The sequence below is a fragment of the Lynx rufus genome, unplaced genomic scaffold, assembly GCF_022079265.1.
Source record: "Lynx rufus isolate CCGP_SWC_20201006 ecotype Redwood Valley unplaced genomic scaffold, mLynRuf1.p SCAF_7, whole genome shotgun sequence".
Classification (NCBI taxonomy): domain Eukaryota; kingdom Metazoa; phylum Chordata; class Mammalia; order Carnivora; family Felidae; genus Lynx; species Lynx rufus.
In genome coordinates this window covers 45209863-45329256 of record NW_025814889.1, presented here as the reverse complement: position 1 = coordinate 45329256, position 119394 = coordinate 45209863, and the positions used below count along the sequence as shown (strand labels likewise).

Sequence of the window (119394 nt, the reverse complement as noted above, 5' to 3'; positions counted from 1 at the left end):
GATGACCACGTGAAGAGGCAGCAAGAGGGCAGCGGTCTGCAAGCCAACAGAGCCCTCCAGAGAAACCAAATCTGCTGGCACCTTGACCTTGGACTTCCATCTCTAGGAATGTGAGAAAATAAATTTTGATTGTATAAGCCACTCCATCTGTGATATTTTCGTGCGGCAGCCTTTGCAAACTGATACCATTTTAATTTGCAGCAGCAATGTATGAGCATTTCTCTACATCCTTGTCAGCATCTGGTGTTGTCCCTTTAAAAATTTTAACACTTCTATAGTACGTGTGTGGTGATATTCATTTAGGTTTTAACTTACATTTCCCTAATAGCTAATGATGTTGAACGTATTTTCATTTGCCTGTTTATCGTGTATTTATGCGCTGGAAAATGTCTCTTCATGTCTTTTATAAAATTTTTTATTGCACTTTATTTTGTTTTTGCTTAAACTGTCTAAATTTTAAAAAAAAATTTTTTTTTCAACGTTTTATTTATTTTTTTTGGGGACAGAGAGAGACAGAGCATGAACGGGGGAGGGGCAGAGAGAGAGGGAGACACAGAATCGGAAACAGGCTCCAGGCTCTGAGCCATCAGCCCAGAGCCTGATGCGGGGCTCGAACTCATGGACCGCGAGATCCTGACCTGGCTGAAGTCAGACGCTTAACCGACTGTGCCACCCAGGCGCCCCTAAACTGTCTAAATTTTGAGAGTTCTTTATGTAATCTAGATATGAGTCCTTTGTCAAATATCTGATTTGTAAATGATTTTCTCTCAGTTTGTGGCTGGTCTTTTCACCCTCCTTAACACCACATTTTGCAGAGCAAAAGGTTTTAATTCTGATGAATTCCAATTTATTATTTTTTCTTTAGGGCTTATGGTTTTAGTGTGGTACGTAAGAACTCTTCACCTAGCCTAAGCCTTGAAGATTTTTTTTCCGTTTTCCTCTCAAGATAATTTTTGTATGAGATGTAAGATTTAGGGTGAGTTTTGATTTTTTTGCCTATGGATTTCCAATCATCCCAGAAACATTTCTTGAAAAGACCGTTTTTATTTAATTGCACTGCTTTTATAACTTTGCTAAAACCCAGTTGACCTTACTCATGTGAGTTTAGTTCTGGTGTCTTTCTTCTGTTCCACTGGTCTAGTTTGTCTTTCCTTCCACCAACCACACATTGCCTTGAGTACTGTAAATCTTACAATCAGGTAGAGTTCCTCCCACTTTATTCTTTTTTTCAAAATTATTTTAGCCATTCTAGTTTTTTTGCCTCTCCATGTACATTTTGGAATAATCTTATCTATTTCCATAAAAAGTCTTGCTGGGATTTTGATCAGAAATGTCTTAAACCATAGATCAATTTGAAGAGAATTGACATTGAGTCTTCTAATCCATGAACATGGTATGTATCTGTTTCTTCAGAGCTTTGATTTTTCATCAGTATTTTGGTTTTTAGCATAAAAAAAGAACATTCTTAGTGAATGTTCTATGGGCTTCTAAAAATAATTTTGTTATTTTTGGGTGGAGTGTTCTATAAATGCCAACTAGATCCTGTTGATGGATGGTGTTGTTAAATTTTTCTGTATTTTTTGCACTGAGGGAACATCTGTCTGGGACCTGTGGCTTCTGCTCCATGAACATGATACTGCTGAGTTTGGGGGAAAACAAAAGAAATCTGGGGCCCTTTAGTAACTGAGTTTGTCAAAAGACTTATGAGCCAGGCTGTGTGAAGTAAGGGCATGATCTTAGTACCTCTCCCTCTTTGAAACCTCCATTATGGATTCATTAGACCTGACTTAAACCTATCTTAACTCCTTCAAATGTTCAAGAAACTGGGTGGGACAAAACACAAGATAAAAATTTTGTGAAAAAACGTTAAGAAATTATAGTATCATTAACTTAAAAACTTTAAAGTTTCTTGCATAAGTGAATATGTTAAGTACCAACATTCTCATTGTTTTGGACCCTCACAATAATCCTGGCTAGTAGTTTTGTGTTTTTTGTTTTTTAAGTAGGCTCCATGCCTAGTGTGGGACTTGAACTCACAACCCTGAGATCAAGAGTCACATGTGCTACTGACTGAGCCATTCAAGAGTCCCCTGGAAACTTCTGTTGCTATTTAGTAAGGGCGTTGTGGATCTAGGTCACACAAATTTATTTATAAGGCTCAAACTCACAGAAATGGAGGCTACAGAGAGAAAAGCCTGGAAGTGAGTAGATGTAGGTTCAAGTCCAAAGCTGTCACAATCTTTAACCTCAGGCTACTCATCCAACATCATGGTCTCAAGGTGTTTGCCTGAAAAGGAGTCGTATGGATCAGAGGTTTTCAACCGGTGGTCAGAGTGAGGTCATTTAAGAATTATCCTCGGGGCGCCTGGGTGGCTAAGTCGGTTAAGCGTCCGACTTCAGCTCAGGTCACGATCTTGCGGTCCGTGAGCTCGAGCCCCGCGTCGGGCTCTGGGCTGACGGCTCAGAGCCTAGAGCCTGCTTCCGATTCTGTGTCTCCCTCTCTCTCTGCCCCTCCCCCGTTCATGCTCTGTCTCTCTCTGTCTCAAAAATAAATAAACGTTAAAAAAAAAAAAAAGAAGAATTATCGTCAGCCCCCCCTCCACTCAAATATGCCATTGTTCTTTGTGTGTTACTCTGTCAAGGTCACACCTAGGGATGGCATGAAAGAGTTGTATTTGACTGGCTGAGATTTGTTTTTTGTTTTTTTTTTTTTTAATTTTTTTTTCAACGTTTATTTATTTTTGGGACAGAGAGAGACAGAGCATGAACAGGGGAGGGGCAGAGAGAGAGGGAGACACAGAATCGGAAACAGGCTCCAGGCTCTGAGCCATCAGCCCAGAGCCTGACGCGGGGCTCGAACTCACGGACCGCAAGATTGTGACCTGGCTGAAGTCGGACGCTTAACCGACTGCGCCACCCAGGCGCCCCTGAGATTTGTAATCTATAGCTGTAGGTAACTGAAGGACGAAGGCTCATGGAGACAACAGTCAATGTAGAGTGTTCCCGGTGTGTGGGAACATTGTGCAGTAAGTATAACTCCAATAAGGGAGAGGCTGAGCAAGGATGAGACACCTTGCCTTCTCTGCTCACTTAGTGTCTCTTTAGAATACTGTGTTTAGATTGTAATATGAGAGCCTTTCTGACAAGTATAGTTTGAGGTAACCCTAAAGTCATTCAAAGGAAAACATACTAGTAAAGGTTAAAAATCACTGAAGTCGTTTTCTTTCTTTTTTTTTTTTAATTTTTAAAAAAGTTTATTTACTTATTTGAGAGCAAGCGAGTGAGCAGGGGAGGGGAAGCGAGGGAGAGAGAGAGAGAACCCCAAGCAGACTCTGAGCTGACAACCCCTGACACGGGGCTCCATCAATGCAGGGCTCAATCTCATGAACAGTGAGATCATGACCTCAGCCAAGATCAAGAGTCAGACGCTTAACCGACTGAGCCACCCAGACGCCCCAAATTCCCTTGACGGAGCTGAACTTTTCAGGCCTTTCCTTCTTTGCTTCTCTGTTTAGTCTTTTCCTCCTCTTTCTTCTTATTCACTTTAGGAGTAAATTACTGCTCATGCTGTGTGCAATTGCTAGTCATTCCCATCATCCCAAACAAGCAGCGATCAATGGATATTGAGATAGTGATTTAATTATAGCAGTACCATCTTCTCTTACATATATGACCCCAGTTCAAAGGTTGTAGATAAAACCCAGGAAGATTTTTCCAGTGCTTCGACTCTGCACTTCCCTTCCCGATCTCACTCCTCACAGTGCCCGTTTGTGTACTTCTAACGTAGAGTGTGCAGGTGGGGGGTGGGGGTGGGGTGGGGGGAGAGGGGTTCCCTGCCACAACGCTCAGGAATAAGTTCCCTGAAGTTCATGAACAGAAGACTCAGTGGTACAGTTTTTCTCATGATATTTTGCTAGTGATTCCAAGCAGAGTTATTTACATTTTAGATATACCATCGAGAGCAGTCATCTCTCTGTGCTTTTAATCGTTCATTCTAATTAAAAAATCAATTTGAGGGGCAACTGGATGGCTCAGTCGGTGAAGCCTCCGACTTGGGCTCAGGTCATGATCTCATGGTTCTTGAGCTGGAGCCCCGCTTGGCCTCTTTGCTGACAGCTCAGAGCCTGGAGCCTGCTTCAGACTCTGTCTCCTTCTCTCTGCCCCTCCCCCACTCCCACTGTCTCAAAAATAAATAAACATTAAAAAAAAATTTAAAAATCAGTTTGAATCCATTTTTTATTTTATTGTTTTCAAATTCTTTTTTATTTGAGAGAGAGAGAGAGAGAGAGACTGTGAGCGGGGAAGGGGCAGAGAGACAGAGGGAAAGAGAATCCCAAGCATGGAGCCTGATGTGGAGCTTAATCCCATGAACCGTGAGATCGTGACCTGAGCCAAAATCAAGAGTCAAATGTTTAACCGACTGAGCCACCCAGGCGCCCCTGAATCCATTTTTTAAAGTAAGCATATACCCTGATACATGTATATTTTTAGTATACAAACCCCATGTATGTATGTACATATGAGTATCCACTCACAGCATGTGTTATAAAACAAAAAAATTGCAAGATGAAATATTTTGCAAATATTTTATTAATGTAACAAACTTCTTACTAAAGTACTTTAATACTAATCAGTATAGTGATTTAAATGTTTCATTATTTGTAAATGTGTCTACTTAATCTACTTTTTTGTTCAGTTTAATTTGATGAATATACAGTTTCGAATGGAAGAAAGTATTCTGGCCCCGTCATACGTATTTTTTACTTCATCGACCAATTATTTAAATGTTTTTGTTGAAATTTACATAACTTCCATTTCCCTTGTATCAAAATAGTTTATGTAAACCAGTTAGAAATTGTTACATAACTTCCAAAATAAATGGAAACCACTTAGGATAATTTGCAGAGTTTAGAAAATTCTTTTAAGTTTTATAATATGTAAATATGAGAGTATTCTATGTGAGACATTTTTTACTTCAGCAACAAAAACACCAGATGATGAATAGTGACATTTCCAAAAACCTATTTTGAACCCAGCAAAGGTTCTTTTCAAAGAAATTCCATTTTCACTCACCGTGAAGAATTTTACTCATTGTAAAAAATCACTTTCCCTTTGAAGATGTTCATTTTTTTCTAAAACTATCTGCTAGGTAGCATATTCCTGCCAGCCACTCATCATAGAAAAGAATAAATTTAGGAGACCTGACTTTATGTAAAAAGAAAATAGTTAATATTTTATTTTATTTTTTTAAAGTTTATTTATTTTCAGATAGAGAGACCATGCGCTTGCGTGCACGTGCGAGTGCAGGAGGGATGGTGAGGGGTGGGGGAGAGAGAATCCCAAGCAGGCTCCATGCTCCCAGCAGAGTCCGATGTGGGGCTTGAATGCATGAACTGGGAGATCATGACCTAAGCAGAAATCAAGAGTTGGATGCTTAACCGACTGAGCCACCCCGGTGCCCCAGGAAAATGCATAATATTTTAAAAGTGACAATTCTCTTAAGTACTTTGACAGTTGTTTAACACGAAGCACCTGGGTGGGACAATTTTTTTTTTCTTTATTTTCCTTTTTTTAATTTGGAATTTCCTTTTAAGTCTGGTTGACATCCAGTGTTGCACTAGGTTCGGGTGTGCTTCACGGTGATTCAAGTTCTTTATGCCATGCTCACCCTAGGACAGTTTTAGGTATTAGTCCCCTTCTTATTTCATAGTATTGCTCTGTTTATACCATTTAGTGGTTTGGGTTTTATAAAACAAACCACACTGATACCACAGGCGGCATCATGTTAAACCCGCACGAACACATCCATCTTGCAAATGATCAACTCCGTTCTTTCATGCATAGCCCTCCTTTGCGTCGGGATGCCTCATCTTCCATGTGCGCTAACACGGACGCTGTGACACACAGACGCGGAGGGTGCCGTCATCGCTCTTCTATATGAAAACGGAGTGAATGTTAGTGAAAGCTGGCCTTCACGTGTTTCAGGATAAAAATACAAGCAAATCTTGGTATTTTCCTCCTAACTTAGATAGCTTTCACTAATGTAACCTCGGCACCCAGCGTTGTAAATCTGTGGTCTTCTACCTTTATTTCAAGACATACTATTCCCCATGTGGAGAACAGTGGCTCTGGAAAGTTGGAGGTGCAGAGAGATGTACTGTGGATCCCGCATGATGTACCAGTGACCACACATGCTCATGTCATCTGATCAAGGCGTATTTCCCCCTAGGTTCCGGCTAGCTGCTGTAACGACCAGTCTGAAATTTCAGTGGCTTGATAGATTACATTTTTTCCTTGGAGATGTGCTTGGGTGGGTGGCTCCCCTGGGCAGTTTTCCTCCCAGGGGCTCCTTAGGAATAGTCTCCTCCCATGCCATGGTGCTGTCATCTTTAATATGTGGTCTCAGCTTGTCCCACTGTCATCCAGCAGGTAGATGGGGAAGTGAGAGGACAAGTCTGTTTTGGATCGTAAGGGAAACATCACTGATGCTTAGTCCCTGGGCCAAGAGTTAGTTACGTGGCTGTACCTAGATTTAAGAGGGCTGAGCAAGGCCTTAACTGCATCGGGAGAGAGGAAATGGGTTAGGTGAGCAGATCTGACCATAATCTCTGCCCCAATTCCAAAGCGTGATGTGTTAGGAGATGAATCTGGGCTTTAATCGTGGTCTGATTGACTATAAGACCTATGCTTTTCTCTTTATGCTATGTTGCCCTGCAAAGCAAAGGAAGGACCAACAAAAAAGACTAGTTGGTTCTTCGTGCTGCACTTGGTAGGGGCCTAGTCAGGTCCTCAGCTCTGCTCCCTCATAAACCTTCTACTTGTTAGCTCACCGAGCATTGTTTATTGCTGTGTTTACAAAATATGATTTGTTACAAATGACATTTTAATAATCTAAACCTAAAAACTTCCCTAGGCTTAGTGATATTTTTCTCCTCCCTATTCTAAGATGAATTACAATGATATATGACACAAAAAGATCAAATCAGTGAAACATTGACAAGAGAACGAGGTGAAGGACGGATGAGGTTCGAGTCAAGACTGAAGCAGAATTCAATATGTTAGCCATGAAATCATATACATAATAGGGCGGACAATGAATTTGGTTCTAAGATGGAAACACAAATAGTTATAGGGTGCACTGAATCTATGAGAAGAATTAAATCATTTGCTTCAAAAACATGTACAACCACAATAAATATTCAAACCAGAAGAAAATATAACCCATGGAATGTTGGTTCATCCATTCATCTATTTCATGATGGATGAATACTTATCGAGTGACTACTATGTGTCAGATACTATTTTAGTTCTGGGGATACATCTGTGCAAAGAATAAAATTCTGGCCTTATGTAATTAAGGAAGAGAGATGATAAATAAATGATGTTTTAGTACGTGTGGGGCTGCTAAGTCCTAAGAGGGGGTAATGGTAAGGGGGATAGAGGTACCAAGATGGAGTGCGTGGAATGGTCATGAAAGCCTTCACTGACCAGATGACATGTGAACAGAGAACCGAAGGAAGTGAGGTGATTAGCTGTGCAAAAATCTGGAACGTTCTAGAAGCAGTAAATGGCAAGGACACTGGTCTGGGAACATGTTTAGAGTTTTTGAAAGTAGGAAGCCGGGGAGGTGCAGTCAGAGAGGTACTGTGGATCTTGCATGATGTAACAGTAACAACATGTTCACATCATCTGATCAAGGCATATTTTCCCCTAGGTGATGCTGAACGCACTTGACAAATTTCACTCGTTGGTTTTTCTTTTTCTCTACTCTACTTAGACCACTGCATTGGTATAACATAATGAGTCCTTAACAGGATTTGGGTTTCCTAATCTCAATGCATTTCTTAATCACTTCTTAGAGACTTTAGATATTTATATATATTTTAAAGTTGAGTTTTTTAATGTTTATTTTATTTTTGAGGGAGACAGAGCGTGAGTGGGGAGGGGCAGAGAGCGAGGGAGACACAGAATCCGAAGCAGGCTTCAGGTTCTGAGCTGTCAGCACAGAGCCCGAAGTGGGGCTCAAACCCATGAATGGTGAGATCATGACCTGAGCAAAAGTCAGACGCTTGACTGAGCCACCCAGGTGCCCCTAAAGTTGAGTTTTATTATTAATTTTCAGATATTTAAGTATAAGTATGTACTTAATAAAGCATTTAACTTGGAAAGAGATCTTGGTTCGGATCCTGACTCGGAAGCTGACTTTCTGTAACCATGGAGGAGCCACAATTACTGAGTCTCAATTACTCTACAGTAAAGAAATACACGTTCCGAGGCACCTGGGTGGCTCAGTCAGGTATGCGTCCGACTTCGGCTCAGGTCATGATCTCACCGTTCATGGGTTCGAGCCCCAAATTGGAATTCGTGCTGACAGTGCAGAGCCTGCTTGGAATTCTCTCTCTCTCTCTCTCTCTGCTCCTCCCTGACTCATGCTCTCTCTGTCTCTCAAAATAAATAAATAAACTAAAAAAAAAAAAAAAGAAATACGTGTTCTTCACAGTATCCATCTTCTCTGCCCCATAAAGCTGTTCTAGGGATCGAAGAAGATGATGAATCTCAAAGTATGTTGAGACTTGAGTTTAAGACCGTTACTTCTTCTGATCTGCTTCCCCTATTCGATAAACCTGTGCCAGATATTTTGCTAGGGTCTAGATATAGTGATAAATTGTGGTGTCTGCTCTCAGGGAGAATATAGCCTAATAGAAGAAATAAAGAAACTTCTACCAATGAGAAGCACTCTGGGTGCTAAGAAGATGGAGAAGGACAGTCTGTGTAGGAGAGGATTCGAAGTGAAGGTTGGGAACATTTCTCAGAGGTGAGCTGAATCCTAAAGAACCAGGAAGAATTATTAGAAACGTTAGGAGAGGAAGGGCAGTGCAGGCATAGGGACCAGAGCGTGCAAATGATTGTGGGGTCAGAGGACGTAGTACTTCTCATTTATTTTTTCTTATGGTAGGAAATGTGAACAGTATGACTGAAGGATATTGAGGCTTAGGAAGAAAGAAGGTGTTTATGGAGATGTGTAATCAGAGATTTCATTCTTCAATAGTGTCAAGATTCCAGATGGGAAGAGGTGTTCCATGGCAAAACTTGCTTGTTGGAGAAATCATTCTGGCAGCAATACGAAAGATGAGAGGGTGGTGAGGCTGAGGGATGGAGACTCGTTAGAAGACTTACAGAGATTCAGGCAAGAGAAGAGGGGGTGAACTCAGTGGAAAAGGGGAAAGAGGAATGATAGAGATGTATAGGTAGGACTGTCCTTGGTGCCATCTGTTGAGCTGGAATGGGGTAGAAAGAGTGATAAGCCTCAACGCAGCATTTCCCAGCTTAAAATTTGCACAGTTAAGTGGATTTGGTACTCTAAACTTGAAGCTTCTTAGAGAGACCGGTAGCTTTTTGGAAAATCATATCCAGAGAGTGTTATCAACTAATTGGGGTCAATCTTTAGAGAATTATTTAATGGCACATTTTAAAACCCTGTTCTTTTACTGTTATCAGTGAGGTACATAGAAATATATATATATATATATATTATAAATATATATGCAGTCAGCACAGAGCTCAATAAATAAATATTTATAAACATATTTCTATGTACCTCACTGATATATGTATATATATATGTATATACATGTATATGTATATGATATATATATACCTCACTGTATATATATGTATGTGTGTATAAATATATATATCTATATATATATTTTTTTAAGTAGGCTATACACCCCACGTAGAGCTTGAACTCACAACTCCAAGATCAAGAGTCGCACATTATACTGACTGAGCCAGCCACGGGGCTCTTGAGGTATGTAGAAATTTTTAAATATTTATTTATTTATTTATTTATTTAAAGGGCACAAGGGAGCTAGGGGCAGGGAGAGAGAGAGAGAGAGAGAGAGACAGAGAGAGAGGTGGAGCTCACCTGAAGCGGGGCTCATGTATTTTTTCCTTGAAGCAGGGCTTGTGTTCACCTGGTGTGGGACTTGAACTCATGAACCACAGGATCATGATCTGAGTCAAAGTCAGATGCTTAACTGACTGAGCCACCCAAGCACCCCTCATTTTTTTTAATCAACTTGTAGTTGACCATGTCTCAATAATACAGCCAGAAAAGTGTAAGTTGGAGATTTGATTCAGGATTATTTTTAATGTTTTGCATGAAGGGGACTGAAATAACATAAAATTTAAAACAACAACAACAACAACAAATGTACAACCCATCAGAGCTTGCACAAGTAGAGGTTAATAAGAATCTAGATTGTTATTAATACTTTCAGATAATATTAGTTAATATTTATATAGTGCTCTTGATTTTTGAGTACTTTCAAGTGTATTTTCTTTCTTTCTTTCTTTCTTTCTTCTTCTTTCTTTCTTTCTTTTTCTTTTTCTTTCTTTTGAGACAGAGACAGCATGAGCAAGGAAGGGCCAGAGAGAGAGGGAGACAGAGAATCCCAAGCAGGATCTGCAGTCAGCACAGAGCTCAACAGCTAGAACTCAGGAACCATGAGATCATGACCTGAGCCAAAATCAAGAGTCTGATGCTTAATCTACTGAGCCACCAAGGTGCCCCTCAAATATATTTTCTTTCTTTTTCTTTTTTTAATGTTTATTGATTTATGAGAGAGAGAGAGAGAGAGAGAGAGAGCAAGACAGAGTGAGAGAATGTGATAAGGAGAGGGGCAGAGAGAGAGGGAGACACAGAATCTGATGCAGGCTCCAAGGCTCTGAGCTGTCACAGAGCCCGACCCCGGGCTCGAACCCACAGACCGTGAGATCATGACCTGAGCCAAAGTCGGACACCCAACCGACTGAGCCACCCAGGCGCCCCTCAGAGAGCTCACCTGCAGTAGAGAAGCCTCTAGAGAACTAAAGAACCTCAGTGTGTAAATTTATTGTACCCATATTACATTGCCCCTACCTTCTTTCTGTTCAGGTACCCCTTTGTGTTTGATATGCTATCGGTCCTCAACAAACTGGTCCCCTATTTCAGTTATCCGTGACCCGCGTTTCTTTACCAGAACTTGTTAGTATCCAATTTGGAATGACTTCAGCTGTGTATTTTCTTCAGTGTTTCCTGTGATTATAAATGCCACGTGGGCAGGTAATAGAACTACTTCTGTTTATGCTACGTCCCTAGAAGAGAGCCCAGAATGTATTTAGACAGTATGTGCTAATGACCGATTACCTACTAATGACAGTTTTGTTTCCACTTATTCCTTCGCGATTTCCCAGCAAAGGCTTGAGGTGGAGATTATCCCAGGAGAGGACTCATCAAGCTCAAATTCTCCTCGAATCCGGACTATTGCGAGCACCGACGAAGGCTGCTGCGATGAGGTCGGACATGAGGTGGCGCTGTTGCGCTTTATCATGACTTTTTTTTTTTTTTTTTTTTTACCTGGCCTGCCGTCTCCTTCACAACGGACCATGTAGCGATCTCTAGAGGAAGAACACAGTAAGCAGAACAGCAGCAAGTGCAGCTTTTACAGCTTCGGCAGAGGTTTCCTGCTGGCTGGTGCGCGGTGAGTCCCGGAAACCTCAGTTGCCCGCAGACTTCCCCTTGTGGGGAGCCCGCCCCAACTCCATCCTTTGCGGGCAGCCACGCCCCACAGTGGGAAGGAGGGACTGAAAAGCATTTCCTTGAGGCTGGCACACCTTGTCACATCCAAACCGATCATTTTCTACCCCCCTGGCTGGGCCGTTTCCATCTGGGAGCAGAGTGGCCGGAGGAGGGACACGGTAGTGAACTGGGGTTCAGGGGTAGGGGGGTGGGAGGTGGATAGCTTGGGCGTTTGGGAGGGAAAGGGGGGAGAAGGCCAAGAGTGGGAAGGTTGTGAGAGGCGGTTCGAATTTTATCTGAACGGGCAATGATCACCAGGTGAACGAACCTGTATTTCTTTGGAAGGAACATCTTGTGGATTTTGACTTTTATGTTTTTATGATTGTACGATGTGATATGCTGTTCCGTGTTGACCGGATTTTTGCTTTCTTCTGAATTTGTCTTCTCTTTTTCTGTGTCTCTTTCCCTTCTACCTACCTGGCAATGTCATCCCCATTTGTCTCCTTTTTCCCTTTCATTTCTTTTTTGAAAAAAAATTTTTTAACATTTATTTATTATTGAGAGACAGAGAGACACAGAGCACGAGCAGGGAAGGGGTAGAGAAAGGGGGAGACACAGAATCCGAAGCAGGCTCCAGGCTCCGAGCTGTCAGCACAGCGCCCAACGCGGGGCTCGAACTCACCAACCGTGAGATTGTGATCTGAGCTGAAGTCCCTCACTTAACTGACTGAGCCACCCAGGCGACCCTTTGGTTTCTGTGACTGTGGCGTCTTTCTGTTAGGAATCCCCATGCCATCTGAGTTTCTCATACATTTCAGACCAAGCTTTCTTCCTGCTACTTAGCGAGAACCATCAGTGGTTGTGGAAATCAAGCACCAGAGCTCCTGTAATGTGCAGCTCACACACACACAGTGAAATGCACCTGGAAATGGTGACTTCGACCTGATTGACCCTCCTCAGTACTCCTAACACTCAGCGAGGGGCCATCTGGGTCTTTCAGTAAGACATGGGGAGATACCATTGATCCTTGAACATCCCGGGTTTGAGTTAGGTGGGTTCACTTATGCATGGATTTTTTCAATAAGTACAGCACAATACTGTAAATGTGTTTTCTCTTCCTTACGATTTTCTTAATGGTGCTTTCTTTTCTTTAGCTGACTTCATTCTAAGAATCCACTGTATAATACGTATGATATGCAAAATATCATATGCATACAGTGTTGCTCGATTGTTTATGTTATTGGTAAGGTCGACTGTAGGCTATTAGTAGTTAAGTTTTGGGGGAGTCAGAAGTTTTACCCCTGTTTTCTGCTGCACAGGGGATCGGTGTCGCTAAACCCTGTGTTGTTCAAGGGTCAACTCTACGGGCATACTTTGGAGATATTGTGGGTTTGCCTTCAGACCACTGCATTAAAGTGGAATTAATATTGGAATGAAGTGAGTCAGATGAAATTTTTGGTTTTCCAGTGCAAACAAAAGTTATGTTTAGTCTGTACTGTAGCCCGTTAAGTGTGTAATATGTCTACAAAAGCCATGTGTATACCTTAATTAAAAATTCTTTCTTTCTTTCTTTCTTTCTTTCTTTAAAAATGTTGATTTATTTTTGAGACACAGAGACAGAGTGTGAGCAGGAGAGGGGCAGAGAGAGAGGGAGACACAGAATCTGAAGCAGGCTCCAGGCTCTGAGCTGTCAGCACAGAACCTGACGCGGGGCTCGAACTTAACAAACCGCGAAATCACGACCTGAGCTGAAGTTGGACGCTTAACTGAGTGAGCCACCCAGGCGCCCCCCAAATACTTTTTTTTTCTAAAAAAGGCTCTCATCTGAGCTTTCAGAGAGTCATAATCGCTGATGGCAGACCACTATAACGAATACAATAATAATAAAAAAGTTTGAAATATTGTGAGAATTAGCCAAAATGTGACCCAGAGACACGAAATGAGCAAGTGTTCTTGAAAAAAAAAATGCAAAGTTGCTACAAACCTGCCATTTGTAACAAAACAAAACAAAACAACCTGCAATACCTGTGAAGCACAATAAAACAAAATGCTTTAGGACCACATGCCTGTGTGGCTTCCGTGAAAATCATACACTTTTTCTTTAGTGCCTTCATCACTATTAGCTTGCTAGGGCTGCTCTAACAAAGGGCCACAAATCGAGTGGCTTAAGCAACAGAAATGTATTGTCTCACAGTTCTGGAGGCTGAAAGTCTAAAATCAACAGCCGTGTTGCTTCTCTCTGAGCGCTGGGAGGGAAGGATCTATTCCAGACCCTTTTCTTTGCCTTATAGATGGCTGTCTTTATGTTGGTATGGCATTCTCCCTGCATATGAGTCTGTCTTCAAATTTCTTTCTTTTTATTTATTTATGTATTTATAATGCTTATTTTGAGAGCACGTGTGCGTAATTGCAAGTGGGGGAGGGGCAGAGAGAGGGAGAAAGAGAGTCCCAAGAAGGTTCCGAGCCACCTTTTGAGACAAAGAGAGGGAGAGAGACAATCCCAAGCAGGCTCTGTGCTGTTATTGGAGAGCCCGAGGTAGGGCTTGAACCCACAAACCGTGAGATCATGACCTGAGCCAAAACCAAGAGATCAACGCTCAACCCAGCCACCCAGGTGTCTCCAAATTTCCCCCTTTTTAAAGGACATTGGTCATATTGGATTAGCGCCCACTTTAATGACCTCCTTTTATGTCTCTATTCCCTCTGTTAAAGACTATTTCCAAGTAAGGTCACGATCTGCGGTACCGGAAGCTAGGACTTCAGTGTATGAACTTTGGGGTGGCACACTTCGATCTGTAACAGTTCCTTGTTCTTTCATTATGTACATACTCAGAGTGAGTTGAGTGTCACATAGGGAGTTTTGTGATTCTACGGCTCTGTTTTATTTTATTTTTTTTAATTATGTTTATTTATTTCTGAGACAGAGAGAGACAGAGCATGAATGGGGGAGGGGCAGAGAGAGAGGGAGACACAGAATCTGAAACAGGCTCCAGGCTCTGAGCTGTCAGCACAGAGCCCGATGCGGGGCTCGAACTCACGGACTGTGAGATCAGGACCTGAGCCGAAGTCTGAAGCTCAACCGACTGAGCCACCCAGGCGCCCCACTACGGCTCTGTTTTAAACTGAGGGTGTTAGTTTCCTATTGCTGCGGTAACAAATCATCCCACATTTGGTGGCTTAAACCAACACAGGTTTTTCTCTTCCAGTTCTGGAAGTCAGAAGTCCAAAAGGGGTTTGCATGCCTTCTGGAGGCTCTAGGAGAGAATCCCTTTGCTTGCCTTTTTTTCAGCTTCTAGAGACTGCTTGCCTTCCTTGGCTCAGGACTCTCTTCCTCTATCTTCAAAGCCACGTCAAGTGTTTCTCACAGTTCATTTGCCGGCAGTGACACCTGTGCCCTTTTCTTCCATATTCAGGGTCTTTATGATTACATCAGACTCACGGGCTAATCTAGAATAATCTCCTCATTTTAAGGTCAGTGGGTTAATTCCACCTGCAATCTTCATTTCCTTTTGCTATTTTAACACTATTAAAAACTAACATATTCGGGGCACCTGGGTGGCTCAGTCGGTTAAGCATCCGACTTTGGCTCAGGTCATGATCTTGCCGTTCCCGAGTTTGAGCCCCACATCAGGCTCCGTGCTGACAGCTCAGAGCCTGGAGCCTGTTTCAGATTCTGTGTCTCCCTATCTCGCTCTGCCCTTCCCCCACTCACTCTTTGTCTCTCTCTCAAAAATAAATAAACATTAAAAAATTAAAAAAAAGAAACTAATATATTCATAGTTCTGGAGACTTGGACATAGATGTGTTTGAGGGGCCACTGACAGCCACACTGAGCTTTGAATAACTGGGTTTTCTTTATTGGGTTTATTGTCCTGTTTTCACTCTGAGGGATCAGTGTTTTGCTTGCTATGTGTAGCAAGGAACTTTATATCCCTTTTATAAGAGAAAACCAGCATCCTGTCTAGTGATAGAGCTAAAAATGTGTTCCCATTGAGCAGAAACCTGGGTAGCATGATACTTCCTATCGAATACTATTAAAAACGACTCCCCATCCCTTGTACTTTTAGCATTACAGCTTAATTCTTTATACCCAATTAATTTGCATAGGTTATTTTTGTATAAAAATGTCTTTCTAGGGGCACGTGGGTGGCTCCAGGCGGTTAAGCGTCCGACTCTTGGTTTCAGCTCAGGCTATGATCTCACAGTTCGTGGGTTCAAGCCCCTCCCTGGGCTCCGCGCTCACAGTGCAGAGCCTGCTTGGGATTCTCTCTCTGCCTTTTTCTCTGTGCCTCCCCTGCTCTGTCTCTCTGCCTCTCAAAATAAATAAATAAATAAACTTAAAAAATAATTTCTTTCAGATCCAATGTTATTTTTATAGGTGAATTTAGCTGTGTATTTATCGAACAGCCTTATGAATTTTGACATGTGGGCAGATGCTGCTTTAGGCACAAGGGACATAGCAAGGCAGAAAGGAGCTGGGGTCCTTAAATTCTTGTTGTTGTGAAGGTGTCCCTCTCACTTCCTTCTCGTCCTTCCCCCAGTCTCAATTCCCCACCACATCCCTGGCTTTAGATGTGGCTACTGCTCTGTGCCTATGTCTGGGCTGTACTAACGAAGGACCTAAGGAAGGAAATTGCCATGCCCTCGAGGAAACTACCAACTGTTTGGGAAGAAGCAGATAATAATAAGCAAGCCAATGAAGCACTGAGTCAGCTGGTTGGGTATTCAATGCTCTATATTAGCGTATCACCTCTTGGACATGGTTTCTAACTGGGAAAAATGAAAGTAGAAGGGAATGAGCGCACACATACCAAAAAAAAAAAAAAAAGTGCTTGCACAGACATCAGTGTAGACTGGAATGAGTCCTGTCCTGAGTCCAGGGACCTGAAATCTGGTTCAAGTGCTTGCACCCTTTTTGCGAGCAAAGAACAAGCGACTTAACTTCAGTGTCCTTCATTATTATTATTATTTTGTTATTATTATTGTTATTATTTCCTCTCTTAACAAATGAAGGGTTGAGGTAGACTGGGAAACCTCTGGGGATTCTTCCAGGCTTAAAACAAAATGAGTCTTTTATTTTTGAATTTCTCACAATTTCTCTGAGTTTCCGAAGCCGAATAATAATGAGGGGGCAGGTTCGAATTCAGCTGGGGAGATGGTCACCTCTGGGCCAGAAAGGAAACTGGGGATGGGGTGCAGGGGTTTCTATCCATCCCTTGACTTCAGCCTCCTTTCCTGAAGGTACTCTTACCCGTTCAGCTCAGGTGGCCTTCACTACTTTTCTCCTGTCTACAAGGCCAGCTGAATTGGGCGGTGCAGATTCCTGCCGCCTCATGTTGTGAATGCCATTTCCTAAGGGTGAGTTTTCAGGGAACAGAAGGATCTCCCTAGGCTCATGCCTCCTTTAACTCTCATCAGTCTCTGTTGTGGCCCGACTTCTAAGAATCGTCGCCACCCACAACTCAGCCAACCATCAAGTCAATACAGCTAATTCTCGGTAATGGCCATGATCAAATCAACTTGAAGACAGTGACTGCATGTTTCAAACCTGCACTTTTAAGATTTTTATGAACTAAATTACTGGCAAGAATTATAAATGAGAAAGGAAACCTGTTTTAATTTTCCTTCTGTTATAGCCTCAGCCATAGTAAACTGCCCCATCGGTATATATTTGTAGAGCAGTGGTTTTCAATGTTGGCAGGTAACAAAATAGATAGAAATATGGTGCTATTTCCAGAATACTGATCTAAATTAAAATTATGACATGTATATAATTCTAGGCTCTGTCAGAAATCTACTAAGAACAAATTGTAGCAGATGCTGTAGGGTAAGAAAAAAAAGTATGTTTCAAACTGTACATTGTGGCCATAGGTAAATTTCAATAATACACGTTTACATAAAATACACAATACGCAATACACAATTACATTTACACAAAATACACAATACACAATTACATTTACACAAAATACACAATACACAATTACACAAAATACACAATACACAAAATAATACTCGTATTTTAAGCCAATTAGCTTTCTAGAGAAATCTTCCAAGTTATTAGCTTGTGTCTCATCAGTTTTTTTTTGTTTGTTTTTTTAGTGTTTATTTATTTTTGACACAGAGAGAGAGAGAGCATGAGCAGGGGAGGGGCAGAGAGAGGAGGAGACACAGAATCCGAAGCAGGCTCCAGGCTCCAAGCTGTCAGCACAGAGCCCAACGCAGGGCTCAAACTCACAGACCGTGAGATCATGACCCCAGCTGAAGCCAGACGCTCAACCGACTGAGCCACCCAGGTGCCCCATTGTCTCATCAGTTTTGAGTGATTTAGCCAAATGCACTGGATTGTTGGGTAAATGCGGAGTTTTGTGTTGAACAACTCTAGGAGACACCATTTATTTTCTATTCATATTATGCTATCAACTCAATGTTGAGAAACATCTGCCAAAGACGATAATTTGGAGTTTGGAGAAATTGATCCAAAGCTCTTCTTTTCTGACAGAACTCTCTATCCAAGCCACCCCCAGTTTGTGTCCTTTGGGTCAACTTCTCCAAAGTCCCTCTTACGTCAGATGGGGCTGGCTTGCCTAAGTGCTCAGTCCAGGCCTCAATCTGGTGCTCCTTCTGGCCAGTTAGAGACTAAAGCAGCAGGAAAGGACTTGATTTATCTGAGTAGTAGAAGTGACAGGCTTGCTTCTGGTTCAAGGAAGGAGAAGGAGGTGCAAGAGAATGCCAAATACTTACCTCCATTACCTTGTTTCCCATCAGATTCATAATCAGATTCCACAAATCCAGCCAGTCTGGTCTGAAGCTGTCCTGCGTCCTACCTCTGTGGTCCTTCCTCGTAGGTCTCCATGCCCAATTCCTTTAGCGTTGCTGGGGGCTGATCATTAAGTGTGAGTCAAAATGAATTCTGGCAGAGGAAGAAGAAAGAAGGAGAGTATCCCCTGAAATATTCATAAAGCCCGGAAGTGCCAACAATTAAAAACACAGCCAGAATGTGAAGTCTCGAGTCTTCAACCTGGGGCATGCATGGGGTAGAGATTTCCAGAGGCTCGTCCAGACACATAAAGAGCCCAAAGACCTGGCAGGCAGAAGAAACTATGAAAGCATACGCACATTATGAACTGTACAAACTGGGATCTTTTTCCTTACCCTCATCCCTCCAAACCCCAACTGGAAAAAAGGGGGATCAAATATCCAGCCAGCCTTATGAAGGGTGGAAAATTGTAGGGAAGGAGCACTAGGTGGAGATTCAAGACACATAAGAGTAGTCTTAGCCTGAGTGTTAACTGGCTGTTGGAAGATACCTCAATCTGTGCCTGAGTTTGCTCATCCATAAGTTATGGAGGTGAGGGGTTTTTTTTTGTTGAGTTCAAAGGGCTCTTCTGGTGTTTAGGATTCTGTGGCATTGGTGGAGCACGTGTTGCATTTCAGAGTGTGCTTGTCAGGCAGAATAAGCAATGGAAGGCAGGGTTGCTGTTTTCATTGTTTCTGTAGCAGCGAGTATGGCCCAGAGGAAACAGTAGTGGTTACTTAATTTGCAGCATGGGAATAGAATGGCTTTTGGGGGGCGCCTGGGTGGCTCAGTGGGTTAAGCGTCCAACTGCAGCTCAGGTCATGATCTCACACTCCGTGAGTTTGAGCCCCGCGTCGGGCTCTGTGCTGACAACTTGGAGCCTGGAGCCTGCTTCAGATTCTGTGTCTCCTCCTCTCTCTGCCCCTCCCCTGCTCATGCTCTGTCTCTCTCTGTCTCAAAAATAAATAAAAAACATTAAAAAAATGGCTTTTTGATATTGAGAGTCGAAATTGTTGTATCTTCATCCCTTCTTGAAGCCCAGACATCTATGCTACCACCAAGTGACCTTGATTTCACTCCTTGTCCTTGTCCTCACCCACATTCCACTCTTAGGATGAGTTAATAATGGATTCATGATGAAGGGGTTTCATATCCGATTAGGTCTCTGATTTATCTTCTGACCCTAGGCGAGTCCCCTTTTCACTCAGACCTTAGTTTCCACATAATGGAGTTGCTAAGGTAGCCATGGATTATTCTGAACTGGTTTTCTATTATAAAAATGAACATGGTGCACCTGGCACTTAACTCACTTGGTTAAGCGTCCGACTTCAGCTCAGGTCATGATCTCGCGGTTTGTGGGTTTGAGCCCCACGTCTGACTCTGTCCTGACAGCTCGGAGCCTGGAGCCTGCTTCAGATTCTGTGTCTCCCTCTCTCTCTGCCCCTCCCCTGCTCACGCTCTGTTTCTCTCTGTCTCAAAAATAAACATCATCAAAAAAAAAAAAAAAATGAAGATGGGGCACCTGGGTGGCTCAGTCGGGTAGGCGTCTGACTCTTGATTTTGGCTCAGGTTATGATCTCATGGTTTGTCAGTTCGAGCCTCGTGTCGGGCTCTGCACAGACGGAATGGAGCCTGCATGGGATTCGCTCTCCATTTCTCTCTCTTCCCCTCCCACACTTGTGTGTTCTCTCTCTCTCAGAATGAATAAATAAACTTTAAAATCTATCTATCGATATATATAGATATATATCTATATAACTATATAACTATCTATATAACTATCTATAACTATATATAACTATATATAACTATATATCTATATCTATCTATCGATATATAGATATATATTTATATAACTATATAACTATCTATATAACTATATCTATATAATGATCTATAGATAGTTATCTATCTATCGATAGATATATATATATCGATAGATAGATAACTTTGAGAAATATACCAATTCTATAGGATTGGGAAAAAAGAAATATTAATAAGCCAAATGTGACTTTATAACTATCTGTAAAGCATCACTTCTTCAGCACATCACATTTATCTTTCCAAGTCTGCTCTCCTTGGGCTGATATTGAAACTGATTATTTTTAATTCACTGAGTTAGCACTGACCATGGAATGGAGGCAAGCTGACTTCAAAACCAAAGTATGAGCTTACGTTATCTACAAACAGATGGGCAATAAAGATTTGATAGTATCAGCAAGGTTGCAGGTTGTGGGTTTATAGGTATTCAAAAACTATGTGAGATAAGTCACTCACCAAAAGGAGTTGAACGCTGGGCTAGAACTCTCTGTGCTAGATGGAGGTCCTTATAGTTTTACATGTGAGTTACGGGATTTAATGGTGGTATTAGGGACTGCTCCTTTGCGCCTCTCATTTAAGCTCAATCGATAATATTTTGGGTGCCCAGGGAATGGTATTCTCCATAGGTTTGATGTGCAGAAGCATTTATGGATAGGAATTTAGAGATGTGACTCTGGGTACCAGAGTCCTACCAAATTCATGGCAATGTGAAGAATCAGATGAACTTGGGCCCGTCAAAGAAAATGAACTGGGTGCTGATGCTAAGAACTACAAGATGTGCTCTATAGTGTGTGCCTTTATCCAAACATGAGAAGGATCAGAAGTGGCCTTTTAGTAAGCTATGGTACCATATGTAAATAGCATGTCTGGCCAGCCTCTAGGAGGCATGTATTGTCCAACCTGTTCTAGAATGGACCTTCTCAGAGACAGAGCATTCTGTGACATTGCCGAATCATACACAAATTCCGGTTTAACCTTTAGAGGCCATGGAACTGTATGTCATCATCAACAACAAATGAGACTTGCACACTGAAAACTACAAAATATCATTGAAAAAATTAAAGAGGATCTAAGAAGACTTAATATCGTTAAGATGGTAGTACCCTCTCAATTGATCTGTACGGTCAATGTAATCTCTACCCCAATTTTTTTTTTTTTTACAGAAATGGCCAAACTGATTCTAAAATGCACATCATAACATAAATGTCTTAAAATATCCAAAACAGTCAAAAAGAGATCAAAGATGGAGGAGTCATGTCTAATGATTTAAAAACTCACTAAGTTTTTTTTTTTTTTAATTTTTAATGTTTATTTACTTTTGAGAGACAGAGCATGAACAGAGGAGGGGCAGAGAGAGAGGGAGACACAGAATCCCAAACAAGCTCCAGGCTCCGAGCTGTCAGCACAGAGCCCCACGCGGGGCTCGAGTTCGTGAACCGTGTGATCATGACTTGAGCCCTAGTCAGATGCTTAACTGACTGAGCCACCCAGGTGCCCCTAAAAACTCACTAAGTTTTAAAACTAAGTAATTAAAACTGTGTACTATTGGCATAAAGATAGACATATAGACCAATGGAACAGAATTGAGGGTCCTGAAATAAACTCATACCTATGGCCATTTGATTTTCTTTTTTATTAAAAAAATTTTTTTAAATTATTTTTCTTTATTTTTGAGAGGCAGAGAGAGACACAGCGTGTGTGGGGGACGGGAAGAGAGAGAGGGAGACACAGAATCCAAAGCAGGTTCCAGGCTCTGAGCTGTCAGCACAGAGCCTGATGCGGGGCCCGAACTCATGAACCATGAGATCATGACCAGAGCCAAAGTCGGACGCTCAACCAACTGAGCCACCCAGCCGCCCCGGCCATTTGACTTTCTATACAGTGCCAACACAATTCATTGTGCAGACGCACTGGATATTAACATGCAAAAGAATGAAATTGATTGCCTACTTCACAACATTTGCAGAAATTAACTCAAAATAGGTCAAAGATCTAAATGTAAGATCTAAAATCATTATTCAGCCATAAAAATGAATGAAGTACTGATTTATGCTACAACATGGATGGGATGGTTAATTTTTAAAAAAAAAAATTTAATGTCTTTATTTTTATTTTTGAGAGAGAGAGAGAGAGACAGAGCAAGCAGGGGAGGGGCAGAGAGAGGGAGACACAGAATCCGAAGCAGGCTCCAGGCTCCGAGCTGTCAGCACAGAGCTGATGCGGGGCCTGAACTCATGAGCTGTGAGATCATGACCTGAGCCAAAGCTGGATGCTTAACTGACTGAGCCAGCCAGGTGCCCCGGGATGGTTAATTTTATGTGTCAGTTTGACTGGGCTGAGGAATGCCCAGATGATGAGGAAACATGATTTCTGGGTGTCTCTGTAAGGATGTTTCTGGAAAAGATTAGCATTTGAATCAGTGGACTGTAAAGAAGGTCTGCCCTGACCAGTGTGGGTGGACATCATCCAACCTGCTGAGGGCTTGAGGAAAGCAAAAAGATGGAGCAAGGGTGAATTTTCTCTCTCTTGAGATGGGACACCCATCTTCTCCTGCCCTCCACCATCGGAACTCCTGGTTCTCCAGCCCTTGGGCTCTAGGACTTACACCCATGGTCCCCCGCTCTCAGGCCTTCAGCCTCACACTGAATTGTACTACCAGCTTTCCTGATTTTCCAGCTTGCAGGCAGCAGGTTGGGGGACTTCTTGGCCTCTGTAATCTCATGAGCTAATTCCCATAATCAATGTCCTCCTATATATTTGTCTATATATCTACATCTTTATATCTTATTCGTTCAGTTTCTCTAGAGAACTCTGATTAATACAATGGGTGATCTTAAATGCATGCTAAGTGAAAGAAACCAGACACAAAGCTACAGATTGTATGATTCAATTCGTATGAAATGTTCAAAATAGGTAAATCCAAAGACAGAAAATAGGTGATTGCCAGGCGCTGGGGAGAGTGGGCATTGGGGAGTGACTACTATTGGTACAGATTTCTTGGAGGGGATGATGAAAATATTCTAAAATTAGATAGCAGTGATGGTTGTACGATTTTGTGACTATAAAAACCACTGATAATACACTTTAAAAAGGGTGAGTTCTTGGGGCCCCTGGGTGGCTCAGTCGGTTAAGTGTCGGACTTCAGCTCAGGTCACGATCTCACGGTTCGTGAGCTAGAACCCCACATCGGGCTCTGTGCTGGCAGCTCAGAGCTTGGAGCCTGCTTTGGATTCTGTGACTCCCCCTCTCTCTGCCCCTCCCCTGCTCACACTCTGTCTCTCTTTGTCTCTCAAAAATGAAACGTGAAAACAAATGTTTTAAAAGGGTGAGTTCTCTGGTATGTGAATTATATCTCAGTCAAAAAGAAAGCAATATTGAAGGTAATTCTAATTTTGAAAAAAAAAAAAAGAAAAGAAAAAGGAAAGAAAAGAAAAGAAAAAAAAGGTTTTCAAGAATCTGCTAGGAAGATGATATAATGTCAGAAAATAGATTCCAAAGCCATACAACCTGGGAGTTCCAAATCCCTGTTACTAGCTGAGTGGTCCAGAGCAAGTTACTTTACGTCTCTGTGACCCAGAAGTCATTGGTGCCATTGTAACTATATGCCTACTAGGCTGTAAAGGGAAGCAAAAACCAGTATGAAGGAAGCTGTGCTGCATGTAAGTGACGGTTACAGAGGGGCAGAGCAGGGCAGGGTCCAAAGCAGATTGCTTCGTTGGTTTATTGTCTGAACTCTGCTCCAGGCTGACTCATGGAAAGACACTGGGTGTAGTGGAAAAGGAGGAAGAGATAATATGGATCCAAGATACCATATCTATATTTAACCTTTCCTGGCCCTGGAAAAGATCCAAAACTATGTTAGGAGAGACACATAGAGGACGGCACCAGAGCAAGGGATGATGAAAAGTATTGGATAAATTTTTTGTTGCTCAGTTTAAATAAATATAGACAGAAATGTTGAGGGTTTTCCTCTGGTTTCAGACAATAAACTTAAGATTTTGTTCTCCCGTCCTGTCTCTACTGGGACCTTGCTTCATCTTTCAATTCAAAATGAGATCAGACAGGGGCACTTGGGTGGCTCAGTCAGTTAAGTATCTGACTCTTGATTTCGGCTCAGGTCATGAGCTCATGGTTTGTGAGTTCAAGCCCCGCATTGGGCTCTGTGCAGAAAGCATGGAGCCTGCCTGGGGTTCTCTCTCTGTCTCTCTCTGTCCCTCTCCTGCTCATGCACTCTCTCTCTCTCAAAATAAGTAAATAACCATTTAACAACAACAAAAAAAGATCAAACAAATCTTTAAAGCTCATGTCACTGCCACATTTTTATTCCCAGGACAGATCAAGAAGCTAGGACAGTGGCAGGTGTTTGTAGCAAGATTCACATTCCTTTGTTTTTTTAATTAATTAATTAATTAATCAAAGTTTTATTTAATTGTAGTTAGTTAACATATTTGCAATATTGGTTTCAGGAGTAAAATTCAGTGATTCATCATTTAAATACAACACCCAGTGTTCATCATAACAAGAGCCCTCCCTAATACCCATCACCCATCTAGCCCATCCCCCTCCCACCTCCCTCCATTGACCCTCAGTTTGTTCCCTATCTTTAAGAGTCTCTTACCGTGTCTCTCTCTCTCTCTTTCCTCCTCCCATGTGTTCATCTGTTTTGTTTCTTAAACTCTACATATGAATGAAATCATATGGTATTTGTCTTTCTCTGATTTATTTCGCTTAGCATAATACATCTAGCTCCATCCACGTTATTGCAAATGGCAAGATTTCATTCTTTTTGACCACATCCCTTTGTTTTAAACTGCTTTCTGCATCTTTGTAAGATGCACTTCCCATTCATGACTTTTCTTTAGATCTCACTCTTTCTGTCAGCATACAGCAAAGAAGGACTATATTACATAGCCATTTTGAGGGAATGATAGAAAGGTGTCACATTTCTTATTTAAAAACAAATAGAGAAAACTCTGTTGTTGACCTTTCCTCTGGTTTTACACTTCTGAATTCTCTTCTTTATGTGAGTATATGTTATATATCCTTGGTTTCGTCATCGTTTTCCTTTCTTGGATTCTAAATAAATAATTATAATGCCTTGTATTTTCACTCTATATATTTCATGGTGTTTTACATACAAACCTCAGACCAAGACATGTTAATTAGCTTGCTTAAGGTCACACACAAGATGGTGCTAACCCAGTGTCATAACTGAGATCTCACGTCTCCTTTGCCTGTATTAGGAGAGGATTCTTTCTTTTCATTCTACATTTCTCCTAGAACTTTCCATTGAGAAATAATCTAGGTGAGGAAAATATAACCAATTCCAGGGCAGGAGGCAGCTGAAGCCAACGTGAAGATCAGTGCTGGGGCCTCATTATACTGGAGTCCATGCTAGTGTAGAAATAGTGTTATTTAAAGTTCATTTGATCACAGGGTTTTCTCCAAAGTGCATCTCATATCTGCATTAATCTCTGTCTTCCTCAAAATCACTGGTATTGATATATGAGAGGAGAAAGAGTATGATTAGCAAATGATAGAGCAATAAGTAAATAGAACTGGCTTGAAATTCTCTGAAATACCAAAGCCTTAACACCAGCTTAACAGATCTCCAAATCATTTACTATGGAAATACTTTAATGGTGGGAAGCAAGGTACATCAGAAAAGAGGGCAGTGGACCTGTGGGGGCAGGGGAGAGGGAGAACATGATAATACGACCTTGGATTTCTGAATTCCATCAATTTCTTTTATTCTAAGACTTTAAAGTCCTGTCCTGTGTTTTATCTTATTTGTCTTGCCAGAGTGTCTGATTAGGCACTTCAAGGATTATGATCCATTACTTTATGGATCAGGAATTAAAACCCAGAGATGTGATAAAACCTGCTCCAAATGATAGAGACAGAAAGGGAGAGAGAAGCAGAGATAATGTTAAGATATGGCTGCCAATGTAGAACTGTATTACACTAGATCCTGATGAATTTTAAATCTGCTCATATCACTTTACCTATGAACATAAGAAAAACCCCTTTATTAAAAACTTTCATGAACGTAAAATTGATATATTTATTCTATTGTATAGCTGTATAAAAATGTGGCAGCCCTCTTTGCATTAGAGTTTTCCAGAGAAATAGAGCCAACAGGATGTTTGTGTGTCTATGTATGTATGTATATGTATGTATGTATGCCTATATGTATCTATGTATCATCTATTGACATGTAGTTTGAAGAATAGATCTGAGCCTGGATGGCTCAGTTGGCTAAGCATCCGACTCTTGATTTTGGCTCAGGATATGATCTCACGGTTTGTGAGACTGAGCCCTGTGTTGGGCTCTGCACCGGCAGTGCAGGGTCTGTTTGGGATTCTCTCTCTCTCTCTGCCCCTCCACTGTTCTCTCTCTTTCAAAATAAATAAATAAGCATTAACAAAAATTAAGAATCTGTGGATAGTTGGGAAGTCCAAAGTCTTCAAGGTAGACCAGCAGGCTGGAGACCCAGTGAAGTGATGCAGTTTAAGTCCAAAGGCAGTGTGCTGGCATAATTTCCTCTTCTGGGGAGGTCAGTCCTTTTCTATTAAGACCTTCAACTGATTAGATGGGCCATACGCACATTATGGAGGGTAATGTGCTTTCTTCAAAGTTCCCTGACTTAATTGTTAATCTCATTTTAAAAATGCCTTCACAGAAATATCTAGAATAACGTTTGATCAATTATCTCGGTACCATGGCCTAGCCAAGTTCACACATAAAATTACCCATCACACACCTCTTCATGAAAATTTAATTTTATTTCTACTTTTAATTTTAATACAATTTGCATAATTGTATAATTATAATAGTAATTTAAAAATAATAATCATTATTTATTAATAATTATTATTAACCAATAATAATAATAACAATCAATTATTATAATTATTAAATAAAATGATAATTTTTTGCATGTTCAGAAACATCTTCCATTAAAAAAATCCTTTTATGGGGTGCCTGGTTGGCTCAGTCAGTGGAGCCTGCAACTCTTGGTCTCAGGGTTGTGAGTTTGAGCCCCATGTTGGGTGTAGAGATTACTTAAAATATCTCTTAAAAAATCCTTTTATAATTGAGTCTTAGGAGAGAAATTACTGGGTCAAAATTATGAACGTCATTCAGACTCTTTTCTTACATTGCCAAATTCGTTTCCATAATGTAGAAATTTAGATTCCCTGTTAATGTGTAAGAGTGGGCTTTTTTTTTTAATTTTTTTTTAACGTTTATTTATTTTTGAGACAGAGAGAGACAGAGCATGAACAGGGGAGGGGCAGAGAGAAAGGGAGACACAGAATCGGAAGCAGGCTCCAGGCGCCGAGCCATCAGCCCAGAGCCCGACGCGGGGCTCAAATGCGCGGACCGCGAGATCGTGACCTGAGCTGAAGTCGGATGCTTAACCGACTGAGCCACCCAGGTGCCCCATGGAGTGGGCTTTTTAAAATAGGGTTCTTCAGAACATCAGAATTCTCTTTCTTTTTTTTCTTAAATGGAAATACAAAAATTTCACATCTTGGTTTTACTTGAATGTATATTATATAATTACAGTTAAATTGAACATCTTTAATCTTAACATCACCCTTCTCCCATATTTGTTAAACACTTTGATTTGATGTATTGGTTTTCTTTTGATTTTCACTGTTTTTTTTTTATTTTTAATTTTTATTTTTTAATTTTAATTTTAATTTTTTTTTGAGAGAGAGAGAGAGTCTGTGTGAACAGGGAAGGGGGGCAGAGGAAGAGAGAGAGAGAATCCCAAGCAGGCTTCACAGTGTGGAGGTTGACACGGAGCTTGATCCCATGACCCTGGGATCATAAGCTGAGCCAAAATCAAGAGTCAGATGCTTAACCGACTGAGCTACCCAGGTGCCCCACGTTTTTTACTTTTCATGACCATTTATTTATTGTCATCTTATTAATTTTCTTACTATAGTTACTAAGTTATATAGAATTTCTGTTTTTATGCATTGATCCTTTCTTTGTGGCTTTACTTTTTCTGTTGGAAGGATTCTTCTATTTATTTATTTATTTATTTATTTATTTACTTTATGCATTTGTATCTCTTTTGTTATTTATTATTATTTTTAAATTTACATCTAAGTTACTTAGCATTTAATGCAGTAATGATTTCAGGAGTAGATTCCAGTGATTCATCCCCTACGTGTAACGCCCAGTGCTCATCCCAGCAATGGGATGGGCCCCTTGCTCATTTAGCCATCCTCCCATCCACAACCCCTCCAACAACCCTCAGTTTGCTCTCTATATTTAAGATATTTAAGAGTCTTGTATGTTTTGCCCCCTCCTTCTTTTTACATTATGTTTGCTTCCCTTTCCCTATGTTCATCTGTTTCGTATCTTAAATTCCACATATAAGTGAAGTCATATGATATTTGTCTTTCTGTAATTCCGCTTAGCATAATACCCTCTAGTTCCATCCACGTAGTTGCAAATGGCAAGATTTCATTCTTTTTGATTGCTGAGTAATATTCCATTGCATATATATACCACATCTTCTTTATCCATTCATCTGTCAGTGGACACTTGGGCTCTTTCCATATTTTGGCTATTGTTGATAGTGTTGCTATAAACATGGGGGTGCATGTGTCACTTCAAAACAGCATACCTGTATCCCTTGGGTAGATACCTAGTAGTGCAATTGCTGGGTCAGAGGGTAGTTCTATTTTTAATTTTTTGAGAAAACTCCATACTGTCTTCCAGAGTGGCTGAACCAGTTTGCATTCCCACCAGCAGTGCAAAAGGGTTCCCGTTTCTTCACATCCTCGCCAACATCTGTTGTTGTCTGAGCTGTTAATTTTAGCCATTCTGACTGGCGTGAGTTGGTATGTAATTGTGGTTTTGATTTGTACAAGAATCTTTTCTTTTAATCTTATCCAGTCCTCACCAATCCCATATAACGTACAATGTTAGTTTTTGTTTCTTAAAACATATAATCATTTGTCCAACTAAAATTTATTTTTGCACAGGAATGAAGCAAGGATCTAAATTATTATTGCCAAACGAGTAACCATAATATGCATATGATGCATAATCCACATAATGATAATCAATCTCAATAGTTCGCAACCTGGCTGTAATTCAGTGTCTCCTGGGAAGCAGTCCCTTTTTTCAGTGCTGATAAGTGAAATCATACTTATGGGATACATAAACATCATAATTTCTGGCACAAAAACAGACACACAGACCAATGGAATAGAATAGAAACCCCAGAACTAGACCCACAAACATATGGCCAACTCATCTTTGACAAAGCAGGAAAGAACATCCAATGGAAAAAAGACAGCCTCTTTAACAAATGGTGCTGGGAGAACTGGACAGCAACATGCAGAAGGTTGAAACTAGACCACTTTCTCACACCATTTACAAAAATAAACTCAAAATGGATAAAGGACCTAAATGTGAGACAGGAAACCATCAGAACCTTAGAGGAGAAAGCAGGAAAAGACCTCTCTGACCTCAGCCGTAGCAATCTCTTACTCGACACATCCCCAAAGGCAAGGGAATTAAAAGCAAAAGTGAATTACTGGGACCTTATGAAGATAAAAAGCTTCTGCACAGCAAAGGAAACAACCAACAAAACTAAAAGGCAACCAACGGAATGGGAAAAGATATTTGCAAATGACATATCGGACAAAGGGCTAGTATCTAAAATCTATAAAGAGCTCACCAAACTCCACACCCGAAAAACAAATAACCCAGTGAAGAAATGGGCAGAAAACATGAATAGACACTTCTCTAAAGAAGACATCCAGATGGCCAACAGGCACATGAAAAGATGTTCAGCGTCGCTCCTTATCAGGGAAATACAAATCAAAACCACACTCAGGTATCACCTCACGCCAGTCAGAGTGGCCAAAATGAACAAATCAGGAGACTATAGATGCTGGAGAGGATGTGGAGAAACGGGAACCCTCTTGCACTGTTGGTGGGAATGCAAATTGGTGCAGCCGCTCTGGAAAGCAGTGTGGAGGTTCCTCAGAAAATTAAAAATAGACCTACCCTATGACCCAGCAATAGCACTGCTAGGAATCTACCCAAGGGATACAGGAGCACTGATGCATAGGGGCACTTGTACCCCAATGTTCATAGCAGCACTCTCAACAATAGCCAAATTATGGAAAGAGCCTAAATGTCCATCAACTGATGAATGGATAAAGAAATTGTGGTTTATATACACAATGGAATACTACGTGGCAATGAGAAAAAATGAAATATGGCCTTTTGTAGCAACGTGGATGGAACTGGAGAGTGTGATGCTAAGTGAAATAAGCCATACAGAGAAAGACAGATACCATATGGTTTCACTCTTATGTGGATCCTGAGAAACTTAACAGGAACCCATGGGGGAGGGGAAGGTAAAAAAAAAAAAAAAGGACGTTAGAGTGGGAGAGAGCCAAAGCATAAGAGACTGTTAAAAACTGAGAACAAACTTAGGGTTGATGGGGGGTGGGAGGGAGGGGCGGGTGGGTGATGGGTATTGAGGAGGGCACCTTTTGGGATGAGCACTGGGTGTTGTATGGAAACCAATTTGTCAATAAACTTCATATAAAAAAAAAAATAAACATCATAATTTCTCCTAAGGTAGGGAGTGAACCCCACATGGGCATTTTTTAGAAAGCTCCCTACAAGAGGCTAATGTGTAGCCAGGTTTGAGAATCTGCTTGTTCTGTTTCATGCTGACTTCTTTATATTAAATCCCTAAATATGTCATTTATTTCTGGGATATTTATGTGCTCTATTAAGCTTACTGTCTATTTTTGAGTGTCGCTGTGTAGGTTAGTGTGTGTGTTAGGCTTTGTAACATATTCAGGCCTAGAATATGCTTCTTGCCTCAAATCTTGTTTTGCTTTTGGAATGAGAGATTAATGCATGTTGGGATATCACTAGTTCTTATCCTCATCTTGCTGGAGCCCTAAGTTTGCAAAACAAAAACAAAAACAAAAACAAAAACAACTGTAACAAGCCCTTATTGAACTTCTCAACTTACTTACACATCTTAGAAAAGCTCCCTAAACTTTCTCCCCATCCTCATTTTCTGTTTATTCTCTGAACTACCCCCCTCTCTAGCTCCGCTACTGTTTACTCTTTCTAGGACCATGAGTGATCTCCGTTCTGCCTCTATCCATTGGGCCACTTCTCTGAGAGAGTGATTTGAGATAAACTAACTAGGTTTTGGAGGTAAATTCTAGGTAAAGGTCGAGAGTTCGGTGATACATTCACATGTAGGTGAGAGTAAGCAACTTGGGTTTATAGGGTGGCGAGCAGAACAGTAGGGGCAAGAGGTCCAGGGGCACATGGGTGGGCGTGAAGCAGAGTATGGACGGGGTGATGGCCATTATTCAGGTGCAAGGCCATCAGGGTATCTATCAGGAGGGGGGTGGCTTTCCGTTTGTAGTAGGACGTCAGTAACCAGACTATATTGTGCAGTTCTTATCTCATGAAAGAGGATTGATTTAGGCAGAGAGGACAGTGAGGGCCTATCCACTTGTGAGACATTCAGGATAGGACTCCAGACTTGAGAGTACTTGGATACTCAGCATGAGTACCTGGACAACCTTACGAGAAATGAGCGACCTGTCTTCTCAAACTAAGGAGGGCGGCAAGAAGGATAGGGAGAAGGAGCCGAGACTATTGATCTCCTTACCGCCTCCATCCAGATTCGTTCAGGAATTTTACCCAAGACTGGGTAAAAATGTAGCCAGCAGATAGGTGGTGTCAATGGAAGCAGCTAGAAGGCATTGAGACATTTAGGGACAGAAGGTGAATTAATTAACTAATTAATAATATACCACCATGTAGCATTCTATCTGTTTCATACCTTAGTTTCCAGCATTGTGCTCTTGATCCGTCTTGTTTGAATCTCCCGTCCTCAACATGATTGTCAAATTCAGAGACCTCTTAGCAGGTGTAATACTTAGACTGTCCAATCGTACATAGTTGCCGTATGAAGTTTTAACACCCACGTTCCTTTATGATTAACTTCCTCTTCGCACACAGGACTACATGGAGTTAGATCTACCAATATTATAAATATCTTGACAATAGGGGTTTTGTTTTGTTATCTGGAGTTATATACGCTTACCTGATTGGTACAGCTATGTGACTACCTCCCAACCTGGGAGACAGGTGAAGAAGGGAAGGGGGAGGAAGGGAAGCACTACTTTATATTGATTGTCAGTAATGGGCCCAGCACTATGCTAGGTATTATACGTAAATTATCCTGGAGAGCTTTCCACAGTCTCGGGAGAGAGACATCATTGTCTCCGCTGACAGATGGCCAAACGGAGGCTCAGAAGGTTAGAATGACTTATACACAGTCTGGAAGAATGTTGGACCTGAGATCCAAATAGAAGTCTGACTCCAAATCTCCTTCTCTTGCCACTTCCCCGGAGGAAAGTACAGGCAGGGCAGGGATAGGAAGGAAGCTTGTGAGCTTCTGGGGCTGCTGGGATATGGGTAGAAAGAGGCAGATCTGCAGGACCTTCAGAATTTGAGAGGCAAGGTCGTCTCACTGGTTGAGGGGACTTGCTCATTGCCCTGCCCCCTTTACTGGTGTGACTCATTCCTTGCTGCTGTCTGTGGTTCTTCACTGCCCTCAGGAGAGAAACAGGTGTCCCACTCCCTGAACTAGGAAGGGAAGGCATGGCAAAGTCAGGTGTCCTGCCTCTGGACGCTTGATGGATCACCTATCAAACCGGAACTGGCACCTCTGTTATCATAACACCAGCTCAGTGCTGATTCCATCTTTCCCAGCTTCCAGACTGCTCAGCTCTGAGGCACACGGAGCCACTCTTAAGGAGGGACTCTGCTGTTTGCTCCTTGCTGCGCAGAATGAGGTTCCCGGGGGCATCGTTTTCATCTTACCAGGCGTTTGTGGTTGTGTACCTGGGATTACCTTCTCTGTGCAGGATCTTTACAGGGACCCGCCCTGTGTGACACAGCACTTCACACATTTCCTGCTTGTGACATCCCCTGTCCATTGTCTCTCTGCCTGCCCGGGTCCGGGACTCATTTATCAGAGTATGAGACAGCGTGTGTACGTGTGTGTGCGCGCGTGTGCACGTATGTGTGTTCTCGCCATCTTTCGCAGAATGCCTGCCTTCTGTCCCTTTTCAGTGTGGCTCTCCCGTCTGCCAAAGGGCAATGTGCTAGAATGGGCGGGAAGAGTGGTAGAACAGGGTGGAGCGCCTCACTTACAGGGGAAACTGCTAAGACTTCTCAAGTTCCAGAAGTCCCCCCACTGCCCCTGAATGAAAAGTCTAGCAGAATGAATAGCAGAGAGGGGGACTGACCTTTGGAAATGCACTGTGACTGACCACAGCAGCGGCGAAGTGTTTGAGAGAAGCCCCAGGGAGGCGTCTCCTCTGGCGTGTCCAACGGGTAGGAGAAAGGAGACGCAGATAGAAAAGAGGCGATTCTGCGTTTAGAGGGGGGTGGTAGTTGTGTGTCCTTGGCTTTTCCCTTGTTGAGAACCTTTTTTCGGGGCGCTTGGGTGCCTCAGTCAGTTAAACGACTGACTTCGACTCAGGTCATCTTCTTTGGGTCAGTGGGTTCGAGCCCCACATTGGGCTCTGTGCTGACGGCTCAGAGCCTGGAGCCTGCTTCGGATTCTGTGTCTTCCTCTCTCTGCCTCTCTCTCTCTCTCTCTCTCAAAAATGAATAAACACTGAAAAAAAAATTAAAAAAAAGAGAACCCTTATTCTGGGCTGGGGAAACAATCAGCGAGATAATGTCTAATTTGGGATATATCATTTCTGGGTTTTTGAGGTTAGCCTGTGGTAGATGGAGAATTACGGAATCGAGAAGGTGAAAAACAGAATGATAATTATAATACAAATAAAATGTATTGAATTTGGGTGACACCTCAAAGGACCTAAAATTAATCTCTGCAATCATATTAAAAACCTCATGGGGTGGGTAGTATTACTGCGATTCTTACTTAGATGTTAAGGGGCCTGTCTGTCTTGCAATCACAGTACTCCTCTCCAAAGCAAATTTTTTGGGAGCTTCCAGGATACAAATTAGGCTTCTTCATCTCTACTGGGTTGTACACGTGTTTTACGAATTCCTGCAGACACGTTAAAATAAGAAGGAAGACTGGGACGCCTGGGTGGCTCAGTCAGGTGAGCATCTGACTTCGGTTCAGGTCATGATCTCACATCGGCCCACATCAGGCTTACTGCTGTCAGCTCAGAGCCCACCTCGGATACTCTGTCCCTCTTTCAGTCCCTCCCCTGCTTGAGCTCTCTCAAAAATAAATAAAACATTAAAAAAAAATAAGGAAGAAAAGCTGATAACACTCAGTCTCCTTATTACAAGACCTTTGTTTAAATAAGGTCAGGTTTCCCAAGCACCATGGGAGCCTCTCTTCTAATGGTTTCAAAGTGCATTTCAAGCCCTGGGTCTCCAGGAAGGTGGGGGAGGGAGAGGGGGAGGATCAGAACAATCACAATCCTTCAGTATCTGAGGAGAACAGGAGGACAAGGGATTCCCTCTGGGTGACCTGCCCTCCTCTCGGCCTCATCCACCCTAGGAGATATCACCCGGCACAAGGCAAGTTGTCTACACTAGTCAAATCCTCTGGATCGAAAGAGGCTCACCTCTCCAGCGTGCCTTTGCCTGTACTCCTTGTCCTTGGCAAGTGTGCTTCAGGAGAAAGGCGGGGCCTTGGGCGTTGCATGGTGCTCCCAATTCTCAGGCCAGTGCCCTGTCTCCTGGGAGTTCTAGCTCCTTCTGGACCTTCATGCTCACAGTGAGAGATCGCCAGTCCTGGAAACTAGACCCTTTCCCTCAAAAAGGGATTTAGGATGGAGATCAAATCCAGGAAAATGAACAAAGAAAATGATCCAAGATTCCATAATCTGGGGAGTACTGGGGGAAAGTTTCTGATTCTACCTTTATCTTCTGGGTACAGTTTGAAGACAGACACGCAGTCATTGTCTGTGGCCCTCTAAGACCTTGGAGCACACACTTAACAGGCAGATTCTCCTCCCTTGGGCTTTCCAAATTCTGTTGCATTTGTTGGTGAAGTTTGGTTTCTGCATTATGGTTTCTATGATTCTTTTGGATTCGGACATAATTTCTTCTTCCATGTGAGTGACAAGTACAGATGTGCAGTAAAGTGGTTTAAGGAATATTGGGTTTGTAATTAAAAGACTGGGGCATGACACCTTGCTGTGGCATTTGCTTGCTTTTTTTTTTTTTTTTAACCTGGGCTTATTCAGAATTGAATCTTTTTGAATGTTTTAATGTTTATTCATTTTTGAGAGAGACGGAGACAGAGTGTGTGCGGGGAAGGGGCCGAGAGAGAGGGTGACTCCACGCTCTGAGAATCGGAAGCAGGCTCCAGGCTCTGAGCTGTCAGTCAGCACAGAGCCCAACGTGGGGCCCAAATTTGTGAACTGCGAGATTATGGCCTGAGCCAAAGTCAGACACTTAATCAGCTGGACCATCCAGGTGCCCCCCAAATTTAATCTTTTCGGACCTCAGTTTCCCCGTTGTGTGAAAGTGCCTAGCATCACACCTGGCACATTATAGTTGCTCGACATATGTTTATTGGAGCTGAAAATAGGAAGGACGGCTTGCTGTTCAGAATGTTAAAGACTAATTTTGGAATCCTGTAGATAGATCTGAGCAATTCTTTTCGATCTCATTTCCAATTTAACACGTTCATTCCATTAAATGGTGTTTTGTTTTGTTTGTTTTGCTAGGACATCTCATGGATGAGGAAGAAGGGGGAGGGGAAGAGGGGAGTGAGCTGGAAGGCAACTGCCTCAGTCTGGGGGCTGCTACCTCTGTATGTTTTACTCTCCTCACCCAAAGCCTTTGGGTCCTCTGCCCCAAGGTCCATAGCTATTAGTAACTCCCTTACCCAGTGTGGCATTCATCTGGGTGGGTGGGTCACTTGTCTTTATAAAAACAACATGGCTGGCAGATCCATTTGTGTTGATACACAGGTGGTAAGGTTGAGGGTGGAGGCTGGTGTAACGTTTAACCATATTTTACGGGAATGGGACCAGATGTTATACGGAGATCAGTCAAGTGATTTCTCACAACACTTAGGCAGTTGGAGTGCGGGAGAATGGATCTAATTTTGAAAGTTCTGTTTGTACCCATTCATCAACCGATGGGCATTTAGGTTCTTTCCATGTTTGGCTATTGTTGAAAGTGCTGCTGTAGACATTGGGGTGCAAGTGTGGTTTATACACACAATGGAATACTACTTGGCAATGAGAAAGAATGAAATCTGGCCTTTTGTAGCAACGTGGATGGAACTGGAGAGTGTTATGCTAAGTGAAATAAGTCAGACAGAGAAAGACAGATACCATATGTTTTCACTCATATGTGCATCCTGAGAAACTTAACAGAAGACCATGGGGGAGGGCGAGGAAAAAAAGTTAGAGAGGGAGGGAGCCAAACCATAAAAGACTCTTAAAAACTGAGAATAAACTGAAGGTTGATGGGGGTTGGGAGGGAGGGAAAAGTGGGTGATGGGCATTGAGGAGGGCACCTGTTGGGATGAGCACTGGGTGTTGTATGGAAACCAAGCTGCCAATAAGTTTCATATTAAAAAAATAAATAAATAAAATAATAATCATAAAAAAATAAAGTTCTATTTGTAGATGTATTTTGGTAAGATGAGCTTCTTCTGGACACCCATGAGTAAATTGCTGATCATATCTGGGAGACTATTGTGCTCACTGAACAGAAGTGTGGCTCGTGGGGGTTGCATTATTCTTGGAAATAGAACTGTCTTTGTGTGTAATGAAACAGACACAGGGGACGTGACGTTATGCTTGCATTGTGCCTATGCGTAAGGGTTTGGAGAGTTTACGTTAAATAGTTAGCTTAATTTCAGTTATAGTCATTTGACTCCAGACTCCAGTTCATGCGGGGCTTGAACTCACGAACTGTGAGATCATGGCCTGAGCCGAAACCAAGAGTTGGACACTTAACTGATTAAGCCACCCAGGCGCCCCTTGAAGATTTAATTTTTAAGTAATCTCTACACCCAGCATGGGGCTTGAACTCACAACCCCAAGATTAGGAGTCGCACACTCTACCGACTGAGTCAGCCAGGCGCCCCTATGTATTTTTTCTTAACACAGTCAGAAAATGGTCTAGATATAATAGAGGGGGATAGAGTATTTGTCATATTGTACAGAAATGTTGGTCAAGAACATTCTTCTAATACATAGGTTAGAAGCTAACCAATAGGAAAAGTCGTCCTAGAAGGTTTGGGCACCAAGGCATGTGTTTTCTCACGTTGACACACTGGGCAGGCAGAGTCGTGTGGTAATTGAATATAAACTGCAGAGAAGAGAGTGATGTAGACAGGAATATTGTCGCTATGGGCAAATATGAGCATCTTCTGATATAAATGCTTTGGTGGGCTCTAAGTGGTAAGGTAAGTGTAGGCTTCCATGCATATGTGGGTAGGTATGCTTGGGTGTGCATACCTTAAAAATTCTAGACTCATGTGGTATGTTCCATAGGTCTCTAGCCAAACTGTAATAATTGGAAAGAGCTTATTGTACAAACACGTGGAAAACTATCTACTGAGTGGGCTTCACCATAGCTCTATACATTTGTTTCCTTGCTCCAGCATCTGATCACATTGGGCTTCTAGTTGTTAATAAACCTAGCTTCTTTAAAGTATCCATGCACAGGGGCGCCTGGGTGGCTCAGTCGGTCAAGTGGCCGACTTCGGTCAAGATCAGGTCATGATCTCACGGTCCGTGAGTTCGAGCCCCACGTCGGGCTCTGTGCGGACAGCTCAGAGCCTGGATCCTGTTTCGGATTCTGTGTCTCCCTCTCTCCGACCCTCCCCCGTTCATGCTCTGTCTCTCTCTGTCTCAAAAATAAATAAATGTTAAGAACATTTTTTTAAAGTATCCATGCGCAAATAAAATTACACACAAATGAACCTTGTTCAGGAAATGTAATAGAAGGTCATATTGTATCCAAATGACCACACTGTGCCCTGTAATAAGTGTGATACCTAGGTGCCAGGGTCTAGGCGTGGATTTGAGTCATTGGGTGTGGGTATGTTTGACCACGTGTCTGTAGTTGAGTCTGGCCCACCATGAGCAGTTCTAAGTGAGGATACATGTGCACACAGGCCTTTACATTTCTTCCTTCAGTATGTATTAGTGGGTGCGTGGTTTGGCTTCTGGGCAGAGCTCGCAAGTCGGGGCTGGCTGCTGACTGACTTTTTCTTACTGGTACTGTGGTTAAGAGAGATTATGTTCACAGAACATTCCCCAGAGAGCCAAACTCGTTTAACTGGCTGCTCCCTGGATGAACACAATTACATCTGATAATGCCCTGAAAGGGAAGTAAGAGGAAAGGAAAACAAGAATGAGAATGGCAGTGAGAAATTTTCAAACGGCTTTTGAATTCACCTGACTGAGCCAGTGTTTTATTATTTAAGATCTCCTTCTCCACCTTCTCGAGGCTCTCTGATTCTGGCCCCATCCCAGGGCTTTTCCTTCCATGGGGTCTTGTGGAGTTGTGGAAACGTTCTCAACCACCTTTCACCTTGCCTTTTTGGCTTATAACCAAATGAGATGGATGTTGTTGTCTTATAATTCATTGACTGCATAGATCCCTTTTTAGGTACAAGCCCACAGATAAGCAGGTGCCTCTCCTCTGTGCTATTTTCTTCCTGGCTACTCCTCTGTTTGCACGGGCTTTTGTCAACAAACCACACACCTGTCTTTCTTCTGGGTGGTAAGAAAACTGTTTAACTCTCATCTCCCCATAAAGAAGAGTGAAAAGGGGGTGTGGCTGGAACTGGAAGGTCTCTTTGTATGTGTTTCTGGCACTAAGTGACTCTGCCTCCGTAAGTCACATTGTGGTTATTAGGACCAACAATAAAGCACAACAGACAATGTAGTAAAAGACCACCTAATATGGTGAATAGCACATATGTACAATATAGTATAATATTATATAAGCTACAGCTCTGATTCGTAAAGTTCTACCTCGTTATCAAATCACTGCAAAACTAGATCATAAACTTAGGATCACCTAGACAGTGAAAAAAAAACAAAAAAACAAAAAAACACCACTGTTTTTTTTCCAGGTCAGTCAGCATTGACTAGAACCAGGGAAGACTCTTGTTAACCAAGGGCAAAATAAGGTTTGTAGATGGATATGAAAGAGTGGTAACCACCAGTTCTCTTCAGAAAGAAAGAACCAAGTTTTTGGACGTGTAATTTCAAATATATGCTGATGATATAGAATTAAAAGTGATGTACATAAAGCATCTGTGGCCCAATAAGCAAGAAACTAAGAACTACCATTTACTTGGAGGAGAATTGGGACTGGGATAAATGGAGAATGATGGGGTGGGGAAAGAAGATGGCTTGGTTGCAATAATCCCTTTAATCTATCTACTTGTTAGAATGAATGCCTGTGTCTGTCTATATATAATGGGCAGGGGAAGGTCCAATTAAAAAATAAGTAATACCCAGAAAAAAATTAAACCTGCTTAGGATTTTTAAAAAAATGTTCATTTATTTATTTTGAGAGAGAGAGAAAGAGAGAGTGGGGCGGGGGAGAGAGAGAGAGAGAAGAGAAGAGAAAAGAGAAGAGAAGGGAAGGGAAGAGAAGAGAATCCCAAGCAGGCTTTGCACTGTCAGCACAGAGCCTAACGTAGGGCTCCATCCCACAAACTGTGAGATCATGACCTGAGCCAAAATCAAGAGCTGGATGCTTAACCAACTGAGCCAGCCAGGAACCCCAAACCTGCTTAGGATCATAGGGTAGGTAGATCATTCCCATATTGCCTGTGGACCACAATTGCTCAGACAGGTACTATGGACTCAAGCATTGGAGCAGCGGTCTTGGGTAGAAGGGAAGCCTTTGAAATAATTTGAGAAATAATGGCATGAAAGGATGAAGCCAGATCAGGGCTATACTTCCTCTATAATAGAAAAAAGGAAAAATGCCAGGAAAAAATAAAGTTCTTCACACTTGAGTATCAGGCAGATGGATAAGATGAATGGATGACTCAGAAAGTTCCAGGTAGTCATGTACTTAATACCTAATGATCTATAGAGGTGTCTTAAAACTGTCTATGCTCCATTTAATGTTTTTTAGAACAACTCAGTCCTTGGGAATTCTTCTCAGTGGTGCCCTGTGCATTCTCTAAGGGCCAAGCATAGAAGTGGACAGCTGTGTGGCTGAGATGAGAGGGTCATGACACGAATGCTATTGGAATGCAGTCTCAGTGACAAGCTGTGTGGTAAGGACAAACACCACAGATGCCTATCTTCTGATTCTAGGATGACAGAGACTAAGGTCTGCACAGATTCTAGAAGGAGGATGAGATGACTTCTAGTAGAAATGAAGATGGTGTTGATAAAGGAATGGGCACACAGGAGGTCATTTTCTTTTTTATTTAATGCTTATTTATTTATTTTGAAAGAGAGAGAGAGAGAGAGAGTGCTCGAGCTGGGGAGGAGCAGAGAGAGAGGGAGAGAGAGAATCCCAAGCAGGCTCTGCACTGTCAGCACACAGCCTGATGCAGGGCTCAGTCCCATGAATCATGAGATCATGACCTGAGCCAGAATCAAGATTTGGATACTTAACTGATTGAGCCACCCAGGTGCCCAGGTCATTGTCTTTGAAGAGGGTGGGCAAGTGCCAGAGATCCAGATGTTGCATCCTTAACCCCAGCAGGAAAAATGGAAGATGAGGCACAGAGCACACTTGATAGGCTGAGAAGCAGGGACACTGGGGTCTCTGATTAGAGAGCTGCTCCCTGTAGTGGTTCCACTGTATGCAAGTAGAGGGGAAGAAGGAAGAGATGATCGTTTCATGTATGAGGAGCTGAGAACAGGTGGACAGGGGAAGTTGAGTGAATATCAGATTGGGGTTCTTTTTCAATCTCTTCTTTTCCTGCTTGATTTCCTACCCAGTTGTCCGGGAGCAGCAGTATGAGATCATCATCATCCCAACCATTCTGGTGGCCACTTTCCTCATCCTTCTTGCGGTCATCCTGTGGCTTTTTATCAGAGGGCAAAGAGCTCAACAACAGTCTCCTGGACTCCGAGGTAAAACTCAAAGTGGGGCTGGGGAGAGGCTCAAGGAAGATGGAGATTACAGAAAGTAAGACCCAAGTGTCAGTGAGCCCACGTCTATAAGGTGAGGTCCCTGCTGTGGGAGAGGAGGTCTGGGGCCCCTCTTGTGGAGTTGAATGGAGGTGAGCTCTTCTCTAGGAAGTCATGAGTAGCAACTCATTATGTGCTTGGTAGTTGAAACTACAATAGGCAAGAGAAGCTTCATGTGGCCTGTTTCTGTCTTCTTTTCCTACTGCACTATCAACTATTTGGCCATGTGAGTGTCTACATATTGGGAAGGAAGATTAGTAGGTAAAGCCCAAGGCCTTGTTACCAGCCTTGAAGGATGACATTTTACTCTGTAATACATCCCAGCCCTGCTCTGTGCTCCTGGACTCTGTGATGAAGAGGGGTAGCCTTCATAGCAGTCTCTGAAGTGTTAAGTAGGAGATGATGTCCTGTCCTGAAGCACATAATGCAAGAGATTTAGCTCACATGAAACTAAGGGTGAAAAGAAGGAAAAAAATTCCTGACAGTGATCAGAAACTGTATAGTGGCTGCTCCTCAATCCCTCTCTACATTTTATCCCCACTGTCTTTGAATTCACTTACAGAAAAACTTCTCAAAGGAGTTGTCTAAACTCATTCTTATGACTTCTACTTGTCACATTCTCCGAAGCTTTTATCCCCACCACTCCGCCAAAACAATTATTTCCAAGATCACCACTGACAGCTATATTGAGTCCTCATCTTGGCCTGTCAAAAGCATTTGACACAGTTTTGTACCTCCTCCTTCTCGAAACACTTCATTTTTCCTTTTAAATCTACAGTCACTTCCTAAACGATCTCATTTTCAGTCTTATGGATTCAAACACTTTCTCTGATCTGAGTCTAGTCCCCCTTGAACTCCAGATTCCTATATTAAACCACCAATTTTGTAGTTTGGATCCGATGCACATCTTTGTAATATGCCCAGAACAAAGGCCCTGCAATTCCCTCACAAATGTCTTCCCCCAATCGTCTTTTCTACTAGTAAATGGCAAGCCCTGTCTTCTATGTGTTCAGTCTAAAATCTTGAAGATTTCCTTGACTCGTCTCTCTCTTGCATTCCATGTCCAATCTGTTAGCAAATCCTGTCAACTCTATCTTCAGAATAAACCGAGGCAGCTCTCACCTCTCGTAGATCCTTGTAATACATGCCTAACTGGATTCTCTACTACCACTATCCCTTTATGGTCTGTTCTCCACAGGACAGCAGAATTATTCTTTTAAGGCCTAAGTCAGTCCTGGCCATTCTCTCCTTGAAACAAAATAGAATGTTTTTTCTTTTTAGAATTAGAAAAGCCAAAATTCTTTCAATAACCTTCCATGACTTGGGCACTCTCTGGCCTTGTCTCATATAATTCTCCAGTTATCCCATATGGTTCCAGCTGTACTAACTTCATTTCTCTTCCTTAAATATGTCAGGCATGCTTCTTTCCTGATGCCTTTGCTCTTACTGTTCCCTCTGTCTAGAATATCCTTCCCAATACAAGTATGGTTTGCTCTTTAGTTGCTTCCAGGCGTTTCTCAAATGTCATCTTATCAGAAATCCCTTTCCTGACCTTCAAATGTAAAATAGCATCATTGGTGTTTCTGATTCTGCTATTTTCCTTCATAACACTCATCACCTGGTTTGTTATTATCTGCTTCCTTTCTCCTACCATTAGAGGGTAATCGTAAGAATCTGGACTTTGCCTATTTGCAACACCTAGAACAATGCCTGGCACACGACATGTGATATTTGTCAAATAGATGGAATGAATGAATGGAGATTTAATGAGAAGAATGAATTTCTCATTTCCAATGGAGAAAAGTTGACTAAGAAAAGGGGAAAATACCAGAAGATTTTTTTTTTGACTGAGGCTATAGGAAATATGCAATAATTAACTTTGGGAACATCTTAAGGGAGGAAGAATAACGATGGCTTGGAGTTGAGGAGTTATCCATACCATCCTCTCCACCTTTAAAAGCCATTTGATCGACTTAATCAATAGCCCCTACTGGTAGCTACCGCTACCTTTAAGTACCTGGAGGTAGAGTACCTATTCAGGAACTTCCTTAATTGTCTCCATACTATACTTATACTGAACTATAATCCCGAGAGAGACAGAAAGGAAATGTCATTGCCACTTTCCAGAGATCCATCTTGAGTTATCTTAGAAGTAATGGGGTTATTATAAATATTCTAGAAAGGTTGGTATTGATGCTGGTTCACAGAGAAGACTCAGAAGTTATCCTCACATTGGGCAGAGAGAAAATTGCTAAAGGGACTTCCTTGCCAGTTTGTTCCAGGTTCTGGTCTCCTGGAGTCCCTGGGGTAGGGAACCAGTGGTTGGTATCATCTTTTCGTTCTAGGCATTGCCCCTGTGCCTCCATCTAGGGGCTTAAGCTTGGAGGCAGCAGGTCATGGAGGAAGCGTGTTTGTGCCACTTAAAGAGACATCGGTGGAAAGCCTCCTACAAACCATGACTCATGCTCTGGCTAAGCTGCAAGTGCCCCGGGAGCAATTCTGTGATTCTCTGGAGCAGATCCACAGTGGTAGTTATGGAGCCATCTATCGAACCAAGATGTACACTGGGGACCCTGCTAAGCCAAAGAGTGTTGTCATCAAGGCTTTGAAAGGTAAAAGGAGAAGTGTTTGACTTCCTTTCCCCTTTTTCACGTTTCCACTGCGAGCCCTCAACAGCGAATGCTGACAAGCTTGCTGACATGAAGACTAATCAACAGATAGCTGGGATCACCATTGTGTGCAGAATAAGAAGGGAATAGAAAGTGAAAACTTGAGGCCAAAATGTTTTCTTTAGGGACCTTCCCTAGCTCAAGCTTGCCTATTGAGGCTGCTAGAAGTCAGTTTTTCATATGGATATTACTTGCATGAGGATTTTGAAGTTGTTCCTTCTTTTTATGCACTATCACTTTCCCTAATACTGTTTTCTTCCCTTCCTTCTTCCTCCCTCCCTCCTTTCCTTCCTTCTCCCTCCCTCCTTTCCTTCCTCCTCCCTTCCTTCCTTCCTTCCTTCCTTTCTTCCTCCCTCCCTCTTTCCCTTTTTTTTTTCTTTCATATGGGCCAGTAATAGGGGATAGATACAACAGAACAAGGATAGGATAAACAAGAATACTAATCAAAAGGCCTAGGCAGTGATCATATTTGAATGTGAACACTTGTCTATTTAGGCAAATGAAAGCCTATCCAGTTCTAAAACCTATGATTCTATGTTAGCTTTGACAAAAAAGCAGTGACATTGAGGATTATCTTCTAATTAGTTCCCTTTCTATTTACTTTTTGTCTATACTTACTCTCCTTTGGAGCTTTGCCATCTGAGGTTGCTTCCTCCCTCATACCTCCCATTTTATTGGTAATGTTCTGATTGCTTACTTCCCATTGCTCTCCTGTCCTCCACAGAACCAGTTGGGCTCTATGAGGTGCAGGATTTCTTAGGACGAATCCAATTCTATCAGTATTTGGGGAAGCACAAGAACCTGGTACAGCTGGAAGGCTGCTGCACAGAAGGGCTGCCGCTCTATATGGTGTTGGAGGATGTGGCCCAAGGAGACCTGCTCAGCTTTCTCTGGACCTGCCGGCGGGTAAGCGGTAGCGTAGAGGTGTTAGGAAGGAAAGGCTTGACTTGGCTGATTAGCTGTTCACATGTCAATTAGCTTGGCAAATGACGAAGCAGAGAGACATTATAGTAACATAACAGAATGACTGAGTATCACCATCCAATAGAACTTTTTATGATGATAGAAATGTTCTATATCTGCTCTGTCCAAAATGGTAGCCATTAATCACATGCGGCTATGGAGCACTTGCAATGTGGCTGATGTGACTGAGAAACTGAATTGCTAATTTTATGTAATTTTAAGTAATAAACTTTTAAATAGCCACATGTGGCTAATGGCTACCAGATTGGGCAGTGCAGATTAGAATATGAACTCTACGCTTTGCATCGTACTAGCTGTGTGACTTTGGGCAGGCCACCTCTCTGAGCCTGAATTTTCTGAATCTGTAAAATGGGGATAAAAATAAATTATTATGAAAATTAACAGAAATTATGCATGTAAAAACTCTTGTTAGTACTGCTTGTAATTTTGTTGCTGTTAGTCTTAAGTGTGTCTTCTATTCCGTAACATTGCTCTAGTATGCCAGGGTGGATGAGGCGAAATCAGCTTGAAAGTTTTTGTACTTTAAATTCTTATTAAAAAAAATTTAAATGTTCAGAAATTTCCAGACTAAAATGCAAGTTCTCTTCCTAACAATTTTCCTACTTCTCTATATATTCGTCTTTCTGAAGTGCTGCATTTTCCTAGTTAGTTCCTCACTTACCAATGGACAAGTTCAATATTAATCAAGCCTCCTCAATAGACTGATTATTTTACTACTAATTGTGTATGATAAAGGGATCCTGTTTTCATCCAAACGAGGTACAAACAGGATGATGTGCAAGTCTTTAGGCGTTTAAATCTTTTTAAGAGGTTATCCATCTGTAACTTGTTCTCTGCTCTAACCTCACTAGTTTCTATTTTCAAAACAATTATGCTTCTCTATTTTAGACCATTGGAACATGCTTTCCTCATTACACCAAACTTCTCCCTTCTCTTTTTTGCATAGTCATTGTCCACTCATCCTTCAGATCTTTTCTTGTCGCCATCATGTGCTATTTTCCATGACTTTCATGGTGCATATATTTATGCATGATTATTTGATTATGATTCACACGTGTTTGTCACATTGTAAGATCCGGAAGGCAGCAGATATGTTTATTTTGCTCCTTCTTGTGTTCTGAGGTCCTAAGATGGAACATGGCACATATTAGGCATTCAATGATGATGTGTTGGATTAATGTGCTTAATTTTCGCTCTCTCTGACACACACACACACACACACACACACACACACACACACAAACTATCCCAGGAAAATTGTTGCTTTATCCAGGGGATAGTCTTATATATATTTGTACTTCTTACCTGCTATTCTATTCTTCCTTCATTCTGTGATTCATCTACATTCTGTATTGTTTTTCCAGGCCAGTAAATCATTGTACTTCTCTGCATATCTGAGAATCTCTGATATTAGCCTCTCCTTGAATCTTAGTCCCTATGTTTTTGTATCTTTTCTTTTGCCTTGATACTTGCATTTAAGAACTCTGCTTATTAAATTCAACACCCCCAAAATAAATAATCCAGTAAGAAATGGGCAGAAGACACAAACAGACATTTTTCCAAAGACATAGTAATGGCTAACAGACACATGAAAAGATGCCCAACACCACTCATCAACAGGAAAATACAAATAAAAGAAGCCCATGAGATACCACCTCATGCCTGTCAGAGTGACTAAAATTAACAACACAGGAAACAACAGATGTTGGCAAGGATGTGGAGAAAGGGGAACTCTCTTACACTGTTGGTGGGAATGCAAACTAATGCAGCCACTCTGGAAAACAGTGTGGAGGTTCCTCAAAAAGTTAAAACTAGAACTACCCTACAATCCAGCCATTGCACTACTAGGTATTTACCCAAAGGATACAAAAATACTGATTCAAAGGGGCATATGCACCCCAATGTTTAGAGTAGCACTATCAACAATAGCCAAACTATGGAGAGAGGCCAAATGTCCATTGACTGGTGAATGGATAAAGAAGATGTGGTGTGTACAAATAAATATTACTCAGTCATCAAAAGGAATGAAATCTTGCCACTTGCAATGATGTGGATGGAGCTTGAGCATATTATGCTAAATGAAATAAGTCAGTCGGAGAAAGACAAATACCATATGATTTCACTCATATGTGGAATTTAAGAAACAAAACAGATGAACATAGGGGAAGGGGGAAAAAAGAGAGGGAAGCAAACCATAAAAGCTTCTTAACTATAGAGAACAAACTGAGGGTTGCTGTGGTGGGCGGTGGGGGGGGCACGATGGGCTTAATGGGTATTAAGGAGGGCACTTGTGATGAGCACTGGTGTAATATGTGGGTGATGAATCACTGAATTCTGTACCTGAAACCAATATTGCCCTATGTGTTAACCAACTAGACTTTAAATAAAAACTTAAAAAAAGAGAATATCTCTGCCTCTCTTTTTTTTTTTTTTTTCAAATCTGTTCACGTCATTCTGATATATATAATGCTTTTATCTTTGTCTGTTTAGGATGTGATGACCATGGATGGCCTTCTCTATGATCTCACAGAAAAACAAGTATATCACATCGGAAGGCAGGTCCTCCAGGCTTTGGTAAGGCTGGGCAAAATGACCACAGATAGTATGGATGTTTCTTGTTAGCCTGGTATTTGAAATCATATTTCTAATATTTATATTTCCAAATGGGGTATACATTATAGAGAAAATCAAATGGAAGTTAGGGGGCAGAAACCTAAGCACTGATAAATTGTTTTCGCTTCTTTCTTTATGAAATTATTTAGATAATATACTACAAGATGGTAATTCTGGGAAGAAAGTAGTCAACTTAGGGTTTGTAGAAGGAACAGGACAGGTTTTAAAAGGTTTCTCAGTCTTGGGGCACCTGGGTAGCTCAGTTGGTTGAATGTCCTACTTTGGCTCGGGTCGTGATCTCGCGGTTGGTGGGTCTGAGCCCCGCATCGGGTTCTGTGCTGACAGCTCAGAGCCTGGAGACTGCTTGGGATTCTGTGTGTGGGTCTCTCTCTCTGCCCCTCCCCCGCTCATGCTCTGTCTCTGTGTCTCAAAAATAAAATAGGGTTTCTCAATCTTAAAGCTCAAAACTCAGGGCCAAGAGTTAGATGCTTTATACTCTTACTTTCTCATATATACTAACATGAAGAGATATAAAATGGCAAATAATGAGCAAGTTGGGAGGAGACACAGGAGGAGAAACCAAATGGGTGAAAGGCTGCAGAGCCACAAGGAAGTGTACAATTTTGTACCTGAAAAACAAGAAAGACTAGTTCAGGACACGTTTGGTTGGAGACTTGTTTTGATACCAAATGTGATAGGAAATATATAAACTTCAAAAAGAACAAGGAATAGTGGGAGAGAAGATATCAGAAGGGGCAACAGTGAGATCATTCCTTCATTTTAAACCAACTTAGATAAAGAGGTAAGAGAAATAAAGCAAGATTAAAGAGAAAAAAAAATGTACCTTTGTCAGGATTAACCAGGAAATTTAGATGACAATTTCTATGAAGTTATTTAGATAATAGTGTTTAACATTAGCATTTGGTATAGAAAATCAGGGTCTGTGAGGCTACTAGTTTAAGTGTTTGGTATATCTTGCCTCCTTGAGATGTGAAATGTACCAGGGATATAAATGGAATCTGGGAAAGCTTAGAAAAGAAGGAGTGAGGTGCGAAAGAGCAGTAGTATATATGTATAAATGAATATTGTCTACAGCGTTTGGAAGGCCTAATTGGTATGTCCCCTTGATAAAGTCTGGGTGTCAGAATACAGCCTACCTTGTATTCTGAGCCACAACTGTGGTGGTGCCCCACAGGGATGCGTTGACCAGGTTACCAGGTTCAAGATTACCAGTTACAAGGCAATATCATACTATCTTTTTTCTTAATTTTAACAACCACAAAGTCACGACATTTCGTTAATTCTTTAATAATTTCTTTGCTTTAAAACTTCGCCTCACGGGGACAGAAAACTGCCAGTCACTGGTTCCTCCATCATCAAGGACTGGAAATGACCATCTTACCCTCTCACTTTCTTTTTTTTTTTTTAATGTCATTCTTGTTTAGCAGTCATAGACCTCAATCTCTAGCTCTTTGGTCATGTATAGATTTTCAGCTTCTTATCCCTTGAATAGCCTGATGTTGGGGGGAAAGGATTGCAGCAAATCAGCATCATCCAGATGCAATGGTTTTTAAATGCTTTGTTGGCTGTGCTAGAATCATTGTGACACTTCATAAAAATAAAGATTACCAGGTTCCTCTTCCTAGATTTTGGTTAAGTACAGCTGGTGTGGAAAGTGTATGTTTTTCAAAAGCTCTCAGGCAATTAATTCTTATCTGCAGCCTGGCTTGAGAATTATTAGTAGAATTTGTGGTACTTCCTATGAATTAGAATACCTCGTTCTGGTTACTACCACTCAAAACGGTGTGGCTTTACGTAATCATTTAGATTTATCGCAAAGATATTTCCCTAACTCACCTTAGTTATTTTAGGGACAAAATGAGATGATATAAAGCTCTGTGTAAATTCATTACTATGGCACTCAATTTCACTGTGTATATATTACCTTGTTTGGGTGATTGCTGCTAGAAACTTGAAACCGGCTTCCTTTTCTGATAGCTAGCTGGGTCCTATCTGAGAGGAATGTAAAATCAGGCAGGAGTTAGAGCTTGACTCAGAGCGGGTGATCATACTTTCCAAACCTTATTAAAGCTATCCGGATTATTTGTTCAGTTTGGTAATCCTAAACACAGTGCAAAAATGTGCGATTCATTAGAGTGCCTTGGAAGTGATATGTCGTTATCAGTGAGGCTTGTTCAGAGTTGAAAATGTCCTTGTCTTTTTGAGGATTCCTAGGACTGTTTCTCCTTGTCTGTGACTCGAGCCATGACCTCAGACAGCTGATCCGTCTTTATCTTATGCTGACAGGAATTTCTCCAGGATAAGCATCTGTTCCATGGGGATGTGGCAGCCAGGAATATCCTGATCCAATGTGATCTTACTGCTAAGCTCTGTGGATTGGGCCTGGCTTACGAAGTCCATGCCCGAGGGGCCATCCCAGCTACTTACCCCATACCTCTCAAGTGGCTCGCCCCAGAACGGCTTCTGCTGAGACCAGCTGGCATCAGAGGAGATGTGTACGGTTTGTTCCTGCCCTTTGGACTTCTTCCCTTCTTTTTTCTCTATTTATTTTGGGGAGATAGAGAGAGAGAGAGATTGAGCGTGATGGGGTGAGGGGCAGAGAGAGAGGGAGAGAGAATCCCAAGCGGTCTCCCTGCTGTCAGTGCAGAGCCTGATGCAGGGCCTGATCTCTCTAACCGTGAGATCATGACCGGAGCTGAAATCAAGTCAGAGCCACCCAGGTGTCCCAGACTTCTTCCCTTCTTGACCTAGGTGTCCTCCAGTCCCTGACCATGACTGTGTCTATTGTCAGTTATGTCTACATGTGAAATCTCTATTTAGAAGTCAGACAGACTCTCAAGGGGAAATGTGTGTTTTGTGACAGAGCTCATATTGGGCATCTGGCTACAGTCCTTTTTAGTGTCTTTTAAAGTATGACTCCTGTATTAGATTAGCAGCCATAATTAGGAAAGAGAAAAGAAAAATGAAAAGATTATTCATACCAATATCCAAGGATTTAATCTAGTAGAGTCCCCTTTATCTGAAGGTGGTAGGTCCGCTTAATCAAAATCTGTTAAACTAGTAATTATTAAAATAAAAAGATATATACATACTTCAAATAATTTATTTTGGCTTAAAACATATAAATATGTGTGTATTGATTGGTCTTTTAGGGGAGGGCCAAGGCTTTTTCTATGAGGATGGACCTCCTAAATGAAGTTATACATTGTATTTCTTGTGTAAAAACACGCATAATACATTGTTCTTGAGTTTTTGCGTGAGATGACTCTGAGTGAGAAACTTGAAAAAAATTGTGAAGCAATTTGACTGCAGACACTGATTATTATTTTTTCCAATTTTCTACTGTTGGCTCTCCCACACAATTGGACAACACTTTCTTTTTAGCAGCTTATTTTTATAGAATACTTTCAAAGCATCCAACCTAGTTTTCAGGAGCTAATGCATTTTTTTTGCATTGATATTTAATTGATTACATAATTACATTGATACATACGATGGCATAAACAGTATTGTAAAGAATCATGATTGGTTTTTGGTAACCAGATAATTCAGCAGCTTGGAGAAGCACAGAGAGGTAATATAGAATATCTTACTAGCCTGAATGTGGTGAGCAGCAGAAAAAATGTAGAGCCTCAGTTAATATGGTGAGTCAATCAAAAGACTTCCACTGCTGCTTCACTCACATCTGCTTTTCAATAGGGGTCTGGGAGTAATAAGTTTAACTGGGAAATATTGCTTGTTTAATGATGATGTTATAGAATAGTGAAATATACATCTCTCAAATCATATTGCTCTGGCAAATATCTATTCCCATCATGTGTAACGCTTGCTCTGTTAATGTGTTTCCTAGGTTTGGGCAGTTAGAGCTATTGAGGAAATAGTAGATAAATGATTAAAGCCTCACTGGGATTTGTGCTAAGAATCAAGGTTAGAATTTCAGCAGGAAGAAATGGAAAGGATGAAAGGATGCACAGGGTCATTTCTTTTTGTTTGCGTAGATGTGTTTGTGTGTTTCCATAAATACACACACAGTGTAGCAAATAATAATAAACATCCATTAATGTGAAATGTAGAAGAAAGGAGACATAAAGGCAGTCCACAAAGAGATTAGACTTGAAGGGGATTGAGCAGCAGTGCTTTCTAATTACTTTGCTTATGTTATCAGACGCCCTTAATTTCCCCTTCATTGTCTTCTTTATAGGGTTCTTATTTGAAGACCTCTGAGAGTTGAAATGAGCTCTCTTTAGGAAAGGCAGAAATAGAAACTAAGTAAATGGCTTTGTTTCTTTCACAGCTGGTCCTTTGGGATCCTGCTTTATGAGATGGTGACTCTAGGTAAGGAGGGTCCCTAAAGTAGTATATACCTGGATGCAAATATCCAAGTATGTTTATTTGAGTGGGGGGTGACATATTCTATGAGGAGAGGTTTCCCTACAATCTCAGGTTTGAACTGGGCTGACATGAAATCCCCCTCATCCTTTTAGTTTTTTGTTTTTTTGTTTTTTTTTTTTTTTGCTTTCTTTTCCTTAACACTTTACCAATTCCAAAGCACATTTTAAAGTCCAAAGAATAATTCCAAGGGTGATTTTGTATAAACATAAATGTATTGTCCTGAGATGTATTAATCCATTTGATTGAGAAAATGCAGTATTTTCCCGTGCTTGGGGAGTAGAGGGCACGTCTCATTTCTCACTTTGCTTTGTTACTTTTGTAAAGGCTCAACATTATCCTAAATTTTCAGGTTTTTTCCTCCCAAACACCTTTTATACCCCCCAGACTCTCTAAGCTATGTCCTGACTTGATCACCAGGGAACACTTATATTGTCTCTAGTATTTTCCCCTTGGCTCCACCTTTTGCAGGCAATTAGCCCCGGTGCATGAAGAGTCATGTTATAGTTGGTATTCTAGAGGACCTAAGGTCCCCTTGCTGCTCTCCTTTTTTTCCATGCCAACAGGGGCACCGCCATATCCTGAAGTTCCTCCAACCAGCATCCTGCAGCATCTCCAAAGAAGGAAAATTATGAAGAAACCAAGTAGTTGCACGCATACCATGTAAGTGGCTTTTAGGACCTACTCTCCTCTCATTACAATGCCTTTTTGATCCCCATCGATCTTGCCCTTCTTTTTTTTTTTTTTAATTTTTTTTTTCAACGTTTATTTATTTTTGGGACAGAGAGAGACAGAGCATAAACGGGGGAGGGGCAGAGAGAGAGGGAGACACAGAATCAGAAACAGGCTCCAGGCTCTGAGCCGTCAGCCCAGAGCCCGACGCGGGGCTCGAACTCACGGACTGCGAGATCGTGACCTGGCTGAAGTCGGACGCTTAACCGACTGCGCCACCCAGGCGCCCCCGATCTTGCCCTTCTAAAGTGGCTCAGATGATCCCTATCTGTCCTTTATGTGCTAATATACAGCCTTAGACATACCTATGCGGTAAAATACATCTGCTCATATATCATATATATTTACATATGTGTATATGTGTGTGTGTATCTGTGTACACACACACACAATGTTGAAGCAACTACTGAGAACTATATGAGGGTTCTAAGCAGATAAAGTTCAGCTCTTTCAGAACCTTCTAAAATAGGTAAGGAGGGGACCAAATCCAACACAAATATAGTAGTGTTTTGTCTGTCTAAATGTATCAGTCAGAGACTACCAGCCTCAGTTCTAATATGGCTGCCATAAAATCCATTCCCCTAGAGTTACTCACTGGCTCTCATTACCATTTAACTTTTAAAAACTATGGACTATCTATTTTTTTCCAATTCTGATCAAATTAGAAGTCAACCAGAAGAAGGAGGGTAGGAAGAAATTAGAAAGATGGGAGGAATAGCCAATAATGTCAGCAGAAAGGGACAGCTGGTGAGCCAACGCAGAGGCAGAAAATGGAAAAATTAAAAATTACACACAGAGTTTCAAAACCAATGAAGTACAAAAAGGGCTTGTTAAAGAATATAAGGAAAGGTTAAAATATTTATAAGAAGTCAGGGGAGAATATATTAATATACATTTCTTATAAAATTATTGGTATTTATAAATTTTTCAGCATTGAAAGGGTAAATTTCCATCACCTGAGTTTCACATCAATGAACAGTGACTGTATCAAGCAGATTATAAGTGTTAAATATCATAACTATACACACACACACACACACACACTCACACACATGCATATATATAGTATAATAATACTGCTTGGATACACTGGAATGATTGTTGAAAGCTTTCTTGTTGGCTTTTTTAATGTGTAAAAAGCTGTCCTTTATATTGGGCGGGGGGAGACACTGAACCAATAAAGTATCTGATCTTCAAGAATTTAGTATTTGGATGAGGAGATATCTAAAAGCAATATGAAAATCAACATAAAATGGGAGGCCATATAAAAGAATGATGAAAAGTTCAGACTCAGGTCATAGAGTCAAAAAGACACATGTTCACTCCTAGTCCTGCTACTTTACTGGACATTGTTGACTTTTCTTGAAATAGGTATAATGATAATCCTACCTCAATGTTATTGTGAGGCTAAAATAAAACAATGCATGTTAAGTTCCACTACCATGCCTTATAAAATAAATAAGTTCTTGCTAAATGTCATCAGTGTTATTAAATTGGCATCTTTTACACTGTACGACAGTGAGGAGTGTGGGAGACGCAGTGTGGGCTGAGGTTTTTACGGGAAGGTTGCACAGAAGAATTGAGACCTAAAACAAACCTGCAGGAAATGATGACCATAGAGGGTATTCGAGGAATTGGGCATAGCACCAGCAAAGACAGAGTCGGGTGTTAAAAACCATATCTAAGGCATTGCAAGACACTGACTTAGCTGGAGGAGAGGGTTCAGTTAGGCAAGGTCTCTGAGGCAGAGAAGCTAGCAGGGAGGATGTCGGCTTTATATGGAAGCCACTGTAGGTTCTTGAGAGGGATGAGACATGAAAAAAGTGTCTGATAACAGACATTATTCATTCTTTGTAAACTGGGCTGAAGAGAAGACAGCTTAAGGTGGTAAGTACTTTTATCTAGATTAAGGCAATTTCCTGGAGAAGCTAAATAATAAAAGAGGGAAATGGCCTGGGTTAATGAAAGGAAATATTTAATTAACTAGATTACTCAAAATAATATGAATCATATTATTCTTCTTATTGTATTCTTCTTCTTCTATTTCTTATTTTCCTGGCTTAGTGTAGCTTTTACTGGGAGACACCCTATAGCCATGGCCTGTCATGCTACAAGTTAGTAACATCTAAAGATGAGAAACACTTAACTTGTGAGAGTTTTTGGTAATAGAATGAAAACAACTGCTTTGTCATACCGATTCTAGTTTGAGAAATCCTCAGTCATTCCTACTATAATTTTTTTTTTTTTTGGAGTTTACTTATTTATTTTGAGAGACAGAGCAAGCAGGGGAGGGGCAGAGAGAGAGGGAGAGAGAGAGAGAATCCCAAGCAGGCTCCCATGGTCAGCGTCCCATGCAGGGCTCCAACCCACGAACTGCAAGATCATCACCTGAACGGAAACCCAAGAGTCAGACGCTTAACCGACTGAGCCCCCCAGATGCCCCAGTCATTCCTATTATAAAAAGGGCCCTGATGAGAAGATGATGTTAAGAGATTTACTACTAGGAAAAGAAAGGAATATTATTCCCTGGGAAGAATATGAGAGGACAATGAGAAGTAGATTAAAGAATCGCGGGGTGGTTGTTGTTGTTAAGTTTTACTGGAAGAGATGTGTTCCTCAAATATTTGCCTTGTCAAGGAAGTCGGTTTCTCTTGCTCCCCTTTCAGGTACAATCTTATGAAGTCTTGCTGGCGCTGGAGTGAGGAGAGCCGCCCTTCACTCAAAGAGCTACACTCACGCCTCGAAACTGCCGCTCGATCTGCCAATGACAAGGCTGTGTTGCAAGTGCCCGAGCTGGTGGTGCCTGAGCTGTATGCAGCTGTCGCAGGTATCAGCCTGGAGAGCCTCTCCTACAGCTACAGCATCCTTTGAAGATCCTCGGGCACGAAACATTGACGGGTGATCACAGCCTATTGGAAAGAACTCCTCCAAGGACAGAAAACAGCTTTCTAGCGGGGCATAAAGGGAGAAATAGGACCTTCCCCTACACATTTCCCTGGATACCTGAAGTGATGCGAGATGAGGCTCTCCACACCGTCTACCATGGAGACTGAGGAGAACAGTTTCATCTCTGTTGTCTCAGTCCTGAAGATCCAGGGTAGACGGTGGTGGATAGTAGCATTGCAAAGAAGGGCTTGGAAATCTCCAGTGTTTGTCTGGCATTGCACTCATAAGCTGGCCCTCCCACCACAGGCTGGTTTCCTCTTGAAGCATGCCTCTACCTAACTTATTACAGGGCCCAGAGAAGTTGCAGTCAGCTGAGGGAATAGAAAGCTGACAAAGAAGCTGATGAGAAAGAGAATTAAAAGGAGTATAGATGTGGACCAAGGTCATCCTTCAAAGAGGTGGTGGAGGAAGGAGATAAAGTTCTTCAATCCTGGTCCATCCTTGCAGGACTGGAGGAGGACCAGGAAGGAAAACTTCTGAGCTTCCCTTTGGGTACAGATAGGAGAAAGATGGTCTCCTTTTATCTACTTATGAGACAAGTGAACTCTGCTGGAAATACTTTTAACTAGAAGCTGGAGGGGTCCTTTCATGATTAAGAACATTCAACATCTATTGTTCATCAGACTAGCTTCCTGGTCCCCGTAAGACTAGGGAAACTGAGCCTAGAGAGTCCATTAGGCTGACAATGAATATACAGTTGACCCTTGAACAATATAGGTTTGAAATGTGTGGGTTCCCTTATACATGGATTTTTTTTCTTGATAAATGCAGTGCAATACTGTAAATGTATTTTCTCTTCCTTATGATTTTAACATTTTCTTTTTTTCTAGTTTATTTATTGTAAGATTACAGTGTATAATACATAGAACATATGAAATATGTGTTGATTGACCATTTATGTTTTTGGTAAGGCTTCTGGTCAACTGTAGGCTATTACTAGTTAAGTTTTGGAGTCCAAAGTTATATACAGATTTTTGACTGTGCAGGTGTCGGCGCACTTAATCCCTGTGTTGTTCAAGGGTCACCTGTACTATGTATTTAATAAGTAGGAAATGTGAATGCTTAGTAGTCCAGAAGGTCTTTAAAAGGGTTAGAAAACGATGTCATCTGAGACAGAAGGATGGTAGTTTCTGATTTTCAATCATTCACTGATGTACTGTGAAACTTCATTAAATTAATATTTATTGGGTAAAAATAGGATTTTCTAGTATATAGCTGCCAAAATCTCTATAATAGGGAGCATGAAAGTAAATAAATGGAAATTAATGTCAACAGAAAAATTCAAGAGATAATCTACATTGCCAGAACACTGATTCCTCACGTGTAAATGGGGATAATACCTACCTCACAGGGTTGTTGTGAGGACTGAATGAGAATATATATATTTGGACAATATTTGGCACATATGTGCTCAATAAATGGTAGTTTCGTTATTTTTTCCCTTCCTACTCATATCTATTTCATTTAAAATCTGCTGTAGCCAAAAGGAGAACCTCAGTCTGCCAGCAATACTGCAAGGCAGGACATGCTTAAAGATGGTATGATACGGGGACGCCTGGGTGGCTTAGCTGGTTAAGCGTCCGACTTCAGCTCAGGTCGTGATCTCACGGTTTGTGGGTTCGGGTCCCGCATTGGCCTCTGTGCTGACAGCTCAGGGCCTGGAGCCTGCTTCAGATTCTGTGTCTCCCTCTTTCTCTCCCCCTCCCTTGCTCACACTCTGTCTCTCCCTGTCTTTCAAATAAATAAATAAATGTTAAAACCATTTTTTTAAACAAGTCTCACATGACTAAAATAATGAGGTCATCGTTTTTGTGTGAGCTTCTGGATGATAGTAGCCTCCTACTGTTTAAAAATACTGAAAATATCACGATGATGACAATTTATCTGAACAAGTTATCTGTGATTTTAAAGAATATTCTGGGTGCTCTGGAGGGACATCTAAGGCTGCCATAGGAAACATAGCTGGCAGCTGAAAATTTTGTAGAAGCTGGAATCCTGATGGAGTCATGATGAGTCATTCAACTGAATAATGATTCTTGCATCTGTAGGAATACCACAATGATTCCTCAGGATTTAAATGGGTGTTAAGCTGCAACAGGGAGAAGGGAGATAGAGTGGCTTGGCACAAAATGATAAAGTCCTATGGAATCTCGTTGTTTCTTGCCTGTTCACATAAGTCAAATTTACAAAATACTTATGTATTTATGCAAATATTTTTAAAAAGGTGAGTGTTAGGGCCAACTGTGCCAGGCATTGTTCTAGATGTTGGATAAAACAAACAGAGGGCTTTTGATTACAGTCTGGAAAGAGACTGTATGTATATATTTGTGTAGGCATAATTATAAATTATGGTTAAGCGCTATGAGGAAAAAGTATAGGATAGTAGAATGAGATGTAAAATGAGGGCCTCCCTGAAGAGATGGTATTTAAACCCAGACAAAAAGTGAGGAGAGGAACCATCCAGGAGAGGGACTATATGTGTGAAAACTCTGGGGCAAGGAAAAAAAAAAAGCATAATTTATTTGAGGAACTGCAAATAGGCAAGTGGATGGGGACATACTGAAGTTAGGAGAAAAGTGGTGCATAATTAATGGGAGAGCTGCTCTTTCATACTGCATGTTAAAATATGTTCTGGTAGGAGGGAAATCAGCAATCAGATGATTGCTATTTAAAATTTGATCCATAATTTTATTTGTTTTTCTGGATACAGGTTTGGAAAACTGGATACAGTAATTGTTCATTCTAAGAAAACTGGGTCTTTTCCTCACTTGGCCAGGCACTTTCCAAAAGGAGGATTATATTTCTGGCATTTCGACTGGTCAGACAGTCATGGTATTTCCGAGCTAATGAATGGAAAAGAGAATTAAAATATCTACCATTCAATTATGTTGAATCTGGGCTAGACTTTGTATTATTGTTTTGATTCCCTCCCTCCCTCCCTTGATCCCGTTTTCCCAATTTATGCTTTATTGTTCAAAACAGCCTCTAACACAGCCAGGAACTGAGCGAACATCCACCTGGATACAGTGTCGAATTGGAAGTTGAAAATGTAGTTTAACTTAGAATAGTCTGAACCAGTAGTTTCAAATCATGCTCAGGCAGAACACTAGTGTTTTTCATGGTAGATTTAGATATTTTGTTATTAAAATGGAATAATTTCTTCACCATTTTTAAAGAAAAAGTAAGCTAATGGACAGAATCTTCTTAATCTTAACCTCGCTATAATAATTTTTATTAAATTTTTGCTTTACCATATCTCATTTGAACAAATAAATAGGGCAAGTACAATGGAAAACTGGGGATTTTTAAGTACAGCTTAATTTAGAGACTTTTTACTTGTTTTGAAAATAAGGGTTAGTGGTCGTGCTTTGTGTTAGAAGCATATAATATTGTCATACACTGGAAAAAATTATTAGTTTGAATGATGGAATTAAATATATCATCATGTCATAATAATGTAGCAATAGTGCTCACCATATATGAACATATCTGAGAAACAATGATGTGAAAATTTTGGTATTTCTCCAGGATAGTGTTTCTCTTACTAAAAAAGCAATACCACTGAGTGATTAAAACGACATTATGTTAAAATTCCATAGAGAAGGTATTATAGAAGAGAGAAGAGAAAGGTGGGTGGATGGAATAAAGGCTGAAATAGACCATCTCATTCTGACATTAAAAAAAAACTTTAGGGGCGCCTGGGTGGCGCAGTCGGTTAAGCGTCCGACTTCAGCCAGGTCACGATCTCGCGGTCCGTGAGTTCGAGCCCCGCGTCGGGCTCTGGGCTGATGCCTCAGAGCCTGGAGCCTGTTTCCGATTCTGTGTCTCCCTCTCTCTCTGCCCCTCCCCCGTTCATGCTCTGTCTCTCTCTGTCCCAAAAATAAAAATAAACGTTGAAAAAAAAAATTAAAAAAAAAAACTTTAAATTACCTTAGACTGCTGTTTTAGATTATATAATATTCTTGATTTATTACTCTGGTCCATTTAATGGAAGGAGATAGTCCTGGAAGCTTTTGTTCTGTAAATACAAAAGTAAACTATTCAAAAGCTACTGATTAAGAAAAGAAAAGAAAAGAAAAGAAAAGAAAAGAAAAGAAAAGAAAGGAAGAGAAGAGAAAAGAAAGAAGAGAGGAGAGCAGTCGAGAGGAAAAGAAAGAAAAGAACAACAAAAAACCTGTGCTCTCTAGTGTTTATCTCACGAAATTCATAACATATTTCTGAAAATTATAAGTAGGAATAACTTGATAATTTTAAATAGTGAGGCAAAAGGCAAAAGAAGTGTGAGGATAAAGCAGATTTGAGAGACCAAAAAAAGAAAGAGTTTTAGATGCAGGGAAAATCAGAACGTTTAAAAAAGACTAAATTAACACTTAAGAAATAACCATCTCTGACCATAGCCCTCTGACTTGATTCATTACCATGAAGCTGAAAACAATAAACTTAAAATTCATTATTTTATCAATGAATATTGTGTATTTGACTAAATCATGAAGTCTTATTTTCAACTGGAGTTGGAAATAAAATGTGTATTTCTTAACTGCTTCAGAAGGGTCTTTTAAAGCTAACCACAGATAGGTTACGTTAGCGAAGACAGAAATAATTCTTTACTTGGCTTCCTTTAGACAGCCCTAAACATTTATTTTCATAAATGAACTGTGGTGATACTAGTAAGTATGCTCTAATTTGAAGCCTACAGCAACTGGGATTCAGATTTATCAATGTTTGAAAAATATTTCCAGCCCAACTAAAAGTGTATGAAATGGTTCTTATGTAACTTCACTGTCCAACATGGTAGCCAATAGACGCATGTGGCTATTTCAGTATTATTTTAAATTCATACCCATGAAACCTTTAAAAAGAAAAAAATTCACTCCCTATTCTCCCTAGCCACATTTCAAGTGCTCACAAGCCATTCAGAACATTTCCACATCTCCGTCGTATACCATCCAAGAAGACCACTTTGCAATGCTTATCATGATACAAGAGAGAATGACACAAGAGATTACTTTTTCATATATAAAGGATTAAGTGAATATATTTGCACATTTCACCTTAAAAACCGACAGGGGTTAGAAAAGATTAGTCTTTAGCGCACAAGTCTTTTTAGGGGATTAAAAACAGTAATTGGCCTACAGATAAAGATCTTACTACCGCATTCCACATGCACTATTGGCATAGTCATAGTTCTGGAACCGGTAGCTCTCTTACGTAAGCATGAAGATGAACATTGGCATGTGAGCCAAAAATCTGATGGATATGTACTGGGGAATCTAAATATATTGAATGAGGCTCCCGGCACAACAAACAAACAAACAAACAAACAAACAAACAAAACAACCCAAATGGATTATTGCCTATATTTTCAGAGATACTATGGAATATGTGGTCAGATTTCTATGGGTTATTCTTGTAGTAAGTACAGTGACCAACTGATCTCGGTTTGCCTGGGTCTTTGCAGGCTTTACAACTGAAAAGTCCCACATTGCAGGAAACTCCTTAGTCCTGGGCAAACCAGAACAGTTAGTCACCTTAGTGTTAAGGGATAGTGCTTTATGTCTCTTGTATATTTTCCATAATGGCAGCAAATAACAGGAACTGAATAACTTTTCTATATTAACATTTATACAATGGTTAATATAGATTTCTACATTGACAGTTATATAAGTGTTAATATAGACTCAACATAATCTGGCCCAGTCTGCCTTTCTAGTCATTCCACTTGTATGAACTTTATGTTCTTTTTGTTTGTTTGTTTTTAATTTTTTTTATAATTTTTTTAAACGTTTATTTATTTTTGAGACAGAGACAGAGCATGAACGGGGGAGGGGCAGAGAGAGAGGGAGACACAGAATCAGAAGCAGGCTCCAGGCTCTGAGGCATCAGCCCAGAGCCCGACGCGGGGCTCGAACTCACGTGACCATGAGATCGTGACCTGAGCTGAAGTCGGACGCTTAACCGACTGAGCCACCCAGGCGCCCCTGAACTTTATGTTCTAACTATAGTGAAGTGTTTGGCTTTCCAGAATCACGCACTTTCATACCACTGTGCCTTTGTTCAGGCTATTTTCTGCCCTGAATGCTTTCCCTCCCTTTGACCATACACTGAACTTACCCAACAAGGTCCAATTCAGATCATACATCTACACAGCCTTCCTTGATACTTCCCTTTCTTCAATTTCCCCTATTCCCCAATAAAGTGGCTTGCTTCTTCTGCTGTACTACCAGCATTTAAAATTTGCTTTCTTGGGGCGCCTGGGTTGCGCAGTCGGTTAAGCATCCGACTTCAGCCAGGTCACGATCTCGCGGTCCGTGAGTTCGAGCCCCGCGTCGGGCTCTGGGCTGATGGCTCAGAGCCTGGAGCCTGTTTCCGATTCTGTGTCTCCCTCTCTCCCTGCCCCTCCCCCGTTCATGCTCTGTCTCTCTCTGTCCCAAAAATAAATAAACGTTGAAAAAAAATTGCTTTCTTTTCTTTCTTTTTTTTTTTTTAACAACAGATAATCAAGTTATTAAAAAAAATTGATTTAAGCATCTGCAGTGGTGAGTTCACCCTCAACTCTTGGCTCAATACTCTTGGAAGTAATCTTGTTTAACAATCTCAAAAGGACTGTGCAAATCAATGAGTCACTTGTAGATCCTCATCTGAAAATGATCCTGAGTCTTAGAACCTTCACCACAAGGAGTTTTTCTTGTGGTGAATCTAGCAGGCATCTGAACTGGTCCTTTCACTTTGAGATTCTTTCCCTTTGCATCTCTGATCAAGTCAGCATATACCTTCTCCAAAGATTTTAAGTTGTGTCTGGTTATAATAATTCTAATTCAGTGAACTGCCACCTCTGGTTCCACGGGTGTCTTTATGGTGTCTTTAAAAGCCATGGCTGGGGGCGCCTGGGTGGCGCAGTCGGTTAAGCGTCCGACTTCAGCCAGGTCACGATCTCGCGGTCCATGGGTTCGAGCCCCGCGTCGGGCTCTGGGCTGATGGCTCGGAGCCTGGAGCCTGTTTCCGATTCTGTGTCTCCCTCTCTCTCTACCCCTCCCCCGTTCATGCTCTGTCTCTCTCTGTCCCAAAAATAAATAAACGTTGAAAAAAAAATAAAAAATAAAATAAAAAAAATAAAAGCCATGGCTGTGGTGCGGCTTCTTCATGACTGGTTCCTTGGAGAGAGCTAACAGCAGTGAGCTGGGAACAGGAGCGGGCAAGTCCAAAGCTCCTTTGTAGCTGCGACTGTATCTTCCTCAAAAGAGCTAAAAATATTCTTGTAATATTTGCTTCCTTGTGCTAATATCTGACTACATGTTTGCTTTCTTTTCTAGACTAAACTTCTAAAGGGCTCTATCATTACCAGTGTCTGTCCATTTCTGGCACATAAGAAATGCCTGTATGTTTTTATAAATTAAAAAAAGTTATTGTTTATTTATTTTTGAGAGAGAGAGAGAGAGAAGACAAGTGGGTGAGGGACAGACAGAAAGGGAGACACAGAATCTGAAACAGGCTCCAGGCTCTGAGCTGTCAGCACAGAGCCTGACGTGGGGCTCAAACTCATGAACTGTGAGATCATGACCTGAGCCGAAGTCCGATGCTTAACCCACTGAGCCACGCAGGCACCCTTGTTTTTATAAATTTTAAAGCTTATTATATTTGTATTATCTCATTTGATCTTCTCAACAAAGATTGACAAAGTTGATCATAGGATATTCATTCAGTTGGTGAACAAACAGGTGTGGACAGTGACTAAGTAACCAAGGTTAGTAGAGCATAAGTGATGGGAATGAATCGCAGGTCTTCTGACTGCCACTCTTTATTTTAAATACTGCTGAGGGTTAAAGGTCACCCAGCAGAATTACTCGGTTGGTAAAAACAGGGTGATCAATAATATTTGAAAAGTAGACTCCGTAAACGTTCCCCTTGTCTTTCCACCTCCTTCAAAACCCATTCCACACTGGAGCATTCTTTCCCCTCCCCAATGTAATTCTTTTCTGGTAAGAAACGTGGGCTAAACCATTTGATCTTCAGTCAAATTGCCAAAACTCCACAGGCTACTAAAGATTAACCCTTGCTGAATGGTACACGTTTTACTATTAAAAGGAACTCTTTTATACCGTGACTTCAGGGATCTTTAGTTTCAATGTGTCTTTCAAATTTCATACCTCTTGTTTGATAAGCTTCTAGCTGTGAGCTAGCTAGCAACCGTGGTGCAAAGGGGGAAATCTCCGGTTAGGAATCTAACTGCAGGAAAGGGTTGTAGTCCAGGTCAACCATTCGGATTCTGGCTTTATCTTTCCTCACTCCACCAGTGAAAGGCGAATTCATGCCACACCCCCCTCGTGAGGGCAGGGTGCCACGAGAATTAGAGACCCGAAAAGTAAAAGCGACTTGCAAACCTGAATTCTCAGCCCATAAAAAAATACTATGACATTTTCACACTTCTGTGTTTTGCTTGTAGCACACGATCTACTTAATTTTGCAAAAAAAAAAAAAAATGTTCTTCCAACCTTGCGAAACCAAGTTCAAGTCTCCCCAGCGCCTCCGAGTCTCTCCCGGGAGAACCCGCCTTCCCGCTTTCCTCGGCTCACCGGGGACCAGAAAGGCACGCCCGCCGCGACGCTTTTACCCTGGGCGATGACGTCACTACCAGGCGCCGGGCGGCACGTCGGCCAGGCCTCGGGCGGGCTTCAAGGGGACGAAAATGGCTATGGCCAGCGATTTCTACCTGCGCTACTACGTAGGGCACAAGGGCAAGTTTGGACACGAGTTCCTGGAGTTCGAGTTTCGGCCAGACGGTGAGCAGGGGAGCGGCGCCGCCGCCGAGCGCGCTGCGCGGCTGGGGGAAGCGGAGCGCAGAGGACGCGGAGGGGGCGGGGTGGGCTGAGCCGTCCGCGGTGGGCTGGCGAGCCTGCGGTGGGGGCTGGGGCCACTAGAGCCGAAATACACACGAACGAAAGTCTATCCGAGGCGTACATTGGTTCCGTGAAGAAAAGAAAATTGATCGGTGTAAATTAATTCAGAAAAATCGAACCCTGCCAGATACTGAAAACTTGGGGGTAAGCAGAATCCTGCATCCAGCGCACCGGAAGGGACCTGAAAAGGCATCTCGTGTACTTGACGTCATACCTGAACATTTTGAAGAACATCCCATCGTGCCGGGGTCCAAGGGATGCTGAAGGTCTTCCGGTGACCAGTTAATTTTCGGACTCCCCATTCAACCATTGTATTCATCCAGGCCCTGCCTCTCAAGCCACATGTGTAGGAAAAGGACCTGCTCAGAAGAGGGGAGCTCTTCAGTGTAGAAAAATGAATGTAATGATGTGTTTAGGGTGCTTAAATACAGTTGTTTCCCATAGGATGCGTTAAGAATACAAAAGAGGGGGATGGTTAGGGCTACGTGTAGGAGGCGCCAAGGAAAGCTTCCTAGAGAAGGTAACAGTTGAAATTGCAGCTGGTGCGCAGGGCTACAGGAGCACTTGTCTCCCGGGTTCCCAAACAGACCAAATCGGAGGCTCGTTGACAAATCCAAAGGTAGAGAATCTACTGATGGTGAAACAAGAAAGTTTATTTCAGAGAGGCCAGCACCGGAAGACAGCGGACTAGCTTCTCAAAGACGTCTCTAAAATGCCAAAAATACTTCCAGGTTTATGTAAGGAAAACGTGGGGCAAAGGTGGGTGGGTTCTGTGCCGGTGGACCTTGAATTTTAAATTGATCATTGTCTTGGATTTCAATCCCTGGTGAGGTCTTGCTGGCTCCGGGCAGTCCTTGTTGCTTGAGGGGGTAGTTTTGGTTCCCATTAGGAGATACTTTGCCTTTAGGGTCTTCTGCAGGAGCCAAGACCAGCTGGAAGGAGGAACCTAACTAAAAAGTTTGAGATCACAATGGAGGCAGCTGAAGCCCTCTTTCAAGATGAGGTGTTTTTTTTTTGTTTTTTTTTTTAGTTTTTTAACATTTATTTATTTTTGAGAGAGACAACGAGAGAAAGACAGGGGAGGGGCAGAGAGAGAGGGAGACACAGAATCCGAAGCAGGCTCCAGGCTGTGAGCTGTCAGCACAGAGCCCCATGCGGGTCTCGAACCCACAAACTGAGAGATCATGACCTGAGCTGAAGTCGGAAGCTTAACCGATGGAGCCACCCAGGAGCCCCAAATGAGTCTTTAAATGAGAATAGGATGTTCTGGGCCTGTGAGGGAGAAAAACATTCAGACTGCTGAAAACAGCATGAGCAAAGGGTGAACGGTCTGCTGCCGTGTAGGTGCAACATAGTCTATCTTTTGACAGCTCCGATTCTCTCTAAAGAGAAGTGTTACTGTATACTGAACTCTCCTGGCAACCTGGGCAGTCCACCCGCCTAGGCTTTTCCTTCTTTGAATGTGTGTTATGTGCTGGGCAACAAGTAAATACAAAAATTGAGGATACAGTAATGAATAAGACTCTTTAATTTCCATGAAGGAGTTATGTCTTGGTGGGCGACACAGACATGAAACTAGCCATAAAACAGCGTGGATATTAAGTGGTGCGATATGTTTTGGGCAAAGTTCTGTGGGAGTGAAAGAGTCGAGAAGGGTCACGTGGGTCGGTTAAGTGTTTGACTCTTGATCACAGTTTAGGTCTTGATCTCAGGGTCGTGTGAGTTTAAACCCCATGTTGGGCTTTACGCTGGGCGTGGAGCCTACTTTAAAAAAAGAAAAGAAAAAGTAGAGAAGCCTCGTATATTAGGAAAGAGGAAGATAATCAGACGTTGAAGGAAGAACTCAAGGTAACTACAGCCATGCAATTTAAAAACTGTAATCACTTTATTCTCCCTTGTTCTCCCCATGTCTCTTCTCAATTTAGCTAAGGAGCCAAATTTACCTGAATGTTCCATCTATTCTTTTTTTAGGTGATAATCTTCTTAGTGTCTTTGCCTGTGAACAGCTTTCAGCTTGCCTATATCCTGTTTAGCCAGTCACGTAAATTAAGCAGTCTGATATTATCAGGGAAATTTCATGCCAGGACGGTGGTTCTCATCCAGTAATCTGCCATCACACCATTCCACATACTTCCTTAAGTAGTGAGGGGATCACCTCATTAGGGTAACATCAGAGATCAGGACCATATTACATCTGTCCCTGAGCAACTGACTACAGCCATAAGGAGAAGCATGCATCAGGGAGTACAAAAGTCAACGATGGATTAAAATTAACTATAGGTCAGCTAACAAACTGGCCTACTTTTTTATCTAGAAGCATTACATAGCATATGCATCCTAGTGACAGTGCTAAAATATTAGCATTGCCATATTGTATAGAGAACATTTTGGAGTAGTAGGGAAAGCGTGAGTATTGAAAGAAGGTGGATCCAGATCTGAATCTTTGTGTCCCTGGGCAAATAACTGAACTCTGTTTCCTCAACCATGAATAGATGAAGCACCAATTAGATTAAATGCTCTGGGTAAATCAGTTAGGACCAATGAAGACATAAAACATAGGCTTTAAAAGAAATGTTAGTTCCTTTTTCAGATTCCCTGTCTAGTTCATGATAATAGCTTAAGCAAATGAGCCTTAAAAGTAACTCTCCTAAAGGACGTCTGGATGCCTCAGTTGGTTAAGTGTCGGACCCTTGATCTGGGCTCAGGTCATGAACTCGTGGTTCATGGGACTGAGTCCACATTGGGCTCTGTGCTATCAGCTTGGGATTCTCTCTCTCGGCCCCTCCCCAGCTTGTGCTCCCCCGCCCCCAATAAATAAATAAACTTTAAACTTTAAAGGCCCTCCAATTATATTGAAGGCATGAAATACTTATTTATTTATTGAAAAAAATTTTTTTAATGTTTATTTATTTTTAAGAGAGAGAGAGAGAGATAGAGCATGAGTGGGGTCGGGGCAGAGAGAGAGGGAGACACAGAATCTGAAGCAGGCTCCTGGCTCCAAGCTGTCAGCACAGAGCCCGACTCGGGGCTCGAACTCATGAACCATGAGATCATGACCTGAGCTGAAGAAGTCGGATGCTTAACTGACAGAGCCGCCCAGGTGCCCCAAAGGCATGAAATATTTAAAAATTATGTTGAATACTTAAAAATTCTGTTGAAGGTATGGAGTATTTGAAAATGACTAGCTTCAGCTTTAGCTTTTTTTTTTTTTACCAGCAAATACAGATCTAGCATTGATCTTATGCTAAAAAGGCAGAAACTATTAATAAAAAAAGTGGTAGTATAAAATGGTCTTTACCTTCAAAATTGCTTACAGTGTCATTTCTTTCTTTCTTTATTTTTTTTAGCAGTTTTTGCTGTTATAGATTGAATTTTTTTCCACTCCCCACAGGAAAGCTTAGATATGCCAACAACAGCAATTACAAAAATGATGTCATGATCAGAAAGGAGGTAAGTTCTTTTTGAATGTCTAATTTTTTACATTTAGACCATTTTCTTCAGATCTTTTTTGAATTTACAAAACTACATCTAAGGCTATATTACTATAAAGAAGCCACTTTATAGATTGAAAAGGGATTCTATTTAAATTAGATATAACTATTTAAATTAGATATAACTATTCTATTTAAATTAGATATAACTGTAGCATGTGTAACATCAAAAGAAGCAATCTGAATATATTAAATTGTAGACCCACCTTTGAACATATGATTTAGTTCATTTTGTCTTTATGTCACATTCACTATTTAAAACTAATTGATAGTCAATATTTAAACACAATATGCATTTTATTTTTTTTTAAGTTTTTATTCATTTATTGGAGAGAGAGTGAGAGAGAGAAAGAAACCAAGCAGAGGAGGAGCAGAGAGAGAGGGGGAGAAAGAGGATCCAAAGCGGGCTCTGCCCTAGCAGCAGAGAGCCTGGTGCGGGGTTCAAACTCATGAACTCCTGAGATCATGACCTGAGCTACCCAGGTGCTAAACACAGTGTGAATTTAAATAAAAGGCTCAAAAGTTAGGGATAAGAAAAAGTTCAGAACAGTAGCTGTGATGTTTACTTGTATTTGCCTCTGTTCACCTTATAGATTTTCCCTGATCACCATTAACCACTCAGGTAATTGAGTCCCATGTTATGAAGTCCAGAATCCAGGGTTTTAAAAGGAGGCTAGTGTAAATTACCTTTTTTTTTTTTTTTTAAATTTGGAGACAAATGTATATTCAAGGAAAGGGCAAGAGAATGAAGAAGAATCCTATGGATGAGTGATTCTCCCCCACCTTGTAATTTTGGAATCAGCATTCGATTCTTCCCTGATACTCCCTTTGAATACTTAGTGTTTGTAACATTGTATGATTATTTCATTCTGAGTTGGGGGAAGAAATAGACATGAGATTTTTACTGGAACTTATTTTCAGGCTTATGTACACAAGAGTGTAATGGAAGAACTGAAGAGAATCATTGACGACAGTGAAATTACAAAAGAAGATGATGCTTTGTGGCCTCCCCCTGACAGAGTTGGCCGACAGGTTGGTGTTTAGTGGTTCTTTAAATGCATACGTCTTAAAAGTTGGTAATATAATTAATTGTTACGTTTCTCCTTATGTATTTAGAATAGACCATTGGTTCTTTGGTTTTCCATTTAGTAGGCACCCGGTAAATCCTGTTTAATTTTGTTTCACTTAGGCTCATTTCCTGTGCTACCTCTGAGTAGTAAAGGAGTCAATGCCTAGCTCAAGATTTAGACCTCTTTCTGACCAGTCCTCTCTCTAGCCTCCCCAGTTAAAGCTATGATGTTTTCACGCTATTATGAATAATTTCTATTGTGTATTACTTCTATTAGGAATAAGTACAGTGTTTGTTAAATTCAAGACAGGATTCTTATTGACTGTAAAATTTACTTTCTTCATTTTTATAACTTTGAGAACCCTTGTTTGCATCCTTATGCCCAGGAGAGGGATTTGATTGGTGTCTTTGTTCGAACTGACCATTGCTTTTGCCTCATATTCCCTTTAGAGTAATTAATGTTTCTCAGAGGGCTTGTGAAGAACTTTGAAGGTTTCATTTCACTCTGTAAAAAGATAGTTTGATTGGGTCTTTTCAACTCTTGAAGACATGAGATACAATTCCTGGAGGAAGAAACAGTTAATTTCACTTTTTTATGTTCCTAAGAATTATACTTTATGTCACCTTCTTTGACTTTATATTACTTTCTTCTAGAAGAAAATGTGGAGAAATCGAATAGATGCTGACATTCTATAGCAGTCACTTAGCTCTTCTGTTTAAAGAAACATTATTTAGGAAAGCAAAGGTAATAGTTAACAGTATTTATTTTATGCATTGAAACACTTTTAAAAAATAAATTTAAATCTCAGTTTGCTTTATGCAATGGGTACATTTGTACTAAAAAACAGACAACGGCAGTAAACCTTTTATCTCTTTTAGACTCTGGGAGAACCCAGTATTTTATGTACCCACTTGATGATATGTTTATGTTTTGGTTAGTGGGGAGGGTTAAGCATGTTCCAGAGATCATCCATTGGATCTTTGAGTCAAAGATTTTATGATTGTTTGAGAGCCTTAGGTAATTCTCCATACTGTGTGTGCCATAAACTGTGTGTAATTAGGTCTTTTGATCAGACATATAGCTGAGATTGTCTTTAATGGCATTTGTTATTTAACCTGATAACATCACTACAGACATAGCCTCTTAATCATTGGTTTTAGATTTGCAGATAAAATATAGAGAAAAACTTATCCAGTAATTATGGCACACTGAGAATGTCTACAGTATGTTGTATTTGTTTTAGTAGTGCTTAATTTTAAATGCTTTGTGAAGTCAAACAAGTGTGAGTCTTTCAGTGTTAACAGCCCAGGATTCAAATATGAGTACTATCACTTATTAGTGGTTGTAAATGTTGATGCTTTTCCCTATGCTTTATGAATCTTGTATTTTGCATTTGTCAAATACCCTGATAAGGGTATTTTAGGGATTACAGAGTATGTTTTAAAGTCCCTAGCAGCAGGGCCTCATACACAGTAGATCCCAAAGTGGTGCTGTTAATACTCTGCATTTCTGGTAGAATGGTTAAGTGTGCTTATATTTATTTATTAAAAATAGGTTTTTACCCATATTATTATTTTTACAACATTGTGCTTCAAAGTTATTTCTTTAGTTTTTACGGACATAAGAAATGTTCATGTGTCATTCATATTTATAGTGTTTTCTTTATGAGATCTCTGGAAAGCAGTTCTTGGTTGATCCTAATATGGGGGACTCCTGAGCATTCAATGAGGTTTTTATTTTACAGACATAGTTTATGTCTAATAGGTCAAGTTCCTTTTCCTTTTTCTTTTCTTTTTTTTTTTTTTTTCTCCTCTATGACTGCTAGAAAACTCGCAGCTACAATTGGGACCTCTAGGTAACAAGAATACAGACGCTTCTGAGATGGAGTTTTATATTAACTACATGAATCTATTTTGTTTTTTTCAGGAACTTGAAATTGTAATTGGAGATGAACACATTTCTTTTACCACATCAAAAATAGGTTCTCTTATTGATGTAAATCAGTCAAAGTGAGTATGTTAAAGTATTTTGACTAAATTGACGTAATTAATTAGAGAGGCTCATTTTAGAACAGTAGCCAGTTTTCTAAGATTATCGGTGGCATCCTATCAGTTTATTATGCAGATGTAATTCTAACTTTTATGTCATTAAAGGCTTGCTATCAAAGTGGTTAGCAGCGTATTTTTGTGATTATCAAAAGAATGTTAATCTGATAACTGTGTACAATAATGACCACGTTGTAATAGCTATTTTTGGTAAAAATCTGGGTATCTTTTTACAGAGTTTAAAAAATCCTTATTGGATTATATCATCCATTATCACATCATCCTCATCTTTGAATTTAATATTTGAAAGAATTTGAAAAAAGTCATTATAACTTAAGGATGGTTTTAGCTTCCTCTGTCTTTCCAACTTTGTTTCCTCTGGGCCTTTGTAGGACATACTGTTGTTTTTGTCTGAAAAATTTCTCTACTTGGAGTTACTTTTCTCTCTTTACCCCTCAAAATGTTTTCTTAGTATTTTGTCCTATCACCCTAAATTGTAATAACTTATTTATTTGCTTTTCTGGCTTGAATATAAACTCCATGAGAACCTTGCTCTTTCTCCAAAGTTAACACAGTGCCTGGCACAGGATAGGTGCTTGGTAAATATATGTTAGAGGAAAGGAGAAAGGAATGAATGTATAGTAACTATTAGATACAATAAAGACCGACCAGTTACTTTTAAACTATCACATTTATTTCCCCACAGTGGTGAGGATGTGGCTGGCGTTCATATCCTAAGTGGGATTTTAAATTGGTACAGTGTTTTTTGGAAAGCAGTTTGATAATTGTGCATCAAAAGGTGCTAGCATTTTAAATTCATCTTTGACTTAGTAATTCCATTTCTGAGCATCTATTTTAGGGAAATACTGTGAAATAATGAAAATGCTTTATTAGTCATAAAAATGGTCATTGGAGTCTTATAATTGGGGAAAAATCCAACTGTTTAACAAAAAGAGAATTGTTAATTAGAAATCATTTGCGAATTATTTTTCATGTAATGGAAAACAACGTTAAAAAGGGTACAAGGAACAAGGGTCCCTGGGTGGTTTATTCGGTTAAGCATCTGACTTTGGCTCAGGTCATGATCTCCCGGCTCATGAATTGAGGCCCCAAGTCGGGCCCTGTGCTCACAGCTCAGAGCCTGGAGCCTGCTTCAGATTCTGTGTCTCCCTCTCTCTGCCACTCCCTCACTCGCATTCTGCTTCTCTCTCTCTCTCTTTCTCAAAAATAAACATTTAAAAAAATTTTTTAATCAAAAGGGGCCAGGGAATGCTTTTAGTTATGAAAATAGAGAAATGCCAAAATATTCATAGTTTTTCTGTAAGGAGTGACATTTTATAGTATTACGAGTATTATTTTTTCTATCTTTATAATTATATCTGCTTTATACATTTTTGCTATGTATAGTTCTTACTTTGATAAGAAAATAAATACTTGAGTATGAAATGAAGACTGGTGAATAAAATTTATATTTTTTGTAGAAAAGATAGAGAAAGGAAATGAAAATTATTCAGTATGTTCATTTTAGTTGCAGCAAATCCTTCCTTTCTCCTGGATTCCTTTGTTTTGTTTTTTATTTTGTTTTAGGAATTAACTTACAAAATTATATGTTTCATTTTAGGAACAAAAAAGTAACTTTTACCTTTTTAAATTTTAGGGATCCTGAAGGCCTTCGAGTATTTTACTACTTGGTACAGGACCTGAAATGTTTAGTTTTTAGTCTTATTGGATTACATTTCAAGATTAAACCAATCTAAGTTGTATGTTTTTTTAAAAGCTGTTTTTATATTTAATTAAGGGATGGGTTTGTCACTTACAATATTGGGATTTTTATAAATGTGAAACTCTTGTTTTGTATGCCCACTGAAAATAAGAAAATACATAAACAGGCTTAATGGTTCTTCTCACTTGGGTCCAAGTGGTTTAGATAGTCCTCACACATATTAAATTCTGTAAATGAAAGCAACTTTTTGTTGAGATTTTGCTCCAATAAAACATATCAAAGCCTGCATGGAGAGTGTTTTTTTGTTTGTTTGTTTGTTTTTGTTCTTTTTTCCAGAAGGGTACGTCTTTTTATTCACTTTAAGATCATAAAGAATTGTTATGGTAGGACACCCTATGGCAGAAGTTCTTTCATGCAGCCAGAGTTTCATCCATTAAAGGCAATTACGGGGGCGCCTGGGTGGCGCAGTCGGTTAAGCGTCCGACTTCAGCCAGGTCACGATCTCGCAGTCCGTGAGTTCGAGCCCCGCGTCGGGCTCTGGGCTGATGGCTCAGAGCCTGGAGCCTGTTTCCGATTCTGTGTCTCCCTCTCTCTCTGCCCCTCCCCCATTCATGCTCTGTCTCTCTCTGTCCCAAAAATAAATAAACGTTGAAAAAAAAAAAAATTTAAAGGCAATTACATGTTACCTTTATTACTTCCATACCTAATGGGACTTAATTTTTTGGTGCCTAAAGAAGTTGTTTACAGAAGGTTCTGGATTTTTTACATTTATCACCAACCCCCCAGGAATTATTAAAATTTAAATATTTTTGGTATAATCAATAATGCCTAAAGGGTTACAAGAGTAAAGTCAGCACCCCAAGTTAAACACATCTTTTATTCTGCCCTTATTCCTTATTTTCACAGTAAATTTTGTAAATAAGATATTTCACAGTATATTTGTGTTTCTGTAGGAACTAAATGAGTTCTCAGCATGACAAATTATTAAAAATTTAGGCTTTTACATGCACATGTGTGTGTGTATTTTAATTTCTAATGACCATAGTTTCCACTCGTGATTTTCAGTTCCCTTCAGTGTCTTTCTGATAGACTTGGTCTTTCATTATTTCTCTTAGTAAGCATGCCCCTGGTATTCTTTCTCCATCTGAACCCCCACTTTTTAAAGGGGGCAGTCCTTGTAGTGACGATTCACTTGCCCCGGGACAGTGAGGATGACCTTATTGGGAAGAATTAGTCTCTGAATGTGTGCAGTACTCCTGAGCTACATTATCTAGAGAGGTTCTGGCCAGTAAACTTATTTGAGATGATGGAGATGTCCTCTATCTGTAGTTCAGCAAGGTAACCACCAGCTACTATGTGTAGCAACTAGTACCTGAGATGTGGCTAGAATAACTGAATTTATAGTCCTATTTAATTAAAAACATTTTTTAAATTTTATTACGAAAAATTTCAAGCATAGAAAATGTTAAAAAAAATTGTAAAATGAACACCCATATGTCAAATCTAGAGTCTATAATTTTTTTTTTTTTTTACTGAAGTAAGGCTTATAAATCCTGTCCTGTTGATTTTTGACTTAAGAATGGAATAATTAGTATAATTTGTATCAATAAATAACTTTTTTTAGTGCTATTTAGTTTTGGTTAAATTTTATTTATTTATTTATTTATTTATTTATTTATTTATTTATTTATTATTGTCAAGTTAGCTAACATACAGTGCATACAGTGTGCTCTTGGCTTCGGGAGTAGATTCCCATGATTCATCCCTTACATAAAACACCCAGTGCTCATCCCAATGAGTACCCTCCTCAATGCCCATCACCCATTTTATCCATCCCCCTGTTCTCCCACTCCCTTCCACCCTCAGTTTTTTCTCTGTAATTAAAAGTCTCTTATGGTTTCCCTCCCTTTCTGTTTGTATCTATCTATCTATCTATCTATCATCTATCTATCTATATTTTTTCATTTCTCAACTTCCACATGTAAGTGAAAACATGATATCTGTCTTTCATGGACTGGCTTCTTTCACTTAGCATAATATTTTACAGTTCCATCCGTGTTGTTGCGAATGGCAAGATTTCATTCTTTTTCATTGCTGAATAGTATTCCATTGTGTATGTGTATGTGTGTGTGTGTGTGTGTTTGTGTGCGTGTATACCACATCTTTATCCATTCATCATTTGATGGACATTTGGGCTCTTTCCATAATTTGGCTATTGTTGATACCATTGCTATAAACATTGGGGTACATGTGCCCCTATAAATCAGCATTCCCTAATCCTTTGGATAAATTCCTAGTAGTGCTATTGCTGGGTCATAGGGTAATTCACATTTTAATTTTTGGAGGAACCTCCACACTGATTTCCAGAGTGCCTGCACCAGTTTGCATTCCTGCCAATAGGACAAGAGGGTTCCCCTTTCTCCACATCCTCACCAGCATCTGTTGTTTCCTGAGTTGTTCATTTTAGCCACTCTGACCGGTGTGAGGTGGTATCTCACTGTGGTTTTGATTTGTATTTCCCTGATGATGAGCAAAGTTGAGCATCTTTTCATGTGTCTGTTAGCCATTTGGAGGTCTTCTTTGGAAAAATGTCTATTCATGTCTTCTGCCCATTTCTTCACTGGATTATTTGTTTTTTGGGTGTTGAGTTTAGTAAGTTCTTTATAGATTTTGGATACTAACCCTTTTTAAAAACAACTTTTTTTAATGTTTATCTTTATTTTTGAGACAGAGAGCACGAGCAGGGGAGAGGCAGAGAGAGAGGGAGACACAGAATCAGAAGCAGGCTCCAGGCTCTGAGCTGTCAGCACAGAACCAGATGCGGGGCTCGAACTCGTCAACTGGGAGATCATGACCCGAGCCAAAGTCGGATGCTCAACTGACTGAGCCACCCAGGCGCCCCTGGATACTAACCCTTTATCTGATACGTCTTTTGCAAATATCTTCTCCCATTCTGTCAGTTACCTTTTAGTTTTGTTGATTGTTTCCTTTACAGGGCAAAATGTTTTTATTATGATGAGGTCCAGTAGTTCATTTTTGCTTTTCCTTTGGAGAACATGTCAAGTAAGAAGTTGCTGCGGCCGAGGCAAAAGAGGTTGTTGCCTGTTTTCTCTTCTAGGATTTTGATGATTTCCTGTTTCATGTTTAGGTCTTTCATCCATTTTGAATTTATTTTTGTGTATGGTGTAAGAAAGTAGTCCAGTGTTGTTCTTCTGCATATTGTTGTCCAGTTCTCCCAGCACCATTTGCCAAAGAGACTGTCTTTTTTCATTGGATACTCTTTTCTGTTTGTTGAAGATTATTTGGCCATACATTTGTGGGTCCACTTCTGGGTTCTTTATTCTATTCCGTTGGGCTGTGTGTCTGTTTTTGTGCCAATACCATACTGTCTTGATGATTACAGCTTTGTAGTAGAGGCTAACGTCTAGGATCGTGATGCTTCCAGCTTTTGTTTTCTTTTCCAACATTACTTTGGCTATTTGGGGTCTTTTGTGGTTGCATATAAATTTTAAGATTGTTCTAGCTTTGGGAAGAATACCGATGCAATTTTGATTGGGATTGCACTGAATGTGTAGATTGCTTTGGGTAGTATGGACATTTTAACAATATTTGTTCTTCCAATCCATGAGCATGGAATGTTTTTCCATTTCTTTGTGTTTTCAATTTCTTTCATAAGCTTTCTATAGTTTCCAGTGTACAGATCTTTTACCTCTTTGTTTAGGTTTATTCCTAATCATCTTATGGTTTTTAGTGCAATTGTCGATTCCCTGATACCTCTGTTGCTTCATTATTGTTGAATAAAAATGCAACCGATATCTCTACATTGATTTTATATCCTGCAACTTTGTTGAATTCATATATCCGTTTTAGCAGTTTTTTGGTGGAGACTTTCAGGTTTTCCATGTAGAGTATTATGTTATCTGTGAAGAATGAAAGTGTGACTTCTTTGCCAATATGGATGCCTTTTATTTCATTTTGTTGTCTGATTGCTGAGGTTAGGACTTCCAACACTATGTTATACAACAGTGGTGAGAGTGGATATCCCTGTCATTTCCTAATCTCAAGGGGAAAGCTCTCAGTTTTTCCCCTTTGAGGATGATATCAGCTGTGGGCCTTTCATATATGGCTTTTATGATGTTAAGTTATGTTCCTTCTATCCTGACTTTCTTGAGGGTTTTTATTAAGAAAGGATGCTGTATTTTGTCACATGCTTTCTCTGCATCTATTGGCTGGATCGTATGGTTCTTACCCTTTCTTCTATTAATGTGATGTATCACATTGATTGATTTGTGAATATTGAACGAGTCCTGTAGCCCAGGAATGAATCCCACTTGATCATGGTAAATAATTCTTTTCATATACTGTTGAATTTGATTTGCTAGTATCTTGTTGGGAATTTTTGCATCCATGTTCATCAGCGATATTGGCCTGTAATTCTCCTTTTTAGTGGGGTCTTTGACTGGTTTGGGTATAAAGGTAATGCTGGCTTCATACAATGAGTCTGGAAGTTTTCCTTCTGTTTCTATTTTTTTGGAACAGCGTGAGAAGAATAGGTACCATGACTGGTTTAAATGTTTGGTAGAATTCCCCTGGGAAGGCATCTAGCCCAGGACTCTTAAATGTTGGGAGATTTTTGATAACCAGTTCAATTTCTTCACTGGTTGTGGGTCTGTTCAAGTTTTCTATTTCTAACTATTTGGGTTTTGGTAGCGTGTGAATGTCTAGGAAGTTGTCCATTTCTTCTAGGTTATCCAGTCTGTTGGCATATAATTTTTCATAGTATTCTCTAATAATTGTTTGTATTTCTGTGGTATTGGTTGTAATCTCTCCTCTTTCATTCGTGATTTTATCTATTTAGGTCCTCTTTCTTTTCTTTTTGAGAAGTCTGGCTGGGGGTTTATTGATTTTGTTTATTTTTTCAAAAAACCAGCTCTTGGGCGCCTGGGTGGCGCAGTCGGTTAAGCGTCCGACTTCAGCCAGGTCACGATCTCGCGGTCCGGGAGTTCGAGCCCCGCGTCAGGCTCTGGGCTGATGGCTCAGAGCCTGGAGCCTGTTTCTGATTCTGTGTCTCCCTCTCTCTCTGCCCCTCCCCCGTTCATGCTCTGTCTCTCTCTGTCCCAAAAATAAATAAAAACGTTGAAAAAAAAATTAAAAAAAAAAAAACCAGCTCTTAAATTCATTGATAGGTTCTACTGTTTGTTTGTTTGTTTTTGGATTCTATATTGTTTATTTCTGCTCTAATCCTTATTATTTCTCTTCTTCTGCTGGCTTTGGGGTTTCTTTGCTGCTCTGTTTCTAGTTCCTGTAGGTGTGAGGTTAGATTCTGTATTTGGGATTTTTCTTGCTTTTTGAGATAGGTCTGATTTATGATATATTTTCCTTTTAGGATTGCCTTTGCTGCATGCCAAAGGGTTTGGACTGTCATGTTTTCATTTTTATTTGCTTCCATATATTTTTAAAGTTCTTTAATTTCCTGATTGACCAATTCATTCCTTAGTAGGATATTTTTTTCCCTTCCTTCCTTCCTTCCTTCCTTTATTTTTTTAAATTTATTTTTTTAATTTACATCCAAATTAGCATATAGTGCAACAATGATTTCAAGAGTAGATTCCTTAATGCCCCTTACCCATTTAGCCCATCCCCCCTCCCACAACCCCTCCAGTAACCCTCTGTTTGTTCTCCATATTTAAGAGTCTCTTATGTTTTGTCCCCCTCCCTGTTTTTATATTATTTTTGTTTCCCTTCCCTTATGTTTATCTGTTTTGTCTCTTAAAGTCCTCACATGAGTGAAGTCCTATGATATTTGTCTTTCTCCAACTAATTTGGCTTAGCATAATACCCTCTGGTTCCATCCATGTAGTTGCAAATGGCAAGATTTCATTCTTTTTGATTGCCAAGTAATACTCCATTGTATATATATATATACCACATCTTCTCTATCCATTCATCCATTGATGGACATTTGGGCTTTTTCCATACTTTGGCTATTGTTGATAGTGCTGCTATAAACATGGGAGTGCGTGTGTCCCTTTGAAAACAACACACCTGTATCCTGTGGATAAATGCCTAGTAGTGCAATTGCTGGGTCGTAGGGTAGTTCTATTTTTAGTTTTGTGAGGAACCTCCATACTGTTTTCCAGAGTGGCTGCACCAGTTTGCATTCCCACCAGCAGTGCAAAAGAGATTCTCTTTCTCCGCATCCTCGCCAACATCTGTTGTTGCCTGAGTTGTTAATGTTAGCCATTCTGACAGGTGTAAGGTGGTGTCTCATTGTGGTTTTGATTTGTATTTCCCTGATGATGAGTGATGCTGAGCATTTTTTCATGTGTCAGTTGGCCATCTGGATGTCTTCCTTGGAGAAATGTCTATTCTTGTCTTCTGCCCATTTCTTCACTGGACTATTTGTTTTTTTGGTGTTGAGTTTGATAAGTTCTTTATGGATTTTGGATCCTAACCCTTTATCTGATATGTCCTTTGCAAATATCTTCTCCCATTCTGTCGGTTGCCTTTTAGTTTTACTGATTATTTCCTTCGCTGTGCAGAAGCTTTTTATTTTGATGAGGTCCCAGTAGTTCATTTTTGCTTTTGTTTCCCTTGCCTCCAGAGACAATGTAAGTTGTTGTAAGAGTAAGAAGTTGCTGTGGCCATGATGAGAGGTTTTGCCTGCTTTCTCCTTGAGGATTTTGATGGCTTCCTGTCTTACATTTAGGTCTTTCGTCCATTTTGTGTTTGTTTTTATGTATGGTGTAAGAAAGTGGTCCAGGTTCATTCTTCTGCATGTCGCTGTCCAGTTTTCCTGGCACCACTTGCTGAAGAGACTGTCTTTACTCCATTGGTTATTCTTTCCTGCTTTGTCAAAGATTAGTTGGTGTCATCTGCGAAGAGTGAAAGTTTGACCTCCTCCTGGCCAATTTTGATGCCTTTTATTTCTTTGTGTTGTCTGATTGCAGAGACCATGACTTCCAATACTATGTTGAATAACAGTGGCGAGAGTGGACATCCCTGTCTTGTTCCTGACCTTAGGGGGAAAGCTCTCAGTTTTTCCCCATTGAGGATGATATTAGCGTTGGGTCATTCATATATAGCTTTTATGAATTCGAGGTATGATCCTTCTATCCCTACTTTCTTGAGGGTTTTTTATCAAGAAAGAATGCTGTATTTTGTCAAATGCTTTCTCTGTATATATTGAGAGGATCATGTGGTTCTTGTCATTTCTCTTATTGATGTGATGAATCATGTTAATTGTTTTGTGGATATTGAACCAGCCCTGCATCCCAAGTATAAATCCCACTTGGTCATGGTGGATAATTTTTTTAATGTATTGTTCGATACAGTTGGCTAATATCTTGTTGAGGATTTTTGCATCCATGTTAATCAGGGAAATTGGTCTATAGTTCTCCTTTTTAGTGGGGTCTCCTTGGAATCAAGGTAATGCTGGCTTCATAGAAAGAGTTTGGAAGTTTTCCTTCTATTTCTATTTTTTGGGAACAGTTTCAAGAGAATAGGTGTTAACTCTTCCTTAAATGTTTGTAGAATTCCCTTGGAAAGCCATCTGGCTCTGGACTCTTGTTTTTTGGGAAATTTTTAATTACTAACTCGATTTCTTTTTTGGTTATGGGTATGTCCAAATTTTCTATTTCTTCCTGTTTCAGTTTTGGTAGTATATATGTTTCTAGGAATTTGTCCATTTCTTCCAGATTGCCCATTTTATTGGCATATACTTGCTCATAATATTCTCTTATTATTGTTTTTATTTCTGTTGTGTTGGTTGTGATCTCTCCTCTTTCATTTTTGATTTTCTTTATTTGGGTCTGTTCCTTTTTCTTTTTGATCAAACTGGCTAGTGGTTTATCAATTTTGTTAATTCTTTCAAAGAACCAGCTTCTGGTTTCATTGATCTGTTCTAACGTTTTTTGGGTTTCTATAGCATTAATTTCTGCTCTAATCTTTATTATTTCCTGTCTTCTGCTGGTTTGGGTTTTATTTGCTATTATGTTTCCAGCTCTTTAAGGCATAAGGTTAGGTTGTGTATCTGAGATCTTCCTTCTTTAGGAAGGCCTGGATTACTAAATACTTTTCTCTTATGACCTCCTTTGCTGCATGCCAGAGGTTTTGGGTTGTGGTGTTATCATTTTCATTGGCTTCCATATACTTCTTAATTTCCTCTTTAACTTCTTGGTTAGCCCATTCATTCTTTAGTGGGATGTTTTTTAGGTTCCAAGTATTTGTTACCTTTCCAAATTTTTTCTTGTGGTTGATTTCAAGTTTCATAGTGTTGTGGTCTGAAAATATGCATGGTATGATCTCGACCTTTTTGTACTTGCTGAGGGCTGATTTGTGTCCCAGTATGTGGTCTATTCTGGAGAACATTCCATGTGCACTGGAGAAGAATGTATATTCTGCTGCTTTAGGATGAAATGTTCTGAATATATCTTAATTCCATCTGGTCCAGTATGTCATTCAAAGTCTTTGTTTCCTTGTTGATTTTTTGATTAGATGATCTGTCCATTGCTGTGAGTGGGTGTTGAAGACTCCTACTATTATGGTATTACTATCAATGAGTTTATCTATGTGATTAATTGATTTATATATTTGGGTGCTCTCACATTTGGTGCATAAATGTTTATAATTGTTAGGTCTTCTTGGTGGATAGACCCTTTAATTATTTTTTTTATTTTTTATTATTTTATTATTTTTTATTTTTTAAATTTTACATCCAAATTAGTTAGCATATAGTGCAACAATGATTTCAGGAGTAGATTCCTTAATACCCCTTACCCATTTAGCCCATCCCCCCTCCCACAACCCCTCCAGCAACCCTCAGTTTGTTCTTCATATTTCTGAGACTCCTCTATTTTCTCTCCCTCCCTGTTTTTATATTATTTTTGTTTCCCTTCTCTTATTTTCATCTGTTTTGTCTTAAAGTCCTCATATGAGTGAAGTCATATGATTTTTGTCTTTCTCTGACTGACTAATTTCACTTAGCATAATACCCTCCGGTTCCATCCACGTAGTTGCAAATGGCAAGATTTCATTCTTTTTGATTGCCGAGTAGTACTCCATTGTACATATATATCACATCTTCTTTATCCATTCATCCATCGATGGACATTTGGGCTCTTTCCATACTTTGGCTATTGTTGATAGTGCTGGTAAAAACATGGGGGTGCATGTTAGACCCCTTAATTATGATATAATGCCCTTCTTCATCTCTTGATTTAGTAGGATCTTCTTTAACCTCCATGTACTTGGAGGCTTTCCAAATTTTTTCTTGTGGTTGATTTCAAGTTTCAAAGCATTGTGATCTGAAAATATGCATGGTATCGCTCAGTCCTTTTATATTCGTTGAGGGTTGTTTTGTGACTCAGTATGTGATGTTTTTTGGAGAGTGTTCAACATGCATTTGAGAAGAATGTGTATTCTGTTTCTTTTCCATGAAAAATCTGAATATACCTGTTAAGTCCATCTGGTCCAGTGTATTATTTAGAGCCATTGTTTCCTTAGTGATATTCTGCCTAGATGATCTTTCCATTGTTGTAAGTGGAGTATTAAAGTCCCCTACAATCACGGTATTGTTGTCTATACATTCATTTATGTTTATGATTAATTGATTCATATATTTGGGGGTTATTATGTTCGGGGCATAAACATTTACAATTGTTAGCTCTTCTTGATGGATAGACCCCTTAATTATGATATAATGCTCTTCTTCATCTCTTGTTATAGTCTTTGTTTTAAAATCTAGTTTGTTTGATATAAGTATGCCTACTCTAGCTTTCTCTTGACATCCTGTAGCGTGATAGTTCTCCATCCCCTCACATTCAATCTGCAGGTGTCCTCAGGTATAAAATGAGTGTCTTGTAGGAAGCATAGAGATGCGTCTTGTTTTTTTTATCCATTCTGATATCATATGTCTTTTGATTGGGGCATTTAGTCCATTTACATTTAGAGTGATTATTGAAAGATATGGGTTTAGTGTCATTGTGTTATCTGTAGGTTTTGTGCTTGTGATGTTGTCTCTGGTCCTTTGTAGGTTTTGCTGCTTTCCACTCATAGAGTCCCCTTCAGGATGTCCTGCAGGGCTGGTTTAGTGGTCATGAACTCCTTCAGTTTTTGTTTGTCTGGGAAAGTCTTTATCTCTCCTTCTATTCTAAATGACAGCCTTGCTGGAAAAGGATTTTTGGCTGCATATTTTTCCTAGTCAGCACACTGAATATTTCCTACCACTCCCTCTGGCCTGCAAGTTTCAGTGGACAGGTCTGCTACTACCCTTATGTGTCTACCCTTGTAGGTTAAGGTCTGATTGTCCCTAGCTGCTTATCAGAATTCTCTTTTCATCTTTGTATTTTCTCAGTTTCACTATGATATGTCATGGTGTTGATCTGTTTTTGTTGATTCTGAAGGGAGTTCTCTGTGCCTCCTGGATTTGGATGCCTGTTTCTTCCCCAGATTAGGGATGTTCTCAGCTATAATTTGCTGAAATAAACCTTCTGCCCCTTTCTTCCTCTTATGGAACTCCTATGATATGAATATTATTTTGTTTCATTGAGTCACTTAGGTCTCTGATTCTCCCCTGTGGTCTATTAATTTCCTTTCTCACCTTTTCTCAGCTTCTTCCTTTTCCATAATTTTATCTTCTATTTCACCTATTCTCTCCTCTGCTTCTTCCATCCTTGCTGTCACTGCATCTAGTTTATTTTGCATCTCATTTACAACATTTCCTAATTCATCGTGACTATTTCTTAGGTCCTTGATCTCTGCAGCAGTATATTCTCTGCTGTCTTCTATGCTTTTTTCAAGCCCAGCTATTAGTCTTATGGGTACTATTCTACATTCTTGATCAGATATGTTGTTTCTATCTGTTTTGAGCAATTTTCTGGCTGTCATTTCTTCTTGGAATTTCTGTTGAGAAGAATTCTTCCCTTTCATCATTTTGGCTAGTTTTCTGTCCTTTACATGTTTTAATAGCTTTTTATGTGTCCTGCACTTGCGAGTACTACTATATTAAAGAGGACTGTCCAGGGTCTGGCACTTCAGGAAATGTTTTTGGAGTGTGTTATGTGCACTCCGGTGTTGTGCCTTGGCTGCTGTATCTCACTACTTCTAGTGGTGTATTGGCCCGTCCACCAGGTATGCTTTGATTTTTCATTGAAGCAACCCTGGAAAGGAGGACAAGGTGGGGGGAAGAAACCTTATTGTAAACTAAGAGATAAATGATTAGGGTGGATAGAGAGACCAGTCAGAGAATCAAATAATTTATAGGGCTTAATCCAGAAAGAGATGAAAATAAAGAAGAAGGAGATACAGAAAAGGTGTAAAAAGAATATGGCAAAAGGTCTGATTACACAAACAACCAGACCAAGAAAGAAAAAGAGAGAGAGAGAGAGAGAGAGAAAGAAAAAGAAAAAATATGCATAATAAGAATCGACTAAAAATCAAATCAGAAACTGTAAGTCTGAATCCATGGGAGGAAGAAAAAAATTAGAAGAGCAGAAAGATAAGGCAGGGAAAAAGAAGAAAAAAAAGAAGAAAAAAGTAATTAAAAAAAGAAGAAAACAACAACAACAACAAAAACAGACTCACATACAAAACCACGGGACAGTTGTCCAGTGGTGCCTTGGACCCCGTGGCTGTGCTCGTCTGGAGGAGGGGCCTACTGGTTCTGTGAGTGTCAATCTCACTCCTGGAGAAAAGCCATTGCTAGCCTCGGAGGGGTGAGGTTTGGTGTTAGTGCGTCCTGCCTCCACTGGGTGCCCCCTGCACTGGGTGCCGCTATCTCCTTCCCTTAAGCCCCACTGTGTTGGTGACGGGGAGGAAAATGGTGACACCCTAGTCTTCCCCCTGCACTGGGTGTCTCGAAACACACTGTTCAGGCAGCGCTCCTCGAGCAGCATGGGCGGGAGAAGGCCGGGTTTGTCCGGCTCCCCAGTCTCCCTGCGTCCCGGGCACTCTACTGGGATTCAAAACTCGGTGGCTTAAAGGATCCCTCTCTGCACGGACCCAGAATAGCACTACTCCGCCCGGTGGACAACGGGCCTCTGGCTGGCGCCTGCAGCGTCTTGTTCTTGAAGCATTAGTAAACCCTCTTCTCACAGCACTGCATGGAGGGGACAGCTTTCTTGCAGTGCGCCCCCAGAGCATTACCAAGCCGGGGGCTGGCTCTCCTCCCCACCAGGTGCACGCAGGGCAGCCCGCAGACAGTGGCTCTGGTCCGGAGATAGTCCTGCAACCCTGAAATCTCCGATCTTCACTCCTGGGCTGCTTGCAAAGTAGAAACTGTCTCTCATCTCTCTTTGTATTCTTGTTTTCTGGACCGTGGTCCAGAAAGGTTTCTCTCTTGTCCAAATACAATCCCACACTTCCATAGCCTCTTTCTGCTCCTTTTGTTTCTGCACCGACGGGGTTACCCCCCTCTTCCTTGCCTCCGCAGCCACCCGATTGGTCTCTCCCAATTCTCAAACACGCACCTCTGAACTGCCAAGCTTCTCTCTAGCTCCTGGAGAGGTTTCTGTCCGACTGCAGCCTGGATTCCTAGAATTCCAAGTGATCTCAATACTGCCGAGTTTGAGGGGAGGAGGGAAGTTCTGGTATCCCTCTTGTTGACTCCTCCCTCTTGATTAAATTTAGGTAGCCAGTGTCCCTTGTGGCTCTCCTTTGGACAGTGTAGCTCTAAAGCACGTCTTGGTAGCCTGTTTGCCTTGGAGTACCGTCTGGTCTTTCGCCCTGCACAAACACGCATGAACACGAATGGCCATCCTCTTCAGGTTTGCCCTGGAGCGTCACCTGATCTCCACGGTGCAAGACTATACTGTCATCACCTGCTGGTCTCTTACGAAAATAAGCATATCTTCTTAAGTTGTAGACCTTGGTGGATATGCAATGTAAAGTCATGTTATAATTTTCTTAGACGTCAGTCTCCAGGAGGAAGGGAAAAACAAATTGCTCTTTTAACCTTCTGTAGGGCCACAATTTTTGGTTGCTCCTTGAGAGAATCTTTATTCTGAGTCTCCTGAGGAAGACATTGACTGAAATGATGAAGATTGAGGGAGTTGGGAGAAATAGTCCTTCGATTAAAAAAAGCCTCTAATGTATTAACTCTGTTTTCATTCTCTGACTTCCCTCTCGCGCTGACTCACTTGTTATGCTCTGTCTCCACTATCTACTGTGTTTCTCATATTCAAACCAAGACTGGAGGATAGGTCATTAGGATAAATACTTTGTATTGTTTCTGGCTTTCATGTACCCTGTTTGAACTGGCTCTCCTTGATGGTAAGTTGCTAGCGGACAAGGATCACTAAAAACTAAATTGTGTGCTAATTTTATGTGAAACTAGATTGTTACAGCACTCAGGTCAGCAGATACATGTTCCCTTTCCCCTCTCCCCGTAAAAAAGAGACCTCTTACAATAATCAAAGTCATTTCCCAAGTATTGGTTCTGTGCCCTGTCCCTCCTTTTGTTCCTTTTTGGGATGGAGTGTCACCACCCAGCACCTAGCACAGTCTTTTCCATAGAGTAGGTGCTTTATAAAAGTTGACTGAGCTTGTTGTCTTTTGTACTTCCTGCCTGATTATGTTCTTTGTAACTTAGTCTCAGGTGGAAGAGACTCATTTCTGTCACTGTGCAAACCTTCCAACTGCCATGAATTTTGCATACACACATACCTCTGCCACAGAGCTGTATATTCAAATTCCTCGGAACAGGATGTGTCTTTTGGATGTGGTCCCACTGTGATTCTAATTTTCTCATGTATGGTCCAAGTAGAGCACTTTAACTTTGTTCCGCCAAGGAATAGATAAATGGCCCCGCAAAGAGGACAGGCGAGAATTCTTTATTTTGAGTTTCTAGGTTTTGCATCTCTGCTTCTTACAGTTAAGAGTACATGCAGATACTTCATCGATGTCAGACTGAGTTTATTCATGTGGACATTTTTAATGTAAATGAGAGCTGAGATTATTTTGTGTATCCATCATTAGACCATTTTGTTTGAGACCTGTGAACATGGGTTGTGCTGTAAGTTCAACCAGCGATCCCTGTGATTTTTTTTTTTAAAGATTTTTTGGGGGGTAGCAATTTTCGGTTCACAGCCAAATGAGAGGAAGGTACAGAGATTGCCCATATACTCTAGCTGCACACATGCACAGCCTTCTCTGTTATCAGCATCTCTCAGCAGAGTGGCACATTTGTTATATTGGATGAGTCTCCACTGACACATCATAACCGCCTAAAACCCATTGTTTGTTTACATTAGGGTTCACTCTTGGCAGTGTGCGTTCTGTGAGTTTGGGCAAATGTATAATCACCATATATCCATCATTCTGGTCTCAGAGCTAGTATTTTCACCACCCTAAAATTCCCCTGGGCTCTATTCTATTTCTCCCTACTCTCATCCCCTGGCAACTGCTACTCTTTGTATTGTCTCCATAGTTTTATCTTTTCCATAGTGTCATAGTTGGAATCAGACAATATGTAGCCTTTTCAGATTGCCTTCTTTTACTTGGTAATACACATTTGAGTTTCCTTTATGTCTTTTCATGGCTTGATAGTTCATTTCTTACTAAGTTTCCTTTGTGTCCTTTCATGGCTTGATAGCTCATTTCTTAGCGCTGAATATTCCATTGCTTGGATGGACCACGGTTTATCCTTTTATCTAGTGAAGCACCTCTCAGTTGCTTCCAAGTTTTGGCAATTGTGAATAAGGCTCCTATACACATCTATGGGCAGTTTTAATAGTTGGCTTCTTAGCATTGTATGGTAATGAGCTAGAATAGAAAATCCACAGAATTTAATAAAAATAAAGAGCAAAGGTAAATGAATGGTTTGAGGGTGAGCTTAGAGTCTGAACTGTGTGATATAGTGGAGGGAACACCAATTCAAACATCTAACTTCTTAATTATGCCACTACTTTGCAGAGCTATTTTTCCTTCAACCCATGAACAGACTTTATACTTTAGTGACACAGAGCCCAAATAGCAACCTGAAATCCTTTTTTTTTTCTTTTCCCATAATTTTTTCATGCTTACTTATTTCCTGAGACGGTCTTCTCATTTAGGTATTTAGAAATTGGAGGAAGGATGGGTACTGTTTGATTGACTGCTGGAGGGCAATTGGGCCAATATCAAAGATTTTGACTCTAGAGTGTTAGAACAGTTTTTATTGTAAAGACAAGAAGGACAAATGAGGTACTAGTTAGGGGAACAGGAACCTTCAAATGAAGTCTTTTGAGTTTTTACAACAAGAGCCAGAAGTCGCTCAGTGTCATGAAGTTTAGGCATTAAGTCTAACAACCGTGGAGGTGGGAATCTTGGCTAGGTGAGGTCCACTTCTCAGGAGAGGGAGGAAGACCATCTTTTCGTAGGAGCTAGTGTTTATGCTAGGCATACTTCACGTTCAAGAGGAGGAACAGCATGCTGTGGTGAAATGATAAGCCGCTGAGGTTTGACAGTGTGACCAGAAAGCTGGAAGGTGTGACTAGAAGCCATGATCTAAGCTCCTAGCTGACAAAGTGAATATTGTCAGTAGGGGTTGAGGTAAGTTGTGTGGTTTCCCAAATGGAAAAAGGCTTTACAGCCAAGCAGCCAGGAAGTAAGTAAACAAATGCTTTGTATATACATATGTTTTATGTATTATGTGTCTTTTGAGCAAAAGTGAATTCAGAAGACCTCTCACTGGCTTCTCTCTAAAATGGAAAAATCTAGATTTTATAGTCAATTCCTCTTAACTCGAACCCCCTTGCTCATCAAGCACACATGTAGGCATGGTATCTCTTGTCTGTGCTGCAGTTACGATAACGGACCAGACAGACGTGGTAGTCACAGAGTTTATGTAGAGAAGACAGACAGGTATGGAAGTGCAAAAAGGCAATCTGCAGCTGTCTAGGCTCCATCGTGAGAACTCTCCACCCTTTCATCAATTATAAGGATGTAAATCAAAACAGAATAAAGGCTCAGCATTACTAGTGTCTCCACAGGGACAGGAAAATATAAATAGCTAGATCTGAGGGCACAGAATGGTTTTTCTAGGGCGGTAGTAGGATGCCGCCCATGTTTTTCCAGTACTAATGTGCCTGCCCGCCCCTTCCCACCTCCTTTCTTCCGAGCGTCTACACTCCAAAGCTCACATGTTAGGACAGAGAAACTAGCTCAGCCTGTCAGGACTTCTGGATTGCAGTCCTGGCTTTTCTGCTATTTATAGAACCTCGGGAGAGAGAGGGAAAAAATGACTATTTATTTTGAAGTCTGAGAAATCCTATCTGTAGTGCTAATCTCATTGAAGTCTTCCAAGTCTATCAAGTGAGTGATATTCTCATAGAACATGGGAGGAAACTGGCTTGAAGATCGCAAGTGACTGGTTCACATTTTTGCAGCTAGAAAGGATTTGAACCTTGGACCTCAAATAATAATATTTAACATGTAATGAGTGCCTACTGCGTGTTTACCAGGTCTGGTTGGCACTTGATAGACCCGGTCTCACTTAACTCTCATAACAACCTGAGAAGGCAAATATTCTCGCTTACTGTGATGAACCCGATGTTTTATAGAAGGGTAGTGACTTGCCCCACATCTCACAGGGAAGCTAGTGCTGGTATTTCAAGCCACATCTGCCTGCTTCCAGAATTCATGCTTTGTAGCATGAGGTTTGTTGCAAATCTAAGCCCTTCTGAATCCATATTCTGTCTGTGCTTTGTATTCAGTGAGGCCTGATTTTAAACATGGGTCAAGACTTAGCAAGAACGTGGGTGTCGGCAAGTCAATTAACTTCATTCGTAAAATGAGGACAGTAATAAACAGCTCTCAGCATTGGAAGGTTTTGATATGGTTGGATGTACAGTGGGTCCTCCAATAAATGATAGTGTCTCTCTCTGCCACCTTTTTGATGACCATGAATACTTCTCCCACCCCTGCTCCCAATGTTCTCTCAGCAGAACTGGTTTTATTTATTTACTTATTTACTTATTTATTTTTGGTGCTAGGATAGAAGGCTAAGATCTTTCTCTGTTTGGAGATGAACAAAGTCGAACCAGGAGTGGGGTAAAGACAAGAAAATGCCCAGCAGTGTGTATTCTTGAAGTGTCCAGAACCTACCCATGCAACTTTGCTTTGTCTTATTGAATTAAATTAGCCTCTGGGAGGTATTTCAGCTGAGTGCCTGCACGTGATGACAAGTGGTGATTCAGAGATTCAGGACCGCTTTGGGGACAGAAGTGGGGCCAAACACCGGCAACATAACCTAGACATGTTGGTCCTAGCGGTCAGAACAGTCAGTAGCTGTGTTTGTAAAGTAGCATGGAAGTGAGGTGGGCAGCATGAGCAAACTGAAGAATGAGAAATCCTTCTAAAGGACAATGCTTTGGTTGTGGCTCGACGTGGTAAGGGAAAAAAAGAATAAGCAAGGAATTTGGTCAGAGTCGGGTGAAATAAGGGTGAGTTGTCTCTGCATAACCAATTTCTGTTTCTCATCCCACCTCACTCCTCTCTGCCACACCCCACGTTAACCATAATCATGTGATGTGAAGGGCAACGTCAGTTGGTTTCATAGAGCTGTATGTCAGAAGACTGACAAGGACTGTATTACATGACAATGAACTTCAGGGAGATTTGGGTGTATTCTGGTAAGGTCTGACTCATAGAAACAGTTGCAGAGATGAATTTCCTTTAGCTGGAAGGTTGAAGATCTTCACAAAGTAAGGTTCACGCACAAAACTCGAGTGGAAGAATACTTCAATAGTATCTCTTCTTAAAAGATCAAATGTGAGCATTTTCTCACACACCTAGTGATGTATAAATGGGAGCAACTTCACTGGAAGGCATTTGGCAATATGTATCAAAGTTCTTTAACGTATCGATCCCATAATTTTATGTTTAAACATTTTTCCTAAGACAGTATTCAAAAATAAGGCCAAATATTTTTTATGTTAGCAAAAAACATGGAAACCACCCAGATGCCCAACCGTAGGGGATTGCCTGAATAAATTGTGATATAATCTGTCTGGGTAATGACTATATATGATTTTTAAAATCACATTGTAGATGAATATTTTTTAAATGAGGAAACATTTATTAGGAAATAATCAAAAACATCATGTATGGAACGATTCCAACTTTGATAATAAACCCAGTGTGTGGATAGAAAAACTAGAAGAATATATGCCAAAATTTTTGTAGTGGAATTATGGACATGTAAAAACAATTTCTAAAATACATTTATCTGTAGTACACATAAATGGAGAAAAGAAATAATACATTTTTTTCAAATAGCAACATTGAAGACAAAGTTTCTAACAGGCTATTTAAGAGTTAAAGAATTTAGTTACTTAGAATTTAGAACAAAACTGTGTTCATTTATATGTTCAGTCCTCAAATAATTGATTTTGACTGTTACTTTGCAAAGAGTTCGAAGTGGTTGGTTAGTTGAAATGGAGGAAGATATACCTCAACATCAGCCTTTTGATATAATTTCCTTTCACCACTTTGGTCAAGAGGAGGGGCACTGATTTTTGTAGTGTGAGCACCATTCAGAGACAATTCATTTCTGCCTTCTGTCTTATAGTCCTGACGCACACAAGGGATCCAGGATTGGAAAGGCCAGCTTCTTCCACCGCATTTCTGGATCAGTGTTCTCCACCTGCATCACTGCCTGGCATAGACACAGGTAACATTTGCTTTTGCTTTCTCTTATCTTTGTTATCTGAGTATCCTACTAGTCCCACTTATAAAGAAAAAATTCTCAGGAAAAAAGATGCTAGGAATATGGCATTTTATTACAAGTGGCTTGGCATGGATACGGGATTGCTAGAAAAGAATTTTCTAATGATCACATCAGAACTGCATGAACTCTAAAGGATGTGAAAACTATTGCAGCATTCACGGGAAGCTATTTCCTTTTTCTCAATATGCTGCGTGTTTTGCTTTATGTTGAATTACTTACATATTATCCATCTTAAAGGACTGAATAAGTGAAAACATTCCTGTTCCTTAGGAAATTAGGGAAAATGTGAAGAAGTTAGAAAATTTTAGAAATTAATTAAAAAATTGAAAAAGGATATAGTTACATGTGCAATTTGTTTTCCACGTTTTCTGCTCCTTAGATATCATCTCTTCACACTGATTAATATAAGAACCAAGGTAAATTTTAGACATTTACTATTTAATAATTTCTTGTTATATTGATATTAATATAGCTCAAATCCTTTATGGATATTAACTAATGACTGCCTATTGACAAATTTTATTTTCACAGAGGCTTCTGTGGCAACATCATACACTAGAACATTATTTCTAAAATTCAAATATACATGGAATCATTTGGGATTAAAAATACAGGAGTCTTGGCTCCAACTAAGAGATTTTTTTAATCGTTATTTTTTAATTAATTTATTTTTGTTTTGAGAGAGAGAGCATGTGCAAGTGGGGGAGTGGGGCAGGGAGAGAGAGAGAGAGAGAGAGAGAGAGAGAGAGAGAATCTTAAGTAGGCTCGATACTCAAAACAGAGCCCGACATGGGGCTACCTGGGATTATGACCTGAGCCAAAATCAAGAATCAAATGCTCAACCAACTGAGCCACCCAGGCACCCCTAAGAGATTTTTATTCCACACACCTTGCATGGGGCACTGGAATCAGATTATTGAGCAATCTGTGATGTTAACCCTTAATAATTCTTTTGCAGATGGTTTATGGGATGTATTTTGGGAAACACTCTAGTAGAGTCATGTCATAACTGAAAAGAATGCGAGAACTTTGTAATATTTATATATAGATCTGAATGTGTATATTAAGGCTTTTTAAGGCAAGATACTTATATTTTTTCAGAACTTCAGAAACAGAATTTTTGTTTTTTGAATTGATAGTTTTAAAATGGTCTCAGTAATTTACAATGGTGCCTCAAATTTGCCCAACATTTGTATATGTACATTGAACATTTGGAGTTAAATTGGCTGAGTGAATATGACTCAGCCTATTCAGTGTATTGGTAGATTAAAAAAAAAACACCTTTCTGTATTTCTAATCATAATGGCAATAATCACTAGAAGTATAAATGAGTTTAACAGAAATATTGAAAGGTTTTCGCTTTCCTGTATATATCAGGCTCAGTCCACATGCTTTGTGCACTTGAAGGAGTTAAACACACCTCCCCTTACACATACAGATACACACACACACTTCTAGGTATGTTTCTTGTATATTTCTATAGACTGACACTGTAATTTTTCTTTGGAAAGAAATCATCCTGTTGTGAGGTTTTAATGCAAAACACGTTTCCCTTCTTCCTGTAGAGATGAGCGATCAGAAAGTGATTTATTCCACCCTGAGATTTCTTCAGTCTCCTTCAGAGTCACAAAATAGAATAAGGCCAGGTAGGACTCAAAGGCCTGGGAAAACTGATGACAAAGGTATGTGTCTTAAGCATCTCTTTCAAACTTTGACGTTTGAAAAAAAGTTCCTGTCTGTCCTTCAGGTTCTCAAATGGTGATAGGAAATGATAATGGCGTAGGTAGCAGAGCAAGTCTTTTTTTTTTTTTTTTTTTAAGTTTGTGAGAATGGAGAAATTGATGAATTCTTTTAGATTCATAAAGCCAATAAAATGTTTTTATTCAAATTTCTGATCAAGAGGAATTTTTGAGGCCATTAAAAGTGAAGGACAGATTACATTCTCAAGAAAACACTGCATTTCCTAGAGAAATAAAGGTCTTAGAGACTGCTTGAAAAATGACAATATTTGTTAGAAACAATGTTTTTATTCAGATAGAAGGTGTTTTAGGTGTCTTAAATATTTACCAAACCTTAACAGCAATGAAGAAACAGAAGGAGCATTCATTTTTTTTTCTGTTCTCTTTTCTGTTCTACCTTCAAATATTATCACGAGCTCTAAAGTGAGAATGACTTTTACTGTTTTAATTTAGTGACAGAGATACAGTTTTCAGATCAAGGACCTCAAAAATAGGAGGCTAAATATAATATTGTCTAGGGAAAAATAGAATTGATGAAAAAGAAAGGAAATTTGATTTCTAGAAATTAAAAAAAATTTTTTTTAATGTTTATTTATTTTTGAGAGAGACAGACAGAATGCGAGCAGAAGAGGGGTAGAGAGAGGGAGACACAGAATCCGAAGCAGGCTCCAGGCCCTGAGCTGTCAGCACAGAGCCTGATGTGGGGCTGGAACTCACAAACTGTGAGATCATGACCTGAGCTGAAGTCGGATGCTCAACCAACTGAGCCACCCAGGCCCCCCTATTTCTAGAAACTCGTTTAAGGATAGATCCCAATCACATTTCCAGCTTCAGAATATCCACTGTTGGCTACCAATTCCTCAAGAATATTGACTGCTTTTTTGTTCCTCTTCATGATTAGTTGTGATCACAGGAAAGAGTATACAATGTCCGTGTGGATTCTTATAAATGTGTATTATGTCTATTGCCTTCTGTGCTTCTTTTTGAAAACTTGGTTAGATTTTTTTAAATTGAAGGATAGTTGACATGCAATGTACCTTAGTTTCAAGTGACAGCATAGTCATTGGACAGCTCTCTATTTAGTAAGGGAAGTACTTTTAAAATCCTATTGGACTGTTCTTATGTGTAGTATTTCTACAGTGGGTGTATATCAGTCAGAAGTCTGAGACCTTATTTTTATTTTTCATAAAAGGGAGAGGGGCAGAGAGAGAATCTCAAGCAGGCTCCTTGCTGAGCCTGACACAGGGCTGGATTCCATGACACTGGGATCATGACCTGAGCCAAAATCAAGAATCAGATGCTCAACTGACTGAGCCACCCAAGCGCCCCAAAAATCTGAGACTTTAAAACTGTAATTATTAGGTTATGAATTTAAATCAATTGGTATGATATATTTTTGTAAAAATTTTAGGGAAGATTGTCTCTTTGTTTCAAATGGTATCCCAGGCTAAGGTTAGTAGGGGCCATGCTCTGCCCCTGATAATTATCTTTCTTTTTATTTAAAGAGTTTTCAGTGCCCTGGCATCTCATTGCAGTGATTCTTGGGATCCTCTGTTTACTACTATCGGTGACAGTTGCAGTGTTGGGGACAAAGAGTGAGTAATTGAAATATATCCTTCAAGCCTGAGTAAATAGCAGGGAACGCTAATTGTGCAAATATTAATTGTGCTCCATTAATTGTTCCCGACTCCCATCAGGGAATGTCCCAGGTGGCTCTTGCTGGGTGATTTTTTCCATAGACATGTCACAGTGCTATTTTCATGTTACTTACCTATTCCAGTGACTCTGTGGTTCAGGGAGTTGTCTTACTGTGTATAGTACATGATAACATTCCTCCAGTTACAGGACTTAGTCATATTCTGACTTCTGAGTTTAGATCACTGTGATTCTTAAACATTCTTCAAGAAATAGCTGTTCAGAAGAAATTAAGACTTTCTTGTGATGTTTTTTTAAGTATTTAATGAAGATATAGTTTAGTGGAAAGAGTGATTCTGTACATGGACATTAGATGATCTTGAATACAACTTTTTAAATGTTTTTTTAGTTTATTTATTTATTTTGAGAGAGACAGAGACAGCGTGAGTGGGGGAGGGGCAGGGAGAGAGGGAGAGAGTGAATCTCAAGCAGGCTCCGAGCTGCCAATGCAGAGCCCCACATGGGTCTTGAACCCAGGAAACTGCAAGATCATGACCTGAGGCCAAAACAAAGAGTCAGATGCTTAACTAGTTGAGCCACCCAGGTGCCCCTTAAATTCAACTGTTATCTTTTATTTGAATTTCTTGACATTTTTCGAGAAAATTACTAATATGTTACACTCAGATAAATGTACATATTTAAATCTTTCTCTCTTTTCTTCTGTGGATATTCTATCTCCTCCAATAACAATGATGCTATTTCCTTATGTGTCTCAGCACAGTTTTTCATGCTCAGATGTGTTGTTAAAAGTTGATTGACTGATTTTTACTTTGGTACCTATTTATAAATGATGCACTAACTTTTAAAAAAAAACAAAACTGAATTATAAGGTGTTACCATCATAATTTTATTTATTTATTCTACACTCAGGTTACTAACAGTGTGAAATTTGGTGGTTCCATTTCTATGGTTAGTTTATTGAGGTGTTACTTTCTAAATGTCAAATTACTCATTTAAAGTAATGAAATGGGTTGGTTATCAAAGTGAGACTTTCCTTTGTCTTACATTTTAACAGTTAAGCCGTATGAGTACTTTTATATTATATCTATGCTATTAATTTTAGTTTTTCAGTATATTCAAGAAAACCATCAGCAGAGGGAAAAGATAAGAAATTTGAGTCAAGAGTACCAAATTGTGCAAAATGACAGCTACTTCAAGGAGCAACTTTTGACAAATAAGATTTTGGAATGTAACAGTCGTGAAAATGAAAGTCTTCAGCAGAAAATGAAGCAGGATTTTATAGAAAGGACATGCCAGAGAAAAAATATAGGTATGGAGGGAAGGGAAGATTGCATGATTTTCTTTTATTTCTTCCCCTCCCAGAAGGTTTGAGGCTAAATAGACAGGTTTGCGATCTATGCTAGTGGTCTAGGTTTACCAGGCAACTTTTTATTTCTACTTCTGAGATGTAATATGAGTGTTCAGGTTTGCCTGTATCAAATATGAGACTGAGACTCCAGGAGCCATTTGGATTAGTAGGGCTCTATATTTCCCCCAAACTCAATGACAAGCCCTGCATTTCTACTGCTCCCAGAAGGTGAAATCGTGTGTCAGCTTCCCTGAAAACTTGGATCATTTTGGACCTGTGGGCAAATTAGGCACTCCGCTTTGTTGCTGACATGAAATATGGAGGCTATAAGTAAAAACGTACTTCGGCTAAAATGGGCACAATGCCTTTCATTTGGATGCTCTTGGAAAGATGATTGTGTGCGTGTGTTCCCATTCTGCCTTGAGTTGAGATATTTGGCCTGTATGCTCTCTGCAGTGCTCCTGCAAGTTTTGCCTATGTGTTGATGTTTGTGCAACTCGGTGTGATAATACCATTAAAAACATCCAAGAGATAAGAATATTAAATCTCACATAATAAACTCTGTTATCATGTATAATGGTGGAATGAACTGACCTGGTTAATTAACAACTATTAAATATTTGTTTAGGATTTGGAGTTTACAAAGATTTTGCATATTTAATATCATTTCAATATGGTAGGTTGTAGGAATTTATCTTCTCTGTTATTAAAGAATCAATGCTATTTCAAAAATTTGATACATTATAAAATATATGAGGAAAAGAAAAAAATCCCAAAGAATGTTTCTTTTATTTAGAAGACATTCCAGAATCTTTTTATTTTTTTTAAATTTTATTATTATTATTATTTAATGTTTATTTATTTTTGAGACAGAGGGAGACAGAGCGTGAGTGGGGGAGGGGCAGAGAGAGAGGGAGACACAGAATCCGAAACAGGCTCCGGGCTCCGAGCTGTCAGCACAGAGCCAGATTCGGGGCTCGAACCCACGAACCATGAGATTATGACCTGAGCCGAAGTCGGAGGCTTAACCGACTGAGCCACCCAGGCGCCCCCATTATCTGTTTAAAAACTTACTTTTATTGTTTTAAAAACAGCTTTCTTGGGGCGCCTGGGTGGCGCAGTCGGTTAAGCGTCCGACTTCAGCCAGGTCACGATCTCGCGGTCCGTGAGTTCGAGCCCCGCGTCGGGCTCTGGGCTGATGGCTCAGAGCCTGGAGCCTGTTTCCGATTCTGTGTCTCCCTCTCTCTCTGCCCCTCCCCCATTCATGCTCTGTCTCTCTCTGTCCCAAAAATAAATAAACGTTGAAAAAAAAAAATTAAAAAAAAAAACAAAAAAAAAACAGCTTTCTTGAGGTATTATTAACATGCAAAAGTTGCACATATTTACTGTATATCATTTGACAAGTTTGGACATATGCATATATCTGTAAAATCATCCATAATCAGGGTAATAGACATATCCATTACCTCCAAAAGTTTTCTCATGTCTCTCTTTTTGGGAGTGGGTAAGAACACACAAGATTCACCCTTTTAACAAGTTTTTCAGTGCACACTTCAGTATTGTTAACCAAAGGCATTTCACAGATCTTTAGAACTTAATCATCTTGCACAACTGAAACTATATACCCATTGAACAAAAAACTCCTTACTTCCCCCTCCTGTAGCCACTGGCAACCACCTTCCACTTTCTGTTTCTCTGAATTTGACTATTTTTTGTATCTCATATAAGTGGAATCATGGAGTATTTGTACTTCTGTGATTGGCTTATTTCATTGAGCATAATATCCTCAAGGTTAATCCATGCTGTTGCCTATGCAGGATTTCCTTTTTCTAAAGGCTGAAGAGTATTCTATTGATTGTATATATCACATTTTCTTTATCCATTCATCCATTGAGGGACACTCAAGGTTGTTTTCATATCTTGGCTGTCGTGAATAGTGCTGCAAGGAATATGAGAGCTATCTCCTTGCATTCCAGAATCTTGATGAACGTAATATTGTCATTATTGATGATACTAAGATTTTACTTAGTTATGGAGGGCTGATAAATATATGGCTCTGCTTAATGGAATAGCAGGTAATGTTTCACCTTATATATTGCAGGCAAACTCTATGAAAGCGACTGGTCCTGTTGTGGAATAAAGTGTTACTATTTTATTCCTGAATATAAAAACTGGAAGGGATGTAAACAGACATGCCAAAGCTATAATTCATTTCTTCTGAAGATAAATGATCAAGATGAACTGGTAACATGGACTGTTACATTCCCTTTTATTTTCTTGCACCAGGTCTCTTACCCCTGGACCCAAGATGATGAGGATGTGGCAATCCAGACAGAGGGACCTTCAGTTATCCTCTGGGTTGTATCTATTGAGTGAGCACAAGTTGTGTAGTTAAGAAGGTTAAGCGTTCTGGAAAACCCTGCCTACTGATGGGCATATATGATGCTGCCACTTACTAAGCATTCCTATATTATCTATTCATGATGACCATTAATATTTCCAAAATGGAAAACCCCCTTGAAGATTCACTTTGGAGTTTTGCATTCATTTCCTTTTCTAAGGCATCTTCAGAACAGCTCACTGAAAAGCATGGCTCTCCTTCAATAGAGCTCTTAACACTTTGGTATTTGCAGCCTGGAAGCAGTGGTTATTTATCCTTCTAAGGTGGCAACTAAGAACCTGGAGGCAATCTGATCCAGTAGGTACTATTAGGAATCCAGGAGCCAGACTGCTTGGTATCAGGCAAAATCCAGTTCTGCCACTTTCTAACTAAGTGACCTTGGGTGAATTACTTGGCGTCTGGGTCTCAGTTTTTCCAGCTGCAAAATGGAGATAATAATGAGTAACGTAAAAGTGATAACAGTTTTACGAATTAGCCTAATGGTGATTTTCATTGCATCTGTACATAACATTTATTTGATCAATATTCTAATATATCGTATCGATGTATATATTTTTAAAATGAATTGTAAAAAGAGAAAATAAAGTGACAATATCAAAATTATCTTTTAAGTTAATTACCAATAAAAACTATCCACATACACAGAATGTTTTTTACTGAGAAATGTTTTCAAAGATCAGTCTGAAACGTCTACTTATCACTTAGAGAAACAACACAAAATTTATATGCAAATCTAATAGATGTTTTAAATCACAACATAAAAAAAATTATGATATGAAGTCATAAAATTATTTTTGTTTGTTGCAGTAAAACCCACTTAAATTTAAACCTATATTTTAAAATACACTCACACATTTGATCAGACATTATATGCCACTTTGATATATTACATTTTTTGACATAGCAAATATTTCCAAATACTACCCCTTTTCCCTTCACCCTTTCTAACTACTAAACTATAGCAAGCCTTTCTCAGCTCTGATGCACAACTTCTTATATATACTTATTTTAATAAATTTGTTTTGAAAATTCCTTTCTTCATCTACGAATATGTAATGATCACTGTCAGTATCCTTAAATATTTTTCTGGAGCATGATTTTGAGTAGTTTCATAGTGTCATAAATTATTTAACAAGTCTATTGTTAGATACTTAAATTTACATTTTTTTCGTGTTTTAAATAATTCATGAGACTGGCAGCCATTTTTGTTTTTATTCTATTAAAAAAATTTTTTTAAAAGAGTGCTCCATTTTTTTTTTTAATTTTTAAGTTTACTTATTTATTTGAGAGACACAGACACAGTGTGAGTGGGGAAGGGGCAGAGAGGGACAGAGAGAATCCCAAGCAGGCTCGGAGACTGATGCGGGGCTTGAACTCATGAAACCACAAGATCATGACTTGAGCTGAAACAGACAGTCAGATGCTTAACTGACTGAGCCACCCAGGCACCCCAGGAGTTCTCCTTTTAATTTTAATTTTAATTTTAATTTTAATTTTATTTGAGAGAGAGAGAGAGCATGAGCAGGGGAGGAGCAGAGAGAGAGGGAGAGAGAATCTTAAGCAGGCCCCATGCCCAGCATGGAGCCCAACTTGGGGCTCAATCTTATGACAGTGAGATCATGACCTGAACTGAAATCAAGAGTTGGATGCTTAACTGACTGAACCACCCAGGAACCCCTTGGCAGCCATTTTTAATACTAAGTAAATAATCTATGATAAATAATTACTTCAGAAGATAAAAGCACAGGGATGGATGGGAAGAGAGGGTTTTCTAGGAAGTAGAGATGAAGGATGGTATGGAACATAGCAGAGTACCAGCCATAGAAATAGCTGGGACCTTTATCTGGTTTTTTCATTTATCTAACCGATGGGAGCTAGTCACATGATATGTTTTGTTTCCTTTACAGACCTTCATTCAAACCCAAACTTATAGGAATTACTACTGGATTGGATTATCATATAATCGAGGAGAAAGAAAATGGAAATGGATTGACAGTGACCCACTTTTGGGGATGTAAGTCTCTGGAATGAATGCATTCAAACTCCAGCATTGGTGTTGGAATCAGGATGTATCTGTATCTAAAAAGAATCTTGTCTTGTTTCCCACAGTTTTCCCACAGAGGTCATTGGTAAGAACAAGTAGAATGATTAAGAAAATGTTTTAGGAAGTATAATTAAAAAGGAAGGGAAATGTCATGCAGATTATTAACAAAATTATGATCCTAGGCACATGCTCAGACGTATGTGTTATGACACACACAAAATAAACCAAAATTATAAAGTACCTCATTCTGACTGAATTATAGTGATCCCTCCCACAATGACAGATGAGTATTTTGAGGATACCCCAAATTCATCTGACACACCTTTGTAGATGGTCCCTGAGTTATAATGGTTTGACTTATAATTTTTCTACTTTACAATAATGTGAAAGCAATATGCAGTAGAATTTGTACTTTGAAAATTTCATATGATCTTTTTCTGGGCTGGTGATGTGCAGTATGATCTCTTGTGATGCTGGGAGCTGCAGCTCTCAGTCAGCCACGTGATCCCAGTCAGCCACGTGATCACAAGATCACCAACCAGGACACTTACAACCATCCTGTACCCATCCAACCATTCTGGTTTTCACTTTCACTATCGGATTCAACAAATCACTGGAGATACTCAACACTTGAGTATAAAATAGGCTTTGTGTTAGATGGTTTTGCCTAACTAAAGGCTAACATCGGTGTTCTGATCATATTTAAGGCATGCTAGGCTAACTTAGTAGGTTAGGTGTATTAAATGCATTTTTGACTTAGGATATTTTCGATATGTGTGAAATATTATCACATCATATGATCTGTATATTGTTAGTTATATTATTTATAGACATAAATATACATGAGTATACACACACACATGCATACATATACCTTCACTATGGTTTTATTTTGAGTTTGTTTCTTTATGCAAGTAAGTGAGTAAGTGATCTCTATACCCAATATGGGGCTCAACCTCATGGCCCTGGTCGCATGCTTTTCCAACTGAGTCAGCTAGGCACCCTTAAAGTTTTATTTTGAAGTGCAGTGTTTTGTAAACGCTTGGGTTTATATTTAGTTATAATCTTCTTTTAAATTGCTCAATGATTTTTAAAAAATCTTAATTGTTACACTTTTGATTTCTAGGGGTTCTGTTTTAAGTTTTCAAATCTTGCTAGTTACTCATATTTTCAAACTGTCTTTTGAAAGATATCAAACATACTTGTTTATATTTGGTATCCGATAATTCTAATATTTGAAGTCTGTGGGTCTACTCTATTGTTTCTGCTTGCTTTTGTTCATGGTGTCATTTCCTTTGTAGTGTTTAGTGATTTTTGTTTTTCTTTTTGAGCTGCTGTGGAAATTATTTGGGGACTGAGATGAAGGTTGCTTTTCCAAGGAATAATTAGCTGTTTTTGGATACCTTGGGGTATGGTGTATCTGGGCCACTTTTAATTCTAAATTTAGGTCCTACAAGTAGTGTGATTTTGGGCTGCAAACTTACAAGAGATGTCATGAAGGAGATTACTTCAATATAGTCGTAGTGAGTACACTTCTAGGCAAAGACCTCAGAAGCATAGAACAGAAAGGCTCATGGGCCAAATTAAGATGCCTAAATTGTACAATTAATCAAATCAATTTAAAACAAATAGCACTATGCAAGGGGAAAGAAATGGGATAGCTTTTCACAGTGGGCTGGAATGGGATCAATTGTCAAACTCAGGATAGGGTGCCAGCAGGTAAAAGGATCACTCGAATCCTGGTTTAAGTAATCTTCATATGGCCTGATTCTTCTGCATACCGCTTTCATGATAATGGTGTGGTTTCTAGGACATCACTTGAGTTTTGACTAAGAGGGCCCACCAAACAGAAGGTTCTATGGCCAGCATACACATTTTCTCTATTGGGGAGAGTCAGGAACACGTAAGCCCGGCCACAACTGCAGCTTTTCAGTGAACCTGCTGAGCAGGTATGGATTTTATTTGGGTTTTTTTAGGCAGAGGGCCAGTATGCATGTCATCAGTGGGAGGTGAGTTTAAGACCTCATGGATGTTGAGTATCTCTGTTCATAGTGTATATTTGAGTGAGACATTTAGTGCTGCTTGGTTCTTTCTTCCTTTCCTATGCTCTATTTATTGTATATATACCTGACATGTCTCCAAGTTTACTGATTTACTTATCCATATATATTTAATACATCTTATGCTTTCTGCCCATGCCTCACAAGATAGTTTCATTTATCTCCCTTCCTTCCTTCCTTCTTTCTTTCTTTCTTTCTTTCTTTCTTTCTTTCTTTCTTTTCTTTCTGTAAGAGATTTGGATATTCAAATACATAGCAAATACAAATTATATGAGGGATGGAAAGCAGGCTTACTGTATCGTGACTCCATAGCAATATTGCAAGGTAATTTTGCCTTCTAACAAAAATTCCCAGTGTAAAATAAAATGAGAGATTATTATGGGATCAAAAGGTTGATATTCTGTTTAATAGGCTAAGACCAAAAGAAAATCTTTTACTGATGAAGTTATAATATTTCCATTTTCTAGATATTTAGGCAATGGACTTAAAAAATTATAATTTATGTTATTGTCAGCTTCAGAATTAAACAGCTGAGCGTATATGCTTTCTGTTCTACAGGCACTATGCATTCATGAATATTTCTGGGAGAGGACAATGTGCATTTTTATCTTCAACAAGAATAACAAATGCTGAGTGCTCCCAGATGTACAATTGTATCTGTGAGAAGACAATTGGTGATATTTTCTTTCCCTGCTTCAATAATTATAAGAAAAGATGAGATAGAATTTTGTAATTTTTTTTGTTTGTTGCTGTGATAATTTGTGATTATTTACAAACTAATGTTTTTGATAGCAGGACTTAGTTTACTGTGGAAACGGAGATGAGTTAGAGAAAGAAGAAAATGTTCTTTTTGGACTATGATTTAAGAAATCAGATACCTGATCTTTTCTTGAGGAAGAGGGCAAGATTTTGTCTTTGGAGAGCAATTTCCCCTCTCTTTAATGGCCCTGAGAAATTCTCTCTTTCTATTTCCCTGAAGCAATTAGACATCTCTGATAGTCTAGTCTTTTCCTTATTAATAGGCTAGGTCTTTCCTTATTAATAGGATGAATCATTTAAATAGCCTCGGCTTTGAGGGATGGCACGATTAAGAACTAAAAAATAGTTATCTAGCCTCCCCTCTCCCATCTAGATAATCACCTCTCATTAAAATGTTTTTCTTTTGCTATAATTTTATACTTCCTGAATAGTTGAAACAACAGTATAGAAACTCTCATGGGGCACCTGGGTGGCTGAGTTGGTTAAGCATCCGACCTTGGCTCAGGTCATGATCTCATGGTTTGTGAGTTTGAGCCCCACGTCGGGCTCTGTGCTGACAGCTCAGAGCCTGGAGCCTGCTTCAGATCCTGTATCTCCCTCTCTCTCTCTCTGCCCCTCTCCTGCTCACACTCTGTCTTTCTCTTTCTCAAAAATAAGTAAACATTAAAAAAATGAAAAAAAGCCCTTTCATATAGTCTTTGCACATTTACCATTTGTTAATATTTTGTTCTATCTGTACTTTATGGTCCTTCTCTCTCTCCCCTCCCCCCACCCTGCTCACCTGTTTGATAATAAATCGGGGTCATTATGTCCCTTTCCTAAATGTTTTATTAGAATTGTACTTTGTCTTGTATAACCATAGTAAAATTATCAAAACCAAGAAATTTAGCATTGACAGAGTACTGTGTTTTCATCTATAACCCATATTCAAATTTGTCAACTATCCTGATTATATCATTTATAGGCATTTTTCCTGCACGTTTCAGGGTCATATGATACATTTAGTTGTGATGTACCTTTTTGGTTTTTTTTTACATTTTATTTTAGAGAGAGAGAGAGAGCGTGAGAGGGGGAGAGCCACAGGGAGAGAGAGCAGGCTCCATGCTCAGTGCTGAGCCCAACGCAAGACGATCTCACGACCCTGGAATCATGACCTGAGCCAAAATCAAGAGTCACTTGCTTAACTGACTGAACCCCCCTCTCAGGTGCCCCAGTTGTGATGTTTCTTTACTCTGGGAGAATTCCTCAGGGTTCTTTGTTTTCCTTGACCTTGACATTTTAAAATACAACTTTATTGAGTTATTCTTTCATGCAATAAAACGCATCCATTTTAAGTCACGAGGTCAGTGGGTTTTTAACAAATGTATACATCTCTTAAACACCATCGGGTCAAGACATAGAACATTTCTATCACCTGCAAAAGTTCCTTTCTTCCCTCTCACTACCCACTGGTTCCCAGACAACCAGTTACACATCTGTCACTAAAGGATTAGTTTTGACTGTGAGAGAATTTCATAATCATGTACTCTTTCATGTATCAGTAGTTCATTCTTTTTTTTTTTCTGAATAGTATTCCATTGTACCAATGTACCAGAGTTTATTCACCCACCTATGGATATTTGATGTAGTTCTTATTTTTGTCTATTATGAATAAACCTGTCATGAATACTTTTGTATAAGTTTCTGTGTGGACATGTGTTTTCATTTTTTTTTAAGTTTTTTTTATTCATTTTGAGAGAGAGAGAGAGAAAGAGAGAGAGAGCATCTGCATGTACTAGTGGGAGGGAGGCAGAGAGAGGAGAGAGAGAATCCTAAACTGTGCTTACAGCACAGAGCCTGAGGCAGGGCTCCATCTCATGAACCATGAGATTATGACCTGATCTGAAATGAACAGTCTGACGTTCAATCTACTGAGCCACCCAGGTGCCCTCCTCCCCCCCTTTTAAGTTCATTTATTTATTTTGAGATTTTTTTTAAATTTTTAAGTGTTTGTTTATTTTTGAGACAGAGACAGAGACAGAGTGTGAGCAGGGAGAGAGAGGGAGACACAGACTCTGAAGCAGGCTCCAGGCTCTGAGCTGTCAGCACAGAGCCCGACGTGGGGCTCGAACTCACAAACCATGAGGTCATGACCTGAGCTGAAGTCAGATGCTCAACCGAGTGAGCCACCCAGGCACCCCAATTTTGAGATCATTTTTTAAAATTATTAAATACCTAGGAGTTTGATAGTTGAGTCCTATGGTAAGTGCATGTTTAATTTCATAAGAAACTTCTAGTTTGTTTTCCAGTGTGGTTGCAACATTTTACTTTCCCAGTAGCAACATATGAGAGTCCCAGTTGCTCCAGATCATTGCCAGTACTTGATACTATAAGTCTTTTAAAATTTTAGCCATTATGGGGCGCCTGGGTGGCTCAGTCGGTTGGGCGTCCGACTTCAGCTCACGTCACGATCTCGCGCTCCGTGAGTTCGAGCCCCGCGTCGGGCTCTGGGCTGACGGCTCAGAGCCTGGAGCCTGTTTCCGATTCCTGTGTCTCCCTCTCTCTCTGCCCCTCCCCCGTTCATGCTCTGTCTCTCTCTGTCCCCAAAATAAATAAACGTTAAAAAAAAATAAAATTTAGCCATTATGGTAGATGTGTAATGGTATCTCACTGTATTCTTTAATTTGCATTTCCCTGAAGACTAATAACATTGAGCATCTTCTCATGCGTTTTTTGGCCATTTGTAGATCTTCTTTTGTGAAGTGTCTGTTTAGTTTTTAGCCCATTGAAGTGTCCGTTAAGTCTTGTTTTAAGTTGGAGTTATGAGTACTCTTTATGTAATTTGTATACAGATTATTTGTTAGATATATGTATTGCAATACTTTCTCTCAGTCTGTCTTCTCTTTTCATTTTTTTTTAATGTTTATTTATTTTTGAGAGAGAGAGAGACAGAATGAGAGTGGGGGAGGGGCAGAGAGAGAGAGAGAGAGAGAGAAGGAGACACAATCTAAAGCAGGCTCCAGGCTCTGAGCTGTCAGCACAGAGCCTGCTGTGGGGACGAACCCACAAACCGTGAGATCATGACCTGAGCCGAAGTGGGATGCTCAACCGACTGAGCCACCCAGGGGCCCCTCTTCTTTTTCATTTTCTTAGTGGTGTCTTCCCGGAAGCAAAAGTCTTACATTTTCGATGAAGCCTAATGTGGTTTTTTTTTTTTTTTTCTTTTTTGGTGCTTTTTATGCCTTATCTAAGAAATCTTTGCCTACGTTAAAGTCACAGAGATTTTTCTCCAATGTTTTCTGCTAGAAGCTTTATAGTTTTGATTTATATGTTTAGTCTGTACTCATTTCAAGTTAATTTTTGGGTGTGAGAAAGGGTTGAGGCTTATTATTATTGTTGTTTTTATTTTAATTCTCATTAGTTTACATATAGTGTTGCATTAGTTTCAGGTATATAATATAGTAATGCAACACTTCTGTACAACACTCTGTGCTCCTCACAAGATGTGAACTCCTTAATCCCCATCACTTATTTAACCCATTCCCGCACCTTCCTTCCCCCTGCTAATCAGTTTCTTCTCTATCATTAAGAGGCTCTTTCTTGATTTATCTCTCCCTCCCTCATATTTTCCCTTTGCATTTTTGTTTTGTTTCTTAAATTCCACATATGAGTGAAATCATATGGTTTTGGTCTTTCTCTGACTGTTATTATTTTGCTTAGCATGATGCACTCTAGCTCCATCCGAACCATTGCAAATAGCAAGATTTCATTCTTTTTTTATGGCTGTGAAAGTAGTATTCCATTATCTATCTATCTATCTATCTACCTACCTATCTACCTACCTATTATCTATTATCTATCTATCTATCTATCTATGCATCTGTCATCTATCTATCTATTATCTATCATCATCATCATCTCAACTCTTATCTTTCCATTCATCAGTCAATGGACACTTGAGCTGCTTCCATAATTTAGCTATTGTAAATAATGTTGCTATAAACATAGAGGTGTGTGTACGCCTTTGGATTAGTGTTCTTGTACTCTTTGGGTAAATACCCAGGAGTGCAATTGCTGGGTCGTAGGGTAGTTCCTTTTTGAGGAACTTCCATGATGTATTCCAGAGTGGCTGCACCAACTTGCATGCCCACCAACAGCGCAAACGGGTTCCCTTTTCTCCACATCCTCACCAACACCTGCTATTTCTTGTGTGTTGCAGATGTTAGCCGTTCTGACAGGTGTGAGGTAATATCTCATTTTAGTTTTCATTTGTATTTTCCTGATGATCAGTCATGTTGAGGATCTTTTCATGAGTCTGTTGGCCATTTGTATGTCTTCTGTGGGAAAATGTCTATTCATGCTTTCTGTCCAATTTTAAACTGGATTATTCATTTTGGGGGTGTTGAGTTATAGAAGTTCTTTAAGTATTTTGGATACAAACCTTTATCAGATATGCCATTTGCAAATATCATCTCCCATTCTGTAGTTTGCCCTTAGTTTTGTTGATTGTTTCCTTCTCTGTGTAGAAACTTTTTATTTTGACAAGGTCCCAGTAGTTCATTTTTGCTTTCATTTCCCTTCCATCAGGAGACCTTTCTAGAGAAAATATGGTATGGCTGATGTCAGAGAAGTTACTGCCTGTGTTCTCTGGGATTTTTATGGTTTCATGTCTCACATTTAGGTTTTTCATCCATTTTGAATTTATTTTTGTGTATGGTGTAAGAAAGTGATCCAGTTTCATTCTTTTGTATGTTGCTGTCCAGTTTTCCCAACATCATTTGTTGAAGAGACTGTCTTTTGCCACTGGATATTCTTTGCTGCTTTGTTGAAGATTAATAGACCATATAATTGTGGGTTTATTTCCAGATTTTCTATTCTGTTGTATTGCTCTATGTGTCTGTTTTTGTGCCACTACCATACCGTCTTGATGATTACAGCTTTGTAATACAGGTTAAAGTCCGGGATTGTGATGGCCTCCAGTTTTGCTTTTCTTCTTCAAGATTACTTTGGCTATTCGCGATCTTTTGTGGTTCCATACAAATTTTAGGACTGACTGTTCTAGTTCTGTGGTAAATGCTAGTGTTATTTTGATAGGGATTACATTAAATGTGTAGATTGTTTTGAGTAGTATAGGTAGTTTACCAATATTTGTTCTTATAATCCATGAGAATGGAATGTCTTTTCCATTTCTTTGTGTTGTCTTGAATTTCTTTCATCAATGTTTTATAGTTTTCATCTATGGGTCTTTCGTCTCTTTGGTTAGGTTGATTCCTAGGTATCTTGTTATTTTGGGTGCAATTATAAATGGGATTGTTTTTTTAGTATCTCTTTCTTCTGTTTCATTATTGGTGTATAGAAGAACAATAGATTTCTGTACATTGATTTGGAGCATGGACCTGTATTGAATTCGTTGATCAGTCCTAGCAGTTTTTTGGTGGAGTCTTTTGGGTTTTCTATACATAGTGTCATGTCACCTGCACAAAATGAATTTTACTTCTTCCTTGCCAATTTGGAAGCCTTTTATTTCTCCTCATTGTCTGATTGCTGTGGCTAGGACTTCCAGTACTATGTTGAATAAAAGTGGTGATTGTGGACATCCTTGTCTTGTTCCTGAGCTTAGGGGAAAAGATCTCAGTTTTTCCCATTAAACATGATGATAGGTGCTGGTTTTTCATAAATGGCCTTTCTTATGTTGAGGTATGTTCCCTCTAAACCTATGTTGAGGTTTTCATCATGAATAGGTGTTGTATTTTGTCAAATGCTTTTTCTGCATCCATTGAAATGATCATATGATTCTTATCCTTTGTCTTATTGATGTGATGTATCACACTGATTGATTTGTGAATATTGAACCGCCCTTGCATCCCAGGAATACTTGATCATGGTGAATGATTTTTTTAAATGTTTATTAATTTTTGAGAGAGAAACAGAGTGCGAGCAGGGGAGGGGCTGAGAGGGAGGGAGACACAGAATCTGAAGTAGACTCCGGGCTTTGAGCTGTCACCAACCGCAAGATCATGACCTGAGCCAAAGTTGGACACTTAACGAACTGAGCCACCCAAGTGCCCCAGTGAATGATTTTTTTAAAGACTTAAATGCATGTCTTTTTTTCCAGGTGTACAATATAGTGATTCACACTTCCATACACCACTCAGTGCTCATTACAGCAAGTGCCCTCCTTAATCCCAATCACCTATTTGATCCATTCCCCACCGACCTCTGTTCTAGTAACCATCAGTTTTGTTCTCTCTAATTAAGAGTCTGTTTCAGGGCGACTGGGTGGCTCAGTCGGTTAGGCGACTGACTTTACTCAAGTCATGATCTCACAGTTCATGAGTTTGAGCCCTGTGTCAGGCTCTGTGCCAACGGCTCAGAGCTTGGAGCCTGCTTTGGATTCTGTGTCTGCCTCTCTCTCTGCCCCTCCCCTGCTCATGTTCTGTCTCTCAAATAAACATTAAAAAAAAAAAGAAAATAAACTTCCTTAAAAAAAAAAAGAGTCTGTTTCTTGGTTTGCCTCTCTCTCTTTTTTCCCTTTGCTCAAATGTTTTTTTGTTTCTTAAATTCCACATATGATTTTACCATGTGTGAAATACAGTATTTGTCTTTCTCTGACTGATATATTTCACTTAGCATAATACTCTGTAGCTCCAGCCATGTCATTTCAAATGGTAAGATTTCATTCTTTTTATGGCTGAGTAATATTCCACTTGTCCAATATGGACACTTGGACTGTTTCCATAATTTGGCTATTGTATATACTGTTGCTATAAACATCAGGATGCATGTATCCCTTTCAATAAATATTATTGAGACTATATAAAAATAAAAAGTTTCTACACAGCGAAGGAAACAATCAACAAAACTAAAAGACAATCTATGGAATGGGAGCGATATTTGCAAATGACATATCTGATAAAGGTTTGTATCCAAAATACTTAAAGAACTTCTATAACTCAACACCCCCAAAATGAATTATCCAGTTTAAAATTGGACAGAAAGCATGAATAGACATTCTCCCACAGAAGACATACAAATGGCCAACAGACTCATGAAAAGATCCTCAACATGACTGATCATTAGGAAAATACAAATGAAAACTAAAATGAGATATTACCTCACACCTGTCAGAATGGCTAACATCAACAACACACAAGAAATAGCAGGTGTTGGCGAGGATGTGGAGAAAAGGGGACCCCTTTGTACTGTTGGTGGGAATGCAAGTTGGTGCAGCCACTCTGGAATACAGCATGGAGGTTCCTCAAAAAGGTTAAAAACAGAACTACCCTATGATCCAACAATTACACCAGTAGGTATTTACCCAAAGAATACAACAGTGCTAATTCAAAGTTGAAGGATTTTGTAACATGTACTATTGAATTCGGTATGCTAGTGTTTTGTTGAGAATTTTTGCATGTTTCTTCAACAGGGATATTGACCTGTTTTTTAGTGGTGGCTTTGTCTGGTTTTGGTATCAGGATGATGCTGGTCTCATAGCATAAATTTGGAAGTTTTCCTTCCTTTTCTATTTTTGGGATAATTTAAGAAGAATAAATATTAATTTTGCCTTAAATGTTTGGTAGAGTTTGCCTGTGAAGCCACCTGGTCTTGGACTTCTGTTTGTTGGGAGTGTTTTGATTACTGACTCAATTTCTTTGCTGGTTCTTGCTCCGTTCAAGTTTTCTATTTCTTCCTGTTTAAGTTTTGGTGGTTTTATACATTTCTAGGTATTTTTCCATTTTCTCTAGGTTGTCCATTTGTGGACATAGAGTTTTTTGTAATATTCTCTTCTAATTGTTTGTATTTCTGTGGTGTTGGGTGTTATTTCTCCTCTCTTATTTGTAATTTTATGTATTTGAGCCCTTTCTCTTTTTTTCCTCACAAATCCGGTTAGAGGTTTTTTAATTTATTGATTTTGTTTTTCAAACAACCTACACCTAGGTTGTTTATATTAATTATATTAATATTAATATTAATATAATATTTTATAAAATATTATATAATATATAATAAAATATAAAATATAAGACCAGTAACCTGTATAGTAACTAGACTTTGGCATGGCCTCCATCGTGTCCATCTTGGCATGATCTAAAGCAGATCCAATGTCCAGATTGACCAGATCCCTCAGAGGCTATGGGTATCCAGAAGTTGTCCAAAGGGTTCAGTTAACACAATCCAGAAATGCAAGAATATAAGATCTTATATGACAAATTTCCACAGAAAAAGACAGGAGACAGGAAAGAAGCAGCTGATGAATTGCTAGCCTCTTCCACCCAATGTGAAGGACTGTTTAGAGATGCAATGTTTGTGTAAGGGCTCTTCAGAGATGTTCCATATGCATGAGTAAAAACCTGTTGTTTTTTTTTTTCTGTGAAGCTATGGCCAGTCTGAAAGTGTACCATCGTGTGATTCCATTTTCCTTCTTCCCTGACTCATTTCCCTTTCCTTTTGCCTCTCAGGCTTGCTTTCTTTGGATTTCACCCCTTCCTCCATTAGGTGTTTTCACATAATGCTTGCCTCAGGTTCTGTTTTCCAACAACCCTGGGCTAATGAAAGGCACGGTTGTAGCCATCCAGGGGAGTTTGCAACCAGGATTTGGTTCACACAAAATAAGCCTTCTCTAAATAAGTAAATATATAATTAGCCAGTGAGAAAGGCTATCATGTTTACAATATAAGAGAGAGGGGAATTCTATATTATCTTTGATCCTTTCATTAGGATCCAAACCGTACTTAGAGAGGAGATACAGGAACAGCTGGCTTCATGTTGTCTTATACCTGCTTTGGAAATGAGAATTCCAATCCCTTCTCCACAAAATTTATAGTTGTTTGTACTGCTACCATTGACTTATCAGGTGATTTAGGAGGGTTAATTTTAATCATGAATGATTGAAAATTATGTACGAAAAACCTATAGAATGCAGAAATACAAAGAATATGTTGTGGGGAATAAGTTGAGGAATTCCCTGAGCTTGCACCTATGGATTAACAAAGGCTTAGGATGAAAGCGTCCAAGATTAGGTAAACAGGGCAAAAGCGCCTCCGTATAGAACAAAGGCATAGGAATAGGAAGCCACAGGATGAAAACATCCAAGATTAGATAAGTAAGGTGGAAGTGCCCCCAACATAGTAGGAAAACAGAAAGCTGCTTTCAGAGGAAGGAAGGTCCAGAATAGGTAAACAAGTAAACAGGGTTATAGACCTCCGCAGCAGGGTGAAATTGCCCAGGGCAGAGCAATTAGCAAAAGAAAGGTGCCTTGTGGACCCTGAGGTAGCATGCTCTATCTGTCTTATCCCCTAGGCAAGCTAAGATAATCAGATGGGGCACCTGCTTGATGCTGCGATTTTGTTTTGTATTGACCCAAACCCCTAACACCGCATATCTTTGAAACCCCCTTTCTCTCACACACATGAATTAATGTTCACCATTTCATTGTCTCTTGTTGCACATCCATCATGTTTGTAAGCCTTTGGATCCTAATAAAAACGGAGCAAAGGCTCCTACAAACAGGGCTCTTGTCTCCTCCCGGACATTAGCCTCTCTCACATTTAATTCTGCATCTGCTCTCTTCTTGGACAAGAGAGAACTCCAGACTCAAAGGCTGAGACAATATGTGATGTAGAAAATGTTCGGGTTTGGAGCCGACAGCCAAGAAGGAATTCTTGAGACGTCTTCAGTGCAAAAAGGTGGCTTAATTAAAGCAGGGGTACAGGACCATCGGCAGAAAGAGCTGCACTGAGATTGCGAGGAGGGACTGATTATATACTTGGGAGTTGGGGGCAGTAAAGATAAGGGGAAGTTTCCAAAAGGACTTTCATTTGTTAAATAAGACTCACTGGATCCTGGAGTCCTAGCTGTTGTCAAGCTAAGGATGTTTTTACTTCTAGCAAAGCATTATCATTAAGACAGTTGGGAGTTCCTGAAAGAATGTCACACTCTGCCTGCCTCAAGTATTTGTCAATGGGCTGCAGGTTATAAGGAGATTTAATTTTATCTACATCTCTTTCTGCCTTCGCTCCCTATATCATTCTCTCTGAACAGTTTTGACCCTTAAATCTTTAGGGTTGCTGAGGGGGGAAGGTCTTCTGTAAATTCTTTCTACTGAATAGGGGCGTACAGATGTCCCTCCTTATGAGTCAACATTGGTCAATTGGGGAACTTTATGTATAGGATTTACCAAAGGCAGAGACATCCAGCCCAAGGTAGACAACATATATGAACCTCCTGGAGGAGAAAGGATCGTTTGTCAGCTGGAAGTTATGGCAGTGGAGTCTTGGCACCAGAAAATCAGACATCAGAAAAGACAACAAAGTAAGCTTAATGTTATTATGAGAAAGAGAGGTCTGAATAAAAGACCTTTGATAGATGACCAAAATTTTCCTCCCGTCCAGGCATGTAACCAATGTAACCAACCATGTAACCAACTAAAGGAAAGAGGGATCATTTAAAGTGCAGATGAGAATATTTATATCTTTTAGCAATCCTGCTACTGTTTTGTGTTATCTGCAATATATCCCCAACATTCTGTTTTTATGCTAGCGTGTTTCACCTTGTGCAGCCGTTAAAACATTGCATGCCATTTTGAGAGACATTTAAGGCCTTAATTAAATAACAAGTGGTGTTAGTTACCATATATTCTGTTTGGTTTAGCAAGCAATCAGGTAATTAAGAAGAGGCACATTTATGGAAGAAAAAAAAAAATCTAGGTTAATGGTTGGAGCAAATTAGAAACCCAGTGTCTTAAGTCTCAAGTGCTTAAATCTTATCTACAAAGATGTGTCCTTGAAACATAATTTTCTCTATCATAACCCTCATTTCTAAAGATAGCCAATCAAGATTAATTCGTTTGTAAAACAAGTCCAGTATTAACAGACTTGGCCTAATTATTTACATAAACTCAGAAACAATAGTGACTGTTTATATAGATCTTTAAAAATTTGCTTTGCTGGAACTTTTTTTTTTCAATTTTTTTTCAACGTTTTTTATTTTTTATTTTTGGGACAGAGAGAGAGCATGAACGGGGGAGGGGCAGAGAGAGAGGGAGACACAGAATCGGAAACAGGCTCCAGGCTCCGAGCCATCAGCCCAGAGCCTGACGCGGGGCTCGAACTCACGGACCGCGAGATCGTGACCTGGCTGAAGTCGGACATTTAACCGGCTGCGCCACCCAGGCGCCCCTGGAACTTTTTATAAGGAATCTTGATTGAACTTTTAGAAGTTTCTCCAGGCCAGAAGCCAAGACAAGTGCTTGCCATCATATATGCCTGCAATACCTGTAGATTGGGGTGAATTCCTCTTCTCAACATCCCCCAAATATCCTGCGGCTCTTGCCATCTGCCAGGAATTGACATTCTTTATTCATCTGATAAGGCTGCTGGGAACTCTGTAAGCAAGGTATCAGACCAACATTTCCAAGGGGCTTTATTGGCTTCCTGCTTCATAAAGTCAACCTTAGTTTCTTAACGCTGTCTGCTCATATCTGTGTCTATACATATCTCTTTCAGATATGACATTCTAGTCAGAGGCTTGGTAAGATAACGGGTGTTTCCAATGGTGTCCTATTACAAGAAGAGTGGAATCTTTTTATTTTTTAAATAATTTTTTAAGTTTATTTATTTTTGAGAGAGGGAGAGACAGACAGACAGACAGAGAGACAGAGAGAGAGAGAGAGAGAGCACAAGCAGGGGAGGGGCAGAGAGAGAGAGGGAGACAGAATCTGAAGCAGGCTCCAGGCTCTGAGCCATCAGCACGGAGCCCAACGTGGGGCTCCAACCCACGAGCCATGAGATCATGACCTGAGCCGAAGTCGGACACTTAACCGACTGAGCTGCCCAGGCGCCCCTAAGGAGAATGGAATCTTACTGGATTTATGCAAATAACTATGATTGTCATGAAAGAAAGAATACTTTGAGAGTTTCTGAATTTCAGAGGGTTCAGGTAGAGAGAAAAGTCAAATGCTTCAATTTGTTCACAAAGGAGTATTTTATCTTACTTCTGTATATCATGGGTATCTTAAAGTTTCTTTAATCTGGAAAAGCAAACATTAGAGAACCAGCAGTATTTCAAGCAAGAGTTCCAAAAACTATAATCATCTTCAGTTCATTTAGTCCCATGTTACTAATTTTGTTCAGTTTGTGAGGAATAAGCCCATCGACCCAATGAAAGGAGGGATGCAGAGACTCGCAGCACAGTGAAGCGAGGCTTTAATTAAAATTCTTGTAAGAGTGGGTGTCTGATGGACAGGCACACTTGGGGCAGTTACAGCAGACAATTTAGTTTCTAGCATGCAAGTCCCTCTCCTGGTTCCTCATTGGCTGAGTACTACAGAGGTTATAGCCTTACCTGGATACTGCCTATGCCCACGTAAGGCAAAAAATAGTCTGGCTGGAGCAAACGTACATCCCCTGAGGTGACCCAGAGACTTTCGGTCCCTCTTCCCCCTGTTCTTTGGCGCATGCTCATTGCAAAGCCCAGGAAAATAAGCCCGAGAAATGGAGAGAGGAAGAAGAACCAAGAAGTGAAGTGTCTGAGGGTTTGGGACTCCATTGTGGTGGGGAGTTCATACATATTTCCAATAGGTTGTAAATGTACTGTTAACTAGACAGCACAGCTTTTGTTTGGCACTTCTGAAAATGAATCATCTCCCTTACTTCTCAAGGGTTTGAAAATAGCTTTTTAGTGAGTTCTGAAAATTTTTACCTATTTCAGTTTTATGATCTTAAAGATATAGTACCTGTATTTGTTCTAAATGCCCTTCTTGTAAATCTTCTTGAAGATGAAATACGTTTTGTAAGAGAATAAGAACAATTAGTATAAATAACAAAAGACTCAAAAGTGGACATGGTTAAAGATCTGATGAGGTTTCATTATAATGTAGCTGGCAAGGAAATCTGGTTACTTCTGTGACACACAACACTTCAATAATCAGAATATCAAGTGATGACCTTATACCAGAACATAATAAAATGTTAGGAATTGCGTAGCATATCCTTAGAATAGTTATACCATTTATCCAAATGTAAGCCTTATTATTTGTTTAACAGAGCTTCCAGAGTAATTAAAAAAATATTTTTGAATATTTATTTTTGAGAGAGAGAGAGACAGAGCACAAGTTGGGGAGGGGCAGATTGAGAGGGAGACACAGAATCTGAAGCTGATTCAGATTTCAGAATCTGAGCTGTCAGTACAGAGCCTGACCTGGGACTTGAACACATGAACTCTGAGATCATGACCTGAGCCATAGTTGGACACTTAACTGACTGAGCCACCCAGATGCCCCACCAGAGTAACTTAACATACCAAACAAATAAGCCTAATTGGTCAAAAAGATTTCATCTACAATTTAAATCTTGAGAAGTTTGTTTAAAAATCTCAGAAAGTTATAAAACACATGTCTAAATAGGATTACAGATCATTATAAAACTTGATTATTTATTTAACCAAGGTAGCAATAAGAGATTCCAAGGGTAAACATGTAAGGTTATATAGTTGTTAGCAAAACTTAGTTCCTTTAATATAGAAAAGTGTTAATTAAGTAATCAAAGACCTGATAGAGACAAAACATAAGCTTTGGTTTTCCAGGTAGATAAAAGAGAAAAAAAAAACTTTGTTTATATTTTCTTATCAAGAGCATACCAACAATTTCAGAAAACCTTTATTTTTTTAAACAGAAAGAAAAGTAAAATTTCAATCTTATATCAGTATGCTTTAAAAATCCATTCATTTCAACTTTAGTCTGCCTGACCACATATAAAATTCCTTTCCAACGATTTCCCTTCATAAACCTTCTGCAACAACTTAAAAATTTTTTAAAGCTTATTTATTTTTTGAGAGAGAGAGAGAGAGAGCAGGGGGAGGGGCAGAGAGAGAGGGAGAAAGAGAATCCCAAAAAGCCTCCGTGCTGTCAGTGCAGAGCCTGATGTCAGGCTAGATCCCATGAATCTCGAGATCATGACCTGAGCCAAAATCAAGAGTTGAATGCTTCACAGACTGAGCCACCCAGGTGCCCCTGCAACAACTTTTTAAATTCAGAATTCCTTCTCTTATTTCCATTAGTCTTAAGTACATTTAGCAGAATTTTAACTCTTAGAAACCTTAGTCTCCAGTGAAAACTAAGTAGTAGCCAATTGTAAAATGTTACCCCAGAATTCTTTAGATGGTAAATTCATGAATCAGTTAAGTACAAAACATGTGTTCCAATAGACCCAAGTATTCTTAGTTTCTCTGCAATAAGAAGTCAAAGCACAAACCTACGTTGAGCAATCAATGCTTTAGCATTTTATCTCAGTTGAGAAAGACTTATATGTCCAATGGATTCAATCCCATTTATCATGCAAGCAAAACTTTAAAGTTCCAGGTTACCAAAGTGAGAGCTATCATAACAGTTACCCATGAAAAGGTCGAGACAGACAAAATTAACCATCATTTTAAGTCACCTTTTGGCTGCTAAATGACAGCAGAGAGAACGTGAGCTTATTTGACCTTCAGCAAACCTAGATAGAATACAAGTTTCATATTTAATGCTGATAACTCTAGAGGCATGTCTATCTTAATTAAACCAACAAACTTAACAGGGCGCTCTTTGCTTCTTGACAGTGAAGGTAGGAGGAGGACCCCAGGATGCTGGAGACACTGATGATGGTATATACAGGCTGCACTCAAAGCGGCACAGAAACAGGAGGAGAGACAGGTGGAGGCAGAAGAGGTGAGGTCCTGTTGGAAGGCAGAGAAAGAAAGTTCCTGGTTCGAAACCTCATCAGCTGGGCTGATGAGCAGCCACCATGTTTTTGTTTTTGTTTTCCCCACCAAAGTGGAAATACGCAGTCTGTGTTGGGCCGGAGAAGATAGGGAATTTCCCTGAAACAAAGGGAGTTTTGGCAGCTGCTTGGGAATATTCTTTAAAGTCCCCATCCTGAGGTAGATTAACCATAGTTAACTCCAATTTTAGCCATTAATCCAGGAAATGAATGAGAGAGAAACTCCCACATCTATGAGAAGAAGGAAGAGTGAGAGAGTCAGTGTCCCCTTCATTAGGGATGGCCTATTTTTCCTATTTGTTAATAGGCTGCAGGTCATAAGGACATTTAATTTTATCTACATTATTTTCTGCCTTTGTTTCCCACATCAATATATAACCATCAGATGAACATAGAAAGCAGATCCTCTCTACCGTGAATAGATACTGGATGTCTAGAAGATGTAAACGACAATGTTTTTTATATAAGGGAAAGAGATAAAGTCAAGGTCAGGTCAAGAAGCCTGGTCATTGACCGTTGTCTGAAGCTAAGGGGCTAAGTCTCACAAATGACCTCCTAAACTAAATCGTGAAGAAGGCATAAGATGGAGGAGTTGCACAGAGACGGGGCATCTGTGATGGGGATGTTCCTCAGTGCAGCTGAGTCCTAAATCCCTAGAGTATCTGCTATGGCAGGATTAGTTAATGGGCAATTTTATTACTGCTATAACCCAGAGAGTCCAAGGTAAAGGAGGACATAATGGAGACAGTCCAATCAAATAAAACTTGTATGTAGAATAGGAGAGGAAGAGTTGAGAGGGGCCATTACACTAGATAAAGAATCCCAACTAGTTGAGGCATTAGCCTCATAAGGAAAATGAATGAGTGGTGGGGGTAGAAAGTGGTAACTATCAACTATGGCTTCATGACCTATTACAGAAATGAAGATGTTGGTAGCTATTTTTGTCATGCCTATGTGATAAGCAATTGTATATTTTTTTCTTTCCTTTCCACTGCCATTTTGTATAGGGAGTGTTGATAGAATTTATC

The 119394-nt window shown here is 39.9% G+C and overlaps 3 protein-coding genes across 7 annotated transcripts; all 3 read left to right on the top strand.

Moving 5' to 3' along the window:
• Positions 1 to 11637: 11637 nt before the first annotated feature.
• STYK1 (serine/threonine/tyrosine kinase 1) lies at positions 11638 to 57093 on the top strand. The gene is made up of 10 exons (XM_047066675.1): positions 11638 to 11742; positions 40329 to 40473; positions 41150 to 41284; positions 43687 to 43953; positions 44735 to 44916; positions 47485 to 47568; positions 49915 to 50123; positions 51923 to 51963; positions 52584 to 52680; positions 55416 to 57093. Exons 2-10 carry the CDS (start codon positions 40428 to 40430, stop codon positions 55618 to 55620), a joined length of 1266 nt encoding a protein of 421 aa, XP_046922631.1. The 5' UTR covers positions 11638 to 11742; positions 40329 to 40427; the 3' UTR covers positions 55621 to 57093.
• A 7139-nt stretch (positions 57094 to 64232) lies between these two features.
• LOC124502455 (protein mago nashi homolog 2) lies at positions 64233 to 73204 on the top strand. Of its 5 annotated transcripts, none has more exons than XM_047067120.1 (5): positions 64233 to 64472; positions 67981 to 68039; positions 69002 to 69112; positions 71077 to 71159; positions 72853 to 73204. In XM_047067120.1, exons 1-5 carry the CDS (start codon positions 64379 to 64381, stop codon positions 72950 to 72952), a joined length of 447 nt encoding a protein of 148 aa, XP_046923076.1. In that variant the 5' UTR covers positions 64233 to 64378; the 3' UTR covers positions 72953 to 73204. The 5 variants fall into 5 exon arrangements, with proteins under 5 accessions (XP_046923076.1, XP_046923075.1, XP_046923079.1 ...); XM_047067119.1 differs by having other exon boundaries at positions 64246 to 64472; positions 67937 to 68039; XM_047067123.1 differs by lacking the exon at positions 64233 to 64472 and adding an exon at positions 64677 to 65208.
• Positions 73205 to 91471: 18267 nt separating this feature from the next.
• On the top strand, positions 91472 to 103593 carry LOC124502683 (killer cell lectin-like receptor 2). The gene is made up of 8 exons (XM_047067409.1): positions 91472 to 91567; positions 92004 to 92040; positions 93190 to 93306; positions 94869 to 94958; positions 96122 to 96328; positions 98469 to 98611; positions 100676 to 100782; positions 103431 to 103593. Exons 3-8 carry the CDS (start codon positions 93192 to 93194, stop codon positions 103588 to 103590), a joined length of 822 nt encoding a protein of 273 aa, XP_046923365.1. The 5' UTR covers positions 91472 to 91567; positions 92004 to 92040; positions 93190 to 93191; the 3' UTR covers positions 103591 to 103593.
• Positions 103594 to 119394: the final 15801 nt, after the last annotated feature.

Bases quoted from the DNA above. Each gene is read 5' to 3' on its own strand.
- STYK1 (XM_047066675.1), top strand. From the start codon at position 40,428: ATGACACGAATGCTATTGGAATGCAGTCTCAGTGACAAGCTGTGTG. The intron at 43,954-44,734 runs GTAAAAGGAGAA...TGTCCTCCACAG, and splicing joins TGTCATCAAGGCTTTGAAAG to AACCAGTTGGGCTCTATGAG. The intron at 51,964-52,583 runs GTAAGGAGGGTC...CCATGCCAACAG, and splicing joins TTATGAGATGGTGACTCTAG to GGGCACCGCCATATCCTGAA.
- LOC124502455 (XM_047067119.1), top strand. From the start codon at position 64,312: ATGACGTCACTACCAGGCGCCGGGCGGCACGTCGGCCAGGCCTCGGGC. The intron at 64,473-67,936 runs GTGAGCAGGGGA...TATTTTTTTTAG, and splicing joins GTTCGAGTTTCGGCCAGACG to CAGTTTTTGCTGTTATAGAT. The intron at 69,113-71,076 runs GTTGGTGTTTAG...TGTTTTTTTCAG, and splicing joins CTGACAGAGTTGGCCGACAG to GAACTTGAAATTGTAATTGG.
- LOC124502683 (XM_047067409.1), top strand. From the start codon at position 93,192: ATGAGCGATCAGAAAGTGATTTATTCCACCCTGAGATTTCTTCAGTCT. The intron at 94,959-96,121 runs GTGAGTAATTGA...TATTAATTTTAG, and splicing joins TGCAGTGTTGGGGACAAAGA to TTTTTCAGTATATTCAAGAA. The intron at 98,612-100,675 runs GTAACATGGACT...TTTCCTTTACAG, and splicing joins TAAATGATCAAGATGAACTG to ACCTTCATTCAAACCCAAAC.